This window comes from Ostrinia furnacalis, unplaced genomic scaffold, assembly GCF_004193835.3.
Source record: "Ostrinia furnacalis isolate ACB-3 unplaced genomic scaffold, ASM419383v2 OfSCF0963, whole genome shotgun sequence".
NCBI lineage: Eukaryota > Metazoa > Arthropoda > Insecta > Lepidoptera > Crambidae > Ostrinia > Ostrinia furnacalis.
In genome coordinates, this window is record NW_021131202.1 from 316,690 (window position 1) to 459,794 (window position 143,105).

General features: G+C 38.0%; 12 protein-coding genes across 20 annotated transcripts in view; 6 read left to right on the plus strand and 6 right to left on the minus strand.

The window, feature by feature from the left end:
* The first annotated feature begins 23,770 nt into the window (after positions 1 to 23,770).
* Positions 23,771 to 29,445, plus strand: LOC114350737 (zinc finger and SCAN domain-containing protein 21-like). The gene is made up of 6 exons (XM_028301647.1): positions 23,771 to 24,007; positions 24,656 to 24,775; positions 25,336 to 25,533; positions 27,286 to 27,381; positions 28,480 to 28,613; positions 28,713 to 29,445. Exons 1-6 carry the CDS (start codon positions 23,771 to 23,773, stop codon positions 28,750 to 28,752), a joined length of 825 nt encoding a protein of 274 aa, XP_028157448.1. The 3' UTR covers positions 28,753 to 29,445.
* Positions 29,446 to 30,082: 637 nt separating this feature from the next.
* LOC114350749 (omega-amidase NIT2) lies at positions 30,083 to 36,198 on the plus strand. Of its 3 annotated transcripts, none has more exons than XM_028301663.1 (5): positions 30,083 to 30,355; positions 31,494 to 31,640; positions 32,195 to 32,379; positions 34,482 to 34,650; positions 35,869 to 36,198. In XM_028301663.1, exons 1-5 carry the CDS (start codon positions 30,271 to 30,273, stop codon positions 36,111 to 36,113), a joined length of 831 nt encoding a protein of 276 aa, XP_028157464.1. In that variant the 5' UTR covers positions 30,083 to 30,270; the 3' UTR covers positions 36,114 to 36,198. The 3 variants fall into 3 exon arrangements, with proteins under 3 accessions (XP_028157464.1, XP_028157466.1, XP_028157465.1); XM_028301665.1 differs by having other exon boundaries at positions 30,083 to 30,212; positions 35,869 to 36,191; XM_028301664.1 differs by lacking the exon at positions 30,083 to 30,355 and adding an exon at positions 31,227 to 31,360.
* Positions 36,199 to 39,892: 3,694 nt separating this feature from the next.
* LOC114350746 (uncharacterized) lies at positions 39,893 to 42,265 on the plus strand. The gene is made up of 3 exons (XM_028301658.1): positions 39,893 to 40,377; positions 40,747 to 40,984; positions 41,888 to 42,265. Exons 1-3 carry the CDS (start codon positions 40,292 to 40,294, stop codon positions 42,050 to 42,052), a joined length of 489 nt encoding a protein of 162 aa, XP_028157459.1. The 5' UTR covers positions 39,893 to 40,291; the 3' UTR covers positions 42,053 to 42,265.
* Positions 42,266 to 42,422: 157 nt separating this feature from the next.
* Positions 42,423 to 48,157, minus strand: LOC114350739 (serine/arginine repetitive matrix protein 2). Of its 2 annotated transcripts, none has more exons than XM_028301653.1 (7): positions 47,950 to 48,157; positions 45,488 to 46,789; positions 45,094 to 45,406; positions 44,758 to 44,901; positions 44,313 to 44,388; positions 43,916 to 44,230; positions 42,423 to 43,310 (listed from the first exon to the last, which is right to left on the minus strand). In XM_028301653.1, exons 2-6 carry the CDS (start codon positions 46,779 to 46,781, stop codon positions 44,072 to 44,074), a joined length of 1,986 nt encoding a protein of 661 aa, XP_028157454.1. In that variant the 5' UTR covers positions 46,782 to 46,789; positions 47,950 to 48,157; the 3' UTR covers positions 42,423 to 43,310; positions 43,916 to 44,071. The 2 variants fall into 2 exon arrangements, with proteins under 2 accessions (XP_028157454.1, XP_028157453.1); XM_028301652.1 differs by having other exon boundaries at positions 42,423 to 43,307; positions 43,913 to 44,230.
* LOC114350740 (phosphatidate cytidylyltransferase, mitochondrial) lies at positions 46,828 to 47,951 on the minus strand. Its single transcript, XM_028301654.1, has one exon. It carries the CDS (start codon positions 47,915 to 47,917, stop codon positions 46,907 to 46,909), a length of 1,011 nt encoding a protein of 336 aa, XP_028157455.1. The 5' UTR covers positions 47,918 to 47,951; the 3' UTR covers positions 46,828 to 46,906.
* Positions 48,158 to 48,544: 387 nt separating the features above from the next.
* CSN6 (COP9 signalosome subunit 6) lies at positions 48,545 to 53,447 on the plus strand. The gene is made up of 6 exons (XM_028301643.1): positions 48,545 to 48,918; positions 49,037 to 49,168; positions 49,248 to 49,399; positions 49,560 to 49,725; positions 50,542 to 50,735; positions 52,352 to 53,447. The coding sequence occupies exons 1-6, from the start codon at positions 48,657 to 48,659 to the stop codon at positions 52,490 to 52,492; spliced, it is 1,047 nt and encodes a 348-aa protein (XP_028157444.1). The 5' UTR covers positions 48,545 to 48,656; the 3' UTR covers positions 52,493 to 53,447.
* Positions 53,448 to 54,986: 1,539 nt separating this feature from the next.
* LOC114350731 (uncharacterized) lies at positions 54,987 to 70,267 on the minus strand. 4 transcript variants are annotated; one of them, XM_028301639.1, is made up of 18 exons: positions 69,941 to 70,267; positions 69,170 to 69,336; positions 64,229 to 64,360; positions 63,664 to 63,860; positions 62,606 to 62,747; positions 62,399 to 62,492; positions 62,057 to 62,236; positions 61,704 to 61,868; positions 61,300 to 61,456; positions 60,966 to 61,112; positions 60,242 to 60,460; positions 59,622 to 59,859; positions 59,317 to 59,457; positions 59,112 to 59,231; positions 58,718 to 58,922; positions 57,642 to 57,893; positions 56,950 to 57,138; positions 54,987 to 56,729 (listed from the first exon to the last, which is right to left on the minus strand). In XM_028301639.1, exons 3-18 carry the CDS (start codon positions 64,357 to 64,359, stop codon positions 56,559 to 56,561), a joined length of 2,748 nt encoding a protein of 915 aa, XP_028157440.1. In that variant the 5' UTR covers position 64,360; positions 69,170 to 69,336; positions 69,941 to 70,267; the 3' UTR covers positions 54,987 to 56,558. The 4 variants fall into 4 exon arrangements, with proteins under 4 accessions (XP_028157440.1, XP_028157441.1, XP_028157442.1 ...); XM_028301640.1 differs by having other exon boundaries at positions 69,170 to 69,435; XM_028301641.1 differs by lacking the exon at positions 57,642 to 57,893 and adding an exon at positions 58,147 to 58,215 and having other exon boundaries at positions 69,941 to 70,266.
* Positions 65,201 to 67,010, plus strand: LOC114350733 (Adenylate kinase 3). The gene has a single exon (XM_028301644.1). It carries the CDS (start codon positions 65,615 to 65,617, stop codon positions 66,365 to 66,367), a length of 753 nt encoding a protein of 250 aa, XP_028157445.1. The 5' UTR covers positions 65,201 to 65,614; the 3' UTR covers positions 66,368 to 67,010.
* Positions 70,268 to 81,686: 11,419 nt separating the features above from the next.
* Positions 81,687 to 95,412, minus strand: ZnT63C (solute carrier family 30 member 1). 2 transcript variants are annotated; one of them, XM_028301661.1, is made up of 6 exons: positions 94,924 to 95,412; positions 94,210 to 94,391; positions 93,093 to 93,315; positions 89,721 to 89,981; positions 83,360 to 83,535; positions 81,687 to 81,858 (listed from the first exon to the last, which is right to left on the minus strand). In XM_028301661.1, exons 2-6 carry the CDS (start codon positions 94,384 to 94,386, stop codon positions 81,742 to 81,744), a joined length of 954 nt encoding a protein of 317 aa, XP_028157462.1. In that variant the 5' UTR covers positions 94,387 to 94,391; positions 94,924 to 95,412; the 3' UTR covers positions 81,687 to 81,741. The 2 variants fall into 2 exon arrangements, with proteins under 2 accessions (XP_028157462.1, XP_028157463.1); XM_028301662.1 differs by having other exon boundaries at positions 81,742 to 81,858; positions 95,333 to 95,383.
* Positions 95,413 to 100,460: 5,048 nt separating this feature from the next.
* LOC114350745 (mitochondrial inner membrane protease subunit 1) lies at positions 100,461 to 101,309 on the plus strand. The gene is made up of 2 exons (XM_028301657.1): positions 100,461 to 100,802; positions 100,887 to 101,309. The coding sequence occupies exons 1-2, from the start codon at positions 100,695 to 100,697 to the stop codon at positions 101,241 to 101,243; spliced, it is 465 nt and encodes a 154-aa protein (XP_028157458.1). The 5' UTR covers positions 100,461 to 100,694; the 3' UTR covers positions 101,244 to 101,309.
* Positions 101,310 to 101,337: 28 nt separating this feature from the next.
* On the minus strand, positions 101,338 to 110,266 carry LOC114350743 (lysosomal acid glucosylceramidase). The gene is made up of 13 exons (XM_028301656.1): positions 110,246 to 110,266; positions 109,802 to 109,865; positions 109,489 to 109,625; positions 108,586 to 108,739; positions 108,099 to 108,255; positions 107,594 to 107,750; positions 106,583 to 106,743; positions 106,124 to 106,247; positions 105,777 to 105,890; positions 105,477 to 105,621; positions 104,705 to 104,784; positions 103,449 to 103,729; positions 101,338 to 101,487 (listed from the first exon to the last, which is right to left on the minus strand). Exons 2-13 carry the CDS (start codon positions 109,863 to 109,865, stop codon positions 101,385 to 101,387), a joined length of 1,677 nt encoding a protein of 558 aa, XP_028157457.1. The 5' UTR covers positions 110,246 to 110,266; the 3' UTR covers positions 101,338 to 101,384.
* Positions 110,267 to 117,414: 7,148 nt separating this feature from the next.
* Positions 117,415 to 143,105, minus strand: part of scalloped (TEA domain transcription factor 1 homolog scalloped) — an 84,539-nt gene continuing 58,848 nt past the window's right edge. For both annotated transcript variants that reach the window (XM_028301651.1, XM_028301650.1), the window contains 9 exons: positions 138,801 to 138,931; positions 135,176 to 135,305; positions 127,258 to 127,388; positions 124,610 to 124,650; positions 123,907 to 124,084; positions 122,654 to 122,734; positions 122,069 to 122,235; positions 120,846 to 121,080; positions 117,415 to 118,072 (listed from right to left, as the gene is read on the minus strand). In XM_028301651.1, coding sequence (XP_028157452.1) covers positions 117,959 to 118,072; positions 120,846 to 121,080; positions 122,069 to 122,235; positions 122,654 to 122,734; positions 123,907 to 124,084; positions 124,610 to 124,650; positions 127,258 to 127,388; positions 135,176 to 135,305; positions 138,801 to 138,931 — 1,208 coding nt within the window. In that variant the 3' untranslated portion in view covers positions 117,415 to 117,958. The remainder of the gene's footprint in view (positions 118,073 to 120,845; positions 121,081 to 122,068; positions 122,236 to 122,653; positions 122,735 to 123,906; positions 124,085 to 124,609; positions 124,651 to 127,257; positions 127,389 to 135,175; positions 135,306 to 138,800; positions 138,932 to 143,105) is intronic.

Below are 143,105 nucleotides of genomic sequence, written 5' to 3' on the forward strand. Positions count from 1 at the left end.
ATTCTTACAGACCTCGATGACTGAGTAGGATTAAATCCAATTTTACCTCCAGTCAAATCAATAGATGCAGACCCTCTCACGTTTTTATAAATAAGTTGTAGACGTTTTAAAAGGACCTTTTCAGTCAAAACGTTTGTACCTGCGTCAGTAACCTTTCTATGAACTGCACAGCCAGCATTCTCCAAATGCATTGACCTTCGCCTTTACAGCTTGGTCTTAATTAGTAGTCGAAGCACAGATTATTTTTGCTCTCCAAGAAACACCGAGACTAAATTGGCAGACCCTGTAGCAAATTAAGTGCAGCCTTACATTGTCTGGACCACTTGAAATGTGAACCTTGAAGCACTCACGTCTGAGTTTTATTTGCTCTGTCAAGTGTCGTTGACACCAGCCATCCTTAGCCTGGCAGTTTGTTTGTGCCTTTAGAACAGTGGTTCTCAACCCTTTCTGAACTATGTACCGCTTTGATATCCTTTTTGTTCGAAGGAACCATGGCGTATGAAGAATCAAACTGAAGCGCATCTTCTGAACAAATTCGGCAATCCTAGGACTATTCTGTCACACAAAATCACTCACAACGAATTACGAAATCTTTTGCGGACCATATTTTGACTCCTGCAGACCACAAGTTGGGAACCACTGCTCGAGACAATGTAAAATTCATTACAGGTCTCTACTATTGAAAGGTCATGGCTAGAGTGACCTTGCGAAGTGACTTTCACTGATTAAGCACTAAATCTTGAAAACTACTTGAGTTAATTCAAGGATCTAAAAGACAGATAGAAAGTTTACAGGTAGGTAACAGACTTTTTGCAATATTTGTAAACCAATATTATGACCGACTAGATTCGACTCCGACCTTTCTATGGTCAATAAATAGTAGAGGAAGAGGGCTTCCAGCTATAATGGGGTTTTAAAGCAAGAATTCTCATTTCTCATTTAAAGAACATAAAAATTTGAAGCACAAAAGTGCTGGTTCTGGCGATCACACCCCTCAGAGAGAAAATTTCAAATAATACTATTTTGTATGGGATTAAACTTTACAACCTCGGGCGAACAATTCAATAGGCGTCCTCTTATACAAACAAAGTATACTTATATTGAAGTTGAGTTCGCGTTATTACCCGGGCAATAATCAAATCAAGAGCCGGACTCCAATTTCAAAGTCTCGCGGTCAAAGGGCAAACTTAGAAGTTTCGATGCCATGGCCGGATTAAAAGGCCCAACCCGAAGGATTTGAACATGTTTTGTGCGAGTTTGCTTGGCTTGATATTTGGTCGTAACTAAAGTCATGGGATACTGTTTAATTGGAGTGTATTTTAGTTAGTTTGGTTCAAGAAATCAACTATTGAAAATACGAATAATTCAGCAGGAACAATATGAATTGGGTAATAATCTAAACGGACAACATCAATAAAGAAACTTTTAATTTGTTTTATTTTCTTAAATGAACCAGTAAAGCTTCAGAATTTTAGTCAATTTTGGTACAAAAATAGATTCTACCAAGGAAAAAAAGAAATTTTCTTTTTGAGGCAAAAAACGTGAAGGAAGTATACTTCTGGTTAACTTTAATGGGTATTGTTCGTTGAACTTTTCAACCAACTTATTTTGAAGTGGAGTTATACTTAACTTAGACACGAAAAAATATTATTTTTAGAGTAAATAAAACGTTAACATAGCAAACTCCAACCTTGAGAACACAATTATTTAATTGAAACAAAACTAATCAATATTAATTTCAAGCTAATTTCACCATATTTACCTTTTTCTTTAACTCCAAATTTAGGAGTCCCAATTACTACCTATTTTGGTTCATTGCTACATCAGCGAGCCTCGGAAGGTATATTTTCAGTCGTATATTTCCGGAAACCGTTCCAGTAAGTTTGTAATTAGCTCAGTGCCGAAATATTAATTAAACAGCTGTCAAAATGTCCGCACCTACCCGTTGGTTCGGTGTCTGCGAACTTCGATTAACGACTTTTACTTTGTGAAGATGTAAATACAGATTTGTTTAGATAAGACTGATGTCACCTTTTAACACCAGTGTATCAGAGATTTAGGTGTGGGGTCTAGAATAGTGGGAATAAATAATAAACTTGGCTGAGTTGTACCACCTAACTTTGACCGTAAATAGGTATAACGATAACCGGTATTTTTTGTATCGAGTTTGACAGATTTTTGAAGTTTGTCAAAGTTAAAGTAAGATGGTGCAACCCAGCCTAATGGGGTTCCACGAGGTAGTGAGCATTTAAATAAAATTGTCAAAGTAGTAATTTTTCTTTTATTTTAATTGTATCACATATACTCTATTGAGTTAGCAGCCTTAAGTGCCTATTCAAATCTGAAAATAACACTATGAGTATCTAAAAACAATTTGGAGTTTCCAAAATAGACGCCAATTTTATAGCCTATTTATTACTACTGTCAGATCCAACTTTCGATTAATTAATTAAAACGTTAAACAAAGTTATTCAGTAGTTCGTTTTCATGGAAATTAAATTTTAATTTATTGCTGATAATAATATTAATAATTTTACGTTAGAATACTTATTAATATGTAAAGAACTTTTGTTGACCATGTAATACAGTAGTTTGAAAATGTGTACTGGTACCTACTGCTTAGGCTGATTTTTTCGCGTATACATATTATAGCAAGTATCCGTATCCGTATACATATTATATCAAGGGGGTAAAACGGGATCCACGCGTACGAAGTCGCGGGCGGCCACTAGTTACTCATATTAAGTATGCTAAAATCTAATTTTCAATGAGTGAATCTATCTATCTATATATATAAAAGAAAGTCGTTGTTTAGTTACTTCGCTTATAACTCAAGAACGGCTGAACCGATTTAGCTGAAAATTGTCAGGGAGGTAGTTTAGAGCCAGGAGAAGGACATAGGATACTTTTTATCCCGTTCGAAATAAAAAAAAGTCTGCTTATTTATTGTCATTAAGGCGGAACAAAGTTCGCCGGGTTTGTTATAATTTGAAATTTTCTTAAGTGCACTATGACCGCTATCACCATCTATAGTTACATCAAGTGCCACCCAGAACTAGATGTACTTAATTACCTACGAGTTTTCACCTGAATCTCTGCTTGGCTCTACGCTTGTGAGAACGTGGCTTAATCCGTGAATGCTCGCTTTAGTTAGACAAAAGATAAATCAATTATCACGGACGTCTTGTGCCTTGTCCGATGATGCGTTAAGTCTATCGGCAGTGTGACAAATCATCGTCAATAGATCTCATCGATTGATTTGGGTTCCACGCTGTCGATAAGATTATGTCATAGGTACATCTATCTGACCATCTACAAAATGTTTATATATGTAGGCTATTTAGGATACCTTGTCTGTCGTTTATCATCAGCTTTGTGTAGGAAAGAAAGTTAACCTTACCTCGTGCGGTCACCTGGAGCTGGATACTCTACACTGGAATTTTACAAATGTTTCGTAAACTTATTTATAAAATTCACAAGTAAAGATTATGTAAAAAGAAAAATGTAAATAGCTCGAATATCCATCTTTAAGTTTTAAATTTCATTCAATTCACTGAGTGAGAAATCAGTCATTGAAATATGTATTACGAAACCCTCTCTATTTAAGAAAAAAATCAACAATACGTTTTAAAAAAACAAAGAAGGCACCTAATAATAAAGCTTACAATGGGTTAAACGATTTTGCTTCTAATTTCCGCAACGCATTGTTGCTGAGAGAATAAAAAGCCAAATACTTATTTAAATCTTACTTGGTCATGGCTTTACGCGCTATGGATGCGCCTAATTAGGTTTTGTTAATTAAATAAAATGAAATCACTATGCGATAGTTCTTGAATCTTGTCTCGAAACTTTTGGAGTGTGTTCAACAGGATACTGACATACCTACATAAAATGCCATACATTTATGAGGTGTCAAAACGGGAGTCTCCTAAAGACGTTATGAGTGAGGTCACCGTTTCGTTAACTCCAATTGTCCGATTGATTTATAAAACCAATAGGATTTTCAGAGTTACAATAATAATTATTGTGTTCGTTTTGGGAGTTAAGTACTTATTCATCATCATTATTTCAGCCATAGGACGTCCACTGCTGAACATAGGCCTCCCCCAATGACTTCCACATCGCACGGTTGGTAGCGGCCTGCATCCAGCGCCTTCTTGCTACCTTTATCAGGTCGTCGGTCCACCTTGTGGGTGGACGTCCCACGCTGCGTTTTCCAGAACATTGCTGCCCCATCAGCCGTCAGTTCTGCGTACTATGTGCCCTAAGCTGCCCACTGCCACTTCAGCTTGCTAATCCGGGCTATGGTGAGATTGCATAGGTATTTCATACAAATATTGAATGTGTGAGTTCGTTTAAGCTGTTAATATTTATTATCACTATCGAAGTATCAGAAAATTATACGAGCACCAGTGTCTTAAATAAACCTCGCACCACATTCGCACTAGTCACTAGTTGGTTCTTAGTCCTAAGCAATTCAAGTCGCATCAGGCCCACGTCAAAGCTCGCTATGACGTCACAAAGTACCGCCTGTGACGTCACAAGCTGTTTTTCTGCTTAAGCCCTATCTCTGCCTTTGTCACGGGCGGCTTTGAAATGGTAATGCGCGAAGTTTATGAATGTTGCAAGGATGAAATTGCTTAGAAAATTCTAGGATTGTAATGCTTTAGGTATGCTCTTAAAAGTTTTAATGGTTCGCTTTTGTATTGTTTAGTAAATAATTGTAATAAGATATTTCTTCTAACGTTATTATAAAGCGAGATATGTTAATCTGTTGATTATACGTGAAAGCCTAAAAGAACGAGAAGACTAGATCGGCTTTTCCACGGTTCATAAATAAATTTAATTAATTTATTTATTTTCAGAAACAAAAATGACTTATTCTTTATTACATTCAAAAGATCAGAGTGGATTTTCATTAGCTTTTGACAACTTACAATAATTGGGTTTTAGCTTGATTTACCATCGTCCGTACATTAGGTCAGCATGAGTAATAGAAGACCATCCATCACCGCTCCTTTTATGTAGCACCCAATATTTCCATTAATAATTCCAAGTGGAAACGCCGTTCTCCGAAAAAAATACACCATAAACCGAGCCCACCCCTGGATAAATATCTAAATAAGTGCACTTTCCTAATCCGGCCCTGCACCTGGACCTATAAACTCTTCCTAAAAGGTTTTTTATGAGGTCATCAGTCATCTACTACCCCCCTGGATAAAGGAATTAGGTGTTAGAAGGTGGGATAAAGAGAACATTAATCTTTTTATTTTACAGAAAGGTTAAAAATAACAAAAGAGATTCAATGGAAATAAGGAAGTTTATTTCTGTAAGTATTATTTGGTTTTAAGCCTAAAATAATAGACAATAAGGATCGTTTTAGTAATTAAGGTCCATCATTTCTTTACGCACTTGTAAAATTTGACATCAAAGAAAGAATATTGGCAACGTGACCTTACTAAACTTCCCACTTTTACCTTCTGCCCACGGCTTCGTCCGCACAAATTGTGACACGTGACAAAAAGTTATCGCTCGAAAAACACGAAACTATATTCTGTAGATTCCTAATTTATTTTAATGGTAAGAATAAGAAGCTTTAAAAATTACAACAAACCTACTTATTAAATAACCATTGTACTTTTTACGGAAAATGAGACCTGAATGCTTAGTGCAAGTTTGCATTGAACGTCGCGGTGTTGTCGCTAGTGAGTGCGTCATATTTTATGAAGATTTTAGTTGTAACGCTAGCGTAGAAGTTTGGTGTAAACTCGCACTAAGCCCCGTGTTACTAAATATAAGTAACTACCAAATTCTACAGGTATTTAGAGGCTCAGTTTAAATGGGACGCTAGAAACTAGTATGAAACGCAAACTTTCCCCCTAAAGGTAGTAAAAGTAGACTTATTATGAAGTTTCAATTACAATTCCAGTCGTTCAACTCTCGGGGGCAAACCGACTAAATTAAACTGTTTCTCTTGACGGCAGAAAACATGCAAATCTCATATACAGGAACGTTCTCCCGAAACATTCCGAATTACGCGGCCCCATGTGCTAACCGCGGCACGTATCTTAGACTGAAGTTCAGGTCGTTTACACGGGACTATTTAAAGTTCTTTTATTGACAGAAAATCCAGATCATATCAAATTCTAGCACAAACTTCGCAGAGCTTAGCACCGTGCTTTCTCGTAACATTTTTCCCAATTTCTTATGAGGTCAGCCCTCCGCGTTATAATGCGCCAAGGCAGTTTGTGTTTTAGTTTAGCTAACATTGGCAAAACAAAAGTATTTGATAAATATAAAATATAGTGTTGACCAAAAATTTTCCCCTGGATGCTCTGGTTAGGGACTCAAACCACAGCTAGCAAGCATAAATGCGAACCACCAGACTAATATCTAATCTTAATATGACATAGGTACTCAAAAATAAACAGATTTATTACAAATTATACCGAAAGCACGGAGTCGTCATGAAAATACGAGAGCATTGGCAATGATCTCTCCCAAAACGGATGGTGACAATGAATTGATAGAAAAAATTATCAGGGTCCCCTGATTGATTTACACTTTATACAGCTATAAAAATCGCCCCGTGTAAAGGATCCTACCCAAATCACCTCAGCAACGAAGAGGTAACGTTGCCAATTTCTCTTTATAGCCGGCTTCCCCCTGGGCGCGCGGTCTGATGGCGCGTACGAAATCATACAGTCAGGTCTAAACCATTTTGAATCTTATTCCCATCTATATAAGAAAAATATAACAACACACATTAGCAACTGACTGTATCGCGAGTTAAAATCCGTGGGAAAATGAATCTTATGAGAAGTACACAACGATGGAGCACTTGACAAAATATTTGCGAGCGAGTGAAAATTATACTAAAGTGCGCACTTAGAAATAATTTCGGAAATAAAAGAGTGCATTATAGCTCGGTATATAGTTCAGTAATATAGTCAGTTAAAGTACTATTATGAATAGTTTATAGTAAAGACTTGAATTCAATCTCAACTAAATATTCAAGCGTGTGGGGAATGTTGTGCCTACTTGAATCACTTCAATTTGAAGCAATCATTAACTTTATGGCGTCGTATGAAATGTGAAATATTGTGTATAGGGGCTATAGGTAGGTATACTTACATAATATGTAATGTCTGTCTCAAAATCATAGAACCCACCTTTGGCCAACCGATAGACGTTATTAAAAGTACAATAAATAAAAATAAGTACAATGTACAATTGAAAAAAAACACTAGATACAAATGAGAGTGCCGTTAGCTCGGCGTCATGCTGAGCTACGTACAATGATATAAATCCATACTAATATTATAAATATAAAAGTAACTCTGTCTGTCTGTTACATTTTACGTCTAAACTGCTCAAACAGCTATGGATTATTAAAAAGGTTATGAAAGTTGGCATTTACATTTTATTTTTTTGGTATTAAAGAATTTTTGATCGAATTTCACCTCCAAGTCCACCTACGAGGATCGACGACCTCATAAAGGTGGCGAAAGCGCTGGATGCAAGTCGCTACCAACCGGGCGATGTGGAAATCATTGGGACGCCTAGTTCAGCAGTAAACGTCCTGTGGCTGAAATGATGATGATGGTGATCGCATTTGGACGCGCGTATCATATTCAAGCAAAGTCACGGGCAACAGTTAGCTATAAAGTTGAGATGCATCCTTGATCTCTATATAACTACAGATAAGCAAAACGTACCTACGCAAATGTATTATTGTCGATTTGATTGGATATTTGCCAGTCAATGTTGCAATTTGTTTTTGATTGTAAAATATAAATTACATTCATCTATCTAGATTCTAGGCTGTACCTTAATAGATCTACCTATTGTATTCGTAGGCACAATGTGGGCTAATAGTTATTATTAAATAAATCGTTTGGTTCATGGTTTTGTTTTTTTTCGTCTGGGAAGAACAATGTACAGATAACGGCATATAAAGTAGAATACTGTGATACATCTTTATGGATTTGTAAGCACTTATATTTTACAACAAACTTCTCTCTAATGACTCAACTAGGTGACTGTCCAATCGCTTTATATTGAACTAGCTTTTCCCCGCGTGAATTTTAGTCTGCTATAGCCTATTACAGTGACGTATTTTGGAGTTTATTGATTACAAACATACGAAAATACAATATTTCCTCTTTATAATTATAAGTATTATATATTTTAATATTCGTTGTGTAGAATGCATCATTGTAGAGGCGCAAACTCTACATAACTAAGCTACTTCTATGTATCTTATGAAGCTCTCTAAATCCATACATTAGTCAAAGTCAAAGTCAAAGTCAAAATGTCTTTATTTGTATAGATTAATAAATATTACTTACAAATCGTCAAATATTTTGCTTGAATTTTCAATTCAATTGGCGCTCTAACATGGAGGTGCCATTGTGTGCTCGTATCTACAATATGATCTTTGATTAATATCCCTAGTTGGAGGCAATGATTAAATTTCTAAGTTGCGTTCACGCGTGCCGCTAAGTGAATTCTTATGTTTAATTGTTAATATCTATTATAGCAGTTCTATAGGTACCATTGAACACAAGAACAGTTTAATATGTAAGTAAATGCTTGTATTGTTAATTAATGTGATTCAGATACATAATAATATGTACTATTAGTTTTATGGTTTGCAAAAATAAATGATCCCTAATTTTGCAAGAATTGAATAGATACAAAGAAACATAGGGTACGGTAGGTCTAAATGGGTTAAAAGTTGTGACAATTATGTAGTAATTAAAATACCGAATACCTTATTTCAGAGAAGTTATTTCACTACCTAGGTTCCTACACATTGACTTACAATGATTTCCTTTGTTGGAAATAAGTTCTAGATCTAGCTCAGGTAAGCGTAAACTGATCATCAAACTACATTATTTGAAAATGGTTGCTATAATTTCAATTTTGTGCCAACAACATTTTCATATGTAAATCCCATCGTTTTTCAATCGCCTTGGAAGATGTTTGAGCTATAATGGACGCGCGGATGATTTAATTGGCTCGTAGGTATATTGTTTGTTGTTCCTATGTAGGAAGTAGTAATAGGTGTTATTTTGTAATAACAATTGCAGTCTGATGTGACGTCACATGTACTGTGATGATGCATAAATAACCACACATAAAATTCCAAAATTCTTGGTGGAGTCCAGCATTGGACGGTACTAGGTTAAAATTAACAAAGATTCCAAGTAACGGGACTATTCCCACCTCTCGTTTCCACCACTGCAACTCCTGTGTAGCCAGGATCTACAGCTTGACTGTCATAAAAACCAACCAATGAAGGTCAAGTTTGTCCCGGGGAAAGTTAAACCACAAGTTAAACTGTCATTGGACCCGCAACTACTACATAAACTATAAAAATTAATCAGAAGAACATAGGAGGAGTTTGAAATTAAGGTTCGACTTCCATTTAAGAAAAGATTATGCACCACGAACAATAAGTTTCAATTAAAGATTCCAAGTAAGTATGTTATTTGTCCATAGCTCCAAAATAATAATATGTATGATTCTTCAATTTGCTCCAGAACCCAGGGGGACTCAAATCCAAAATGTAACTAACTCCAATAAAATTGTACACTAAAAAAATGAAAAACAATTACTAAGTTGTATTTTCAAAAGCGCTTTTTTAACTTGGCACTTGGTCGTCATTAACTATTTCAACGCTGTTACTTATTGTATTAAAACTACTGACTTACTAGTTATAGTACTAATTTGCCTATTAAACTTACAGTGATATACGTTAACGTAATTATTACAGGAATAATTTCCATATTATGCAAATTCCACGTTATGCGATCGTCCCGGGAGACGTTCGCCATTCGAGCAGTAATGGACGATGATGTTTTAATGGAACTACATGGTGATTAATATGCACGATATTATAAAGGGATTATTGAAACTTTATGCGAATGAGAGTACGGATTATCGATATAATTAAGAGATTTTATCGATTTTGTTCGTAATTACAGATTTTTTTGTGGAGGTCAGTTATTATTATATTGTAGGTATTATCAGTATTATGTAGAATAAAATATCCCTATTTCATTTCTACGCGTAATATTATTAAGTGAAAGTAACTCTACCTATTTGTTACGCCTAAACCATACGTTTTTTATGCCTAAACCACTAAACCGAATTTTATTTCTCTAACAAAAGAATTTAAAGTACCTACCTACCTACTTCATAGAAACTTTCATTACAAATCTAACTAGAAGTAGGTACGTCAAGGTTTTTGTTCGACAGTTAAAATTAAGTTCCACTCCCATGCACAATCTATTTGCTAACCAAAATTAATCAAAATTAATTTATGTAACAAGAACATATAAACGAGTTATCCGACATTCATAATAACATTAACTAAACTTATACTAAAATTATATTACCAAATTCCACTGATCAAATTCTCGAAACATTAAACAAAATTACCACAATGAAGACGGCTGGCTTAATAATACTTATTCAAGTTGCTGTAAGTTGGCACGTACCTGAAACAAAATAATAATTATGATTATTACGTTACTTAGAATATTCCTTTGAATTTATTGTGTTAATTAAAACGCAATTAACTGTCAGTGGTAACGCTCGCGGTTTAGGGATGGGAATGTTAGTGTTACGAACTGTAATGTGTGAGATTTTATCGATATATTTTTAGTTTCTGTAAAAGGTTGTTCGATTACGACACATTTATTTCAAAATGACGACTTCTTAGGCTGGGTTGCACCATCTTACTTTGACTGTAACAAACGTCAAAAATCTGTCAAACCCCATACAAAAATCACCGGTTATGGTTATATTTACGGTCAAAGTTTGGTAGTGCAACTCAGCCTTAATGTTCATTACAACCGCTGCATTAATTTAGCATAATGGCTAAATAAAATATGTTTAATCGTGGATGCTTTTTGAGCATGAGAACCTTCCTGGTCTATGTTGTAGGCTCAAATCCTGTTGTTGTTTTTAAGTGTGTAGATCTACTATATTTGCATACTAGCGGCCGCCCGCGACTTCGTACGCGTGGATCCCGTTTTACCCCCTTCATCTATCTTACGCGGTTTAGATTTTTTCATACAAATGTTTTTTCCCGCTAACTCCCGTTCCCGTGGGAATTTTGCATTATCCTGTTGTAACTAAGCTTTACGTTTACTAAGGTACCTGCATGCCAAATTTCAAGCGTCTATCTTACGCGGTTTAGAGTTTTTCATACAAATGTTTTTTCCCGCTAACTCCCGTTCCCGTGGGAATTTTGCAATATCCTGTCGTAACTAAGCTTTTAGTTTACTAAGGTACCTGCATGCCAAATTTCAAGCGTCTAACTTAAGCGGTTTAGATTTTTCATACAAAAGGATTTTCCCGGTAATTCCCGTTCCCGTGGGAATTCTTAAGTATCCTATAACCTGCCCAGGAGTATGAAGAATAATTGTACCAAGTTTCGTTAAAATCCGTCGAGTAGTTTTTGTTTCTATAAGGAACATACAGACAGACAGACAGACAGACAGACAGACAGACAAAAAATTTACTGATTGCATTTTTGGCATCAGTATCGATCACATAATCACCCCCTGATAGTTATTCTGAAAATATATTTCATGTACAGAATTGACCTCTCTACAGATTTATTATAAGTATATAGATTTTAATTGTATATAGCGCCATAAAGCCCCAAACTACAGTAAACCTACCTAAATAAAGGCTTAACATACATTAAATTGAAGGTGGAGATATTTGTATAGTATAGGATCCATTTGGTGACAGCATAATATTTATTCTGATTACAAAACTTCGTATTCATAACATAAACATAAAATAGACCATTTTCAAACTTGTGAGATTAACAATCGTGTGCTTACATAATCAAGATTCTTGCTTTCTATGTTTATCGATGTGGAAATCAAGACGCTAATCACATCCCTAGCAGAAACTTTTGTAGCCGTCTCTTTAAGAAGTTGGTTCAATTAAATCGACTTTACGTTTGACTTGGACCGCTAATTAATGACCGTCTGAAGATGTATTCTGGAATCGCTCGTATTTAAAATCACATACACATGCAGAAAGCTGGAAACATTGAATTTCGGATAGATCTAGTTTATTCTGTAACCTATGATACCGTTGATAGAGCTCGTAAAGCACTTCCTGGATTAGTAACTAGTTTTTCGATATCTCGTTTAAATAGGAAATAATCGAGTGAGATAATAAGTAATTTGTGGTTTGCACCAGTAGCACCGTATTCTCCCATTTTGTAAGAACAAAAAAATATTTTTCTTTTTCATATGAATTAGTACATTACACAACGACTTTTGAAAAATTTAAGGAAGGAAAGGAAACCCTTTTTATTAACTTTTTAATACCCGTGCCGTTTTTAAAAACCGGATTAGGGTCAAATTAAACAAGTTTGTGTTTCGTTTTTTTTTTCATAAACTTAAAACAATTTTAAGCTTGCATTATTAATTATCAACATTCGATTCGCTCGCTTTCAAAATTGGTCTTCTCGAAAGTTTCGTTATTTATAATGATGCTTTGGAAGCAAATTGAATTCGAAGTGTTTCTGTAAACGTTTAAACTTGTTTATGGTTTATTAGATACAACACTAGTTTTATATTATCTGTGCAACGAAGATTTCAAGCTTAATATTATGTGGAACATCTCGACTCTCGAAACGTCTGGGTTCGATCTCCCAAGAGGGATTAGACCACTTTGTGTATTTGTTCTTAGTTTCTTCAGGACATTGTAAGATTAAAGCTTATAGCAGACTTACCTATCAACTCGGAAAGGGATCAACACCGTATCGCCTTTAGCGAACTGTCATCGCCGTACGCGTACTGTCAATTGACAGCCTGTCAATCGCGAGGTGAGGCGTTTTGTTACGGTGCGGATAAGTGTGCGTTGCAGTATGGAGTTTCATACAAAGAACTGACCGCCTCGGGTTGATACGGTTACGATCCCTTTCCGGGTTGATAAATGTGCCACGCCCTTATCAAGTCGATTGACTGAAAAGAAATACGGATTAACACGTGAACCCGTGCCGAGACATATTTTTATGTTTGACATCTTTATGTAGCTCATATACAAGTATTTATGTAGAAATAAGGAGATTCGTACCCGCAGAATCGCTAAAATCAAGTGGCAGTGGGCGGGGCACATAGCTCGTAGAGCTGATGGCCGCTGGGGCAGGAAAGTTCTTGAGTGGCGACCACGAGCCGGAAGACGTAGTGTGGGCAGGCCTCCCACTAGGTGGACCGACGATCTGGTGAAGATCGCGGGATGTGCCTGGATGCGAGCGGCGCAGGACCGGTCTTTGTGGAAATCCTTGGGGGAGGCCTTTGTCCAGCAGTGGACGTCTTTCGGCTGAAACGAACGAAAGTATTTATGTAACCGCTGCGTACCTAGGTAAGATGTAGCGAATTGATGTAGGTAAATGAAAAATAAATAATTTAGGCTTTATCGGTTCTAACTCAACCGGATCAGCAGAAACCTGATTTCGGGTAAAATTGCGGGTTTCTAAAAACAAACATTTTTTGTTTTTAGGAACGTTTCGCTTGTGTTTTGTTTGTCAATACTAAACTGGCAGGGTTGGGATTATGTAAACAATAAAAATATGAAACATTTAATTGAACGAACGTGAAGGTTCACCGGTTTTGATTTATAAATAAATCGTAAACAGAATACTAATATTTTTTCAGATTGTTTTTGGCAGGAATACTTAAAAGTGACGTGTTTTCTGACGTGGTAAGCTGAATCCGAACTGAACTGTGTTCTTACCATGAGTTTACTTATGGTGTGCTTGCTAGCGAGTGCGTCAAAAATTCTATGAAAATTTTAGTTCTTGAAAGTAGCCGCTAGGGGCGCTGCACCATCTGTCATACATTAAATGTCTTTTTTTTTACGCAGTCGCTAGCGAGCACACATAACGTAAACTCATAGTACACACTACTGCAATTCCCTTACTTTAGTACGACTTTGACACTCATGTAAGCTCTTATCTTCTACTATCTTATTTGAAGTTTGGATAGACGACAGAATTAATGCAGCAGCTGCAGCAAACTTTAGTTTTAATTCTTACCAAAATAGAGCAAGAACTTTGCTTACGATTACTTCTCCATCCTTTCTATACTATGGAAATAACGGTTTCAATTCTTTTTTATCTCGAAAGTGATGGAATATAACGCCATGGTAAAAGCTAATACACTTCCATGGCAACTGAAGAAAACTGAGCCTCGTAAAATATGTGGCAGTTGGAAAAAGAAAATAGCGATAAAAGAGCGCGGGTCGTGGTTTGTAATAATCCTGTAAAACGACGTAAATGGACTTTTGAGCTGATGTTTTGTTGTTTCCTTTTTTTTTTTAAATATTAGCAATTTGTAAATAAAAATTACTAATAATTATGTTAACCCCTCGCTTCCTTACCACACGATTCGACCAGTACGGAACTTTCACCATTTGGCTATCAAGAGTTTAAGACATTAATTCTTATTGACATAATTAGTTTATTTGTACAATTAACATTTATAACTCATATTATTTAATTAAGAACTCTTATTTTACTTCTGGGTAAACATACTTAGCGGATTTTTAGTTAAGCATCTTAGATATAAAATGAGATTAAGTAATTGTACATTTCAACGAGAATTTACCTTGAAATATGAAAATCCCTAAAGTTTATTTGTCCCAATGGATGAGAGTTATTATCCCAAGCTTAAAAGTTTGGATTCCGTATCCCTAATAAAATCACGTCCAAATTGAAGGCAAATATAACGTAGGTACAATCCTCGGTTATGATACGCATTTAATTTAATCGTTGTATTTTCTAAAGTTGTAGGTGTTAATGCAAATAGTCATTTTTTATTATTAGTTGCATGGGCAATAATTCCATGTAAATTAATGCCCAATTGATTACAATAATCAAGCCACGCCTACCACAAGTTTGAATATTATGCACTGACCAAAAAAAAATAGGAGATATTTCACACTTTTTATGTCTATCTTATGAGTTCGAAATAAATGGACCTACATTTGAGAGCATTGTTACAAAAATATGAACTTCTGATGATCATAATCATGTAAATGATTTCATAAATAGCAAGTGCGTCGTTTTGCCTCACGCCCGTCGGGTGGTCCATTCAACAATTCGTTGTACATTGTGGAATTTTTCGCGAATTTTTTCTCATGTGGTTTATGTCGCCTCGGTCGGCTGTCTGAAACTCGTTTACCTACTGTTTTGAAGCACGACCATTTTCTTTTGGGGAATTTTTGGCTCGGATCTCGTTGGCAGAGTAATACGAGACGCTAATGTGCAAAAAGAAGATATCTGTCACACGCTTCACCTGTTGGATCTTTCCAATCGGTTCCTAAAAACTTTTTTCTTGTTTGTTTGTGGTTTCAGGTATTTCGATTTTTGATTGTGTACTAGCTGAGTTGTGTTTTTTGTTTCTCTGTGGCTTCAGGCATTTAGATTTTCGATTGTGTGCACTAAGTAATTCCACAATAGTTAAGAACTTATTGAGTGGGATTTCCGTTTATGTGTCAAAAGAGTACCTACCTAGTTACTAACCTTCAAGTAAAAAAATCTCAACGTGTTTCTTACAGCTGAGGTCGCCTTATACTGAGGTATTTTTGAAGCTTGCCTAAACTATTCATGCTTAGGTAGATTTCGACCCTTTGGGAGTTGATCATGATAAAGTCATATTAAATGGAGTCTTAAAGAGAGTTGAAGTATAAGTTTTTTTTTGGTTACATTTTTACCCATAATTAGGTGTGGTGTGTCAGTATAATTAGAAATTGTATCTATTCTATAGGCCGGTTGCCCAATTTTAAAACTGCAAACTCCCGAAGGGCAGTTGCCCAATTTTAAAACTGCAAACTCCCGAATCGCCTCATTCCTTTAACCCACGCGACCGTAACAAGAAACAAAGCTTGTTTAATCCAGTTGCATAGCGATTAAAGTAATAAAAGAAATAAAAAGGCCATCAGCCGTGTTCTACTAAAAAGGAATTTAGAAAAAGGTCGTTCGGGGAAGTCCCTCTAAACTGAGAATCAACTTCGTAAAGTGTTGTTAGAATTAATTTGGGAATTACCATCGGCCCGCTTCGATCCTTTGAAGTTGGGCTAGAAGATTTAAAATGGATGTGAATTTAAGTTGTTTCAAAGTTTTACTTTTGAAAACTGATCAGAGAGTGTGAAGTGACTTCATGTTTGAGGATTGAGTTGCAATTTGTTTTTGAATCGTATATGACTCGTTAATGTTTGCTTTTGAATTTAAATTGTGAATTAGCCCTTTTGATTGCGTAAAGAAAGCTGGAGTCCCAAGCGCCATGCTGCGTTCGCCAAGACTTGGTTTCTTCCTCAGCAGGGTAGGTAAAGATACAAATTTGGTTCTTACTGTTGAGGGTATTCTCGCAGAACTCTTTGACCTCAAAAAGTATGCAGTATTACACTAGTATATTATAGCCAAGAAATTTCAGATTACTCCTCCTTCTTCAGAAAATCCAAGTATTGGACTAACCCTCCATAATCATGAAGCTTTTCATGCATGGTTTGGTATAACAGGCTTCGTTTTCGTTCGACTTTAATGTTTAATTTAATTACCTAAAACATCTGAGTAATATATGAATATCTTCTAAAATATTCACGAAATCCCTTTAACTTCATTAGTACTTTTAATATGTATTAAAATTTGAATGAGAAAATATTTAGATAAGTCAAAGATCTTATCTTTGGCGTACATTTCATTCGTGCAAAAGCATTTTAATATCTTGCTGTAGTTGCTTTGAAAATAAAATTAATAACGTTATCCTGTGCTTATTACATTTGCTATCTCTAAAAGTAAATGTAATAACGGAGGGAGTATGTAGGAATCGTATGTTTGGATTTGTAATTACGTGTTTAGATAGTAGACACGGTATACGCAAAGTAACGTAGTATGTTTGACTATTCAATTTTATGTAAAATTTCAGACTAAGGCTGGGTTGCACCATCTTACTTTAACTTTCAAAAATCTATCAAACTTTATACAAAAAACACCGGTTATTGTTATAGTTGCAGTTAAAGTTAGGTGGTAGAAGTCAGACTTAATGGTGCTAACTTTGCAACAATAATGTATAGTTGAATGTGCTATTAACTAAGTGGTTACGCAGATGTACGCTTAACTTTAGTTTATTTTTAATTCCCAAATAGTTTTGTCTGCAGGTAGAAAACTGTTTGGTTTCCATATCTCTGTGGTCATTCTTGGCGTTTCTGAACGTCAAGCTTTGACACACTTCACCGTAAGAACTTAAACGCAACGCACATCTTCGCAGTCTCGCGAGTGAAAAAACCGCACTTTTATCTCCCGCAAATCGCATCAGAACGCACAACGCATTCGCATCAAACCACCTACGCAGTCAAAGCCCAAATTGCTCGTGACCTGAACCCCCTGCAGGGGAAGTGAAGCCGATCCATTTTCATCCCGGAGTGTCCCGGTGCCAGCAGTGGTCGAGCTGACGGAAGGGGACCCGAGATTGGCTCAGAGGTTAGTGGGACCAACTATTTCTCCTCTGCAGGCAAAATCATTTGGGAAACGTAATTTGGACTTCCGATTAAGATCCCGCCTGGTGTGGCTATTTACACGCCACACCACTAAGCGTATCATCATCATCATCATTTCAGCCATAGGACGTCCACTGCTGAACATAGGCCTCTCCCAATGATTTCCATAATGACCGGTTGGTAGCGGTCTGCATCCAGCGTCTTCCTGCTACCTGAGAGATCATCGGTCCACTTACTAAACGTGCTAATTATAAAAAATACATTTAAGTTTTAATCTTAGAAAACGTCGTCAAAGTTCCAAAGCAGATACTTTACTCCAAAAAAATTGGGTTTCCTTTAAACGCCCCGAAGTTTTATCATTCCCCCGACACTGGGGTAAATCATTGACCTTAAATAAAGAATTACTTTCTCTCTCACTGAATTAGTATTTTATTCTGTAGGCCACCATTTGTCTTCTGTCGAAATAACATTGAAACATCGTGGAGATTATGAGGAGTGAAATGGGAAATGTATTCTTTTGAAGCGAGCTCAGCCACAGAATAGGATTGTTGCAGAAGGTTCACCCAATAATATTGCTTAAAAATAGGTATCTTCCGGGGTAAACTTGTTCCATATAACTAGCATCTGGACCCTTCATGGGATTGTGATCAAGTATAAGAAGAAATTTAACCTTGTGGCAAGGTTTGAGATGTCTTCATACCGCCTTACAGTAGTGAACCGCTATCGTCCGGACAATCAGTAAATCATTGGGGAATGTCTATGTTCAGCAGTGGGCGTCCTACGGCTGAAATGGATGACAGTCTGTAGTGATATCATCCGCATAGTTTAATTTTATTTACTGTAGAGTGTTTATAGTAAACTAGCTTTCCGCCTGCGGCTTCGCCCGCGTGGAATTTTGTCTGTCACAGAAACACTTTATCGCGCGCGTCCCTGTTTCAAAAACCGGGATAAAAACTATCCTATGTTCTTTCCCGGGACTCAAACTATCTCTATGCCAAATTTCATCAAAATCGGTTGCGAGGTTTAAGCGGGAAAGCGTAACAGACAGACAGACAGACAGACAGACAGAGTTACTTTCGCATTTATAATATTAGTTAGGATAAAATTAATCTAACTTACATAATTTTCAATTTTCACTGTAGGTATAATTATGCTTTTGACATTATTTTGCGTCTAACATTTAGCTCTTACTCAGTATAATATCTTCTGTACTTATCTGTACTATGGTTCGTTTGTCGTTAACGATATTTTCTTCCTCTTGATTCGCTGAAAAAACTAGATAATAAATAGAGCGTTCAATAGGGATCTGGTTACAGGCAGGCGTGATTCATTGAATTAAAAAAATCAAATTTCTTCATTTTGGTCTTTAAAAACACGCAGATGAAGGATGAGAACCCTAGTAACTGTTAGGCTGGGTTACACTATCTTATTTTAACTTTTACAAACGTCAAAAGTCAAACTCCATACATAAAGCACCGGTTATTGATAAACTTGGTCACGGTTAAAATATGATAAGCCTTAGAGGCAATACTCGCTGTAAGGATTATGTGTAGTAAGTATGAGGTGGTGTAGTGACTTCAGACTGTACATTTTTATTGTAAAACTAGCTTTCCGCCCGTGACTTCACCCGCGTGAAAAAAAGGGTAGTTTTTAGGATTTTACGGAAATTATTCGATTTTTGCTCCCCGTAAAAACCATCCTTGGACTTTAACGAACGTTTAAAAAAAGATTTGGTAAAATTGGTCCAGGCGTTTTTGAGTTATGCGCTTACCAACACATTTTGCGATTCATTTTTATAGATAGCACCTATTTCAATTAGAAGGTGTTTAGGTACTTGATGTATTGTGCCGTTGTCTGTGCATTCTAAGTTATTTCCTACTTATGTAGGTTGTAAACTTGCGACGAACGATGTAATAACCCTAGTTTATTTCCCAGTTTAATTTCTTTTACATGCTTGGCCTGCTTGGCCCAACTGGGAAGCAATACACAAAGGTACATTATGGCTGGGTTGCACCATCTTATTTTAACTTTGACAAACGTCAAAAATCTGTCTAACTCCATACAAAAAACACCGGTTATCGTTAAAGTTACGGTCATAGTTAGATGGTCCAACTCTGCCTAAGTAGTATCTGTAACTGACCTGTGAATCAAAAATAATTACGTCCGTTTTCACAAACGCTGCTTGCTTAAGTGAAGCAGCAAATCGCACAGCGTTGAATAGAGCTCTTTGATTGGTCCGCGTGTGACCCTGTGCGTTCACGGGCACTGTGAGACCTCATAATAATGTTTGTGAATACGGGCGTAAGTATCAGTAGGTAACTGACTTGTGAATCAAAATTAGAAATCATCGTAAATCGTAAAGCTCTGTAATCTCTTAAGCAATCTTCAACGCTTTTCATCTCTAAAGATGTTGATGGGTGCTATTTATAACCGACTAAACAACAGATTGGCTTTCTCCGAATTCTCTAAAATGACGGTCACTAAATTTAGGGAAATCGGCCACAATCCAGGGTATTGTTTGTAAAACAAAGACGGCCAATTAGAATCCAGATCGAAGCTCGTTGTAAATTTAAATCACTTCAAAATGTTTGTTCGCAATTGAATTTGGCAAGTCGTTAAATTCGGTTGAGTCCCGATAAGATTTCGGTTTTGTCTTACTGTGACTATTTGCTATAAAAATATGGCCGATACTTATGCCCGTTTTCACCATCAATCCCTAATTTTTAAGCGACCCTGTTTTATTATTATCTCTTTATTTAATTTCCTTCTTATTTTTAATATTTTTTTTACAATGTAAATTATAAAAAAACTAAAAATACATTATAAAAAAAATTCTTAAAAATAGTTAATCCGCTGGTAGCGGAGCAGGGCCCAAGCTACCGGTGGTCAGGGTCACAGGCTGAGGAACCTCCGGACAATGCGTGCCGTGCTGAGGATCACCGCCTTTTGAATCTGACCCTTGAGCCAACCATCTAGCGAGAGCTTCTTTAGATGTTGGTCGAAGCTCTTCGCTATTAGCCCGTTCGCCGAGACAACTATCGGGACAATGATCGTCGAGTCAACATCCCACATGGCGGTCACCTCGTGGGCCAAGTCAAGGTATTTGCTTTGTTTTTCCTTCTCGGCCTTCACGAGGTTTTCGTCATGCGGGATGGTGATGTCAACGAGCACTGCCCGACGTTGGGATCGATCAACCACCACAATATCAGGTTTATTACAGACAATAGTCCTGTCTGTGATGATAGACCGATCCCAATAGAGCAATGCATGACCATTTTCAAGAACTGGCACCGGCTGGTACTGGTAATATGGCGACTCAGATTCAAGAAGGCCGTACTGAAGAGCAAGTTGCTGATGGATGATTCTGGCTACTAGGTTATGCCTGTGCAAATACTCACCGTTAGCAAGATGCGAACAACCAGAAATTATATGCCTGAGTGACTCTCCGGGACGGTGGCATGCTCGACAAATGTCGACCGTACCGTCCTTCAAGATATATTTTCGGTAGTTGTTCGTCATCATTACCTCGTCAGCAATTGCACAAGCAAAACCCTCGGTTTCCCCGAAGAGGTCACCGAAGCGTAGCCAGTTCACCGAGGCGAGGAGGTCCACATCGGGACCTGTTAGGGCCCGATAGAACCTCCCGTGCAGCTCCTTGCTCTTCCATACGTCCTTCCGATCCGCGACGCTCAGCACCTTTGGCTTGCGCCAGTTCTCGTTCGCCAAGGAGAGCGGCGTGAGGCCTTTGTCAACTGCCACAACATCGCGATGCATTCCGCACTCATTTGTAAGGAAATAATCCCTGAGACTGCACACTTCACGGTTGTGGAGGTTCTTGGCATTTAGAAAGCCTCGACCTCCCCACTTCCGTGGAATGTAAAGTCTCATTACAGATGAGCGCGGATGTAACATGCGATGTTGTGTAAGTTGCTGACGTACCTTCCTATCCAGGGCGTCAAGCTCGGTCTGAGTCCATCTTAGTATGCCGAAGGAGTATATTAGTAGAGGCATCACCCAACCGTTGAAAGCTCTTGCTTTGTTGCCGCCAGACAAAAGGCTATTAAGAACTTTTGTCAGTCGACTACAAAAGCGTTCTTTCACCGATTTTTTGATGTCATCTACCGATATACCTAACGATTCTGACATACCAAGATACTTATAGGTCTCAGTTTCGGAGAGAGATTTGAGTGTCATTGTCTCAGAAAGTTGTAAATTCGGAGAATTCACAACTTTTCCCCGCTCTACATGTAAGACCGCACACTTGTCTACACCGAACTCCATCCTGATGGCGTTGCTAAATACCTGTGTGGTTTTTAGCAACTTCACCAGGTCTTGTCGTTTTGGTGCAAACAACTTGAGATCATCCATGTAGAGCAGGTGACTAATGACCTCACCCCCTCTTCGAAGCCGATAACCAAGCCCTGAATCCTTTAACAGAGTGCTAAGAGGATTCAGTGCTAGGCAGAACCATAAGGGACTCAAACTGTCACCCTGGAAAATGCCTCGCTCAATCCTTATGAAGTTCAATGGATCAGGAGACCTCTCACCACCACCTGGCTGCCGAAGGACTGTAGTCCACTGCCCCATGCATGAGCGTAAAAAGGATCTCAGAGTTGCATCAACCTTATACAACTCTAAAATCCTCTCCAGCCATGAATGAGGCACCGAATCATAGGCCTTCTTATAGTCAATCCAGGCAGCAGAGAGAGCTTTCCTGCTCCGCCGAACTTGTTGGCTAATGGTCATGTCTATGAGGAGGAGCTCTTTAGTACCACGAGACCCAACCTTACATCCATTCTGAGCAGGGGCCAAAATATTGTTCGCGACAATATGTGTGTTAATTTTTGTGGTCAGAATAGATGTAAGGAGCTTGTAGATGGTAGGCAAGCATGTGATTGGTCTGTAATTTTTTGGGTCCATGGTACTACCAGATTTGTAGAGCAAGGTGGTGACACCGGTAGTCATGAAGGCTGGAAGGGACCCGAGCTCGAGGGCTTCTTGAAATTGTGTTGCTAAGCGGTCATGTGAGCATCGAATCCATTTAATCCAAAAGTTGTGCAATCCGTCCGGTCCAGGGCTCTTCCAGTTCTGGGCCGTACTGATTGCACTACTAACGTCTTCGGGGTCTATAACAATAGACCCCATAGATTCGATGGACTCACATTCACGCTCAATTACACGCATCCAATCACCCTCCGTATGTTCAACGGGCATCGACCAAATGCCACGCCAGAAATCAATCATGGTATTGACATCTGGCAGCTGCCCGTTGCTCACACGTTGATCAGATCCCTCCCATCCCCGGTACACCCTCCTCTGGTCACTTTGGAAGACGCGATTTTGCCAGTATCTGTTCACGCGTTCTTTATAGCGACGAATACGGTTTGCCCATGCATAGACTTTTTGCTTTAGGTAGTCAATGCGTTCTGTGACACAAGTCATGTAGTCCTGAGGTAGAACGCCAGTCCCAGCAAAGGCTTGCGCCACAAACCGCATGACTCGGGGACGATTATTTCCCCGTCTAAAACAAATTAGCTTTGCAATGAGAGTTCTGAATGCATTAATACGCCGCTCGATCCGTATTTGCCACGCGGGTGCCATTCCGGCAGGACGCGTTGCTCTGTCCGAGTCTGGGAACTGGACACCAGCAACACGACAAACCGCAATGGCACCACAATACAGGATCGAGTGGGTATCAAATAAATTTGTGCTAGTCCGCATATACGGAATTAGCAATGCATTCAGAGCTCCCATTAACGCCAAATTACGTCTATGAGTGGGCAAACGCGGTAGTCGAGGCCTTGAATCTGACGTGAACCGATACTGACCAATAGTGTCCTCCAAAGCCCTCCTCAATCGCTCACTCACCTGGTTACTTACACTACTCGGCAAACCCTCCTCTTCACCACCAGAGTCTACCCTCGCCGCTTGTGGTGTCGATGACGACACCGTAGGCGACGACGAGGCAGGGGGCTCCGACGTCAAGAGGGGAGTTGTCCGAGCAGGCATCGCCTCCAGGCGGAGTCGATCAAGTACAGACTGGTCCAACAGCTTGCACCGTTGAATAGCCCGCACTTGATCCGACAGTCGTTGTGCAGAAACGGTGATGGTCGGCTCAAGGTTCTGAAACAAAGGCAGGATCCGATCACGATACGCAGTCAGGACGGTTCCCCCTTCTGTAGCCCCATAATAGGCGCGCATGCAGTTCTCATTCATGGTTTGAGTCCATCGCATGCGGCGCACTACACCACCGGTAGCGGGGGCCGTGCGCGAGGCAGGTTGCCTCGCTGACCCCAAGCGTGCCGGCAGCGGCGGACGTCCCCGTCGCGCAGGTCGTGGTGGCGGCGGCGGCGTCGTTGGCCCGCCCTCGTCGCTCGACGCGCTCGTGTTAGGAGGAGTTACAAACTCTTCGCCCGACGAGGAGCGCGGAGACGATGACGAGGATAGGACCGGAGGGGGTGGTGGGCGTGCGCGTAGAATCATAATGTGCTGCCTGCCAAGGCAACGTCCATGTCGTTGATGCAGTTGACGAAATACATTTTTCCGACATTCATGTATTCAACCAAAGTTATATTCTTCATATTTTCATTTCTCCTCGCCAGCTTTTCTTGCAGTAAAGCTGTCGCTAACATAATATTATCACTATTTATGCAGCTCGATTCGGAGGTATGACATTTCTCTGATCCATCGTGCCTATTACACAAACACGATTCAGTCTGTTTGATAACACTATTATTTTGCACAAACATAAATAAATTAAGAAATAATACGATTTAGATAAGATTATAACAATTAGATTTCCATATTTCCATAAAATTATTCAGGAAAATTTACAAACAAGACATGACATTGGCAGGTGACATATTATTATTATTATTATTATTATTATAGACGCGCTGGAGTTGAAAATTGGTTAGTTATTCACTCGAATCAAAGCAGTAGTAGGGTTAAGTAATACTGGGACGGGGAAAAAAATTATTATAGACGCGCTGGAGTTGAAAATTGGTTAGTTATTCACTCGAATCAAAGCAGTAGTAGGGTTAAGTAATACTGGGACGGGGAAAAAAAGCTTTATAAGCCTGCAAAATAAATGAATTTGAACTCATTCTGCCAACAGTGCCCGGAGACGATAGAGAACGCGCGGGACTACTGGTCGCACTTCAGGCGCGTGCACCCCGACCAACCATACCCCATCCAGAAGAACTACGTCTGCGATATCTGCGGGAAGAGCTTCCGGGTATGTGACCCAATGCCAGTCTTTATAAGCTGTAAAAAGAATCACGATTATTTCATATGTATTTTTATAGCAAACACAAGATGTAACGTGACGTCATTACTTTTTTCGCCAACTGAATTGACTCATCATAATCATTTCAATGATTTACACATCGTTCGGTTGGTAGCGGCCTGCATTTAGTGCCTTCCTGATACCTTTATGAGGTCGTTGGTCCACCTTGTGGGCGAATTGACGATCTAAGTCATTTTCAGGGCAAGAATTTTGTGTAGGTAGTTTTGGAGAAGTTGTGTATTCAATGGTGTTAATCACCCAAAACGAGTAGTGGGCGTTGCATGTTATGGGATATTTGTGACTTAAGGCCGTTCGTAGACATCCGTTTTTCACCGGACAACGGACCGTCAAAAAACGGATATCCCTATGTCCGATGCATGTGCACACTTTCATTATAAACCATACACCACTACTAATTCAGGCGAAAAAATCGGGCCGTAGTCCTGCAAAAACCTATATTCTGATGTGCTGTCGACTGTTGTTCTCACTATCACGTAACCCTTTCGCAGGGCAACGCATTCCTAACATACCACAAGCGGACGCACTCCGAAGAGCGCATGTACAAGTGTGCGCAGTGCCCGAAGGCCTTCTACAATCGCACCAACCTCCAGCTGCATGAGAAGACGCACTCCGACACGCGACCCTATCCATGCTCCGTCTGCTTCAAGGCCTTTAAGGCCAAGGGCGCCCTGGACCGCCACTTTAGGGTAACTATACTGACATGACACTGAGCAGGCACTACGCATCCAAGCTGCGCTCTTACCTTGCTCCGTTTGCTTCAAGGCCTTCAAGGCCAAGGGCGCCCTGGACCGCCACTTTAGGGTAACTACACGACACTGAGTCGCAACCAAACGCACTCGCATGCGTATCTATAATATTAGCAACCAGTTGCTAGTTGTACAATAGCAACGCGACTGCTACGCCAACCAATTACAGCGCAGCGTTAAATTACAGGTGTCGCTAGTCTCCAATATTTTTCACAATCGCGTTGCAAGTGTACAATAAGCAACCGGTTGCTCCGTCTGCTTCGAGACCTCTAAGGCCAAGGACGCCCTAGACAGCCACTTCAAGGTCACCAGGTCATGAGTCTCCAATGCAGGTCGTCCTATCGAATTTACCAGAGACAAATCGAAGACTAAGCCTACATTCCCCACACTCCGCTGGGCAGAAGGGTTGAAGAAGATTAAACGGGACTATTCCCACCTCTCGTTCCCACCACTGCAACTCCTGTGTAGCCAGGATCTACAGCTTGACCGCCACAAAAACCCAACCAATGAAGATCAAGTTTGTCCCGGGGGAAAGTTAAACTGTCATTGGACCCGCAACGAAATTAATCAAAAGAACATAGGAGGAGTTCGAAATTAAGGTTCGACTTCCCTCCATTGAAGAAGATTAAGGTTTCCTTGGTTGCCTTGTACGACATCTACGGTAAGAATGTAACGCTCACCCATTTCGGCCCGGGCCTGGTGGTTAAACCCGAGCCAGACTGACGTTTTCCACGCGGCAATCACAACACGTACTTGAAAAATAATATAACATTACTGAAATGTACACACGTTTAGTATATTTACCGCTTTAGATCACTACTCAAAAACATGTGTCTCACCGTTCATTGAGCATCATTTATTTCGCAAATTAATTCATAATTTCTATTGTAACTATCCATATCATCTACTTGTATTTGGCCTGGCCCCATACCGGAGGTTATCGTGGTTCATTTTAACTCCGTTTGATAAACATAGTACCGCTTTCATTGTCAATATTAATTTAAAATATGTAAATTAGTAGCATGAATTTATTCAGGACCGGGTCAGCCAGTCGTTTCCAAATAAATTCTTTCGCTACGCTGTACTGCAACCGAGACGAAGTATTTTTATCATAATAGACGGAACTGCACTGTATCCGCATACAAAAGCATATTGTCTGTATATTTTGACTGGATTTTATTTACATTAGGTTCATTGTAATCGGGTTGTTACTACCCAACATTGATGAAATAAAAAACGCGGCCATAACAGCGTATTACACTTGAAAATTTCGACTGGTTCATCCAGTGTCTAAGTAGCTCAGTTGGGAGAGCAGTCGCCCGGCAAGCGAAAGCGTGGGTTTTCAAGCTGTTTATTTAAAAAAAAAATAGGTTCATTGTGCTGAATATATTAAGCACATTGTTTATTTCTAATTATGTGTTGTGATTGCCGCCTAACAAGTAACTGGGGCTAAAAACGTCAGGCTAGCCCGACTACTGCCTCTCTTTTACCACCGTTACATTGGAAATGAAAGCGGTACACATGTTTCTCAAACAGCAGCACATCAAACGCTGGCATCTATGCAGTTGTAATAGATTCCAGCTTGCAACAGCCAGTGATGTGTAGTTGGTTAGTATACCACGTCAGACTCCCAAGGACAGCCAGGGTAATCTCCTAGATGGGCCAGCCAGGGTAATTGTCCTCGTCCTACAGATGCACGAGAGGAAACTCGCCGATGCCCGGCCTTTCCCCTGCTCTGTCTGCTCCAAGGCGTTCAAGGACAACAGCGCTCTCGTGCGGCATTTCAGGGTAACTATTGGCAAGCAACGCCATCTCCCTTTAATAAGAATAAAAGTCATTTTTTTCACTGGGTCTTGTATAAATAGAACAATAGTGTAGCGCCGAAAATTACATCAGCTATGTTGACGTCACTGTTATCCTTAAGATGGCATTCGGATCAAGACCACCGCGACGAGAAACCGCGACCCGAGACCGCGACAGGCAACCGGTCGCAGCTCGCAGGGCGACAGCTACTTACGAATCTTCGTGACACGAGTCGTGCGACCCATACGAAACTTACTTCGTGCGCAGAAAACACGGCCATTTTGCATCTGTCGCGTCACGGCACTGCCTTGTGAGCGACCGAGTCGCGCGACGCAAGTAGGTAGCCGGCAGGCCACGCCCACACGTCGCGCGACTCGGTTGCTTGCATCCGTCAGCACTTCCTATTAATTCATATAAAGCAGTGGGTCGCGGTCGCCGGTCGCGGTCTCGAGTCGCAGTCTCGCGTCGCGGTCGTCTTGATCCGAATGCTACCTTTAGACTTCATTGAACTTTTTTCTAAAGGTAGCATTCGGATCAAGACGACCGCGACGCGAGACCGCGACTCGAGACCGCGACAGGCAACCGGTCGCAGGTCGACAGCTACTTACGAATCTTCGCGACACGAGTCGTGCGACCCATACGAAACTCAGTATGCTTAACCTCAAAAATAGAGAAAAGTGTGAAAATGGACGACGCGACGCCAGCACTTTGTAGATCTTCAAAGATTTACGCAGTAAGGAGTCCCTGAAAAAGGAATTTGCAAATTGAAAAAACGTTTCAAAAACTTTTGGTTATAGTAATTCCATGTATGCGTGTTTGTCTTGTTGGTTGTCCTAATAAATAAAATAAAAAATAAAATAAATAAAAATGTCAATATGAATATGTATTCAAAAGTTAGGGCCTTGCCACACTGGCGGATTACAAACGGGTTTCAAAGTGGAGCGGCGACGCGGCGGAGACGTCAATCTGCCAGTGTAGCAGCTCATTTACTGTTGATTGCGGGGCCCTGGGCACTTACTCAGAATGTCTAGTGAGAAATGGGGGCCAAATTTCAATGTCGTAAAAGTTATATCTCTGTTTCAGATCCACACAGGCGAGAAGCCGTACGAGTGCGAAGTCTGCGGCAAAGGGTTCGGCCAGTCCAACAGCCGCAAGCTTCACGTGCTCACCGTGCACCTCAAGCAGCCCGCGCCCTACGTCAGCCGCGCGCGCCTGCAACGCGGCAAGGGAAAGCCCGCCGACAAGCCACTCTACTAGTGCCGGCTGTAGGCGAGGCCAGGCCGACAGCCGCCAGCTGCCCGCGCCCTACGTCAGCCGCGCGGCAAGGGCAAGCCCGCCGACAAGCCGCTCTACTAGCGCCGGCTGTCGGCACTCGCGCCGACTGTAGGCGAGGCCAGGCCGACAGCCGCCAGCTGCACGTGCTCACCGTGCACCTCAAGCAGCCCGCGCCCTACGTCAGCCGACTAACGGGACTATTCCCACCACTGCAACTCCTGTGTAGCCAGGATCTACAGCTTGACCGCCACAAAAACCCAACCAATGAAGGTCAAGTTTGTCCCGAGGGAAAGTTAAACTGTCATTGGACCCGCAACGAAATTAATCAGAAGAACATTGGAGGAGTTCGAAATTGAGGTTCGACTTCCCTCCATTGCAAAGCGGATAACAGCAGATGACGTCAGCCGACTAGTGTGAACAAGGCTTACGTTCTGTGAGTCGCCTCTAGCACACACTGGCCGGGCGGGGGGTAGTGTGAGTTTACGTCAAAAGCATTCGATATCGACTGCGTAAAAAAGTGACATTACCCTAGCGGAAACTTTCAAGAACTAAAATCTTCATATATTTTGTTAACGCGCTCGTTAGTGACCGCGTTTGATGTAAACTCACGCCCTCGGGTTCAGGCGCGGCCGCACGCGTTGTCCTCAGCAACCCGAAGATCTCAATAGTTAGTTCATATCAATTTCATCAATTTGCTAATCAAGTGCAATAAGGTCGAAACTTGCGTTCGGGTCAAGAGGATAGTGACGATCAACTGTGCCTTTGAAACATCACTACCTGTAAAATATTAAACGACTGTCTACGAGTAAATTAAAATAGTATTATTATCTTTTGTTGAACACGTATGTTCCATAGAAATATTACTTTACATATTTTTCGCATTTTTTATTATTACTATTAGGATTATGTGACGAGATTTCCTATATTTAAATATGTTTTATTTTAAATGGATATCATTAAAATAAGTATGACGTATAGTAGATAATAAATTCATTTTATAACATTCGCGAGTTTTATTTATTAAGCTTCACCTGTAGTTAAGAAGGTACCAATCTACTTTTATTGAATTTAAACTAAACGGAACCGCGGGAATAATATACAGAATGTCCCAGAGTGAAGTGAATCAAGCAGACTGCTATGCTATGGGAGGCAGCGAGGCAGCCTCTAACCTACTACCCCTAAAAAATGAAACAAATATAAATTGCAAGCATGTCAGTAAAAAAAAGCTCACCCTTTTATAAAAAACGCATAATATATTTATAGAATATTTTTTTATTTTAAAATGTTTCGCAAAAATAGTAAATAGTATAATCAATGATATTATATAAAAACAAAAGTTCTATAATATCATTGAGTATAATCCTTTACGTCTTTGCTTTTATTTCATAACTAATATTATCATCAGCTGACTGTCATTGTGACATTGTCATTTGCCGAAGTTTTTCTATTTCCTCTTCAGTTTCAGAAAGTTTGTTTTTGTGATAAACTGTGATAATAAATCCTTTTATCTGTATAACTAATCAGAAATATGCTCAAAAGAGGTAAAATTTGATACTAGATATATTAGAATAGCTCTCGTTTAGTTGCGTGTTTGTCAATATGTGTGATCTTACTTCTACTGACGCGGTGCACTGGCGGTTTAGGAAGAATCCCCCCGTCGTTGGTGGAGGAGGCAGCGTTGGAGGTGGTATTTATTAATTTATTTACGTGAAGAATGTTTCCTAATAATATTGTTACGTTTAAATCTGTAGCTCATTGCTTTATGTTTGTTTACTGTTCTTGAAAACTTCGAGGTTAGAAAAACATTTTTAAAGTTATAAATCTTATTACATATTAATTGCGCAATAATTAGATATCTAAGATCATTTTTATGCGAAGCCTAATAAATGATAATATCATACATTATGAGTCAGATAAAGTATTTTCATTAACTTATTCATTGTTTCAGTAATTGAGCCTAGTTTTGTTATTTAAAGATAAGAGGAGACTTATCTTAATGTAAACTAAGATACCAGACCAGTTCATTCTCAATTCAAATGTTTACACTTACACTCATATCTATAATCATTACTTATTATTACTTAGCAATTACTTAACTAAGCAAAATTACTTTTTCAAAAATTTTTTTTTTTACCAACACTAATAATAATGCCAAAGTCGACAGACAGGCTTACCTATATCAAAATAACATAGAAATATACTTAACATACTTATGTGCTGAGCACTGTATGTTACATAAGCAATGAAATTGAGGACTATTACTTGGCCTAGTATTCTAGGTTTTGACAGTTTTTACTTCATTCAAATTCTTGTATAATGTTTAAAAATTACAACTAACAATTATAAATAACTTAAAAAAATCAAACTGTTCATGCTTAAGTTCTTTATAATAAAGCTAAGAAATGTTAATATCTAATTAAGTAACAATACTACATAATAGTAATAATCATTACATAATTACTTTAACTTAACTCTGTGTAGATATGAGTGTAATCATCAGCAATAGGCTTGTAAACATAAGGAGTTTTATAAATAGAAGGTTATTGTATTATTAGACACTTACTAGTGAATATACAGACAGACTGGTACATTTAAAGCTTTAAATATCAAACATTGTTATATTGCTGAAGTTCTCAATTTTAATAAATTAATTAGTTTGCAACCATGGGTAAAAAAAATAAGAAATCTTGTAAGTGATAAAACATCTTTTTGTCTCTTTCATTATAAGGAACAAAAGCTTGTCATAATATTCTCATTGTATTTTGCAATTTGTATCTTTTTGTAGATGTAATAATAAACATAATCTTTTGAACTGGTTCTAGGCTTGAAGATAGCTCTGGTGCAGATGGCGGTGGGCCCGGACAAAGCCAAGAACGTGGCGGCCGCCGTCAAGGAGATCCACAAGGCCAAGAAAGATGGCGCGCAACTTGTGGCCTTGCCGGAGTGTTTCAACTCGCCTTATGGGACCAGTAAGTAATTATTTTGCCTGACTTATTGTGTTGCGATATTATAATAATACACTTTTTAAACCCTGATGCATCGTCTAAGTCAGGGGTCTCCAAACTACGGCCCGCGGGCCATATCCGACCCGCCACTGCCATCAATTTGGCCCGTGATAGCTTAAGACGTAAGCCGTGACTAAGCCTATGTTTGTATAGGTGGGCAGAAAAATTGTTATGGCCCTTGCAACATACCGAAAAAATATTAAGGCCCCAAGGCCTCAAAGCTTAGAGACCCCGTCTAAGTCGTAATAATAGATAGATTGGTTCTCTGAAATTTTACACCACACTTAATTGACAATACAAAATAAAATATTGATAAGCATAATTAAGACACCAGTCATTTTCAACTTCATGCTCTAAAATGTAGATGAAAACTAGTGAAATAATTGAGCATACACCAAGCGACGCAGTGTGGTAAAATTGCCAGGCGATACGTTGACACGTAGCGAAACGTTCGATGTGTGGTGCTCCTAAGGGTTAAAAAATGCGTGCACAGTTCCAAACATCGTAAAATGTTGTAGAATTCTTCGACGAGTATGCAGAGGAAGTGCCTTCTGGGGAAACATGCCGCGCTCTATCCCGGGCGGCGGCCGAAAACGGTGTTTGCGTGGTGGGCGGCACCGTGCCCGAGCGAGTCGGCGGTGACCTTTACAACACCTGCACCGTGTGGGACGCCAGCGGGAAACTACTAGCTCAGCACAGGAAGGTAGGTATAGTGCGTGAGCAGCGTAAGAAGGACGATCATCTTAACAGCCTCTGTGGTCTAGTGGTAAGACCACCTGCTTCAGACGCAGAGGTCCCGGCTTCGATTCCCAGTGGAGGCAGATTTTTCTGTTCGGTTTGGTTGGTGGTAGGGCTTGTTCTAAGTCCGCCTGGCTAGCTACCACCATCTTACCTAAGTCTGTCACCATAACAATAATGTTAACAGCATTATTGTGTTCTGGCAGTTACAGGTAAGAAAGCCAATTCCTCCGTAGTTGAGGATTTCGGGTGAAGCTCGCTTCCACCTTCGGCCTGATCGTCACTTACCATCAGGTGAGATACAGGCCAAGAGCTTCCTCGTTGTGGATAAAAAAAAAAGATCGGTTCCTTCTGGGATACGTGCCCGCTCTGACCCGGGCGGCGGCTGTGAACGGTGTTTGCATGGTGGGCGGCACCGTGCCCGAGCGAGTGGGCGGCGACCTTTACAACACCTGTACTGTGTGGGACGCCACCGGGAAGCTACTGGCTCAGCATAGGAAGGTAAGAGTATACTGTATAGTGGTGGGTAGCGTAAGAAGATAGAGCGGTTCCTTGCGGGATACGTGCCCGCTCTGTCCCGGTAGGCCGAGAACGGCGTGTGCTTGGTGGGCGGCACCGTGCCCAAGCGAGTCGGCGGTGACCTTTACAACACCTGTACTGTGTGGGACGCCAGCGGGAAACTACTAGCTCAGCACAAGAAGGTAGGTATAGTGCGTGGGCAGAGTAAGAAGGAAGATCATCTTAACAGCCTCTGTGGTCTAGTGGTAGGACCACCTGCTTCAGACGCAGAGGTCCCGGCTTCGATTCCCAGTGGGGGCTGATTTTTCTGTTCGGTTTGGTTGGTGGTAGGGTTTGTTCTAAGTCCGCCTGGCTAGCTACCACCATCTTACCTAAGTCTGTCGCCATAACAATAATGTTAACAGCATTATTGTGTTCTGGCAGTTACAGGTAAGAAAGCCAATTCCTCCGTAGTTGAGGATTTCGGGTGAAGCTCGCTTCCACCTTCGGCCTGATCGTCACTTACCATCAGGTGAGATACAGGCCAAGAGCTTCCTCGTTGTGGATAAAAAAAAAAGATCTGTTCCTTCTGGGATACGTGCCCGCTCTGACCCGGGCGGCGGCTGTGAACGGTGTTTGCGTGGTGGGCGGCACCGTGCCCAAGCGAGTCGGCGGTGACCTTTACAACACCTGCACCGTGTGGGACGCTAGCGGGAAGCTATTGGCTCAGCACAGAAAGGTAAGAGTATACTGTATAGTGGTGGGTAGCGTAAGAAGATAGAGCGGTTCCTTGCGGGATACGTGCCCGCTCTGTCCCGGGTGGCCGAGAACGGCGTGTGCTTGGTGGGCGGCACCGTGCCCAAGCGAGTCGGCGGTGACCTCTACAACACCTGCACCGTGTGGGACGCTAGCGGGAAGCTGCTGGCTCAGCATATGAAGGTATATTGTAATGCTGGAGAAATAAAGGCGACAATAACATAACTGTGGCAGTGTCGGGCAGTCCCAGGGTTAGGCCCGGTTGACACCATAGCGGAGCGTTGCGGAGATGTGTGAGCAGCTCACAGCTGCGCACAGCTTACACATCTCGTCTCCACACCGCTACGCTCTTCTCCGCTCCGCTTTGGTGGAAGAAACCGGGCCTTAGCCTTAGTTGTTCGCCCCCCTTCTACAGTTGGACAATAGCTGTGGTGAAACCATTTCTAACTCCTTTTTTACACTCGTATATCGTAGATCGTAGATGACGTCACCAGGGGCGCTGTGTAAGCCTAGGCGCAGATCTCCGATTTTTCGTCGGCCGATAATTTAGTCGGGCAGTTAATCAATATGGACATGTATGGAAGTGTGCACATTACCTACACCGATTTGATTCTCACACCAACTAAAATCGGGCCCAACTATCGGCTGACAAAAAATTGGTGGTCTGCGCTTAAGCTAAATGCCAAACTTACTAGTCGACTAAAGAACAATCAGTCTCGAAGTGATTTAATATTCTCCTCCTATTCCCAATACTAAGACCCTACCATTCCCAAATTTAAGTGTTAACTTTTGAAATAAACAAATAACTTGCAGGTACACCTATTCGACATAGATATTCCGAACAAGATAACGTTCAAAGAGTCCGAAGTCCTTTCGGCTGGAGACCAGATCACCACGTTCGAATTCAACGGCGTCAAGATCGGGCTCGGCATCTGCTACGACCTGCGCTTCGGCGAGATGTCGCACATCATGGCACAAGAAGGTTAGCGCAATCAATTTCCTATTTCTACATATACGCCCGGTGCAGTCTCCTCGCTGAAACTAGGCTTAACATGCTCTCGCATGTCTATACTATAATGTTTGTTCAATGTTGATTTAGTCGATTTCCTCAGGATGGGAAAATGTGAGACAAAATTAAAATTTCCAATATTACAGACCTTCTAGAGAAGATGCCTCGAAAACTACGAGATATGTATAGAAAAACTTGACTATCTCACCTGTAGCAAATTTAATAAGCTTTTTATGGTTCATAGTAGTCATGTCACTGTTTTACGCATTTCCCTCTATAATGCTTTATTGACTTTATTATGAGTAGGTACTTACAGCTTGATGTTTCGACTGTGTTATCACAGACGTACGGGTTACCACCTACGCCATATCGAATGACAAATGATCGAAAATCAAAATATCGAACACGTTTCATCGAACGATCAGAATATCGAATGATCAAAATATCGAACGATCAAAATATCGAATGATTAAAATATCGAAAGTCGATCTTAGGCTGCATAGTATAAAAGGAAGATGGAGGTAAGGGTTCCTTGTTGACTATGGTACCTTATAGTGGAAAATAAAAAATATGTATCTATCTATATATATAAAAATGAAACCCGTTTCGCGTTGTCACGGCATCACGTGTGAACGGCTGAACCGATTTCGATAATTCTTTTTTTTTAATGTTTGTGGAAGTCCAAGGATGGTTCTTACGGAAAAAAATATTAAGAAAATCTCTACGCTAAGGCGGTACGAAGTTCGCCGGGTCAGCTAGTATTATATAATATCAATATTTTAATCATTCGATATTTTGATCATTCGATATTTTGAACGTTCGATATTCTGTACCTCTAGTAGGAAAAACTTTCGAGTTCGTTTCGTTGCGTATTCAAAGTGTCATCGAAAAATTTTGTATGAAAAATTAAACAGCGCCCCCTATATTATAGCCGCCCTAGGGGGCGCTGTTTAATTTTTCATACATTTTTCGATGACACTTTGAATACGCAACGAAACGAACTCGAAAGTTTTTCGTACTAGAGGTACTGATCGTTCGATGAAACGTGTTCGATATTTTGATTTTCGATCATTTGTCATTCGATATGGCGTAGGTAACCCCAGACGTACATGACGTTTCATGCATGCAACAAGCAGACTGTACCCATGTAATAGAATGCAAAAGCATAAAACCTTATTTTATTATTTGAAGGCTGTTCCCTGCTAATCTACCCGGGGGCCTTCAACATGACGACCGGCCCCCGCCATTGGGAGCTTCTAGGGCGGGCGCGCGCCAACGACCACCAGCTGTGGGTGGCGCTAGTGAGCCCCGCGCGCGACACCAGCGCCGGCTACGTCGCGTGGGGCCACTCCACACTTGTGGACCCCTGGGGGGCCGTCGCTGCCAAGCTAGATGAGAAGCAAGGCACGCTGCTGGCTGATATTGGTGAGCAATGAATAATGATACAGTTGCCTTAAGTATGGGAGCTTCGAGGGCGGGCGCGCGCCAACGACCACCATCTGTGGGTGGCGCTAGCAGAGTAAATACAAATGAGTAGGTCATCTTCATAGAAACGCCCGAGCGCGGTTTGTATGTGAGCGCGCCAATACGTATGTGCGCCAATAAGATGACCTACTCATTTGTATTTACTCTGGCGCTAGTGAGCCCCGCGCGCGACACCAGCGCCGGCTACGTCGCGTGGGGACACTCCACACTTGTGGACCCCTGGGGGGCCGTCGCGGCGAAGTTAGACGAGAAGCAAGGCACGCTGCTGGCTGATATTGGTGAGTGATCAATAATAATACAGTCCATTAAGTATGGGCGCTGCTAGGGCGGCCGCGTGACAACATACCACCAGCTGTGGGCGGCTACGTCGCGTGGGGCCACTCCACACTTGTGGACCCCTGGGGGGCCGTCGCGGCGAAACTGGACGAGAAGCAAGGCACGCTGCTGGCTGATATTGGTGAGCAGTCAATAATACAGTTGACCCTTAAGTATGGGACCACTAGCTGTGGGTGGCGCTAGTGAGCCCCGCGCGCGACACCAGCGCCGGCTACGTCGCGTGGGGCCACTCCACACTTGTGGACCCCTGGGGGGCCGTCGCTGCCAAGCTAGATGAGAAGCAAGGCACGCTGCTGGCTGATATTGGTGAGCGATCAATAATACAGTTGACCCTTGTATGGGAGCTGTAGGGCGGGCGCGTGCCAACATACCACCAGCTGTGGGCGGCTACGTCGCGTGGGGCCACTCGACACTTGTGGACCCCTGGGGGGCCGTCGCGGCCAAACTGGACGAGAAGCAAGGCATGCTGCTGGCTGATATTGGTGAGCAGTCAATAATACAGTTGACCCTTAAGTATGGGACCACTAGCTGTGGGTGGCGCTAGTGAGCCCCGCGCGAGACACCAGCGCCGGCTACGTCGCGTGGGGACACTCCACACTTGTGGACCCCTGGGGGGCCGTCGCGGCGAAGTTGGACGAGAAGCAAGGCACGCTGCTGGCTGATATTGGTGAGTGTCTACTCACGGACATTGCCCGCGGGCGGTGTGACCGAAGGGAGCGGCGAGCGTTCAGCGAACGAACGAGCAATGTTCGGTTCGCGAGCGAACATCTAAGAAGACGATCCTGACGCACTCTCTTCAACTACTTTGCACTAAACGGTCTCGATATTATTGTACCGAATAGACAATTAATTTTATACAGTCCACTCCTTTCATTTATTAACTTCCACTACACTCACTATCGAAGTAACAGTGAGCAGTCAATAATACAGTTGACCCGTAAGTATGGGAGCTTCGAGGGCCACAGCTGGTGGTCGAGCGCGCGTCCGCTCGACCACCAGCTGTGGGTGGCGCTAGTGAGCCCCGCTCGACTGTTGTGGACCCCTGGGGGGCCGTCGCGGCGAAGTTAGACGAGAAGCAAGGCACGCTGCTGACTGATATTGGTGAGCAATCACTCTAATGAGGGCTATCGTTTTAGCGCTCACCAGTTAGCGCCACTGTAGAGTAAGGTCCTGTCACTTGCTAGTAGCGAAGACAGTGGCACCAACTGGTGAGCGCTAAAGTGGTAAGAGGACTATCGCATTTGCACTCATCAAGATGGCGCCACTGTAGAGTAAGGTCCTGTCAATCGCCGGGGGTGCCAACTGTTAAGTATAAAAACGATATCCCTCATTAGGTATAAAGGCGCAAGTTTGTGAGTGTGAATGCTTTCACGTCTAAACGGCTGGAGTGAATTTAATAAAATTTACTATGGAGTTCTTTTCGTCTTCGGCACTTTTGCGATTTTGGTTAAAGTAACTAATAAATAGTGTGCTCACAGTTTATTAAACTTTGGAAGTTCTGAGCATAATTTAATATGGAGTTAGCTGACACCCTGGATTAACACATAATCAATAATAATACAGTTGACCCTTAAGTTGATTCTATGATTGGTGATTTTGTAAAAGTTAAAAAATTATATTTTTTCTCGATTCTGCACCAACCTTTAAAAATACACTGCATAGAAATAGTATGAAATCAGATAATTATTATTCAAACGAAACAATATAACTTGTCATAACTGAGTCATTGTAAAGTTGTGAAACGCTTTACAACTACATATTTTGAGACAAACTGAACAGTTTATTATATCCTATATAAATTGAAGCTTGTATACCTAAAATTCAAAGGAAGAAGAGGTCCTTTATTAAGAGCGTTGTAGCAAAAAGTTGGCGTTCGAATTTTAGGTTTTTATTGCTTGACGTCGCGTAGTGAGTGCGCAAACTGCATTTATCTGTACAATTTCAACGCTGCGTTGACTAAACGATCTTAATCCGTAGTTGTATCGTACCTAAGACAGTACATCATACATAATAATAAAGAAATAATGTATAATTTACCTATTTGATTTTTTCTCAGATCAGACTTTTAGCAAAATCAANTAGAAAAAAAAAAAAAAAAAACATACGGGTCGAATTGAGAACCTCCTCCTTTTTTGAAGTCGGTTGAAAAGACACTTCTTTCTGGTCTTAAAAACTTAATTAATTTTTAATTACCTGTAAATTACGATTTTTCGTTGCATTATAATTGAAAAAAGTAGTTTCATTGAGTTGATAAAATTGTGACGTCACATGCTAGTATTGCCGTACAAAATCTATGGGAGAGTGTCGTTTTGACAGTTTTAAAAAGTACGTCAATTGATTGGTGGTGTCAAATACCCTATTATAGATGACCCACGCTGAACTGTCCCACCAAACTCAATGACAGGGGGGCGCTACCATCGTTCAACTATATGGATTCCAATATGGCAAAAATCTGAACCAGCGATCCGGTATTGACGGTGGCGCCCCACTGTCAATGTCATCGACAGGACAGTCCAGTATTTTGGAACTATAACTTCATTTAATATTTGTATGATGTAATAATAAAAACAAATGAATCACTAATCAGTGCCTATAGAAAATTAGGTCTTGTGATGACGCCAGACCATTTTTCACAAGTTCCTGAATGTAATGAATATTGTAAATATTGACAATGATCAATCTTTATTTTTAAAGACTGCCAGTATTTTTACCTGTAAACATGAAATAAAACATTGTTAATAGATTTGATTGTTTTAATTTAACCTTACATTGTAAAACCTAAGTAATATTATAAATCATACTTGATTTCCACAATGAAGAAACAAGTTTTGTTATAAAATGAGATAGCATCTATTTAATAGTTTAATAAAATAAGCTTTCAGATGTCATGTTCATTTTAATTTGTGTCCAAATAAAATATCTTCTTCAGTTAATTTCTTCATATTAATTGATTACCACTGACCAGTTAGCATAGTTTTTATTGACTATAAATAGCTTGATAGTAAAAAAAAAATGTTCTACTGAGTGCCGAGTTATTCGCTACGTCTATGGACGCACGCAGGTCCTCCTCTGGTAGACATATTTTGTAAAATTACCACGTGTGTGCATACCTGTGTTAGGTCATCTTCGGTTAGAGCTCTATACAAACGAATATTAGTAGGTAATCTTATAATCCTATTAACGTATCAGACAAGCGAATGGTTTCCACCGATTCCCGTTCGTGTCGAATGATTACCAAAACAAAGACACGCGACGAGGAAACGACTTATTGTATAAGTAGCTCAACGATCAACAAGCGACTCTTCATATCATAACACTATACTAGTCTCATTACAACGAGGTGGCCATGAATCAGTAATTAGTGGGATACTTTATATAAAATTATTGATGTATGATGCATTTTAGGGAGTTACCGGGAGTTTTAATGGCAATCACCATACCAAATAAATATCTGGAGCTGTCTAAAACAGGTCCGTACCACCACCAACTTCCTATACTTACCTACATCAAGACTTAGATTGTATGTTTTGTTGTTGTTGTCCGACAGAATAAGTAGCGAAAAGCGACAGATTAATAGAAATACATTTTATTGAGTCTTCTATCAGCTCACAATTTAACTTTCGATAAAATTGACAAGACTAGAACATGGAGCCAATTAATAAAAGATACAACACCAAAACAAAAGTACTACAAAACTATAACTCATGGACACCGTACCGCCATCGCCCCTACGATATAAAGGTTCTCCCCGAAGCATATTCCTTACCAGTCGTAGGCAGTAACAGCTACCACCATGTCCTCGTTCAAGGCCATGTTCTGTGACCTCTGCATCGTCCTGTTGGTGGGACTGACCGTGGTCCTCGCCGAAGAAAAGCCAAGGTAATAAAATAGTTACATTCCTAGTTAATAGCTTTACCTTCATCATGAAGCATCATCCCACTTAACATCGGGTGCGATTGCGGTCAAATACCCGCCTTGTTTTGCATAAAAAAAACAAAAAAAAAGCACAACTTCTCCGTGTCTCAAATAGTACCGCATTTAAAAAGTGGAATAGAATGCTTGGACGAAATCTAAGGATAAAATCTGGCAGACACAGATACGGGCAAGGGACTATTTCCACCTCTCATTCCCACTGCTGCAACTCCTGTGTAGCCTGCCTAGCCTGGATCTACAGCATTAGGGGCAAGGGAGGAAGATCTGGAAAAGTATATCTAGCAGACAATTAATTATGCCGTGTTATATTTTCAGCGGAACAGTCGCCGTCGACGAGGGCCCTAAAGGGAACTGCTCATGCGGTGGGTTCCCGACGTCGACCCCAGAAGTGGACGCGGCGCCTCTACTGTCCCAGACGCCTGGCCTGATCGTGAAGTGTGACGATGAAGGTGGAAACACATGCAAGAGCTTGTGCAACGCTCTAGCTACAGCTACTAAAGCAAAGGGACCAGAAATCTTGTGTAACAAGCTGAAGGATGCTACTGAGTTGAAGGTAGGTAGTTATGTATTTTTTTGGTAAAATCATCGCAACTGAAGTCCGTTATTTGGAACTTTTTCCTGCGGAATCCCTCAACGAACGATCAACTATTATCACATAACAAATTACTAAAGATAGCGGAATAGTGTCAAAATATGGTGGGATCTATATTCCCACTGTGTTACTAAGGAAGGTTTAAAGGTCTCCTTCACATGGTAATACATTTTTAGGGTTCCGTAGCCAAAATGGCAAAAACGGAACCCTTATAGTTTCGTCATGTCCGTCTGTCCGTCTGTCCGTCTGTCCGTCTGTCACAGCCGATTTACTCGGAAACTATAAGTACTACAGTGATGAAATTTGATGGGAATATGTGTTGTATGAACCGCTACAAAATTATGACACTAAATAGTAAAAAAAAGAATTGGGGGTGGGGCCCCCCATACATGTAACTGAGGGATGAAAATTTTTTTTCGATGTACATACCCGTGTGGGGTATCAATGGAAAGGTCTTTTAAAATGATATAAAGTTTTCTAAAAAACATTTTTCTTAAAGTGAACGGTTTTTGAGATATCAGCTCTCAAAGTCGTAAAAAGTATGTCCCCCCCCCTCTATTTTTATAACTACGGGGTATAAAATTCTAAAAAAAATAGAGGTGATGCATGCTAATTAACTCTTTCAACGATTTTTGGTTTGATCAAAGTATCTCTTATAGTTTTTGAGATAGGTTGATTTAACTGTTGCTGCTACGGAACCCTTTGTGCGCGAGCCCGACTCGCACTTGGCCGGTTTTGGGATTAAAGGTTAAACATACCATCTCCATACTAGGTACTTTAATCTAAAGTAGAATAAGTTCTTTACAACATTGTTAATGGCGCGCTTTGTGTGAAAAATATTCAATAAAAATCTTTCTTTCGCAGCTGTCAGCATTTTACAAGATCTGCGACAAACCCTGGGTCTACGCCGAGATGACAGCCGAAGAGCCGCTATGCTGCGAAACCAACAAGGTCAAGATCTGCCCGTCAGTTGAAAAACTCAACGCTACGTCAGCAGTAGACGTGATTGACGCCAAGACCGTCATGTAAAGGAATTATGAGGCCTACAATAGTAGTTTAGCTATGACGTATCATTGATGTGATTGTTTTATATTCTTAGATGTAATTAGCTCTGAATAAGCAGGCGCGACTGAATAAACTATTGTATGCAAGAACGAAATTGTTTATGTTTTATTTTCATACATTATACGTCAGAAAACTTGAAATTAATTTGTCATTTAGCAGACTATTCGTAACAGGCGATTTTTTGGCAATTTGAGGCACAATTAACTAATAGCTACAACCTTAGGAAAAGAGCTCATTAAAATATTTTTTAGGTCGATAAAAGACAGTTTGGTTTAAATAAAATAAATGAAAGTAAATTTAAGAAGAAGTTTATTTACATGAACAACATTTCATGTTTCTGTATATACGATTTTGTACAATGTAACAATAATTACCAGTAAAAATACGCTTCATATCATAATAATCACATTGATCCGATCAAGAACGGTTATTGGCTAATTTTAACAATATGGAAAAATAAAAACATTGCTAAAAGATTACGACGCGTACTGTTCGAAACATAGTATTAAAATACTTTTTTAGTCGCTATGACTATTGTTCTGTTTTTCTCCCTTTAGCGTTAATACGCCTTTAATTTTGTATTGCATTAGATAATAATCATGTAAAAAGCCATAACGATTACTACGTTACCAGCGTATTCGTATAATCATAATTAACTAAGTCTTAATATAGGCCCGTAATTTATTAGATGAAACGATACTCAAGTTTGAATCTACACTCGAGAAAAGATTCTAGCCTGTATTTGGCCTAGATATTGAAATTCAACAAACAGACAATTGAGAATCAATATCTATCTCAAAATTAAACACGAAGCGAATTGAGACATTATTGCTTTTTAAGCATGAAAACCTTGAATTTCTGCTCTCACTTGAAATAAAATTATATTTAAGTGTCGTTTCATAAAACGAGCCAAAAAATTTCATTCGTCGACTGACTGATTCTATTACCAAAAACTATTTATAATATCTTTCCTGCGTCCAATCTTCTCGTAAATACGTTATTGCGGTGTACATTCGAGATCCTATTTGAGGGGTATGAGCTATATCTTAATTAATTACATAAAATCTACATAAAAGACAGCATTTACTGACTTAACTATTCTACTGGCTGAAGCTCGCGGCTCTAAGCAGAGGACGGATAGCTTGTTGTATTTTTATATTTCTTTACACATATTCGAGACAAACGAATTATTGCTTGTTGTATATTAGTCAGTTTATTATTAGGGGCCGTCCATATATTACGTCATTCTAAATTAGGGGGGGGGGTTTACTCCTGGGCAGGTTATAGGATACTTAGGAATTCCCACGGGAACGGGAATTAGCGGGAAAAATCTTTTATATGAAAATACTAAACCGCTTAAGTTTGACGCTTGAAATTTGGCATGCAGGTATCTTAGTAAACTTAAAGCTTAGTTACAACAGGATATTGCAAAATTCCCACGGAAACGGGAGTTAGCGGGAAAAAACATTTGTATGAAAAAATCTAAACCGCGTGATAGATGAAAGGGGATGAAACGGGATCCACGCGTACGAAGTTGCGGGCGGCCGCTAGTATTACATATAATACTAGCTGCCCGCCCCGGCTTCGCCCGTGGTACTTACAGTATTATACATATAAACCTTCCTTAAGAATCACTCTATCTATTAAAAAAATAAAATATAAGGTGATTCTATAACCAAGTGTTTTAATTTTGTCAAACTGGTAATGACGTCAATTTTGGGAGAAGGGGGGGGGGGGTCATTAAAAAATGACGATAGGATGATTGTAGGGGGGGGGGGGGTCAAAAATCTGAAAAAATCGATGACGTAATTTATGGACGGCCCCTTAAAACGACAATAATAGGATAATAAAATCTAAATGTTGAAATTTAATCAAGTCAATTTCACAATAGAAGCTTATATTAGGCAACACACGCTGTCTATGGAATCAAACAAGCCGTTGCTTAGTTGGTACAATATCCATCATCTGCTTTCGCCCTACATTTTACAGGTATTTTGCTTCGCCGCGTGAAAATCGGGAGTCCAAACCTTGTGCCTTCTTGATTATAGACCGCTTCTGAGCCTCGTCGAATCTGTTCACCTGCAGATCTACGTCACGGCTGAAGGGACGACGTTCTTTCTTTTCGTCATCTTTTTCATCCTTCTGAAATACACAATTTTATGTTAGAGGCACAATGAGTCATTAATGTAAACTATCAGTAGAATTAGGTGATTTTTAAACATACCTTTTTCTTCTTCTTCAACTTCTTTTGATGCATATCCAATAAACTTTCATCTCTTTTATGCTTCTTTTTGTGTTTCCTATAAAAATAATATTAAATAAATCAATGCTCTCTTAATCCTACTAATATTATAAATGCGAAAGTTTGTGTGGATGTCTGGATGTTTGTTACTCTTTCACGCAAAAACTACGGAACGGATTTTGATGAAACTTTGCAGTATTATTGTTTATAACCCAGAATAACATATAGGCTATAATTTATGACGATCTGTGACAAACTAAATTTCACGCGGGTGAAGCCGCGGGCAAAAGCTGGTTTAGGAATAAGAATAATAACGCACAAATTATTAAATTGTTTATGTTCTATTTTAAAGTTCAGCAGAATAAGAAAGATCTTCTTTTTTCATAGTATTTTTTTAAAGTTATATTATTTAGTCATTGTAACTTACTTGACTGCCATCTCCTGCTGCTCATCTCTGCTGGAGATGGCGCGGGCCCTGGCTTCCCTCTGCAGGGCGGCGTCGGAGTCCTCTTCCTTGGCTATGCCGGCGGCTTTACGCGCCTTTTCTTCAGGGGTGTCGGTCCAACTAGATCTGAAACATGCTAGGTGATGAGTATGCCACTAGTGATGAAATGCAGGCTTTTTAAATAATTAATTAAATTAATTTTATATTGGAAAGGTAAACAACACAATACATTATTTTTACAGTGGAATACCCTTCTAAATTGGTAGAAATACTCAACAGCTCCATAAACAGTGGCTAAAATATTCCAAAATTTCTTACCTATCTGACATATCAGGTCCCTCTTTGGCCCTGAAGCTGCGTGCCTCCAAGCCAAGGTATTTAGCTTTCCCTTCTGGCAACTCCAACATCCATTGTTCTCTGGACTTCACATTAGATCTGTCCAATGAGTGGCCCTCCATCTTCCTTATCTTCATGTCCAGAGCTCTCTCTTCAAGATGACGATGAGCATCCGACCATTTCTCCTCTGATCCTGAAGGAAGGGGTCCAATTCCCATATCTTCATCAGAACTCACATATTCTTGAGGATCTCTCTCTGAGAGCACTTTCCTCATATTCTCTGGAATTGACGGCCCTGAAAATTTAAAAGAACATTAGACTTGTCCCTAGTTAAAATGAAGTATGTAAAAGAACAAAATTGTATGAATAGGATTACCTATATGTTTTGGTTTCCTGTCCAAGTGAGGAGGTAAAGCTGGTCCTTCCAAAACTGGAGACTTTGACCTTGAATGTTTATCCAAATGTGGAGGCAAGGCTGGTCCACATACATCCCTCTTACTATCTGATTTGTGCACTGACCGTTTCAACTTATGTCTTAAGTCATTTGGGTCTATCTCATACTGCTCCTGGGAGTCATCATCGCTTATAATTTCCCCCTCTTCACCACTTTCTTTCTGACTATTCTTTTGAGTCGAAGACACTTCTGGCACACTGTTAAGCTCCTCAGCTTTAGTGTTACTAGGAATATCAGTGGTGCTGCTTACTTCAACTGTGGCTGTATCTTGCTCACTTTCTTTGCCAGACTTTGAGTGCCTTTTCTTGTGTTTCTTTTTGTGCTTTTTCCTTTTTGATTTATGCAGTTCTTTTTCTAAATTTAAAAGCTTAGCTCTGAGTTTTTCATCATCAGAAGAGTCTATTTCGCTTGACTCTTCGGATTTTTCTTTGACCACAGCAGGGATTAAGCTGTAGTAAGAGCCTGGTTGCACTTCATCTGACGGATCACTATGTTCTTCCACAATTATAGGACTCTCGCTCTTTCTTTTCCTTGATTCTGTAGCAGGAGGTCTATAAATTTCTGATCTTTTACTTCTATGGTCAGGAGATATTGATTCTAAATCTATTGATCTACCAACTTTTTCAGGATATTTGTCTTCAACAGTAATATTACGCAAGATTTCCTCCTTCATGTCTCGTTTGCGTTCAGGTGATCTTGCAGTTCGTGGTCTGGAAAGTTTACTTTTTTCTCGGCTATCACCTCTTTCTAGAGGTTTAGCTCTACTTCTTGAATCTACCTCATGTCTGGGTCTTTCATGTGATCGTCTATCTTCTCTAGAATTTCTTCTTCTAACTGGCGATATTCTTTTGGCTGGGGAAGTTCTCCGGGTTGGTGAGCTTCTTTTTACCAGTGGGCTTCTTCTTACAGGAGAACTTCTTCTAGCAGGCGAGGTTCTTCTAATCGGTGAATGTCTTCTTCTACCTGGCGAGTTCCTTCTACTTGGTGAGTTTCTGGAGTACCTACTCCTATCACGATCTCTAGCATGTTTATCAAAACGATCCCTTTCATTTCTGGATTTTTCAAAATCCCTACTAAACCTTTCATTTTCAGGCCTGCCTCTTACTGATCGTGTACTATCTTCATTGCGCCTACTTTTATTTGAATCATCTTGAGGTTTGGATCTGCATTTAAATCTACCAGTTTCTGAATCACTGCTAGATTCGTCTGAAAGCATTTTCCAACCTAAAAAAAAGAAAAAAGGATATCAGTATTGAATCAAAAAAATTTTTTATTTAAATACTAACTTTATTTTGTACAAGTGACTTAGGGTTAGGTTTATTTATATACAATATAATAGAATTAAAACATTTTTGCTATTTTCTTAGCACTGTAACGGATTGATTTTATCACTCCCGCCGTCATTATTCCTTTCAAAGATTGCCTCACACTGGATTGCCATACCAAGTCTTTGAGTATTTGTCTCAGAATCACCGCACAATCAATGTCGTAAGCAACAGCTCGGAGAACATCTTCCATATCCTGTTGCAGACCTCCATGGTTCCAGAATTTCACTATCCTCTGTTGAGGCACCATGGGCAGTTGCATCAAATGATGTAATTTGGTCTCTGGATGAATGTCCTGGTGGCATTGTGCATCTCCAGTAGGAAAATCCACATACGTGTGAAACTGTTGCAGGATAGGTATGTACAATTCCCTAAAATTCAATAGTTGTGGCTGCACTATATTTCTGACTTTATTCTTATTCTCTCCAAACGTCATTCTAAAATCTCCAGCGTAACTCAAGTTAGAAATGGCAAAATAGAAGTCATATTCAGAAAATGATTCGGGTAGAATAAGTAGTGCGGTGTGAACAGCTGATCTTAGGTTGCATTGCAAGGCATTCTGCAACTGCGAGCTGTTGGTTTGTTTGATAATCTCCACTGGTTTATGGAGACGACCTGATAGATATAAATCATTCCAATCAAGAAGATCAGCTATCAGATCTTTCTGTGAGATTACACCATACTTGATTGTGACATTTTCTTCTTTCATTTCAACTAAAGTGTTAAAATAAACTTTGGCACCCCAATTTTCTTGGAATCTTGCAATGAAGCCTTTGCCAAGGTACCGAAGAGCAGAATAATGAGACGGGTTCATTTCGATGTTCGCTCCGTGCCATCGATGAGAGTTTTCGACGCAGTAGATCAAATCAATCATGTTGTGTTTCTTTTGGTTGCCAATTTGAGGTTTTACGGCCGACCCGTATGCAAAACAAAACGTAAAGTTTTGAGGGAATTTTGACAAAATCCTATAATACAATGGTGAAACATCTTTGATCACTCCGACTGCTTTAGCTACTGTTGATGCCATGCCAAAATATTATAAAATAGGGAACTGCTGACCTGACTTTGAATTGCACTGTCTTCAATATTTTTACAGTTGCCGTTTTCCCAATTATACAGATATAGCACAAAGTTGTATGGATGTCTATACTGTACAAAACACGCTGATCTTTGCTTGTGTCATCACTTTTTAGTGGTATTAAAATTATTAACCAAAAAATTGATCTACAGACGAGAAAAACGACAAAATCGACTGGTGTGGACTTATCGAAACTTCCATAGACAATTTTTTACTTTTTTTATTTAATGACGTTTATCGTCAAAGAGTACATAATTTGATATACCGAAAATACTTTGTTGCAGTCGTTTAAATTTTAAATCATGAGCACGTCTTGAAGTCCAGCGTCGACGCGTGGTGTTTAGTTTTCTAAAGCTGTAGGTTTTCTTCTTGAAGATTATTATTCGGATTGTTCTACCTTGCATGGGGCAACACCACAACAATGGGGCAGTCATTTAATTGGTTGATAACTAATTATTAGGCAGAATAGCTCTGACCTTAGCCTATTTTTATAAGACCAAAATAAGAGAAATATCTATGGTTAAAATTAAAATTGACAAATTTGTCAAAAATGTCAATATTGTCAATGTCATCGCGAAAAAATATTTTTGTGGTTGTGTGACAAAAAAATATTTTTTGTTTTGTGTAAAAATAAGCAGCACGTCGCATTTAATTTGTTTACGTGAAGATTTAAGGAATTAATTGCAAAATGTCGAGCGCTGACAGAATTGATTTTGAAATGGAAGTGGAAGTAGAGAGTGCGTCTTCGGGACCGCCAGTAGATGCTCCTAACCCAACATCCCCGGCAGCACCTGCTATCCCCAGCGGTGTTGGTGGTGGTGGAGCCAAGAGTGTGGTGGTCACCACCGCGACAACTGGCTCGGTGACAGTTTCGCTCCACCCGTTGGTCATTATGAATGTGTCCGAGCATTGGACGAGGTTGAGAGCACAAGAAGGTTCACCACAAACAGGTATCATATAAAACTTTATTTAATTAATTGATTTATAATTACTAATTTAACTGAGGTACCTACTACAAAGTTGATGACTGTAGAAAGCAGATATATAAGTTTTTTTTCTCTTTTTCAGTTATTGGAGCACTTATTGGCAAACAGAAAGGCAGAAACATAGAAGTTATGAACTCTTTTGAATTAGTATTTAGTGTTATTGAAGGAGACATCATTATAGATAGGGATTATTACAACTTAAAAGAAGAACAGTGTAAGTATTTTTTACTAAGATAGATCTGAAAAATATTTTTACAGATTTGGATACTCATTTTTAATCTGTTTCTTTTTAGTCAAGCAAGTATTTTCTGACATGGATTTCCTGGGCTGGTATACCACTGGAGAGACTCCCACTGAGCGAGACATAGCAGTTCACCGACAGATCTGTGACATCAATGAGTGTCCTGTGATGCTTATGCTCAACCCCTCAGGAAGAAATGGGGAGGTCAGTACTCTGTAAAAAGTATTTAAATCTCAATTTTTCTTTTCTTTTTTTTTCTGTATGTTTTTGCTAACAGCTCCAGGACTATGAGCAATTTGTTCTGTGAAGTTATCAATTTACTTGATAAAAAAAAAACTAACATTTGTCCTATTTTATTTTTCAGCAACTACCAGTGGTGCTGTATGAATCTGTGATAGATGTTGTTAATGGCAGAGCGACCATGTTGTTGGCCCCTCTCACATACACATTGGCAGCGGAAGAAGCTGAAAGAATTGGTGTGGACCATGTGGCTAGAGTGTCATCTGGTGAAGCTGCTCTAAATAGTTTAGGTAAATAAATATACTTTCCTTTATTACATGAAAAATAGAATTACTTCATAAAAACTGTTTCCATGTGTTAGGCGATTATCACACTGCGCCGCGCTCCGCTGCGCAAGTACCTCAGTTTGTATAGAAAACACGCGCGGCACAACACACTGACAACGCGTCTGCGCGCGGATCGCGGCGCAGTGTGATAATCGCCTGATGTGCAGCAAAAGATAGTTGAGCAGTTTCATTATTTAGATTTTGACTTTATTTATTTTAAGAAAGCTGTATCAACTGTGTTTTTTTAAGAGCTCCAGTTTATCATGATCTGTGGACAACAAATAATTATCTGAGAGCTCAATAATATTCTTGACTCACAGCTGCTGTGAATGATGTAACTCATATTTCTGAACCTTTCTATAGTCATACCAATGATTGTTGGGTTAGTGACCAAATCAAAGGATCACTAAATAGTGTCTACTTTGGTACTTTTGTTCACCATTCAACATAATTATTTCTTTACATTTTTATCCAAGTCCTATTGTAGCAATTTCTCCCTTCTAGGATTGCCACAAGTTCTTTTTAGATTTGATGCATTTAGGCAATACAATCACAAAAAAAAATCTTCAGGGCTTTTGCTTGCAGTCAATCATAGATCATAGGTAACTCCTAAACTATTTTAAATCCACACCTAAAATTCATCTTTAAAATCATATAACAAAAAAAACCTTCAGGGTTTTGCTTGCAGTCAATCATAGATCATAGCTAACTCCTAAAGTATTTTAAATCCATACCTAAAATTCGTCTTTAAAATCAAATAACACAAGGCTCAAATTCCAGTGGCTGAGCATCTAACAGCGCAGCGCTCAGCTATCAAGATGTTAGTGTCCCGCGTGCGGGCAGTTTTGGCAACGGTGCGTGCGATCCGTGACGGCGTTCTGCCACCGCGCCCAGGCTTGCTGCGAGAGGCGCGCGCGCTGTCCAACAGGCTGCCGCTGCTGACGTCACAGCAGTTCCGCACACACTTTTATAATGTAAGTGTTTCATGTAGGTTGAGTTGCATCACCTTAACTTTAAGTGGTGCTTTTTTGTTATACAATATCAACAAATTTTTCTTGAATTTTTAGAGAAAAGTGCTTGCTTCTATTTGGCCTAGTTATCATACACTGCTGCTGCTGGACATTATAATATGCTACACACATGCCTACACCAATACCATAGCTGGGCACCGTTAATCAAATAGTTAACTTCGTTAATCGTTAAACCGTTAATAAAAAAATTAACTTCGTTAAACGTTAAAACGTTATATTTCGCAAGATTTAACGCAAGTTAACGTTAATCGTTAATCCGTTAACACATGATAATAATAAAACGAAAAAAAAAATATGCACGGTTCAAATAATTTCGAAAGCTTGTAACGCGCATGGAATTTATTCCTCTTTTATGTTTGCGCTGCAAGCTTTCGAAATTATTTGAATATTGCATAAGTACAATTATTTTTTTCGTTTTAGTACAACTGCATTTCAGAATAAAACCTTGTTTTTAAAAAAGTTTTTTAATATTATAATTTTATTTTTATTATTAGTGTCTCAATCTCAGAGCCTTGGTTCAATTACAGTACAATTTAGCACCAAAGTGCTCGAAAAGACAAATCCAACAAACCCAAACTCGATAAGTTTCCACCGTTTCGTTTAGGAATTCCTATGGCCACCTCCTGACGCCATCATCAGACCCCTGGATATCATCTAGTACTAAAGTGCTCGAAAAGGTACAAATCCAACGAACCCAAATTCGATGCGATTCCGCCGTTTCATTTAGGAGTTCCTATGGCCACCTCCTGACTCCACCATTAGACCAGCTCAATAGTACCATAACATTGCATTGTCATCGTACTTACATAAGTATAACAAATTTCAGCTCAATCGATTGAAGAAAACTGGTCATAAATTCAGTTGCAAGATTTGTCCCACATATACTAACAAGTGAAGTCAATATAAAGCTTGTAAATAAATAAATAAAAAATATCGTTTTTTATACCGTTTCGTTAGTGATCTGGTTACAAAAACTGTTGTTTTGGGTTCTGGAAGTTCTGGAAGCCCGAACATACTTGTCAGAACGCGGTTTTCAGCGTGCCTGCTGTATATTTTTGGTAAATAGTAGGTACTGTATTACGATTCACGGACTTAGGATAATTTAACGGAAGTTAACGAGTCCGTTAACATTTTTTAAAGTTAACTTAAAAGTTAATCCGTTAATAGAAATGTTAACTTCGTTAATAAACGATTAACGAGTTAATGCCCAGCTATGACCAATACATGCTATTTCCTCAGCATCCTGTCTTCAGCTTGAGCTTGATAGAATACAGTTCATCAATGATATCTAATGATAACTGTAATCTAGCTTAAATTATTTGCTATCAAGCCTAGTCATCAGATCCTCCACCTTGACAATGGCTTATTACATCTGCTTGGTGGATATGTAAGTTACTTGAAACAAGGTTATTTTATCCAGCTTATTTAATTATCCTGCGATTCCCTAGTCCCCTATGACTTATTGCAACTTTTATTTATGTACTTAAGTGATACTCACACTAAATTCATCCATCCATATACAACACAAATGTGAAACCTCACACCATTGTTTGTTACAGCAATGCAACGACGTCGCTCTAATGACGTACCTAGGCACAATCACCAAAGGCTGCAACGCCATCAACCAGCTAGTGAACAGGTTCAACGTGCTCTACGACAGGCAAGGTATGGGCCGGCGCATGCGCGGTCTGTTCTTTTAGGCGGACTCTAATATCGTAAACGATTGCAACCTCAATGTAAAAACAACAAATGTGTAAGCGCGTCAATCGATAATCGAATGAATTTGTATTAATTTCATGAATTAGTTTCGAGTTCATTTGATTTAATCACGACACCACGGTAAAGAATTCGACAAATAATGTGATGGCGTTTGTGGTTGAGAAACAACATGTTGTAGACCGAATGTTAAAAAATATTCCTGGGACTCTATCGCAGCGCTACCTACCGGGTCAAATTATGAATCTAAAACAGGGATGCATAAACCGCGGGCCGCATGTGGCCCCTGTGCATGTTGATGCGACCCGCCACCGATCTAATAAAAATAAGAAATTACAACAACCTGAACCTTTATTCAGTTGTTTTTATTTTCTGCGGCCCGCTTTTAGCTCATATTCTGCCCGAGTAGCCCCTGGTCCAAGTAAGGCTGTGCCTCCCTGATCTAAAACCCAGACAAACATTCTAAAAGTGTCTAAAATTATTAAATTCGGTCAGGTTTATTTCTTTGACCGGCGACGCCTGTTTACAAAATCATCGGCATTTCATGTAACATCATAAAAAAAAACAAGTACCGTGAGATAAGCGCTTTGCCTATTTTGCAGTCTGTCGTCAAACAGACGATCCAATCATCAGATCTCGGCACAACTTATTTGTAATAGTTACGATATTATCCGCATTTAAATGACATTTATGATTACGCGAATGAACAGCTCTCAGTGGACTGAAGAAAGTGTTTTTTCTAATAACTGAAGTGTATATTGAAGTCATTATTTAATATCATTAGAAGATACTGAAGTTGTCTCAATTTCGTATGTCGTGAGTGAGACCCATGGAGGAGGATTTGAAAATAATGTATGCTACTATGATGCATGAATGGAAATTAATTAATAGTAGCGTATATTATTTTATAACTAAATCAAAAGAAACCATGTCGCAGTGTATGTAAATGAACAGTGTAGGTTTTTAATAAATATTTTAATAATCTCCTAGCTTTTATTGATTTATCCATAAATCATAATTATTATAATCGTTTTCCATTAACTTAAGTTTATCGGGATCGGTTCAGCGATTATTGTTTTTGGGCAAAAGGTTTTTTTAAGTCAAACACAGATTTGTGACGCAATAAGTTTATTCCGCATCATCCAGATTGAGTATTTTGTAATTACACAAAATTAACAAACTTTGGACACATTGAGATTCATGCTGTGGAAGACCTTGTGAAACTAAGTCAGTTGTCTTACGGTACGCGCAACAATAATGAAAACCCAATCAAAAAGTGCTCGACTGACCAATAATACAATTTCATAATGATCCTAGCTAAATTCAAATTTATTCTAAAAATGAAAGCTTCACCCCCATATTCATAAAAGTTTAGTCCCAACTCAGTTTAATTAAAACATTGTTTTGTCTCTTTTCATTTTAGAGTAGGCGCACACCGTTGATTTTTAGTTGGCCGATAGTTGTGCCCGATTTTAAATTGTATGAAGAATCGGCCAAATCGAATCGGCGCACGGTGGTCCCGATTTAATAAAACATGGACATTGATGCTAGAAGCACGAAATTTTTTTTGATGGTTACTGCTATGATAACTAATAAGGCAAAAAAATATTACAATCCTACGACGTCTATTTCGTAGTAAAAAAAAATGGCATGTATTTAAATGATCTTTTTAAATTAGCAAAAACGGCAAATAAAAAAATCTAAATGGTCATCTATTTTAATGATTGATCCTCTTTCTTTGAGACATAAAATAAATGAAATCGATCGATATTTTAACCTCTTTTGAACTACGCAAAAAAAATTTGAGATGTAAAAATTATATCTGATCGTTACTTGTTGGTCCTCAAATATAAAAGAAATGAGCACCAAATATTCAATATTGTGATACTTTTTTAAATAATTCGATTTGTATAAATTATTTTTTGTCTATATTGGCAATTTTTCGTGGAAATATTTAATATAAAAAAATCGATTTTTCAACCCTCGATAACTCAAAAGTACGCAGAGATAAGTGACAAGTATCTTCGCATGAAATACTCAGAATCACTTGTTTTATAACATGTGTGATCGGTATCTTGACATCGTTTAAGAATTTTGAAAAAATTACAGAAACGTAATTTCTTCCATACAAAAAATATCTATATATTTTTTTTTACTACGAAATAGACGTCGTAGGATTGTAATATTTTTTTGCCTTATTAGTTATCATAGCAGTAACCATCAAAAAAAATTTCGTGCTTCTAGCATCAATGTCCATGTTTTATTAAATCGGGACCACCGTGCGGCGTAGTGTGCGCACTCCCATACATGCCCATACTGATCAACTGCCCGACTAAACTATCGGCCGACGAAAAATCAACGGTGTGCGCCTACTCTTANACTGTGCGGCGTAGTGTGCGCACTCCCATACATGCCCATACTGATCAACTGCCCGACTAAACTATCGGCCGACGAAAAATCAACGGTGTGCGCCTACTCTTATTGTAATCAACATTTGACAGAAAGTGACGAAGCTTTTAGGTGTGTTCCATTAGCCTATGCGCGGGTGACTTTTTGTACCTTTTTGTCACCTAGACAGTATATCTCTCTCTTTTACACTTTTAAAAGAAAACGAGAGACATACTGTCAAGGGTCACGGTGACAAAAGTCATCCGGCGCGAGCATTGCGTACACTATTCAGTGCTCCACAGTGCTATAACGGAGCATACCCGTTATAATTTGATAAAGCAGTGTTTTTAATATTTTTTTTATGAATAAGAGGGTTAATAAATAACAATACAATATTTACAAATTATGCCATTGCCAATATCATGATAGTTATACAATAGATTTTAGAAAGCTGCATAATGTGTTCAATAATCGCTTACAGCACGTTATAGCGTTGCTGCAGTGGAAACAGTCTTAAATTAGCACTGATCTACTTTATGTAAAGTTATTTATAAATCACGTATTATATGTTTCCATTATATTTATATAATTAACAAAGATTTGATAAATTTTACAATATATTACACTTGTACTTTAATTGATAGTTTTGTATAAAAATATTTTAAAAGTTACTAATTTAAATTGAACTCTCAATGCTAATATTGCTTATTGTTGTTATGTTATAAACAGTATCTAAAATTGTGTAAAAATAAGACACGATTGTCTAAATCACATACCTAATTAAACGAGATAAACGTACTTGACGTAATTATATTATGTATAATTTGATTTTAAATGCAACATTGAAGCAGTAATAACTCCGTAGATATTATACTTGTTTTAGATTTAGTTGAAGTTTTACAACTTCGAGTGTCTCTGTCCCTCATGACGGCATTGTGCCATGTGTGAGAGGGATAGATAATATCAAAATTATTGTAACGTTAGAATACTCCCGCGGGTTTTGATAAAGTCGAGAACATGAACAACTTTTTACTATGGGATTATAATTAATCTTTAGCGAAGAGTTAATCGTGATTACAGTGCCATACATTATTGTCCAAGAAGAGCTTCGATTTGTATGACAAGGTGAAAATTTTTGAACCTTTATTTATTGTTGCTCCTATAGTAAAAATGTTCTTTGATTAAAACATCAAATTTTGGACAAGTTATAGGATTTTTTAAGCATTTGAAAAAAAAAATCCTATTACGCACAAAATGGAACGTCTTATACAGTTTCGTATGCTAATAAGATTTCTAATTCAAACATACTTGTCTCCAGGACTAGACAACCAAGATGCTTTAATCAACGGTCAATATTGGGTTAAAGTTCTACGTAGTTATTACTTATACTTGTGTATACCGCTGTTGTGCAACTGTACAGGTGTCAGCCCGTTTAACGTACTTAGCATGAGTTGCACCACCTAATTTTGACCGTAACTTTGACGGTAACCGGTGTTTTTTGTATGGAGTTTGACAGATTTTTGACGTTTGTTTAAAGGTAAAGTAAGATGGTGCAACCCAGCGTTAACGTCCCTTGTTATGTTAGCTGCCGGTAAAAAGTGCTCAAAGCTCTGTTATTGATTATGGGACCTTATATCGCGAGGCATAAGGTCGACGTCTGCGCTATGTGTCGTCTGGAAACTTCTCGATTCCGATGAGCTCGTCGAATAGCGAGTGGTTGTCAGGGATGACGTGAGGCTCGTGGAGCGTTTGACGCGCGAATTTCAGCACCGCCTTCGCCAACTGGCCCACTGTCCATTTTCTATCAACTATTACGCGAACTAGCGTGTCCAGCTGTAAAATAAAATTTAATTTAGTAATCAGTAAATATTTAGTAGCTTAAAGTATAGTTAGGGTATCCATCCAGCACAAAAATATTTTTTCTAATAGGACCAGTAATTCTAGCGTGTTCAACTAAACAAAGCTTTATAATAAAGAAGAAGATAATGAAGGTAAAGAAGAAGAAAAGTTATTTAAGAAAAGAGAAATAACGACTCGACTGCCAACTTCTTACCTTGAAAAGCTTTTCGTTGCCAAAAGTGTAGTACAAAAGCGCTGGTACGCCAGCTACGCTCGCTGCCAGCCACTGTAGTAGCATCTTCAACTGCGGATGGCCTTTCAGCCGGTTGCCGCAACCCCAGTTGCCAGTCGCCACTGGCCGGCACGACCCGCCCGACACTATCTTATGGGCCAGTTGGCTTAGCTGCAGAAAAATAACACCTATTACTGAACACGTAAACACTAGTATAGCAGTGGTTTTTGTGCTAGGCTAGACTTATGACATGGTGAGACGAATTGAAATCATAGTGTAGTGTCTTTGATGAAGATAATCGTACTACCACAACATCGATACAGGTTCATTATACATGTAGCCGCGGATATTTGCGTGCCCTGGAAATGTGCTGCTTTGGAATTGGCTTATGAAGAAGAAATGACTTCTGATACCGTCATTCATTTTGCAAATGTGTTCACGGCAGTGAGTCTAAAATTCTAAATGGTGAAAGATTAGAGAACAAGTGCTGGAAGGACCATACAGGTGTTGTAAGAGAGAACTCGGGTTACACATGCAGAAAATCTTAACACAAATCGTATGTTTCGACAGAAAGCGAAAGTACAATTAAATGTATTAATGGATTTTGTAGTTATGTTGGTTTTGTTAGTAATTTGGATGTGAATTTGAAGATTAGCGACAGACAGGTGTCTGACCTTTGGTTTCTTTAGTTTTATAGTGACGGGTTCGCACTGTATGTTTTCTTCGATTGTTTCGACGATCATGTTTATCATCCAATTCAACTTTTTCCTTCTAACGGTAGGGTTTGAGATTTGGGTAGAAGCGGTGTCAGTGGAGGTCCCGAAGGAACTCGAGCCAGTATCCTCCGCCTCTCTTTCTGAATCTGCGCGTCTCACTCGAGTGCTTTCGACAATTTCTTCGGGTATAGACTCTCTTACTTTACGTTTCTGTCAAAACATAGGAATTTGTGAATTTAGTTATATTGAGATAGCAGAAGCCAAGTTTAAATGGTAGCCGAATTGGTTACGCGAGTCTTGAGGACCATTGACAATTTATCGGAATGATCTAAAAGCGCGTGGTTGATAGCATTTAATCAGCAAAAGTTGTTTCCTTTGTTTCAATAAGAATGGGTTCTCTCTCGCGGCCGTTGACGGTTCAAAATCATACATTATTACACTACAATATTCTCGTCTCACTCACATTAACATCTTTACCGTCGTGTGTATAAACATGATGGTCAGTTGGTCCGCTATGTAGGTGTGTAGCCAGCTGAAGCGAGAGAAATATCGGCACAACTTTACTCAGACATTTATGTACTAGAAGATTATGTATTTCGTAATAGATTATGTGGTTTCTAATTTTCCATAGTGTTCTTGTAAAAGTGTAAATCTGGCAATTAATGGCTGTTCAAAAGCCTTTGTAAAACTGGCAAATTGGGAGCGATGTTTCGTCTTTATGAATCGTGAATAGTGTTTTTTACGAACAATTTAATGGTGATACACAGAGCTGGAAGATAGAAATTAGGTATTTACAGATTAGCACATTGGAAATAGCGGACACGCAACAGGGTTTAGTTACATTTTATTTTATTGTCCTAATATTATTCAACAACTTTTAAAGGGTTTAATTTATACAATAACTTTTAAATCAGTTTGTATTTAGAATATGTTGTCTGAGGTTAACAACTAAGAAGACGTTGCAACCATGCCTCTATCAAGTTTTCTAAACTATTTTTCATTCAACTATCTTTTGTTTACGCCAGTGAACTTACCAGTTGCGCTGCCAACCGATGTCTGTGCCTTGCCAGTTCCAAGGACAGAGATCTTGCTGCTAGAGCCAGCCGCCTGGGCCCGGTCCGGTCTCTTGAGTCTCGGCCATACAATTCAGCTGCCTCGGCAGCGCCTTCAGCATTTACCCCGCTTGGTCCGCAAGCCATAGATTCGCTGAGCGTGCGCTTTAGAAGGGAACCCGCAAATCTGCAGAATACGGAAAGATAAGCTTGATCTGTGCAGAGAAGAGAAGCGTGTTAGAGATATGTGAAAAGGTGATAATAAAGAGAGTCAGTCAAGCCAGGAAACATGGTGATGGACATCGTCATAATATGTAAGTACTCCTTATTCTTTCATTTTTATGTTTTATCTAAGATTTTTTGAATTTTTAGTTACCTTATCACAGCCAAGTCCCGAGAGTCTAACTCCCGCGTTTTGTGTTCCCCTGTTCCCGATTCCACTATGGGATCGTTCAGCCACTGGTTGAACTGCTCGTAAACTTCTTCTAATTCGGACCTGGAAGAAAAAGATCACATTTTAAAACCATTTCTTCAAAATTACTTAAAATGTATTCTGTAAAGAAAAGGACACAAAAACTTACGTGTACTCTGTGCTGAAACTGTACTTCGAACTGTTGCCTGTCTCTCTTCTCCCTAAAGGTGGGTGTCTCGGCGACGGTTCCCCGTTGCTCATCGTCTCTTTCTCTGTCAGGACAAATCCAACGGAGCCTCCCCTTTTAACCCTGAAAACAAATAATTGTCCCCATGTCATCATAATGTCGTCTTGATCGCCCAAATGACACTCAAAGGGGTTCTTAAATTTGCTTGTCATAAAGACTAACATGGAATTTCAAATATGGTTGTTGTAACTAATGAACAGATCCATAATATATCTTCTCATGCTTACCTAATATCATTATCGTTTACTCCAGCACCAGAAATGCTGATGCCCACAGCGTAGCTCGAGCTGTCTGTAGACCAATCTCCCGTGGTACTGGTCGTGCAGGAGTTCTCAGCCTCCCTTCGGAGTGCTTCGCGCAGCCGATCCGCGAAACTCAATCGCCGTTCTTCCGTTGACAATTCCTTAGAGTATTGGAATGAATTTGGACGAGCGCTCTCACCCCTGCCTTCATCTTCGCTCCCACCTGTGAATAGAGTTTTTGAACTCTTTAGCTTTTGTTTTAAAGAATATAGGAGTTATTCAAAGAATAAATACTTTCGTAGGGAAGCGATTGGAGGTACGTGAACGTACCTTGTGGAATTCCGTTTCTCTTTATCAATTTCAAAGTCCAAGGAAATTACAACAATGAGCTTCAAATAGTGCCTTGAAGCATCCCATCTCGATTAGTAATGTATTTCCAAGTTGTTTATTTAAAATTAAGTTTGAGAAGCGACTATTCGCTAAGAAATTTTAATAATGTATTTTCATTCCTTTTTAATTACGTTTTATTTTATGTTGCACATTGTATGTATGAGGCCAGCAGCACAACGCGATTAGAAAACACGAAGTTAACATAAATCCCTTACCATAATCGAAGCTATCATTAGCACTATGGTACTCGTCGTCACTGGAGTTGCAGCTGGAATACAAGCTGTCCTCCTGGGTGTCCAGGTTGGGGTGCCCCGTGCTCCTGGTCACCGGGAGACACTCGCCCGAAGACCCCAGCACTATGAACCTGCCCCGTCGGTTGTTAAGCGTGTTTCCGTCCGGGGACAACCAGCATTTTCGTTTGGACAACTCTACACCTGGAAAGGGTAAGTAAAATATTAATACTCGTCAATTTTGTATGAGAGCTGCCAATTTATTTTACTTTATTAACATCTGATACTAAAATACAACAGGAATCTGTCACAGGCATGCGTCTATAAAGAAGATTTAGTGAATATTTGATGACTACGCGTACGATATGATACCTTCAGTAAAAGTGAATCATTATTAATGCGTGCCAAACCATTTGAATGCATCAATTAATCAGTTATATTTGCGACTCTATTATGCTGCGGTTTAATGGTGATGAATTCGCGTTTTATGTTCATGTTCTAATAGGTATATTCTCGTTGATAATTACTTTGTAGGAATTCACTTAGTACCTCTGGTAGGTAACATATCTGTGGACATCGTGGATCGGAACTTGACATAGCTGGTGACCTAAACATCTAGCGATTGCCTGCTGGTGACAGTTTCGTTGTTTAAAACTAGTTCTAGGTACAATTTGTAGCTGAACGTATAATAGGTACTAAGTTAACGTACTGGGATCGTTAAGGTTGAGTGTTGCGGCGCAATAGTTCTGCGGAGAAGGGCTCCTACTGTTGTAACTGTTGATGGTGCTGCACGACGATGCCTGCTTTATCACGACTGTAGCTTCCACTTCTGGTGGAGTGTGGCTGAAGGATTCACCTGAAATCATACAATATGCAGGTGGTTTATTTGTACTTGAAAGTCAAAATTGTCGACGCTGAGCTCTAAGAGCTCTTCTTTGACTAGAAAGAGCATTATTACTAGTTTTCTGCTAAAGTAAAAAAACTGTTTTCTTAAACCAACTTCGTTGTCCGTTTGGGTAATAAAAGAACGTAGGATTACTAACCTATTGGTGATAGCCGCCTCTCATGTTTTGGGCTTTTCATAGGCGTCTGTTGGAAAGCCAGCAGGCATTTGTTTAGTTCCCTTAGCACGTTGTCTTCTTCCCATTGGCCGAGAGGAAGTTTACTGTAGTCTTCAGCGTCCATTAGACACACGGTTACCTATTGAGTAACACATAATTTATGAGTATATTGATTTTCATAATAGCTTTAGCGAAAAGTATATTGCATGAAATATTGAATATTTAATAGATTTGCTGGTAGGTTCAGCAATTAAAACTACTGCAGCAATATGATTGGCTCTATAATTAGACACGGTCATGCATTTTTAATTTGTGTTATGCATGATATGGGAAAGGTTATTGATTTTAGACACAGCAGTTGAGTTCCACATAGTTTTTAAACTTACAGTTTTTGGCTGCTCGAGAAGTTCCACTTTGGTTTTCTGTCTCTTGTCGCATATTCGGCTGAACATCCTGACGCCTTCTACCTTCAGAATCTCGTTGTCCTCTAGCGATTCTACAGACAACATCGCTGGTAGTAGTTCCGGCATCATGAACATTGATAAGGATTCCTGTAATTTATATGTTCTTAATTAGTACATGTATTCTTAATTACTATAGTGTATTTCATTCGTCGATCAGACACCTAATTACTGACGCTTACTTTAAGACTGAGTCTTAAAGTAAGCGTCTTTTGCCTAGTTTTGGTGGCAATAAATTTGGATGCTTTAAAAAAAAGAACAGTACTATTTCTTGGTACCTGTGATTCCCCGTCAACCAACACGTCTCCCCCAACCCTGCTGGATGCGAAGCAGATCCTGATGGCATCATCATTCTCGCACCGCTCCGGTCGTCCTTCATGCCTCACCATCAGTTTGCACAGTGGCAGGCTGCATTCCAGCCAGTCTTCGATTGTCAGCCATTGCTTTGAGGTCATTACCTATTTAGAACGAATATTTGAATAAGTAGTTTTTCATAAACTTTTACGGTTATTAGTGACGAAAGAATTTAGAAAAAGTTTCTTATGCTATAGTTTTTGATGCATTATGATTTAAGAAGAATAATTAAGATATTAAGTAGGTGTTTAGGTAATACTTCTTACCTGTCGACTTAATTTAATTGATCCTTCATTGTTATTTTTATCTAACCACTCGAAATAATGAAGTAAACTTTTTAATTTATTCCTTTGTGATTTTCTGAAAAATGAAAGCATTTTCTCGTTTTAAAAACTGTATAAGAGTTATTTCATGATACGTGATCTCCACTATACGTAATTGTTGTAATAAATAAGTATGTTTTTGATACTGACCTATGTAAATTCTTAAAAAAATGCGTAAAATTGAAGTCTTGTAGCGTTGGATGCGTTTTGAGCGTCCTCTTTGGGAAGGTTGAGAAAAACGCGTGAGCAATAAGGGACGAAACAAAATTGTAATCCAGCTCTGTTACATCACCTGAAAGCAAAGGGGGCGGTCAATGGGAATGTCGCTACATTTACGACGATGTATCTAATGAATTGTTGGAATAGTCGGATATCACGTGAGGTTGCCGTAGTTTTAACATAAGAACACACAGTAGGTTTAGTTCATAAATCTGCTATGATAGTATTATAGTGAGGCTCATTCAATCAAGCCATTTCAATACGTCTTTACCTACTTATAAAGTCTAACATCGTTAATGAAAAACTCGTCAGGATATTCGCTTAGTGAGAAGTGGCTTGGGGCTCACTGCTTTATAGTTATTGTGTAACATTTTGTCGCGTGCGGGTTGTAGTCTAGATTGGACAATGGTCTACAAAGGATGGAAATAAATTTTAGTGGACAATATTTATATACAAACTACTAAATTAGTAAAAGATCCTACCTAATCTAATTTTATATTTTTGGAATAGGACTCTACGTCATGACCTACGAGTTATTTGGAGGCTTTGCGAAAGCGGAAAGCTAGTCTGCAATGATTTTGGAACATTACTAAAAAATACACAGCGCGCTTCAAGCCAAAATTTTGGTCTGGTTTATAGGTACGCATTTTTGAACGAATTACGAAATAATATTGGCAGAGCATAGCTGCGGTATGTTAAAAAAAATTCGAGACATGTGATCGAAACGTGTAATCTGGATCAAGTCTCTACTAGTCTACGCCATGCGAGACGTTTCGATCTCCTCTGAAAAATGTTGGAAAGCTCGAAAGTTTTCCGAATTTTCATTTATTTTTATGTTAAAAGCTGTGAGTTCGATGTCGATGAACGGATTTGATGAAAATAATGTTTCAGATCTTTACACAAGCAATTTGGGGCGGGTCTTGGGATAAATGTGCGGTTATCGCGGACTGCTAAAAATTATAGGTAATTTACTTAATAATCATACTCACTTTGCTGTTGTAAGCTGAACATGAGTCCTTTAGGCGGCCGCCACCTCTTCAGATGCAGTGCTCTGTTCACCATTATCCTGATGGTGTTGTCCAGGAACTGGCGGCGCTCTTCGTCCGTCATCTCCTCGTCTAGGAACTCCTCCAGACCCTTCATGAGCTCCGGATCTTTGATGTCATCGTCTGGGTCTATGCCGATACTGGGTGAGTAAAGAAAGATGTTACTTTCATGCAAGTTTATCTTTTTGTAGTTAGATTGAGTTGAGTTTTACTACTCTATGTGGTTTTTTTTCAGAAAATAATAATTTCCGATATCTTGACGTCTTTTTTTTCAAAAGACAAAAAAATAATTATTTTTTAATTTAAGCATTTGCAGTAAAGGTGTGTTAACTTTCGTCAATGTTTTTAAAACCAGTGGATGAATTTGAAACAACAACAACTTCGCCTACAATTTACCCAACTAATTCAGGCTGAATTTTCGGTACAGCCGTAATAATATATTGTGTCCTAGAGCCTCAAATACTTACTGCAATCATGGTAAAAATATGAAACTGATTGACGCACTCACTTGCACATGTCATGAATCTTGAGCATGCTTGCCGTGAGCTTGTTCGGCGCCGACGCCAGAAGCAGGTGCTTCAGGTGCCGCTGCACCGAGGTCCACCACGGCAGGTCGCATGGCAGCATCACCAGCGCCATGCTGGAAATTATGACAATGTTAGATGCATTTGTTTTGATGATTACCTAACTATTATTTACATCTTTGTCATGTGTACAACACTCGGACTATAATATACTTTTTTGTAAACAACATATTAATATGTTACAGTTTTTATTTTGGTGTGCGTCGTCATTTTTGTACTCCACATTTATATAAAAACTAAGTACGGGTATTCGTTCCGTGTAGCCATTACCAACTATTATTTATTCTGTGTCATTACTAAGGGAAGTTAAATGAATATTATCATATCCATTGGAAAAAAAACCGCGTTAAATTTTTTACTGACGTTAAATAGATATTGTGAAATAGATCAGTACCTATTGGTCGGTAGAGATTGCTTTCTAGTGATAAGGTTGCCTAACTAGCGTCTTTCAAAATCTATTTCTAGACTCGTAAGCAAAATGTTGAGAATCTAATTTAGGTAGGCGCCTTATTTACGCCTTAATCTACAAATTATCGTGAAGAAAATCTAACTTTATCCATTTACCTAGAAGTATTTATATAACTTAGGATCTAAAAATAGATGTATGTCTAGTTATTCTAAGATACGATACGGTTTATGATAAATGATCAAATGTTACGTTACGAGTATTAGTTAGTGGTGCGCGTGTAAGCATTTGCGTTACCTACCAAAGGATTATAATTAAGCTTGATAAAGATTGTCAAATGTTAGGTAACTGTACGAAGAAGGTAAGGACGTAACCAAAATATCAATAGCAGTCTGCTGAAACACATAATGACATCGTTTAGCTGCGATTGCTGCGAACTCGGTATCAGGGTAGCTCGGTCGATAATAGCAACGCAGGACGCTTTTAGTAGGTATACGAGCGTTTTAGGACGGCAACTTACTGCACGTTCCAATCTACGCGGGACGGACTTTGACATTTCGATCGGGCGGCTGCGAACCGCGGCGGTCTGTGTTATCTGTGGCGGTGCAGTGTTTTGGTAAATTCTCCAAGACATGGACAGCTCTCTTTCGTTTGTTATTTGTTTTTGTTAAATAAGTGACAATATTTAATGAATTCAAGTGAATTAATTAACTATCTTCTAGTTAAAACATTTGAAGAAAATCGTCCTTTTCAACTCACTGCCGCACAACATAGGTAAATGTTTTGTTTTCGAAAGTGTTATGAGTAATGAAGATGTTATTATCGAAGAATATTATCAGTTTCCGCAGATAAATTGGTAGTTATTGTTGAAACGTTATGTAAGTATTTCTGTTTCCAATATTGGATGCAAGGCCACGCAACTGTTATTACGATAATTGTTATAACCTCTAATTGCGATTCAAAGTACACAGGAGACAAAGTTCAACTTGATTCTGTGAAAATGACGGTGAAGTCGAAGATATTGAAGGCTCTTATTTTGGGTGCTCCTGCGTCAGGAAAAGGGACGATTTCATCCCGAATAGTGAAAAAATATCATGTGGAGCACGTTTCAAGTGGCGACAAGTTGAGAGATCACATCCAAAAACAGACTGATCTAGGAAAAGAGGTGAAGCAGTACCTGAATGAAGGTAAACTAGTACCTGATGAAGTAATGATTAAGTTTATGATCACAGAGTTAAATAAGGTTCAAAATAAGCCTTGGCTATTAGACGGATTTCCCAGGACAGTTGGCCAAGCTGATGCCCTATGGAAAGTTCAACCAGTAGACGTTGTGCTAAATTTAGTTGTGCCATTTGAAGTTATTATAGACAGAGTCAAGAGCAGGTGGGTTCATCTACCTTCAGGGAGAGTGTACAACATTGGGTTTAATACTCCTAAGGTGGAGGGGAAGGATGATGTCACTGGAGAAGATTTGGTACAAAGACCTGACGATAAGCCAGAGGCTGTACAAAAACGCTTAGAGATATATGAAAGTGTTACAAGACCAGTAATAGAGTTTTATAAAAAGAAAGGAATTCTGAAGGAGTTTGAAGGAAGAACATCTGATGAAATATGGCCTAAAGTTACTGCATATTTAGACCCCATTCTTAGTAGCTAAAGCTTGAATAGTATTAATAATAGATGGACATGGTGCTAGGTTTTGTAAGTGTTTTGGGAAAATTTTATACAATGAATTGTTACTTAGATACTTTTTATTTACCATCGATGTTTTGATATAGTTTTAAACAAAGAGCACAAAGTTTTTTGAACATTTATTAAATACAGTTCAGGTTTATTATTTTAGAATTCTATTTGTTCATTATCTTAGTATTAAGTTGTTATTTTGCAAGATTTTTTCAGTTATTTAAGTGTTATTGTATGAAACTATCAGTAGGTATGCCATTGTTATTGTTACTATGCCAAATCAAAAAACATACACTTAATTATTTGATAGTGAATTACTTAGATAAATATTAAAATTAGACCAAAGTTTAAACAGTCAAATTGTTTGTATAAAAGTTATTGTATAAATTATGTAGTCTTCCAGTACTTAAAACGGTGATATATTAGGCATAATAAGTATGTAATGTAGTGCCTTGATTTATTGTCACATGAAATTATACATATCAAGTGTTATAAAGTTAATAGTTCCTTAACAGTTTTGTTTGCTCACACACCACAACAGTTATTTTAAGAAAATGTTTTATTATGGTTAGATTTTGCGTACATATTATATCGAATAAATGATAATACCTTGTTAATATGTGCTGTTTTATTCAATTTTATAAAGATAGACATTTAAAATACCTCTGTAGTTCATGGTTTACGAAAACGATGATTCATTTAACATAATTAAATAAAATGACAGACGTCTTTTTACATGTATATGTAGGTACATACGGAGTAGGTACTCCGTAACTAACTTAACTATGACAAAAATAAGCAGATGAATGCTAATTTACAAAGTTCAGTTCAGATTTAATACGCGAACGAACTAGTTACCTACATGTAATTAGATATTGGCGAAAGTAATCCATTAAGGAGACTGCCAATTGTGCTGCCAATCCTATAAAACATAATAAGACGAAGTAATACTTCTTCCAGTGACGGTAGATTCAATAATCCAAAGAAGAGTCTCGTAAGAAAACATTTAGGTAATAACTGAAACGATTTTCAGACATAGTGATTCCTACTGATTTTAAGTTCTTTCACTTAAAAAATTCTCGTTAAAACCAGCGTTACCATATCTTCTGATGTAGATATAAGTAATATACGAGTATACTCGTAGTTAACTTCTTTTTGGTTGACTATTTATACTAAGTACTATGTACTTTGTTACTGCTTTGTATGTAAGGTCAGTCGTCCTGTCATGGCTATAAGAACATCGACATATCAGTCGAAATCTCAAAATAAAGTTGGAAAGGTCATTCCATATCAACGTAAGACTGGCCTTCGGAACGATTCGTTTGATTTGTTTATTTATCATAATTTCATGTGAGCCTCCTATTTTTGTTTGCCCCGGACGACGATGACGAGTGGCGCATACGTTGACGATCAACATGCGGTACGATCAAATGCTGTACACAATATGTAACATAGTCGACTATACGTACATTAGCACATAACACATCAGACTGTTGGTACATTCCAACTATTCCAAGCGCGTCCATCTTTCAAAACCCATTTTAACCGACTACCGAAAATGAAGGGTTACGATTTTTATAATTTTCATGAAGATAAAATAAAATAATAATGAGTTTTTATAACAACAACATGAGAAATGATTGTTTTCCCGTACAATTTTCATCAAACGCTTCAATCTACTTTTCTCTACCAGAATTCAACAAAATTATTGACAGTGGTTATTTTGTGAAAAGATATTTAAATAGGTACTCGTCGGCCCACAAAGCCATGTACCATGTACTTTTACATTAAATAACAATGGATTTCCCGGTAAGGCGTTACGAATAACGTCTATTAAAAATAATTTCTGTTCGTTTGTGTCGTTAAAACTCAAGAACGGCTGGGCCGATTTAGTTGATTTTGGTTTTGAAATGTTTTTCGTAGTCCAGGTAAGGCAACGGTGAGGAAAATGTAAAAATTCAAGACGGGGCAGGGCGGAAACCGCGGGTTAAAGCTAACAAAAATAAATATTACAAAGTTATCTCAATTCGCTCAGCACTGGGTTTTAGAGCTACCTAAACATGCCTCAGAGTTATAAGTTTATTTCAAAATAATAATATGTTTAGGACAGTTTTTAGTTGAGGAGCACCAGTCAGTTATTTATGATCGATGACGAAACTGATCAATAATATTTAAAAGATTCACGGATGGGCGACAGTCGTAAGAACATTAGCAGCGCCTCAATTTTTATCTCAGCATTCAGGCCGTAGGCAGTGAAATAGAACAATTTACGTTTAAATAGGTGGTAAAATAAATATTTAGTAGTAAGCGATCTAAATTAATTCAATAACACGTGGAAACTTGTAACGATTATCTATTGTAGAGTTCCCTACTCGTATCTTAAAGTAAATAAGTTCATCTGTTTGTAAGCACGTTAAACTTTCTGGGAAATTTACGAAAGTAAGTAGGTATCTTCCAACCGTACGTGCCACATTTGTTTTCGATTTATGTTTGATAATTTTGAATAGGTAGATAATAGCGTAAAAAGCTGCCACGAAACCTAATCTATGACAAAAAATACAAAACTTATCTACAGGCACTGAATGCGGAAATCTTAAACAAACGAATGATTACTTTGTGAAGTTACTGAAAGCACAAATGGAGTCTAGTGTAAACGAAGTCTTTAGGCACATGAAACTAATCAAATCTACATGTAAATAATTTGAGAATAAATAAAACTGGTGGAAGTAGGTTAAATAGGATATACTTGTATGCAGGACAAAAAATTGGTACTCACTTTCAGAATGCTGCGACGCGCTTCTTCAGGCACAATAACTTTGCAAACACTACGGGCACCAGAGTCACTGTCGCCTTGCGACCGGCTTCTTTTTACGCACTTTTCTCATTGTCTACAATGGAACCGTCGCCGATCTTCCTTTTCACGTAGAATATCTTATTGCTTTCCTACAGACAGAAATAGTGTTATGAGTGAGAACTCGCACCAGCGAGCGGGACTCGAGCGCGCGAACCCCGGCTATTTTTAGCCGCTTTCGTGTATCGCCGCTGAAATTAGATTGTAAATAAAAAGTTTAACAGGAGTCGTAGGCCCAGTTAATCCCTGTTGTAGGTCATCTCTTCACGCTTAGCAAAGGATTACCTTCTTACATAAACATTTGAGGCCGTTACCTGTTCTATATCCTAATTACACTCTATTCAGAAGTTACGGGAAGTAAATTAACTATGTCACTATGTTCATGGACGTATGAAGTAGGTTATGTGTATTAATAGTTCCATGGATCTGTTCATTTGAAATATTGTTGGAGATAAATCTTGATTCATAAAAATATTGATGTGATTTATTAATACCATTTTCTTTCTGGGTATTTAGTAGCACATTTCACGTCGTTAAAATTTTAGTAAGTCTTGTATTTATTTATTTACGATAAAGAAAACCTTAATTCGGAGTTAGTTACTCTTGTTTTTTGGTTTATCATAAATCAGCTTTGAATTGAAAACACATTTATGGTGACCAAAACATGTTATTAAAAATGTCAATCAATAAACTCACAGTTCGAATAGAGAGTTGCTGACCACTCGAAATGTCGCCTATTTCTCCTAGCACATTCACATGCATGGATTGCAGTGCTATGCAAGGAATTTGGAGGTTATCCGGTACCGAGGTGCGGGAGATGAGGCACGAGTGGCCCGCTCGGCGTTGCAGGCTGTACTGACGCCGTCGAGCCGACTTTCACTGGGGGGCATCCACCCTTGCCCTACCGGCTGTCGCACCCTCCACCCTGGCAGTGACGTCATCGGGCGGCGCGTCACGACCTACGACGCCGTACGCGACGCCACCCTGGGCTCATACCCCTATAATAATATGGCTCGTGAAATGTCGCCGCTTGCTCCGGGCCCGTTACGTAAAGTGAAATATGAAAGTACGAAACGCCTGCGTCAGCAAGGTACGTCATTGAACGGTTAAGGTCGCACATTGTGATTTGGGGGTCCAGAATGAGAGATAATGAAGCTAGCACTGGCTAAGACGCGCCGTTATTTGATAACTATAATTATTGCTTGTTAGTCGTAGGGTTTTATAATTATTGTAAATCTGTAGCGCTGGGTTAGTTTTGTAACGGGGGATGTAGTTAGTAGGTATTTTTAATAAGTCTATTGTATTTTTTTTATTATAGTAAATAATTATATACCTACCTAATATAATTTGTTCTTCTTTTCATCTAAAGATCATTATTTGATTATTAGTTAGTCGTTATGAATGATAGAGTCAGTGTGAAATAATGAGCTGAATGTTGGTCGCATGATTAACGACAAAAATAGGCAATCGGTACCGCTAAATAGTGGCTTTTTCCGAAAGTTCTTACTATAGAATAAACGGAATCAAAGTATTTTCACCACTTTGTTTCGAACACCTAGATAAAAATGTGTTTAATATTATAACAATATTTTATTATAAGTAGTGTAGCAGTATGTAATAACAACTAGGTAGCACCACTCTGAATAATTTTAATTATTTTTTGAAATTCAATAAGTAAAAAATAACCTTCGCCTGGTAGTTTGTGGACATTGTGCGTAGATAGCAAAACGTCCCTTGCCCATCTGCTTGCACTCGAGGTGAGCCGCTCACTGATTATGCGCATGCGTGAAGTCCTTGTTTCCTTCTCACTCTGACAATATTAGATAAGGCTTGCACTGTTCGATATCCTTCGATTCCTGCGGCCCTGGTACCAGTGTCGCCCGTGGAAAATTGTTGCCGCCCTACGGGGCACAGTTGGGCGGACTTGGGCGGAGCGGTTTTACGATATTACTTAAGATTTATTTGTGATGCTGGGAAAAGTTATAGACGGCATAACTTTCAGAGGTTTTGCAAAAAATATATGTATGGTAATTTGATATGAACGACTTTTTGGGACCCTTTTCTAGATTTCAACTGAATTGTTGATATTATTCATGTTGATATTCATCTGATTGCTCAAGTCATGAGATAGGCATGATATCTAACTTATTGTCGCATTAGTTAGATTAGGAGTATAATATATTAAAGCCTTGTTTGCCGGTAGGTGCACAAAAGTTATTTTGGCAGTGCGCTACGAAAAGTTTTGATACATTTGGCGCCCAACGTGGTGGTTGCTGCCGCATGTCTTATGTCTTTGTAGAGATATAATTTTTTACTTGTACAATCCAATTCATAGTTTTTGAAGACATGACTCTATAAAGTTAAAATCGGAATTATACAATTGGTATTCTAACAGAGATGTATAGGCATTGGTTGATTTGTTTATGAAAGTTCTACACAAATTCGTCGATGATGACAAAAAGGTACACCGAAAATTAGAATTTATTTATAGCCCAATTTATTCTGATTGCCTTATACTGATTGTCTTTCCAATCACTTTCGCCGAGTAACAACGAAAGTTAAGCATCAACAAATAACTAACTCTTGTACAAACGATCCAAATTAGAACTCTGTAGTGTTCAGTCACGTTCGACCTTTAATTTGGTGCCGTCTGAGTATCTATTTTGAGAATGTGCTTAATTAAAGAGCTTCGTTAAAATAATCCACGTGCCGGTGAAGGAAGCCTCGACAAAGCAGAAAATCTCTAAACATCGAACTCCTGTGCTTCATGAAGCCTTAGTAACATTGCCATGTGACGTCGACTCGGCGCCGCCCTTAAGTAGAAGTGGGCGGGGAAAATAATTGAGAGGATCTTATCGAAGATTTCCGAAATCAGAACCTTGTCACCCATGTGTTTTCAAGAAAAAAATGGGAAAAAAGATATAATTTTAAATAGTAGGCACTGTGTGTCACATACGTATCAAACAAGAATTTTGAAATCGAATTTGGCATCGGTAGGATTTTTTAGGAAATACATTCTTTTCAGGAACTAAATCAGCTTAATTTTTTTAAATCATTTAATTTCAAATCACATCAATTACAAAATTGTGTTACTTACATACAAACCATACTTCCAGACGTAACAGTGAAACGCGAGACTACGCTTCCGATGTTCTTAAGGGCGGAAATAGAAGGCTGTGTAAGCGGTAGCGACAAAATGTGAATCCTACGGCGTTACGAACAACTTCCTTGTATATCCTGTTCTCCTGGTAATATCGACCTCTGGCACGGTCACGCCAACCCTGGCGGAGGCTGTATCCTTCGGGTAAAGGTCATGCTAAATGCCAAAGGTTGCGTCTCGTTTTGGCATGTTTTCGTTATTCCACTCCCAAAACCGCCTTTGCAATTTTGCCAAAAGCATCATAAACATTTTGCAGGCAAATGAGAATTCTATTTGGATGCTATGTGCAGTGTGGGAGTGAGATTTGGATTAAATTTTCAGCTAACTAATGCTTGTTTCGTATATTTTTTAATCGGATGAGAATTTAAAAGTAACTTTGTGTAGTTATTTTTATAGTTACTCGTATGTAGTATTATCGTATTATTTATGAAGCTTAGTTTACAAAACATATTTAATGTCTTGCATTCTGTAAAATAATTTTTTATACATTTTTGTTAGTGTAACTTTCATAATAAAATTAAATCATCACCCTAATTTGACTTTATTTAACACAAAGATTGTTAAAAAACTAGTTTAAAGAAACCTTGTAAATTGCACTTATTTGCCTTTTCCCTCCCGCACAAACATTTAACCCCATACTCGAGCACCCCTCGCGAGTGCACTTGTGACACGTCAGCGTTTGTGTGTGACCCCTTGTACCAGGGCGACATAAAAGCGCAGAGATCGGCCACCCCTCCGGTTCAACCCTTAGTACAGTCCAGATATCGACCGATCCGATACACACATCAGCGGGATCCAATTGTGGAATGGAAACAAATAGATGTACTTATTACTTATTTATTGGGTAAGGTACTTGTGTTAGACGCTAGAAATCTTGCCATTGGAACGATTTGAAGACAAATCAAATTTATTATTTTACAGTTTAGCTTCTAGTTGTCGATTTTTATTAAGCACGTTTTTGAAGAAATATTTAATTACTGGAAACTTTAACTAACAAGCCCTGGAAATTTTTTAACTAACAAATACTGGAAACTTTTTTACTAACAAATTAAGACAACAAAATCAAAGGTTTTAAAATAAATTTTAATAACTATTGGAAGATTTTAACTTATAAAAATACTTTACAATATTAGATAGAGCATTCACATAACTTACGTAAAAATAGATACATAAGTGTCTGCGAAGAGCTGTCAAAGAAACAATGAGCTCATCAAAATGGCGGTCACGGAATCATTTGCCTCAGCTGTGACCAGGCGAGCATGAAGCAAAGAGGGTTCCGCCGCCGCCCGCCCGCCCTCGCCGGGGGCCGTAGCAGCCGTAGTAGCTACGAACTACGTCACAGCTGCTACGGCTACGAGGCCTCAAAGGAATACTTTAGGTATAATACGATGCTAAAATTTTTCTTTTTCTCTCTAACGTCTTGTTTCTTGAAGGTACACTTCATTATGTTTGTTCACTACATTATTAGCTCTACATTTTTGTTATGTTTATTACCTACTTATACTAGTGGTTACTCCATAAAATTATAATTATTAAAGTTTATTTATTTTGTCTACTTAATAACTCTTTTTAAGCTTTATGGTATGATCTAAGTATCAAAGAGTAAGTACTGTGGTATAAACATTGGGACAATGATTTTTATAGATGAAAATCAGAGTGTTCACAAATAGAAAATTTTCTGGATGTTGAAAGTCCTAAACTTTTTTGCTGGCCTCTTGTCACTACAGACTCTTAAACTATCATGTACAAGGGTAGTCCGGCTAAGAACTAATTATTTAAGTTCCTTCTAAACGAATTGCTTAGTGGTCACCAATTTTGGTTTATTAGCAAGCATGTTACAAGAACTACAATTTAAGAACTCAAGTTAATTTATGCATAGTTTAAAATGAGAAAGAAACTCTTCATCAAGTTCATCATGAAGTTGGTCATTTCGAATACTCAAAAACTATTTTGAATTCTTACTATACTACGACGTGCATAGAATAACATTCAGTGTAACATATTGCACGATGTTAGTGTGAGCGACACTAGCACACAACAACGCACCCCAGTGGCGAGTGACGTCACTCCTACCCTCCCACCCTCGATAGTTAGGGAAACTATAACCACCTGTTCGTCGTCATGCCGCCCTGTTATTTCGCACTAGCTTGCGCGGGGCGCCCGCGTTATTTGCTAGCTTCGTAGTCTGAGGGAAAACCGTGAACCTCTCGCGTTCTATGCGCGCCTGGTACCTTCGTAGCCGCGGCGTTACGTCACCGTGGAAATGCGCTAGCTTTTCCGTAGGCGCTCGTGTAGCAATGGAATGGTTCGTAGCGCTACGAAATTTTTCGTAGCGGTTTATTGAATGATTATTTATTTTTTACTCGGATTTTATGATTTTTTCATAGACTTACTTAAGAGCGTTATAGTTAGTAGAAATATTTAAAGATATGTATACAATAGTAGGTATACAATTATTGTTTTGTTGTTTTAATCCAAACTCAGCTTGGCCATAGAAAACCTTGTTTGATAATACTAATTAGATGTGTTTTTAAGCTGAAAAAGTAGTTTTACTACAACTCTTTAACCATTACTACACAGTACAAAGAGTAAATTCTGTAGTTCATACACGAAAATATGGTAATAGGTAGTTGCCCCACGTAAGACTGCGCGAGCTTTTCCTTGAGTGCTCCGATGTCTCATAGTCATTTGTAGCAGCGAATTGAGAATGATAGTTTTATTTATTCTACATTATAATAAACAAAACAAAGTAAATTCTATTAATAGAATTATAATGCCCTGGTATATCTAGGCCCTAATTAGTTTTATTTTTAGAAAGTTGGAGTCACTGAAATGTTATAACTATTCGCTCTTTAACTTTTGCGAGGTGTAGGTAGGTTAATAATTTAGTATACAAACACGTCGACTACGATGTTGCGAGGACATATTAAATTACCGAAGTTGTACTAAGGACAATGACCAAAAATGTATGGAGTGTGGTCCAAATGTCCACCACTAACGAGACCTATGTAGTTAAATAGTCTACTAAATACTGATTCATTATAACCAAACCGCAATCAAAAATATGCTGTCAGTAAAAAGTTATGACTGAATGAAAAGTCTGTTTTTTACCTTTTCATCCGAAAAATGTTCTTGATATCATTATATCCATTGCACATTTTGGACTAATCTACGCATGTCGCATGTGGCGCGGCCATAAAGATGAATTTTATTAAATATTAATACTAGCTATGCCTACGACTTTGTACGCGTGAAAATAGTTTGAATAATATTTCCCATTTTTACAACATTTGTCTTTACTGCTCCACCCCTATTGGTTGTAGGGTGATGTTATTTATCCTAAACCATCCTTGATAAATATGGGCTATCCATAACAAAAATATTTTTTCAAATCGGACGAGTAGTTCCTGAGATTAGCGCGTAAACTACTAAAATTTTTCAAACAGTCATAACTTTATACTGACAGCTTATTTTTTTTTCGACCCATACTGAAAGTTCATCTCTATTTAATGGACTATAAGCCAATATAGGTCTCATTAGTGGTGGACATTTGGACCACTTTTGGTCATTGTCCTTTTAGATGAGAAACGCTAGACATCCAATAGTCTACGAGTATGTTCTCGAGTCATTATTTGTTCTTGACAAATCTAGCGACGAACTTGCGTAATTAATGTACTATCCAACTGTCGGCAACTATTCCATATAGTGCCTGTGGAGGTTTCCCGACTCTCTCGACTTAGCCTGTGTGTGTACCTTAAACTTTGTTTGTGTGAGTCAGTAGAGGGTTGACGCCCCTTGACGCGGGGTCCGGGGAGCGAGGTGAGGGGATTCTGAGGGATGGGAACGGAGATATCCTCCGTTTTCTGTGCCCCTGGTACAAATAACCTCCGGAACATTGAGATGGCGCTCTCGGCACGTGTAAAGGGATATTACTAAGGGAAACCAGCTTTTCCCGCAATTGGATCCTCAATTTAATTAAATAGATTAATTGCTGTACAATCAGTACCCGAAATAGAAGTCATTGTTGTTACACAAAGCACTGATATTAGTAAAATGAAATTCGTTTTATAATACCATCTAACAAAATTCGTTTACGTTAATTAATAGAGTAGGTAATTATTGGTTCATTGAGAAAACTTAAACATAGGATAACGATTTTATTATTCAACATTTACTCAAAATGTTTACCACTATGTTTACCCAATATTGTGCAAATAAATATTTGAATTTGAAAAATAATAATAGATAGTTTATAAGTATAACTTCACTATTTACAAAAGCCTATCCTAAAAGATGGCATTCACTTTAATAAACAGTAGAAACGTAAAACTCTATCTATCCTATTACACGGTTTTGCTTAATATGAATATTGAGAAAAGAAGATTTATAAAAATACGTTTTTAAATACTTCATTAAAAACATTTCAGTAGCTACTAAATCCTTCAGTAACTTTCGTAGCGGCACCGCTACATTCAGCGGCATCCGTAGCACAGGCTTTCCCGTTCGTAGCAAGCTCTCGTAGCTACGGGGTAGTTCCGCTTTGTATTTACGACTGTAGATTGAGGCTCCAAGCACTTCCTATGTCCCTGGTAGAGTAAACCACAAGCACTACGGGACGTCACCATTAAATGGCTTTTTTCGTAATATGGGGACACTTAACTGGAAAACCCAGGAGAGGAAAATAAACGGCAGTTAAAAGTTACATACTTCTGGTAACTGGTTGTTGTTTTAATATTATTATAGGAAAATAATTTAGAATGAAAAAATCATGTTCAGTTACTTGGTTTATTTTAAATTACTAACTATTGTGTTTTACGATTTTACAATGATTTAAAGATCAAAATATTATTGTTTTTGATTTTTAAAAAGAGGATTAATGCTCTATGTTATGCACAATTTTAATATGTATAAAAAATTAAAACAACCATAATAAGTTGATGTGATTTGGGGAGTTCAGTGGGTCTAGACAAAGTGCAAATTATAATCGCAAACCAGTCGAAAAGTGGTCGAAAAGCCCCTTTTTTGTATGGAGTTTTGACGGATTCGATTTTCGATTTGATCAAAAAGTGCGTTTTGTCTAGGGGGGCAGATATAATTTAAGTATCTACCATTCTTTAGGTTGTACCTCTCGGTTGTACTAAGAAACCAGAGTTATTTGGAGTTAGGGGTCTAAATCTAGACTCTAGACATCGAGCCACCTCTTCGATTTTGATGAAATCCTAGTATTTAGGTAGGTACAGGTATGTGTAGATAGCTCCAAACGGTCTCACACAAGGATAGCGCACACACATTCATGTACCTACGCATGGATCATGTTTAGGCTTAGAACGACGTATGTGAGTATATTATACGTATGTATGAGTATGAGTAATGAGTATGTTTACAGTTACCCGAATCACCGATTATTGTAGTACATAGTTATTAGTGTAGTTGTAAGTCAGAATAACTTATTTTGATTAAAAAAATTGTTTTTTAATTTGTGTAAATAAAATGAAAAGAGAGTAACGCCCGTATTCACAAAAATTACTATGAGATCTCACAGTGAGCGTGGACGCACAGGGTGACACACGAACCAATCAAAGAGCTCTGTTCAATGCTGTGCGTTCAATTTGCTGCTTCACTTAAGGCGATTAGAGTCCTCAATGACCTTGGGCGTTTGACCTTCACGCCGCGAGCAACACCCGCGTACCCCGCACCAAAAACTCCGATTTGACNAGTGTGAAAAGGTTTACTTACACGTGATTGTAGCAAAAAGATGAAAAAAAGTACATTATCGTACAGTCGACAGGAGATCGTTATACGTTTTTGGAACTAAATAGCACTTATGGTAACTACATAAGACCATGGCGTTTGTTCAGCTTGATATCTGTACCTCTAGCACGAACAACTTTCGTTGTTCGTGCTAGAGGCCAGCCTTTTAATTCAACGATAACGAAATGAATTCGAAGGTTGGGCATCGATATCGAATTTTGTCGAATACGCAAACGATTCGATGACGAAAGTTGTTCGAGTTAGAGGTACTGGTCGTCTGTTCAGTCAACATCACATCAGACTATACATTTTTGTAGCAAAACAGCACTTAAAACTACGAAATAAGACGCCTCAGTATTTAGCTTGAAATGAGTTCGTCAGTAACATAACGAGCTGAAAATGAAAACGTGGAGAATTGGTTCATTGACATCGGTGTGAGACAAAGAATGGTTTCAGTTGGGAACTTGCCAATACAAGATTATTTGTGAAACCTTTTTTTATTAAAACACTCTGTATCCAACTGTTTGTTGTGAAACATACTCAATGTTACTTTTAAAATATCTGGAATAACTGTGTATTTACGTGCATAGATACACACATTATTAAAGGACAAAAATCTAAGTTTTTATCTTACGAAGCTTAATTTACCAACTCAACGTAAGGAAGGAGAGTCAAGAAAGACCTTCGTTATGAATTCATAACAAAAGAAATGCAGGAAATACATTTTATAGAAGTTTATTTTAATTTGAATTAAAATAATAATACCTAACCTTGTCGGCTTAGGTTCAATTTACTTAAAATAAAATCTAAATAATCACAATGACGATAATTGACGTCTAAGCAACAGCCTTTTGCGAAAGCGTTAAAAAGGTAATAAATCAGCCGGAAAACTTTCACCTAACGATATTCGGGTGCGCAAAGAATAATTGACTTAATTTCAAACGTGGTAATGACGAATTTAATTTGATATTGCACATGACGTTTGGGGCAGTGTTGTTAAGTGTCTGTTATCAGGGAATCGTAAAAGGCTCCCGTTATCGTATCGTTATTACCGGCAAAGTAGTGATAAACCACTTATGGGAACACCGAGTAGGCTTTATGCGTGGACCGGCGCGTGTAGTCTAGAACGTTGGTTCCCAAACTTATTTGAGACGCGCCCCCTTTCGACCATACAAAAAATTCCGCGCCCCCCTCCTCCAGTCAAGATTATTTATTGGTCGTATCGAGCAGTCTGGAATACATTCTTTCAGCGGTCGCAGGTTTTTATACTTAAGTACACAGATGGCCCCCCTGGGGGGCGCACCCCCCACTTTGGGAACCAATGGTATAGAAACTAGACGGTCTACTTTACCTAAGTAGTAGGGATTTAGACTGAAAGATATGCCTCTATTTACATTACTTAAAACCTTTGATTGCGGTGGTGGAATAATTGTCAAGATATTAAACTTTATTGAGAAGAAAATAAGGTTCAAGCGCAATGAACAATATTTTTCACTATAAACAAAGGAAACTGGTTTCGTGGTATAAATTTTTGTTGCAAAATCACATTTGTTACGACTACATAAGGCTTTCCTATATCTATATATACAGTGTGAGTCACGTTAAAGTTTACATATGAAAATAGATGAAACTAGACCTATTTTTATCGACAAAAAAGAGGTCAAAAATTTTTTAAGATTTTTTTTAAATTTTTTATAGAATTTTTTTTCTTCCAATTACTTATTGTAAAGAAAACGTAATAACTTTTAAACTAAGCGGTATATCTTGATAAAATAAAAACAGTAATAATGCTAAACAACAGGCAATACTAAAAAAATACATAAAATACACAAAAAAGGCCTACAATTAATAAAAAATATTACTTTTTGAAAAAAAATTGCTTTTAAATTCGTGTTTTTTTGGTTATTTGATAAATTTCTCCAAAAAATGCCCCTATAACCGGTGGTTTTTATTACTTTGTATTATTCTCTATCGTATTTCCTTCGTAAAACAAAAATTCACATGTCTCTATCCCTATCACAACGTTTGCAATGATCATTTGAACAAAGGCCTGCCACAACATTATTCTCCGCTACAGGTAGAGACAAATTTAATTTTAACTAAAATGCTTATTTTACTTCGAAATTTTTTGTTTTTATTTGAAATCTAACTTGTCTTTATCAAAATTACAAATCTAGAGCCATTTTCAGTTTTGTTGTTAACGAAGCGTTGAATGGCGCGCCCGGAGAGGCTTAGTTCAAACGATCATTGCAAACGTTGTGATAGGGATAGAGACATGCGATTTTTGGTTTTACGAAGGTAATACGATAGAGAATAATACAAGGTAATAAAAACCTCCGGTTATCCGGGCATTTTTTAGAGAACTTTATCAAATAACCAAAAAAACACGAATTTAAAAGCAATTTTTTTTCAAAAAGTATCATTTTTTATTATTTGTAGGCCTTTTTTGTGTATTTTATGTATTTTTTTAGTATCGCCTGTTATTTAGCATTATTGCTGTTTTTATTTTATCAGGATATACAGCTTAGTTTAAAAGTTATTACGTTTTCTTTACAATAAGTAATTGGAAGAAAAAAAAATCTGTAAAAAATTAAAAAAAAATCTCAAAAAATTTTTGACCTCTTTTTTGTCGATAAAAATAGGTCTAGTTTCATCTATTTTCATATGTGCACTTTAACGTGACTCACACTGTATAAAAGAAAGTCGTGTTAGTTACTTCGCTTATAACTCAAGAACGGCTGAACCGATTTAGCTGAAAATTGTCAGGGAGGTAGTTTAGAGCCAGGAGAAGGACATAGGATACTTTTTATCCCGTTCGAAATTAAAAAAAAAGTCTGCTTATTTATTGCCATTAAGGCGGAACAAAGTTCGCCGGGTCAGCTAGTTTATTATATGCATGACTGCTTTATGTGCCTTAAAATAATAATAACACAAAAGGTAGATGAACTCGACGGCATTCGTAATTTAAATTTCAAAAACCATTGATATAAGATAATGTTCAACAAGGCTTTTGTTGATCCAATCTTTACGAATACTTAATTTCCATTAAAATAATTCATTTGCTTATGAAACACTACGGTGATTTCAAAGTCGTTGAACAATAAATTATACGACCAGGATTACGCCATTGCAAGTTTATTATAGGCGTATCCGGCTCGAAGGACCATTCTCTTTAATACGTGACCAATAAATGTTTTGATTTTTGTAGGTACATTTTTATATTACATAGTTGAACTTAGTAAAGATAACATTATTTTTGGGTACAATTTTACACAAGTTAGGCGGGAAGTAAGTAAATAAGTGACTTCAAGTATAAACATGTGAAATATACATTCCATTCGATTAAGATAAAGAAACCATCTGTTATTTTGACAGCGCCCAAATAATAACTGTTTATCCAACATGTTTGCATAAGCCACGCCTTTTGAACCGTTATAAATGAAAAACAAAACTCAATTTAATTTGAAATACGGATTGAAGCTTTAAGATTAATCCTATTTCAATTATTTAGATCCAATAACTGGATATAATCGCAGATAGATTGAATCGAGTTTTGAGCGTTTTTCGCAACAATTCTCATAATTTCTCACCTAATATGTGCACTGGCGATGATCCTGTCTCCAGCGAGTTGCCACACGTGGAATTCGTGAACGGCCAACACTCCATCCACCTTCTCCAAAAGTCGTCGCTGGATCGCGTCCACCTTGATAGAAAAAATATTTGAATTGATTTACTAAAACCACAGGCAGATTAACAGATTTCCTGGGTGTTGTTGGATCTCATTGGAATTTTATCTATTGAAATTGAGTAAGCGTCCTCTGAAATCTGCCGCCCCTAGGATGCTGCCGTCCCTAGACCGCGGCCTATTGATAAATCCAGGACTGACTTAAACTTATGTACGAGTCGACAGTTTGTTACAAAATCCTCCCTATTACAACTATACAGGATTCAACAGAGATTGCTATGCAGTTGTCTGTACATTTATTTTTTATTTATTTATTAAGGTACAGCAACAGATTATACCTAATAGACACAAGATGATAAAGCTCTTACAAAGTTAAGAAATATCGGCGCATGCGTTGAGAGATGTCATTTAACAATAGCATTCACAGTTGACAGTGATGACTTTCGTAAACCTTAATGTGGCCAGCATTTTATTGTAACTTTTTGGGGCTTAAGATGTTTTAACTGTTTTACAAGACACAACAAAGATAATTTTTTAGGCCTTTTTGAAAGTGCCGACCAACAAAAAAAAATGGTACGGGTAATGGTAATGATATGTATTGTTTTTACCCACGCGACGTTATTACAAAGTTACATGCGTGTAGAACACCAGTTTCAAGATTAAAGGTATCTGTGATTTTTATGGAATCGCGCTTATTTTTCAAACGTTTTGATGGAAGATGCATATTTTACTCGTGCAAACCATATTTTATTTATGCACTTTAATGCGCTCGAATATACACCCATTTTACTACCAATAAACGGTTCCCACTGTATCGCATACACCTGGACAAACAAACCCCAAGTAATCGGGTCACTGGTCAACTGTGCGGTTATCAGTGAGCAAATATGCTCAGTCAGCGGCGTGAATAGGGGTCAGCCAATGCACGCGTGCATGGCTTCGGGATATTTTTAAATATTTTTAGTTTACCCGTGACTAATAAGGCGTATTGTGTCTTTGGATCACGGTTTCAACACAATAAATGAGCCTGAATTGACGAAACTTCAACCCATGTCAAAGGTTGTTGGAGGTCGCACTGGTCGCTTACCAGCTTGTGTGTTACCAAGATCATTTGCCTCCTTTCTTATACTTCTTCTATTCCCACTACTTCAACTTCTGCTTTAGAACTAGAATCTACAGCTTCAATAATAAAACGAAACTAATGAAAGTGTATTATGCGACGAAATTAATCAGAAGAAAGCTAGATAAATAGGGTTCGAAACTTCTTTTAAACGCTCGGTAGATGACAGATTTATAAACAAAGAAAGGCATACACACTACGTATATTGCGAGTTATAATATGTAAATAGGACCCTATGTGAATTCCCATCCGTAGTTAATTTGGCATTACCGGTAACTTATAATTGTATGATGAATTACATGGCTTTCTGATGTTACATGTTTTAAAAGTGGGACTAATGTTTCTATAGTTACCTCTTACATTTAAAAAAGTATCATTTATCAAAATTCAATCCCTCACCTGGATATGTGTAGGAACAGTCTGTAGCAGGATAAGCGAAGACTCCCTCAGCAGTGGCCATACGGACGCCAGAATGAGGATCACGAGGACGATACTCAGCGCGGGGTCGATGTAGTATTTGTACTCCCAATCGGTCAGCCAGACCACTAGAGCTGACCCGACCACGATCAGCGAACCTGCGGACGAAATAGGTCATTATCACAGATCACAGAAACTAAAGGAAGATGTGAAAAGGGGGCGGGGCCGGTGTCGCAGCAATATGCCCAAAAACAGAACACATTGCTCGTAACAGCAGCGAAGTCATAATGTTAACAGTTTACATTGCTTGCGTAGTACTAAAGATTTTTTTAACGTTGAGTAGTGATACCGCAGTGGATAATGAGCACATATTTTGATTACTTTGCATGTGTGAATGCTAATGCGACACTGAATTTCGAACTTAGCGCATTAGTTGGCATCTCTCTATATCTCTATGGTTAGAACCAAAAATGGCTACCAATCAGCATAAAGGACTATTCTGACCTCTCGTTCCCACCGCTGCAACTCCTGTGAGTTCGAAACTCAGTGTCGCATTAGAAATTCTCATCTCTCTATATCTCTATGGTCATTATTATTACGTAGAGAAGGATGTTATCTGTTTGTAAACACCACTTGAGCTGTGATCGTGGGAGAAATGTAGATAAAAGTATCTTAAATTTTCTCTTATCTGATGTTTCGGCCTAAATGTAACATGCGTTGTTGGAAATCTAAAAAGTATCTCCTACATTGGTTATTTTCAACACTCGATATGATATGAAGACCGCTCCTTGTGCGGTATAGTATAGTTAAATTAGTAAAACATTAGACTTTGAATATTAAATAGTGGTTTTAATTGAAGATTATTGTTGAGCTGATATGTAGTTTCTCAACTAATTTAAGTTGCTGGCAGAAATTGGAGGCCACAAACCAAAAACTGTATTTAAAAAAAAAAGGCGCGTGTAGAAGCATAATGATAAGATAACTTAATGAGCGTTCTGGATATTGAATATTGTTTAAACAACATTAGATGTTATGCCTGATGCATAAAAGACTAAACTGGGATGAACAACTATATCACAGCGTTACATTTTTAAAATCCATTAAGTTATTTCCGTAAAGAGGTCTTCATATCGTTTAAAGTATGTTTAGTCAAAGTTACAGTTTATAAAACGTGTTTTTATAGAAAAAGCGTCTTTACATTTTCCTTCATCAGCGAACGCGTAAGATATTTGAATAGACTATGCGAGTGCTTCTTGAATAGAGCTTTGGGTAAGTGGAAATCTTTAAGGCTAAAGAAAACAGTCGCGTGTGTAGCAGCTTTCTAAAATATGCCATTGCCATCATACTTCAACGCGTAGAGCGTGAAAGGGACAAGTATGTTGAGGGAGGTACTTTAACAAGATTGATGTTTAATTAATTTCACATTTTTACTCGTTACGGGTGAGATCTGTGTCTTTATTATAACCACTATTAGTAATGTGACATGCAATTAATAATTGGAATTTTGAGCATTTTGTGACATTTTCCGATTGCACAAGGTTAACAGGCGCCATCGGTTATCCAGTCTAGTCATTTTGGATTTGTAAATACAACACCTGATAAGGTGAGTAATCACTATCGTAAAAATAACCGCATTATATCGCACACTTGACCTGTATTTCTATCAATAACTCGACAAACAACTTTGATTTTGTAACTAATATCGGACGTAATTATTGGCACTCCTGTCATTAACCTTGTTATTGATATACCACCAGTTATAATCATTGCAACCGATCACCTAATGTGTGATAACATTAGTAAACCAAAAGTGGCACAAGGTTAGGCTTCGCATGTTTTCGTCTACCAAATAATGTCAATGACGGCGCACGCGCCGGCCGGCTTTGAAAGTGGCGAACCAGAGCAACGCACTAATAAAAAGATTTTGTGTAAATATTTTCAGCTTCTGAATATATTTGAATGCTTTCCAAACACTAGATAACATACTAAGAATCTAGTAGACTTTTATTTTGGTGTTAACTGGAGGTAAATAAGAATTTGGTTGTTAATCTTACTTTTGATAACAATATGAGGTCATTGTAAGATGAGAATAATATTAATCTTTTAGTCACTTATTACTCGGTTTCCACCAAAGCGACGAAGAGAGGAAACAAAAGGAGATGTGTTTTCCGAACCGAAGTGGAGCGGAGAGGTGATGTGGAATTAACGAAATCCGATTGGTTATTCAACAATAATTTCTCTTTCGTCCCTTCTCCTTTGGTGGAAACCAGGCTTAAGACTGCACTTCATGTTATTCAAAACTCCTTCTGCTTTCGCAGTCGGACTGGACAAATAATCACAGAGCAGGCGGTCATTGCTCTTGTTAAATAAATAAGGAAAACTCGTAAATAATCTAGTTTTTCTACTACATTTATTTTGCTTTCTGATTGTATGTTTTTTTCCTTTAAGTTTCAAGGTGATCGGCCGGTTGATTTATAGATATTTTTCTGCCTTTGTGGTAGTGGTTAGAAAGTTGGAATCTTTTGACTTAAATTTTCAGGGTGCGATCTCCCGTATGACCACACATACTACACTTTATAACACATCATTTAAGCCATAGGACGTCCACTGCTGAACATAGGCCTCCCCCAATGCTTTCCATGTTGATCGATTGGCACACATCTTGGATCGTGATCGTGGATTTATAACACAAGCGATACGAAAATATCCAATAACATTTTTCTTTTTCATTCAGTTAACCGGTGTGTGTCATTAATATCTTTACAAAATAAAAACAATCAATTTAAATATACAGGCGGCGATTTGACGCAAGCATTCACATTATCATGCAGATAGCGATCGAAGCGCATTACTGAGAAAAATACGTAGAATCATCTGAATAACAACGTCAAGGGAACATGTTAGGAATGTAACAAATGACAAATCGATTCGCGCTGCAACTGGTCAGGTGAACCGACGGGCCTCGGCGTGCGCGAGGTCGCAACGCAACTAGACATTAGAATAATGTATTGTATACAGAAAAAGTTTGAACAGCTTTTTAAAAGCATATTCATAATTAGGAGAAGAAACAGTCAGATACAGTGATTTAGTAAGTTCCAAAGAAAAAGTTTACTGTTTATTATGCTGGGAACATTTCAACCAGTTAGTCATAGTTTTAGTGCTTGTTTTGTTGTAATTTATAGGTAGTCTACATTTATTGTTATCTTAACCCATTATAGACTAGCGGTCCCATATGGTACCACTTTTTTGTGTGTTTTAATTTGGCTCTATACATTAACACGTGAAAAGATGCAGTGCTCTGATTGATGCAAGTCGTAGCCTATAGATATCGTCTATGCTTCTAGGAATAAAAATTTACAGGTATTCTTTTCAGTTGTGTGTAATTAATGATTGAAGTGAGCGCATCAAAATTTTCTCTTAAAAATTGACGCGCCATTCAAGTAAGTGATCATATTTTTTTTTGTGTGATAGTGAAATACCGATTTTGTTACAATCTTGTATTCTCCTTAAGTGCTCTTATTGTGAAATGGTGTAAAATTACGTCGATAGATAATAATAATGGGAAATATTGTATGTCAAAATTACTGGTACCGTACGGTACCGCTAGCCGCTTACCGTGTCTTTTTAATTATTTTATGATTTTTAGTTTTTACTGTATTTATTGGGAAGTATGTGATATATTCAATGGTATATAAGATATACAGGAAGATAAAGTAAAATAGTTTCCTATACTTTACAAAACCATGGGTTTTTATTTATTTTAGATGTAACTTATACGAAACATTGGCCGTTTTGGAGGACGATGAAGGTCCCAAAACGAAGCAGATATTTATAGAACGAACTCGAGATAATTGCAACTCTCGAACAATATTAGAGTATAGGAAATGTTACATGGGGCTAAGTGCAGTGTGCAATGCCAAGCTCCATTCCAAATTTTTGAATATTCAAAGATAAAAATGAATATTCCTTACCCAATATACAGCTTTTTTTACATTTAATATCACTTCTGTTATTTGCTTGTATATTAATACATATAATAATAATAATAAAATATATAATTAATCCTATTTTTATAAAGCCCATGATAAAGTTATGTTTTATTTAACAGACTGATACGGTAAGAGGCTAGCGGTACCATATGGTACCAGCATTTTTTTTTCTAGATTACAGGTCGGATCATTTTTTTAATGCTTGTATAGCATTATGTAGACCATAATTATGAACATATTTCAAAAAAACAAAAATCTGATACTTTAAGAAAACTCAGTCTATGTATAATGGGTTAAGATAGCAGTTATAAGTAAATGTTTATTTTTCTATTTTCTTGTATTATGGTCATTACTGTCTCGTGCTTAATTAAAGTGGTTTAATTAAAGGGTATTTAGTGATTGCGATTATGTACCTATTTACATTTGTTATTTTGAGGAGAGACAATGCTAATAGTTTTTAGAAAAGATCTTGGTAGATATGCCAACAACGATAAAATCCTTTATCTTAAAGACATTCCACCTTGTGGTACCGACGACCTCATACAGAAAGGCGCTGGATGCAGGCCGCTACCAACCGGGCATTGTGGAAATCATTGGGGGAGGCCTATGTTCAGCAGTGGACGTCTATGGCTGAAATGATGATGATGATGAAAGACATTAAAGAAACTATGAAAGAATCCATACGAAAGTCCCTACTTGGCCGGGAATAGGGCATATGCGATGACGTTCCTTTATCAGGATTTTATCAAGCATATTCTTTGAAAACAGGTCTATCATCAAGGAAAGCTATAAAAATCACATCGTAAACTTCAACGGCAATTTAAAGTTTCCAATTATTTGTCCATACGCACTTGATTTTCTAAATGCTTACATTAAGTATGTATGATATGACTTGCGGCGAAATAACTGTTAGTTATAAGCAATGAATAACACAAGGTCGAGTAAAGAAATCGGTATCCAATATTCATAATATACACTGATTCACGTTTACGTTAAGGTGTTTTCTCACTTGGGGCATTTGACTGTAAAATGTCACGTTACACATTTGATCATTTCAGTGAGGAAAGAGAACAGAGCATTACAGTGCACAACCTATAATGTTACAGACTTGAACTTTTAATTGGTGGGGGAAGAGAACCCAGCATTACAGTGCGCAATTTAAATTTAGATACAACCTGTAACAATCTTGAATGCTTGTCAAGTCAGGATGGAATTCATATTGTAATGTAATTAAGATCAAAATCGAATCTAAAATGTTCCATTACAGGCGAATGCTCCAGGTGAGGGAGCACCTTTAAGTTTGTATGACGTAATTGTGTGCGAATTCTTCCTTGTAATTCGTCACGATGCAACGGAAGGATTGCCTCAATGACTTTAATTTCTTAAAATTGGTCACGGGTAATGACCTTAGGGGAATCTAATCGATTCCGCATTGATAGTAAAAGTCAATGTCGAGGTAAACAATCTAATGACATTACACTGGAGTTATTTTGCCGCCATTTCAAATCAAGGTGGCTGATGTAAAATGTCGGCAGATATTGCAGAGAAGTGCCTGCTGTATAATTGACATTGGTTGGTACCTACTTGAAAGATAAATATTTTTATGCTATTGCGTCAGACTACGGACATACATATCTTGATCCAATAGTTAGTAATCGTCTAGTGAAGATAGTTTGTAAGTTTTTTAATCCTATACTGTTTGTATTGTTGACAGGACATCAGATTATATTTTTATTCCAAAATAGCACCTATTACGAACTACATAAGATGCAATGTTTACCTACCTTGATGTGCTGTACGGTGATTGATCAAATTCACATTTACGTGTGAATAAAAACGGTCGAGATTAAAACGTTGTCAGGATTGTATCACTCAAGATTAAATCTTAGTTACCAATTTCAATATCATGGTATCTCTCGATTGGTTTGCAACAAGAAAGTCATCAATCAAGGTACATTTGACAAAGATAAACCAACCGTCACATACAGGGCCAGACCGCGAGTTTAGGGGGCCCTGTGCTAATACTACTTAGGGCTATTACTATATTCGATACTCTTTCGCATTATCGTCTATTTTTGACTTTGACTTGACTTAGCTGGGACCTCTTGAATCCACGGGGCCCTGGGCTGAGCACCAAAAAGCTGTATGATAGATCCGGCCCTGGTCACTTACCTAACTAACTTAAAACTCCTATTATGTTCTTCTGATAAATATCGTTGCGGGTCAAATGATAGTTTAACTTCCCACGGGACAAACTTGACTTTCACTGGTTAGGTTTTTATTGGCGGTCAAGCTGTAGATCAAGCTGTGGAAGTTGCAGCGGTGGGAATAGTTTTCTTAAAAAAATCACTTACCCAGAGCATCCGACAGAACGTGAAGGAAGACTCCCTTCATATTCATATGTCCAGGATCGTTGTTGGTCCTTCGAGGGGTCTGCTTGTTGTTGTTTGGCAGTTTAAGGTTCTTCGGCGGGACCATCTCATCAGTCTCTTCGGTGTCGGTCGCGTTGTGACCTAAGGCCATATCGGCGTTGCTGTTCACGATTTCTGTGAGGTGACGAACGTTGGACGGTGGTGGAACGCCGCCGTGGGAGTGGCCGTGGCTGCTGCCATGTTCTGGAAGAAAGATCTTGGGTAATATAATGGGAATAGGCAGTAAGTAATGGGATAAGAGCGGTGCTTTATTCGAGGGGTAATAATTGGGGTAAAGTAAGAGAGAGCGTTATTTTATCATACGAAACCAATGTGGGCAACTGACACCATCTGTGTGGACTGGATTTCGGATGAAGATAGCTTTCACCTTCCGCCTGATCGTTACATTCCATTAGGACCTAATGGAATGTCTGATTAGGTGATACATTGGCCTGTATCCCACCTAATGCACTAGCTTTTGGGTAAAAATAAATTAAAATAAAGGTGGCGTTTATACAAAGGACTAATGGGCGCCGAAAGTTTTGATAATATTGACTCTGATAACGTCTAAAACTCTTGCGCATGTATCCAGTTGTGTGCATCGTAAGTATCAGGACTTTGTTTTAATATTACGTACATATGATGGTAAATTTAATTTAATTAAGATTCCAAAAAACCTGGATACCAGGAAGAGCATTGGAATCAGACACCTATAATATGTGGAGTTATGCATGATGCATGACACAATGCGAATTGTATTTGTGAACACGTTTTACGAACACAAAGGATAAGGAAGCACAATGTGTGGTTTAATTTTGGATGAAAACAATCATAAGTGTGTTTATTTTAGTCAATTTTGAAAGTAAAGTTTAGGGTTTAAGACTTTGTACCCTAAACTGTATTGACTAAATGATATATTTGAGTGTGTATGTTACATTTTGCAGTAACTTCACAAAATAAACTGGCCATTGTTTTAGAGTTTGAATAATGTTGAAGTTCAAGGCGTATTTAAGTTTGGTGTTGCAAATGGCAGTATCAAAACAATTTGACGTTTGTGTACCCTCCTTGTTTAGAGGGATAAGAACAATAATGAAAATTAAAATAATTAAAATTAAGATATCAAATTCCTGACTTCACCATACCATTTATATGCCCATGTTAACATGAGCTAGTGTCGGCTCATATACCCATTTACCTAACATCCTGTAGATAGACTTGTTTTTACTTTCGTAATAAGTTTATTTAACATAATAATTTACAATCAAAATCACGGTTTTAATGGATGAAAAATTTTTACATATTATTTCATTATCTAAAACTTGTTTTCTTTTTTCTGTACAAATATTATAAGTGTGAATAATGGCATAGAAATAGTTTTCTTATCTCGCTCAAACAATCTAATGCATTTGCAGTGCCTTTAACAATTTCATAATACTAGCACATAAAACAAATACAATTTATAATAAATGATGTTGTTAAATTACGTACATTATTAAATATAAAATAATAATAATATTTACAAAGCAATTTATTTTTCTTCTTAGATTAAATACTACACACACCGGCAGATTTAGAGGAACGGAAAAAAAAGCATCAATATCATCATTATTTTAGGAAAAAAATGCCTAATTATGACATTATTTTTTAATTTAATTCTAAATATGAAAAAAATAATTGCCAACAGTATATTTTTTTAATTATTTTGTTTAAATTACCCCATCAACAGTTTCGTTGAGTGTTTTGAATTGAATGAAGCTTTTGCTAATTTGGATTTCTTTTACGTGAAAGATGTTTTTTTCTGAGAATTTTGTTGTGTAAGCATTCAGTTACTTATAAGGGTTTATTATGCCCAGCTTAGCACCGTCAGAAATCATTAAGGCAGATGAAATGAGAAGTAACGGCCATGCATACAAATCGGCTGCCGTAAGACGTCGTTGATCAGTATCGACCACCCATGGCAGTAACCAACGGTACAGATTGATCATTTCTGTCGTTAGGAGGAGGGTTCAAGTCAGAAAAAGGCGTACTTCGCGACGGGATGACCGTTTTTTACAACTTCGAGTTTTCAGAAAGTCGCGGTTACCTGCTGTTCAAGCCAGAAATAACCTTAAAGACACTCGAGGAGTAAGAGTGACTGAGCCCACAGTTCACAGGAGATTTACTGAAGTTGGTATAGGGTCGTGCATACCCGAGAAAGCTCCAACTTGTGACACAGCACCGAAAAAACATATTGAACTTTTCACGTGAATATCGTGATTGGGTCTTGAACGACTGGAGGCATGATCTCTTCACTTATGAGTGCAGAGTTCTCTTAAACCAGATCGATGGAAGATAGCGAATATGGAGACACAAAGAGAACGTAACATTTAGTCTTAATTTTGAAAATATCGTGGTTTATGGAGGTAGCTTAATTCTGGTGTGGGGAAGGATTTTTTTGGGAGCTCGCACGGAGTTAGTGGTGGGTGATGGAGGAAATACGACTTCTGAATGGTACACTAGGAACATTTTAGAAGAACATGATGTGCCATTTACTCCATTTATTGTGGACTCCTTTAGTTTAATTCACGATAATGTTCGTTTTCACAGTGCTCGCTCAGTACAGGCACATCTAAACCATTTGGATATACCCATGATGCAGTGGCTGGCAAGATCCCTAGACAAGAATCCTATAGAGCATGTCTTGGACTTTCTTAAAAGATGTGTTAAACTCAGAATACCACCGGTGGTGTTGAGAAACGCGTTACTAGAGGAATGGCAGACATTGCCCCAAAATACCCTTCATATCATTAACTGCAGCATGCTCAGATGAATGGAAACCATCATCAGAGCAAGAGGGGGAAATACCCATCATTAATTCATTCATTTGGATAGTGATAAGCTACCCTAATTTTTAATCTGGCCACAATTTCTAATTTTTGTTCAAAACTGAAAAATTGAAATTTCGTTTCGATGATTTTTTATTAAATAAAAACGACTAAATATTTAAAAAATATATGTTATTTTATTTTATTTTAATTATCTCTTTATTTTGTATAATAAATATTTCATAGATCAGTAGTAATTTTCCTTATTTTCATACTTTTTTTTGCGTTCCGCTAAATCTGCCGGTGTGTGTATTTCTGTTACTCAAAATTCATTTAAAATTAAGTACCTAGGTATACATATTTCATATGAAAGCAGACAAAAAATTGGATGACACTGGTGGACCTGGTCAATTTATTTCTTTTATAAAGCCAATGCAAAATAGAAACTCAATCGCCTAAAATCTGAATCATCAATGTCATTTTAATAAAGGAAATGATTTCTAAAACTCACCATGGAACAGGAAAAGTCCAACAATGTTCAGTATCAGCCCCAAAGTACCAACAGCTACCAGGAGCTTCTCATCGTGTATCATTTCGATCTCAATGAATCGCTTCACAGCCTCTACGGTGATGCTGAAGCACAGAGCGACCAAGAACACAGCATTCACGAGAGCCCCAAGTACTTCTGCTCTCGCCCACCCAAATGTGTTCTTTGACCATTTCTTTGGTGACATCTGTTAAAAAAGAAACTAAATTAGGCTGAGTTGCACCACCTAACTTTGATCGTAATTATAATGATAACCGGTGTATTTTCTATGGAGTTTGACAGATTTTTTATGTATGTTTTATTTGTTTATTTATACTTATGCACATACAACTGTACAGTGGCGGACTTAATGCCAGGTGGCATTATCTGCCAGTCAACCACAGGTCGAGTAGAGAGACTAAGGCGCGGTGCATAAATATGACGTTTAATTCATATGTTAAAGCTAAAGAAAGATGGTGCAACCCAGCCTTAGATTCTAGCACTTAATAACACATAAAATTACTCCATTAGTTCTTGATAAAGGCTCATATGCTGAAAGAATCTGAATGAATTGAAATGAGTTTTGTGTTTGTGGTACAGATAATGTGCCTATGGTATTGTAATTAGTAATTTTTCCTAATCATTTATTTTCCTTAATAATAATGTTAATTATTAAAATTAACATAATGGTTTATATCATACATGATGTACCAGGAAATTAACATGACCAGCCTTGGGTTTTGCTATTACATACAATACTTTCTAGGGGAAACCCATGGTATGTATGATTCATTATGGCTCATACAATATTCTAAGAAATATTGTGATGACAAACTATAAGGATGTAAGAAAGGATATTCTTTAAATAGTAATACAAAATAAACTGAGTGTAACTTGAATGTTAAGTAATACAGAAAAAATAAATTACTTACATAATAAAACTGCCAAAGAATACCTACCTACCTACCTACTTGTGTTAAAAATTTAATTTGCATCATAAGTACATAATAAAGAATAATAAAGATAGCAAAACAATAAATAAATAAATATCCAATAATAACAATACATAATAATAAAAACAATAAATAACATTACAACTTACTTTAACAGATAAAAATGCAATGACCAGTGCTGCAACATCACTTAACATATGAAAAGAGTCTGCTACAAGGGCCATAGAATTGGTGACGTAGCCCACAATCAGTTCTACAATGAAGAACCCACTGGTTAGCCAAAGCATCGACAATAGTCGACACTTCTTTCCTGAGTACCTCCCCATTGTTTCTGAAAGAGAAATTCTTTTATAGCACTATTTAAAAATAAAACAATGATTATAAAAAAGGAGATAGAACCAAAATGGACTACATTTAGTTTTGAATCTTATTCCTACTGAATAAAGGACAATATAGCAGCAATTCAGCCAGGAACAGATAACTTTCAGTGCATGGTTTATAGAGCAATGTACACAATGAATAAAACTCCCTAGTTGAATAATAGGTCAGACAACACTCAATTAGTCAGGAAATTCAATGTCAATAAACAACACTTGGATCTTGATTGTGAATATTAATATTTGATTTGGTTGATATGATGCATGTCTCAGTAATAAGCTTGAATCAGAGAGCAAACTGGATGTTTTAGAGATGACTCATCAGAACAGTAAGCAGATCCTACTTGTTAGTAAATTGTAGGCTATGGTAGGCCATGAATTATTGGAATCACATTGGATACTTATAAGAATTCATGACACATGCTTTCAGATTTTGATAAACATAGGTAGATACTAGACACATTAACCTAAATAGTAAGTACTTACACAGTCTTTGCTTGCCAATAGCTTTGTCTTTTTTTCCTTTATCAGCAACCAAATCCCATCAGGACATGCGTTTGTCACAAAATATGCACACTCATTTCACAACAATAGGTAAATGCCCTCATACAATATCGATTCAACACCAACAAAGTACAAACACAAAACGCTTCTAATAAATGAAAATAGTAAACATAACCGCAAGTAGGTTATTCGAAAACAAATCTTTAACACTCTGTTCACAGAATTTCTAATATTGTGATCCAACAGCGAGGAAAATCGCGTGAAAGCATAGAAATTTAGACACCAAAAAATGTTGATACACTGCGAATTTTAATATGAAACCAAAGCACAAAGAAAACTATAACGTGTAAGGCGCCGTGCACGATACACTAAACTTTACTATTAAACTAACTCGTGATGAATTTAAGCTTAATAGCTCCGAGCAAATGTACAACAGACACCAATCTTCTCACTTCTCCACTCAGCCAGACAGACAAATGAGACAATGTCAAAGTCAGGCAAATGGCAATGGCAAATTGACAGATGCTTAGATTAATAAAACCTAGATAGATAGTCAGTGCACGAAAGGTGAGGCAGATTTTAGTAAGCCAGAATGGCTTACTCGTAAACGTCACATGAACTGTCAAAGTGAAAAATTGGTAAACACGTCCGACGACTTTTAATTAATTAAGACGGTTTGTGCTGTGAAAGGGTGTCTAAATACATTAGAAAAACAAAGAAAGTGACCAGTGTTACATTTCATAAGTAAGTACTACGATTCGACGCGTATTTTGCTTGAATTTGGCTTTCAAAAATTAAATACGGGAATGATACCAGTAACAAGAAAATTTATTTCCCAATTGTTCGCCGTACAAATACACTTCCTTTTTTATGAAATCGAGACTTTTCAGTCGTTTTATCTTATTGTAATTAGGTAGGTACTTTGAATTCAATAAATAAGTAAGTACATGATGCGTTTTGTTTTTGTTAGTTGTAAAATAATTAAAAACGTATTAAAAATTTCCCTACTTTCGGGAAAATCGCCTTCACTGTCTACACTCCCCAACAAAATTGACACTAATGACATAAGATTTTTGCCTCACTCTTGACGAAGCGTTTGTATGAAGACTATCCATCTAGGTTTTATTAATCTAAGGACAGATGGAATGAAAAACTATGGTGGCGCTGCAATCGCAAAATGTGTAAAGGTTTGCGCGCATTTAATTTTCTTGCAAGGCTTTTTTTCTATGGATTCGATCAAAAAGTGCAACTTGCCTAGGGGGGCAGTGGGTCTAGACAAAGTGCACATTATAATCGCAAACCAGTCAAATATGATCGAAAAGCCTTTTTTTGGTATGGAGTTTTGATGGATTCGATTTTCGATTCGATCAAAAAGTGCATTTTGTCTTGGGGGGCAGTTGTCATTATTCGTGTCGCGCACCGCACCGCACAATGGAGGCACTTATTGTCAGTGTCACGCACGCAGCCCCCTGTAGCCTTATTCACGTAACAAAACTTCAACGACAAAACACTGAGTTGCGAATTTGCGATCCTATCGAGTAATCGTTTTATCAAAATGACCCTTGTGAATACGGATTTAGAACAGTTTTTCAATGGGACTATGTAACAAAACTTTAATGATAACAAATCGCTGAGTTGCGATCCTATCGAGTAATCGTTTTATCAAAAATGACCCTGTGAATACGGATTTAGAACTTTTTCAATGGGACGATTTTTGGACGTCAGCGAGATCTTGACTGTCAAAATACGTGAATTAGGCCACTATATAAGACTTTAAAAAAGTCTTTTCGACCATCTTTTGACATAAAAACTGTCACATTTTGTATTTTGTCTAGGGGGGCTAGATTTATTGTATCTCTCTTCTCTCTAGTAGAAGATGAAAAAAAAAATCATCCCCAATAAGGGGGCGTCCATTAATTACGTGAGACTTTTAAGGGGGGGAGGGGGTCCAGAAAAACCTCACTTATGCCCGTTTTCACCATCATTTCCTAATTTGTAAGTGACCCCTATGAAAGCAAAACTCCTGCTATTATGTGTCGAGAAATATCACGTAATTTTTTTCACAACAAACAGAGTACCTAAATCCTCCGTCTGCATTTGTGAACACAGGCCCAGTTTTTAGATCCGCAGTTTGTTACCAATGATTAAATATTAACAAAATGTAAAATGTAAACTAATAAGTTTTGTAATGTAATAAAAATTGTACTAAAAGTAAAAAACTGGGCCTAAGTTGTTTTGTTTTATCATTTCACTTAATTTTTTTTACGCAGGTCGGGTTTTTTTTATAAAATGTAATATTTTCGAAGCATGGATTATCTTATTTACATTGCAAATAGGCATTTTGGAAAATCTCACGTGAGTTTAGGGGGTGGGGGAGGGGGTCTGGCAACATCGAAATCTCACCAAAAAAATAGCCAAAATTGTCTCACGTAATTAATGGACGCCCCCTAACATGTAAGGGCTCAGGAACATGTAGCTACCCTAAAAAAAATTTTTTTAAATTTAATTATACATAACTCCACAAAATTACAGCTTTCTAGTGCCAATGGTTTCCAAGCAAAACCTCGGACAGACAGACAGACACATCGAAACTATAAAGGTTCTTTGTCAGCACTACGGAACCCTTAAAAATAATGGAAAGAATATTGCTTTTTTTTTTTTCAAAAACCCTTATGTGATTCTTATCGAGTTGTCGTCAGATGTAAGCCATTTTTAAAATGCGGTAGCTTTTACTACTTCCTGTAGAAACTGTATTTTTTTTAGCTACCTACCTACGGTACCTTACGGTTGTAGCTTACAATAATCGAAATAGATGTTCGTCAGTGGATTTAAGGTTAAATACATTGTTAAACAAATAAAATAAAATTAATAAAAATAGTACAAGTTTTACAAAACAATAAAACTTGTATTATTGAGCAGAGACGATGCACAGCATCTGGTGAGAGATGCGTCTACTTCCGGCGTAGTTTTTTACCATTTTATACCTTAAATGACGTCATTTCCGCAATATTTAATAGGAATTGATTTGACTTACTTCCGTTTGCCGCCATTTTAGTCACCTGGGGGCGAGCTTGCTCGGAGTTCTTCATAGAGAGCTCACCAGGAGGCCTTCTTGGGATGCTGTGCATCGTCTCTGCTCAATAATACAAGTTTTATTGTTTTGTAAAACTTGTACTATTATTCGGCATGTGACGATGCACAGCATCTGGTGAGAGACTTGTTTATTAGCTCCTGGTGACTACTTACCAAAGGCGCTATGTGATGAAAGTTTTCGAGTTTCTGTAACAGAACTAGATTAGAACATGATTAATTTCAGGGTATTAACATGTTTTGTTCTAAATGCCCAGTGAGAGCAGCACTAATATTACAAAGTAGGAAGGTTTCTACTTTTGTATGTTTGAAATGAATAAACTGGAAAGCTACTGAACTGAATTCAGAAATTCTTTCCTCATTAAAATGCAGATTGAGTGTGTATTGATATAATTTGCCCGTTATTGGTCGTCAAGGGGACCTGAAGGGACTGATTTGAAATCCTTGGCTTTTTGTTCTAAATCGAAGGGAGTTATTTTGAGGCTTATGTATTTGCTTTAAAGATAATAAGATGTGTAGGTAAAGGTTACTTACTTATTCGTATTTGACGATTTGTAAGAACTAATTTAATCAGTCTAAGCAAATAAAGATATTATTATGTTTTGATTTTGCTTGAAGTGACCGGCTAGAGAACCAAGGTCGGATTATTTTTTGGATATCACCAGTACGAGCACAGGGTGATTTTGCCGAACAAAAATCCAGCACTGGGAGGGTGCTCCTCGCACAATGTTTATTAGGAATTTTAGCCAGGATATGCTCGTGACATGTTCAAATTCAAATTCAAAAACCTTTATTGCATGTCACATTACAATTTAAATTATGTTGTTGCAAAATAGAGGTTTACATGTTAGATGCACTCAGCACATTTTTTCATACTTATTAAGCTTCTTGATTTGCAAAAAACATTAGAATTTAATAATTCAAGCTGTAAGCTGGCTCAGTGTTGGGGGTGGCCGCCCAGTCTACTAATAGTTGTAGTTTAAAGTGCTTTGTTGATGTGGTAAAGCATTTGTAGGTGCTTTATTTTATGAGCATAATGAGCCTTTTTAAAGGGGTATTTATTAAGAAACTCGTACCAGAAAGAGTTATCGTTCGATTGTGGTGATGCTAACAAGGTATTTTGATTGCTAATGTTTGCGATTGGGGCTGACGGGGCCGCCGTTAAAATTGTATAAGATGGTTGTGGGTACGTTATTCAATCTATTTATACAATATAGAGATTCGCGAGAATGCTCATTTGATCGAAAAGAGTGTTAAAACTATCAGAATCCCACGTACCTCGTTTCATCCGTTATGGATCTCGCCGGGGTCCGGGTTTCTCCGGTATCCGACGCTCTGGGTCCACCTGCTCGTCGTCCGGAAGACACTCGTCCCCTTTGGCGCCAACCACCATCACGTACATGTCGTTCGCGGTCTATTGCACTTTTTAATTTTAAACTTAGTATAAGAATGTTGAGAAATAAATTATTTCAGTAAAAATCTGAGCAGAGTTACTGCTTACGATGTTGCTAGTTTGGAAGTTAAAGACGCTATGAAGAACTCCGAGCAAGCTCGCCCCCAGGTGACTAAAATGGCGGCAAACGGAAGTAAGTCAAATCAATTCCTATTAAATATTGCGGAAATGACGTCATTTAAGGTATAAAATGGTAAAAAACTACGCCGGAAGTAGACGCATCTCTCACCAGATGCTGTGCATCGTCACATGCCGAATAATATATAATGTTATGGGTTAAAATGTTAAAATGCTTAGGTTAATGATGGGTTAATGAGACAAATATTACAGCACTAGCGCCATTAAGATAGTTGTCCCTTGAATAAAAGGTTGACGCGCACTGTGTTGTTAGCCGGTGCTATTTATTTGTCTGACAACACTGAACACAGCTAATGTCAGTCATCAGACATGTCAATCAAATCAAATCAAATGCCAATGTCAACAGTGTTGCCAGAAGGTTACTTTTGTAACCTTTTAGGTTACTTTTGAACTGCATTGGTTACTTTTAGGTTACACTAATGAAAAGGTTACTTTTAGGTGATTTTTCAGAAATTGTAGAATTAAGTTTTATAGGTTATTCAGGAAAAAATATTAATAGTGACAATTTAAAAATTATATCATAAACTGCATTTAAACATGAATTTGATTTAGTATGTTAAAGAAAATGAGTTTTAGCGAATGTTTTTCGATAATAAAACTCAAATCCATGAAACGGTTTTATACGACCGGTCACTTTCCGGTCTTCATGGAATGGTCAAAATTTCGAATTTAGGTAAACGATTGATGATCAATGTATTCATTTTCCATTCGAACAACCTTACACAATCGCTCCGCACCCCCCCCTCCGTATGAAGGTTACTTTTTATTCAAATAGGTTACATTTTTTTGTATTTCTGGTAATTTCTGACAGGACCCGACTGGCAACACTGAATGTCAATGTCATGGAAAGAATTTATTGTTGTTGCACAGCACGAAAAAAATTGAAGAGTTTAAAATTTCGGTCAAAGTGATACTAATTATGTTGTTGTTAACTAAATAATGGCTACGTTTATTTTTAATAACTTATGTTTCCTAAAAATGTATCAGATTCTTTCTTTCCTATTTTAATTATTAATATTTTTATGTAGGTACAGGGTTATGTCATTTGAATTAAGATTCTAGAATTAGAATAATGCCTTTTCTAAAGACTTTGGGTAAAACCTGTGGATTTGTGGGATATGTTCTACAATATGCTTGTGTTACGCATTGTACCTTTGAATATATCGGAGACTTTGTTATGGTGAGTTTACTTTTGAATACAATAGATTATTTTTTTAATTTCTAATTGTATTGAAGTTTTATGAATGTCAAATTTCTTTTGCAGTGTTCTGGGCCATCAATGGAACCAACTCTAGAGTCTAACAACATTCTCTTCACGGAGCATGTGACTCCACGGCTACAGAGATTGCGTCGTGGTGACATCGTTATAGCTAAAAGTCCATCGAACCCCAAGCAGAACATTTGCAAAAGGATCGTCGGATTGCCCGGAGACAAAGTTCGTGGACACTTTCCAAAACGAAGCCAGGTTGTGCCAAGAGGTCATGTATGGTTAGAAGGAGACAATTCTAGTAATTCAGCTGATTCGCGTGTGTATGGACCTGTACCGCAGGGTCTGATTCGAAGCAGAGTTGTGTGCCGTGTGTGGCCATTAGACAAAATAACATCCTTGACTGAATACTAGCAATAACAGATTTATAAGACAACTATGCTGTAAGCATAGACTATGTGTTTGTCTTCCAAAGACATTTTTGTAATGTAAATAGTAAAAATAAAGATTGTTTATTTTGAAATTGTTTAATAAATAACAAGGTACATGACTAAACTAGTTTAGATTGATTTCAATAGTCTTCACTGATCTGGGCTCCATCCGGAAAGCCAAGAGTCTTGTGTTTATCTGAACATTCACATTCATTTCTCGATGGAACCTGGAAAAAAGAAAATTTATTAACAATCTGAAAAGTTATTAATCACTTTTATTCCTTAGTAAAGGGGTGTTTACATTAGTCATTGTGTGCTATAATTTCTTAAAATAATAGCCAGGCTCATGCCCGTTTCCACCATCAATCCCTAATTTTTAAGTGACCCCTATGGTAACACAACAGCAATTTTGTTTTCCTAGGAGTCACTTAACCCTTATTCAAATAAAGGTAGATATATTACCACTTCGTTTACTTTTAAAAAGGATCCTAATTTTCGATATGGTGATACTTAAAGATATCGTGGTCACTTATTTATATTTTTAAATATATTTTTTTTACTTATCTATGCCATCTTACAACTTTTCAACGTCATTTGTCACTGTCAGGTAATGTCAAAGTCAACAAAACGGTTTTGGTATGAAAAATTTCAAGTTTTTAGCGCGCGTTTTTGGTATTTTTGAAACTTTGTTCAACGAAAATTCTGATAAGTGTTTTTTCGATTCAAAATCCTAAACTATAACATTTATTGTATAATCTCACTTACAGGCAGCGTCTGCAATTGATTTATTCATATAGTTTAGACATTTTAAAGAAGTGGTAAATAGTTTACCACTGTCCGATCCCTTCTTGACAAAAGTTTGATGATATATAAAAATAACTGTTGTTTTTTGTATGTGCACAAATAAAACTAAATAAATATTTGGAGAAATTTTAAGTTATTTTGATAACTGTTTACGTAACGTTTTGACATTACGTAATTAGTGAATTTATTGTAAGTTTCAGACTCAAGGCAGGCCTGGCTCACTCCTCGCGGTACGTCCGATAATTACCTACAGCGAAGCGCCCCGCCGGCGGGTATTATATCAGTCGAGTGTCACGCGCGCGCCCGTCAGGACGCTGGCGTGCGTTGTAGTACCTAATTCTATGATCGAAGTATTATTTAAAAATTGACATAAAGAGAAAGAAATATTATTGTGCGTCATTCGGGTGTTTAAATTCGAAAAGAAATCTACCGGATTTATCTTTTTTTTCGCTTCCCAAAGATGCTGAAAGGTATGTTGGCCATGTAGGTAATCAATAATTCTTAGGATAGTATAGGAACCTAACCTACCATGACTACTGCTCAGAATGCGTTCGTTCGTTTCAGCCAAATGACGTCCACTGCTGGACAAAGGCCTCTTCCAAGGTTTTCCATAATTAATGCGTACTTACCTACATACGTACCTCATTATAAATAAGTAGATTAATTATTTTTTCACTAGACAGCAACCCTAACAGCGTAAGAAGAATTCAGAGGCACGCGATAGAAAGAGACAAAACTTGTAGGTGAATAAAATTGTAGGTACGTAGTGCTGTGCGAGCTGAATTCCACTGTATCGCGTCGTAGCAAGACTCGCATTTATTTAAATCGTCTTGCGGAGTAATCCTTCTGTACCTGTACTATTACTTATTCTGTGCTAATGGTAAGCATAATAATTGTAAGCATAATGACCAATATTAATAAATATTATTTTTATAAAAACGATATTATTTCATTCCCAAAATATTTAATAAAATATAGGTAGAACCAAGAGGAAGTCACTAGTCAAGAACGAAAAATAAACCAAAACGGACAATGGTAACTATTTTACCACCAACATTGAATAATTTGTAGTCATGAATGGATAATGGTAAATTATTTACCACCCAAAAAACTACCCCTTCCCCTATTTTTTAATAAATTTTGATCAAAAATATGAAATAAGTGACCCACAATTACCCAAAATCCACTTCAACTTTGTAAAAAAAATGCATACCAGCTCGCATTTGAATAAGGGTTAAAAATTAGGGATTGATGGTGAAAATGGGCATCAGTCTCACTTGTGTACACCAAGGTGTCTGAAAATGAGATTGTGTGGCTAATCAATACATCTATGGGCACAGCTACAAGTAGTATGTCATGAATACTTCTAACAGAATCATTTTACCTGTTTTGAATCACCATAACCATATTCCCTTGTGGCGTCATCACGGCCAAGTGCTCCAATTGGAATATGCTGCTGCGAGAGACGAGGATACGGCGGGATCCTCTTGGTATGAATTTGGAGAAGTGGCCCATAGCGTAGTACATCGGCTGCTTGACGAATTCGTCATTCTCAGCATATACAAGGATGGGCGCATCTACGAAGTTGTTTGCCCAGTTGGGTCCACCGGTGGGGTCCAGGCACAGGTTCCAGTCGATCCAGCCAACGACATCGTGGTTCAGATCCTGAGAACATCAAAATGGAAAGGAGTTGAGGTTTAGCCAAACCAACGCGATCACACGCGATCAGCCGGCGTGCAGCGATGGCGATCAGACTTAAATGCATTGATATTGAAAAATCAAAATCAAAAAATCAAAATCAAAAATATATTTATTCAGTTTAGACCACAAGTGGCACTTATGAACGTCAATAGAAAATAATAAAAAAAGAAAAGGTAGCCCTTATGGGGCACTTTACATGTCTCCTTATCTTTTGGGCCCTACCAGCGCTTCGAGACAAACATATGGCAAGTGCTGAGAAGAAACGCCGGAACAAACTCAGTCACCACTTATTGCCAGGAATTATCTAACGGTAAGAATAGTCAAATTTAAGTACATCAAATATGTGCAGACTGAACTGACCACGCATCCTTGTCATCAATATAGTCTCGAACCTTGTAGTACCCTTTGGACATAAGGGTATTTTTTATATGTATCTTAAATTTGTTTATTGGCAATTCGACAAGGTTGTGTGGTATTTTGTTAAATATGGTAATACATTTCCCCAAGAATGAATTACCTATCTTATGCAACCTAAATGATGGAACAGCAAGTTTATTCTTATGTCTCGTGTTAAATGAGTGGACGTCACTTTTCTTAGTAAATAAATGTATATGTTTACGGACATACATAATGTTCATCAAATATGTATTGCGAAGCTACAGTCAATATATTGATTTCTTTAAAAACTTCTCTAAGCGAGTCACGTGGTTTAAGACCGTATATTGCCCGAACAGCTCTTTTCTGTGATTGATTGAGGTTTGACTGAACGCTTATGTAACTGGAGTATTCCCACCTCTCGTACCCACCCCTGCAACTCCTGTGTAGCCAGGATCTACAGCTTGATTGCTATAAAAAACCCAACCAATGAAGGTCAAGTTACAGCGCTTGTTAAGGCAAAGGATCATAATGGGAGTGATGATAGAAGAATCAAAAACTTACTTCCAAGATACTGGTAATGTATCTTCTCGCACGACGCCACGATCCGAGTTCAACTTTTTCTAAATCCCACGGCATCGGCCCTAAAAGTTACAAGAATACATTTTATTAAAATGTGTATGAGAACACGAATCTATTCACTTACCTCGAAGAAACCGACAGTAAGGTCTTGCTTATTGGCCAAATCTACCTAAGGTACGGGTAGGTAGAAAAACTCAAATTAGTTAGACTGGGAATAGAACCTGGGGTCTTTGGCCATTACGCTGACAGGCAGTCATGATTTATGATAACTGAGTCCCGATTACGGTAACTTTTAACGTTTCCAATCCAGACACGCTTCTCGATTCTGCGATACGATTGGTCGTTCAACAGCGTACGTCAGCTGTTTTGACCAATCGTATCGCAGAATCAGAAGCGCGTCTGGATTGGAAACGTTAAAAGTTACCGTAATCGGGGCTCTGGCTTGCGTTTTAGTAACATGCATGACGACAAAAAAAAAGACTGGGCGTGATTATTACCTACTAGCTTTCCGCCCGCGGCTTCGCCCGCGTGGAATTTTGTCTGTCACAGAAAAACTTTATCGCGCGCGTCCCTGTTCAAAAACCGGGATAAAAACTATCCTATGTTCTTTCCCGGGACTCAAACTATCTCTATGCCAAATTTCATCAAAATCGATTGCGAGGTTTAAGCGGGAAAGCGTAACAGACAGACAGACAGACAGACAGAGTTACTTTCGCATTTATAATATTAGTTAACTAAAACAAAACTGACTAACCTTCACAAGCTTCAGTAGAGAGCAACATCTTGTCAGGGTAACGATTTTGAAGGTTCCTCAATATGGCTGGAGGGAAAAAGTTCCCATAGTAATGGATTGCGATTCCGTCTATGTAGTCCAGAGCTCTAGGGTCCTCTCTTTCAATCTGAAAAAAGGCGTAAAATGAAAAAGTTGCATTTAGAATTTTTACCATACGTAATTGGGTTCCTTTTCGTTAGGTTAGGTTTTCGAAGTTTTTCGCTAAGTTTTCAAAAAGTAAGTGCTTTTTAATAAACTACTTATAATAGGTGCTATACTTACGCCAACCATGTAGAAATGCAATAGGTATCTCTGATCATCAACGGCCAAGAGAAGAGTTTCGTTGAATCGAGAGTTTCGTAATGTGGGGCCAAGATTGTTCGCCACCCAGCGAGCCTGTAAGTAAATAAGAAAAATACATATTTTATTAGTATAAAAAAATCCTGTTCCTTAGGTACTTACATACCTACCCACATACTTAATGTTTTACCTACATGAAACGGATTCAAAATATTTGTAGTAAAAGTTATTCGCTATGCTTGATTTTGAATTGACTGTTCACGAAGTAAACATGTACCTAATTTACAGGGTATTTGGGAGTTCTTGACGAAAGGACTTTGTTTACTAACCATTTGTGAGGGCAGCCATCCTAGCGAGTTGAAGGGCGCCAGGGGCACGATGCCGTTGATGGGTTCATTAGTCGTAGTAATGGCCCAGAATTTCACGCCTGCCTTTTCGTATTCTTCTAAGAAACTGAAAGTTTACAGTAAAGTAAAGACTATTAGGTTTGGTACAAAATTCATAGCGCAATAAGTAGCAAATCAACAAAGGCAAAAATGTAGTCTGATGTGCTGTAAACAGTAGGTACCCTGAGCACGAATAACTCGTAATTGTATATATAGCGAGTTGTTTTTTCATACAAATAAAACTATTATCGTTTACTATAGGTACCTACCACGAGCGCGATATTCATTCGTGCTCAGGGTACCGTACCTAATCTAGTAATACGATTTATCGGGGCCAGTTAAATCATCAATTGTCACGTTTTGAAGTATTATTTCAATTAGGAAATAGTTATATGTTTTTACCGTATGTGGTAGTCGGCAAAGGCCTGGTAGTACTGCGTCCTCAGTTGCCCGAAGCCGGTGATCCGTTCGTTGGTCTTCATCCAGACCGGAGGCGACCAAGTACTGGCAGTGTTCTTCACTTCAGTCGTAGCAGCGCGTATACATCTCAGCAACATAGGCAACTGGAATTAAAATAAGTTATGTTTATAGTCCACCCACAAGGTGGACCGACGACCTCATAAAGGTAGCAGGAAGGCGCTGGATGCAGGCCGCCTCCAACCGGCCATTGTGGAAATCATTGGGGGAGGATGTTCAGCAGTGGACGTCCTATGGCTGAAATGATGATGTTGTTAATGAATACTTTGGCTTGACTGTGACTAAGTAAGAACTGTGACACAACTGTGAGATGGTACGTATTTTGAGGCTTTGTGGTTTATTGGTAGAGGATGATTTGTACAGTCGGCGTCAAATAATTCGTCACACCCAAAGTAACCAAATTCGCAACTTTTTGGCCACTGGGTATCACGAACTAGTTTCATCTATTTTTCATAATTATGTACACTTTAACGTGACTCACGCTGTATAAATATCTTTGGACAATCTCACACAGCGCCATCTAGCCCCAAAGTAAGCAATTAATATGCTTGTGTTATGGGTGCTAGCTTAACGGATATACTACTTATATACTTTTTTTTTAAATACATACATAATTATGCATAGTAACACCCAGACCCGTCACAGAAATTAAAATTCATCATTTCAATTTCTGCCCGGCCGGGAATCGAACCCGGGACCTCTCGGCATAGTAGTCCGTTCTGAACCACTACACCAAACGGCCGACTAAACTACTTGACGGTGACTGTGCCTAGAGCCTTAACCACGGCTTAATACCATAATTTTTGTATAAGACGGATACAATATGTACAAGGAAAGTAGAAATCGTGAAAATTGATGGCTTTTATCAAATTGATTCCGAATTTTGCTGAGCAGATAAACTGGGAAATTGTAACCAAAATTTCTTTTGTTAAGTACCTTGTAAAAGTAGTCTTCGCTGGTGAGCGAGAAGTTGGTGAGCCCTGCATCATGCCACGGGTAGTCGTTCAAGGTGTAGGGGTGCGTGGAAAAGTCGGCGCCTCCGATGTGGGTGCGAATCAAGTTGTACTCGATGCCTTCAGGTCCGAAATACGTGCTGAAAATACGAGTAAGTAGTAAATGTCAATAAAAATCACTAAAATATTTGATAATGTTTTTTAGGCTTTGACAAAAAGCAAGCGTAAGTAGTACAGTTTACAATACTGTAACAATTTCAGCTGATTTGTAATATCAGCTAACTAGGTACTTATTTTTCTTAGATTGGTGCGCTGTTCTGTCTTCAGAAATTTTGAAATGGAGTGATAATGTTTATGCATCACGTTACAGAAAATTATAACTTTTTATTTTAACTTATCAATTTCACTTTAATCGAAATTTCTGTGTTAGGAAAAGGTACGCAGGTTTACGCATGTAAGTAAAAAATTATGTATAATAATATACTCACTTAACCATTTGAGTCTGTGCTGCATCAGAGAGTTTGCGCCAGTTGATGGCTGCAGCATCGGTGACGGACCCCCCAAAACCCTCGATTTTTTGGAACTGAGTGTTTGTGAACGCGCGCAGGTTCACAGTGTTGAATAAAGTCGCGTTTTGTTGTGCATCTGAATGAAATAGTAATATTACATTAACTATGGGCAGCAGGGCGTATAGTACGCAGAACTGACGGCCGATGGGGCAGCAAGGTTCTGGAATGGAGGCCACGTACTCGAAAGCGTCGTCACGTCGAAACGTCCATCCACAAGGTGAATCGGCGACCTCATAAAGGTAATAGAAAGGCGCTGGATGCAGGCCGCCACCAATCGGCCATTGTGGAAATCATTCGCGGAGGCCTATGTTCAGCAGTGGACGTCCTATGGCTGAAATGATGACGATGACATTAACTTATCCAGATGATGTGATAAGGCATTGATATTTTCATGGGTTGTACCAACCTTCGCTATCATCCTCGTCGTCCATAAAGTAGCCGCGATTTTCATCTACCACTTCTTCCTCTTCCTCTGGAGCTGGTTCTGTAGTTGGTTCTGGAGTTGTAGGTGTTGGCATGTCTTCTAATTCACCAAAGAATTTCTCAAAGCGCTGGCCGGCCTGAAATGACAATATTAATCATTATTTACCTGCCTATCTAGCACATGAAACTAATAGATTTTTCTCTCAAAGTGATTCAGGGTTGATAAGGTGTGTTAAATAAATGTATCTATCTTTTATTATTTTTACTTTATTCTTCTTTTTTTTTCATATCCATTTCAACCAAAAGAAATCCATTGTTACAAAAGATTTCCACAACGATCGTTACTGTGCGGTCCAGGCGCTTCCCGCCACTCAACACGACGGTCCACGGAGTCGGATGCCTAAATGCTTAACCATACTTTAGTGGCAGATTTACCAGCAGGCTGAGTAGGCTGAAGCTTAGGGTGGCACATTTAGTTCATAAAGTTTTTATTTCGTTTGACAAAATTAATAACATAGTCCTATACATATTACAGCCTACAAGCGGCAAATCAGTAAATCCGCCACTGCTGATATTTCCAAATTAGTTGGATATTATGTACTCGTATAAGGACTAAGTGGCAGTGGGCGGGGCACATAGCTCGTAGAGACGATGGCCGTTGGGGCAGAAAAGTTCTTGAGTGGCGACCACGGGCTGGAAGACGTAGCGTGGGCAGGCCTCCTACTAGGTGGACCGACGATCTGGTAAAGGTCGCGGGAAGAGCCTGGATGCGGGCAACGCAGGACCGTGCATTGTGGAAAACCTTGGAGGAGGCCTTTGTCCAGCAGTGGACGTCATTTGGCTGAAACGAACGAACGAACGAACGAACGAACAAGGACTACTATACCTGGCTACTAGTGTACATGACATAGCCTCCTGGAGTTGGTTCTTCGCGTGTGATGGTGTCACAATAGTTGGCATCGCAGACGCAAAGTATTGAACGTCCTTCTATGCCGGTTTCTCTGACTCGACATGGTTTGTCCTCTGCAAATAATAATATAATTGGAACTTTAGTACCTAAAGTATGGTGGTTATTAAGAAAGGAGGAGTATTAAACACGAAAGAATGGTTGTGATCTTAGGTCCCTGTTAAAAAAACGGTTGTAACAGACTAAACGACATTGGTGTAAGAAAATGTTTATAGATTTGACTAATACTTACCAGATTTGATCGTAGTCCATGACACCAGCAAAACTATCACGAATAATCCAAGCCGGGTCTCCATCTGAAAATTGTAACAGGCGTATAGATAGATAAATCTAAGAAAAACCTGACTAAGTAAACTTTGCCTCCAAAGTTAATAGTTAAGAAGTTAGGTAACTACCAGTTAATTTTTTCAACTATAACAGAATACGCGAATGCATTATTATCACATGATGCGTTGTCTTCAATGCAGTCGACGAATCGTGTGGTACGCCCTTTCGCATATAAAGTTAGATTAGAAATCCTCCGGCTCTCACGCAATCACAGTGGAAATAGTTTCTTAGTAAGATTACAATCGTTAAATTTTATATCTCCCAAGAGATGCGTGTACCTTTAGGTTTCCAATACCTTGTAAAATTGCTAAATTAGAACCTAAGTCAGGGAAAATTAGAAACCTTGTACCTTTTTAATGAGCTTGCATAAATTAAAAACTTAACTAAGGTACTTGATACAAATAAGGCCTACGTTCTAATAAGGCCTATGCATCAGAAAACACAGATAAATAAATCCAACCGGGATAATACTTCAAAGACACGTACTCATATGCCCTATAACCCGGTAGAGTGCAAGAGCGTCCCGATCCAAGATCCCAGCACCAATTGGCACGCGTTCTTCTGAGGTGGTGGGTGATTTCGTGCTGTCTTATAAAAATCTGGCGATTTCATCTTAAATTTTCGGTAAAATGACGCTGTTTTAGATTAAGCTTTTCTTGGTAATCGTTTCTAAATATTTCTTACTAGCTAATAATTACCTTAATTAGTACTACTGGCTATAGATGCATTATTTGTAAATTTTTAAAGACAACAAGAGCGAGATACCTATTAAGGCCTAGGCCTTATTTCAGCATAGTAGGCCATATTAGATACTTATGTTAACACCTGATTACGGACAAATTCGTTAAACTAAATCCCANTCATCAGTGAGTGAGTGAGTGTCGTAAATGCGAAACTTTGCTTTCGCATAACTTCGGAACTAAATGACCTACAGACTTGAAATTTAGGATTTTAAGTATGTGATTATAGCTTACTAGATGACGAAAATTTCTGCGTTCTGGTCTTATCCAGAGGGTCTCAAATAGGGGTCTGAAAATGCGGCGAAATGGTTCCAGTAAAGGATGGTACGGCAGTGTTTGCTTCGCGCTCGACTTGGCGGGGGCACTGCCGTGCCCCCAGATGAGTAAAAGAGTAACTAAATATTTATTTAATAAGAATGTTACTGACAGCACAGAAAATAAAAAGAAAACAGAGTCGAAAAAAATTACAAACCCTGTAAAAAAAGAAAAAAAATAAAAAATAAGAAAAAAAGGCGCATGTATAATTCTAAAGGAAAGAAGAATAAAATCTGGTATTATCATACCTGTCTCGAAGACAAAGTAACAGATATGCGGCCATAAAGGACTGCTTTTGGTGGTATCACAAATATTGTGTAGGAGTTCGTAAAGATGATTCAGAAGAATTTTTATGCACTGGTTCTAATAAAAATAGAGATCTCATTTTGTTCACAAAAATTCAAGACTAAATGATATTCCTTAAGTGATTTATTTAAAAGGTTTTATGTGTAGGCCTTATTCGAACACGGTGTTTTAATAAGCCCTATACAAAAAAATAATATTGTTTGGTTTTGATATTTTTTTCAATAATATATGTAAGGAATCATTATTTTGTTACTATGAATATTTAATTTTATCTATAATTTATGTATAATTCTTAATAAGTGGAATTTAAGTTTATCTAGAGATATAGAGTATATTTCTGTTTACTAGGTGTGTAAAATTTTGAAAACGCAAACAAATCGACGTGTTTAATGTTATAAGACCACATTTTGTTTAATACAACCTCAATTTTAAGGTCTAGAGGCATTTGAATCATATAGGCCTTATTCCGTGTAGGTGATTTATTAAAGCCAAAATCAGTGGTTTCGTAATTAGCTTATTTTGAAGAGATTTAGTTAAAAGTTGTGTTATTTTTTGTAATATTGCTAAAATTAAAGGATGGAAGAAGTTAATTAACCTTGTTTTTGTTGATTGGCGCTAATATTTATTAAAATATAAGCATTTAAAGTTAGGTAGGCCTTATTTGTATCAAGTACCTTACTAATGACCCGTTCAAAGCTTTAATTAATTGAATAAAAGTATAAAAAATACACTATTTGCGACTTACCTTGTGTAAAGATGGTATTCAACAAAATGTTATTAACTTGGTGGAAATTATGAACTTATCAATCTGATTACTTTATCTGTGAAGATAATTAGGGGCTAATTAATTGTAATAGGTATGGGTTATCTTATAAATCATTATACTTATTGGTGTTGGTGGTCACCACTCTTATTTTTTTGGAATTCCATTCTGTTACCGTCATTGCATCTTGTTGGGTACCTAAAGATCTAAAATAGCAGCAGGTCAGATGACTATTAACTACCAAACTATTTAATACATATTTTGGATGTAGAGTCAAATCGTTTATCCGTCAGTGAATTTTCCCTGTTAACAAACTCCACCTTTATTGGTTTTGGAGAATATTTAAAAATACTTATTGCACCATCAAAGGGCGAATTTTAGAGCCCAAAATGCAGAATTACATAATGGGTTTAATTATAAAATATGTAGTTACCTATGTATTATCTTCAGACATAGGTACATTGCGAAATCTTCCATGGTCTAGGCTCGCACTGTATTTACATTATAATTTATTGATTGCTTGCTTTGTCTGGCCCATACCCATTTTATTTAGGGTCGGCCCTCCGCGTCATGCGTCTCCAGGCGGCTCGGTCCTGGGTTGTCATACTGTTAACTTGATTATAATTTATTGATTAGGTACAGATAAGTAATTCACGTTTGATTACGATAATTTTGTTGTTAAATACAGTAACTAAATATTGGTGATAGTTAATACTTGCGAATTATGAGATAACCCGATACTAAGATAACGATTTGTAGGTATACCTATCTCCTACTTACCATGTGCGTGTGTACCAACATTGTGGAAATATTTATAAAATTTATGTAGCTAGGTATGTGCATTTGTCGTATATTTGATTTATAATTCAAAATATACTTTTACAAAACTTGTAACTTGTACATATTTGAATGATCAAACGAACTTACCAAGTGAAGTTCGATCTAAATTATCCTGTTTTCGCCGAAGAGATTTATTTTACCATGTAGTAGTACCCCTGTACGACAACCCAATCCGCACACAATATTCAGCGTAGTAGTAGTAAAAAACAAAAGAGCGGGCAACCCCACCCCTACCACGCTGTGGGCTCGGTGTCCGAGCGGTCTCATTATATTTAGAGAAGAGATGACATTGACGTTTACCTCCAGGGAAGAAGATATAGAAATCTTCGGGTTGGGAGGGACCTTAAATCTCTTCGGCGAAAACAGGATAATTTAGATCGAACTTCACTTGGTAAGTTCGTTTGATCATTAAAAAATGGCTACTGGTTAACATCGCGCGTTAACTTGGAGCTAAAAATGGGTCAAAGTTACGCGTCGTGTCACAACGCTTATAATAAAAATGTACGAGCACTTGCACAAAATAGTTGTTAAAACCAACCTTGTGTTGGGTCTAATTCTCGTCACTACACTGCACAACTTAAAATAATTACGTTTTTTGTCGGTAAAAACGTCCTGGTGACGTCACTTAAGCATTTTTCTTATACTGCGTGCGGTCGTTGCGCGTGCGCACAAAGGAATGAGACCGCTCGGACACCGAGCCCACAGCGTGGTAGGGGTGGGGTTGCCCGCTCTTTTGTTTTTTACTACTACTACGCTGAATATTGTGTGCGGATTGGGTTGTCGTACAGGGGTACTACTACATGGTAAAATAAATCTCGGAGGCGAAAGCAGGATAATTGACGATGTGGCACCATCTTTAATGGCTAATGCATTTGGGAACTCTCCTCCAGTTAACTGTTAGGTTAAGATTTGAAGATTTGTAATAGGTATAAGTATAGGTAGAACAAAATCAATTCACCTTTTCATCACCTACTTTTTTAGAGTTCCGTCTAAGTAAATAAATAATAAACACATAAATTTAAGAAGACAATATAATTAAATTTTCATACAAATTTTAACGTAATATTATCTTTAAAATACTGTACAATGTCAGCTGGTTTTGCAGCAAATCATTTGCTGTAGGTAGTAACAAAAGTAATACACTCGTCGTATCTGAAGAAAATAGGCAAATGATTGTCTCCAAATCCGCCGACTAAATCTTTAATATTTTCATTTTGATATGGCAGATTGTCGATATGAAAAACTTTATAGAAGCAAAAATCGCTTAAAGTATCTACTAACAACTGAAAAATGCACTAAAGTATAATTTATTTACATGACACGACCTTTATATTATTGCATAACGCCGTAGGCTTTTCAAACAATTCCGTTTATACTATTCTAGCAAAAGGATTTATTATTATCGAGTTAATCTCCCTTGAGTACATAATTATAATAAAAGTAAAAATCACAACTAAGTAAGCAGATCTTTTTGCTTGTTTTTTCACGAATTTCCGTACACAATGATAAAAGTTGTGTCGATTTAATATCCTTCAGAAAACAAATTAGAAAAATGTAACAGAACATTTGACCATCTTTATCTAAATGTGTAGATAACATTTTATTTTGGAAAATATTAAGCATTAATAGCAGAAGGAAGAAAAATATAGCACTAAACTCTACTTTTATTATTGGTCCATGAATGAAGTACAAGAACAGTCAAACTATCTGTTACAAAGAAATTAAGTTCAATCGCTTGCTTAAGTACTAGGTACGTGACAACATTACCTACAATTTCTGAACGACCATCGCCATAAAACAAAAAAACTTAAAGCTATTCACTTTACAATTTACCTAATATAACTCTATCAAATAAATACAAAAATCTCTTATTATTATCTAAGATAATATTTTCCTACCTCATGTCTTGAAACTAAATACTATGTAATGCACATAAACTTAACTGATTAAAAATAATATGTGCGCGTGACCGCGCCGACGGGAGGACCCTTATAATATTTGACTAAAAGAGAGATCAAATCATTGCCACATAAACTTATTGTATCGACCGGCTGGCTAGCGAGCAGTATACTCCTTTGTACTTTGAAACTTGAAAGAGCCGCGGTGATATAGTAGGTACAAAGTCTATCCATTTTGAAAAGGCTTCAAATGTCTAAGAAATTCAAATTATTAATATTCAGTAACTTTTTCATATTTAAATAGTGATTTATAGGCAACTCAAATACGATGTCTGTACTATCATTATAGTTAGATAAATCATTTTTAGGCGTTCCAAAATAAATAGACATAAGGTTGAGTTTAAAAATCTGGGAGTTTACACGTCCCGGTTTAGATGAAAATTATTACAGGCCGAGTTTTTTAACAAGGTGACGTCAGGTATAATTCTTATAAGAGCCAGGTAATCTTATACCGGCCATGAGGATAATTTAATCACAACACTTGTATCATAACAGAATCTTAATTAATTTAAAATCGATCAAAAGAGATCGTCAACGTAGATTAAATACTTACAACCGATATCACCTTGTTTTTTGAACACCTAAGAAAATAGCTGCCTAGAAGAATAGTGTCATAGGTGTTACAAATCAATGGGGACAAGAAAAAGAACGTTACAATAACTCTTACATTTAACATGTGACCGAACGTCTATTCTCTCGTATGATACAATTTAGTACAGACCCTAACTGGCAGACCATGTGAACACATGAACACTTTAACGTAGGTACATACGAATATTATATACATGTAGGTACAATTTGAATAGTTATTGTGGCAAAGACTGTTATCAGTACGACTATCTGGCAAATCATACTAAGAACAGAAGTGTCTTACGACCTAACAAGACGTTAAAATAAGTAGGTAGTTAACGTAAGAAGCATATGAGTGCGTTTAGATAACAAAAGTAAAACGTTAGACTGAAGTATTTACACTTTAATTTGACGAGAAACTGAAATAATGATCAACTCACCACGAGTTGCGCGAAATGTGGCGGTTTTAGACATACCTTAATACTCTACATTTAAACCTACGCATGATTCAAGGACCCTACACTAAAATTTTAACCTTTTCACTGCTATTTATTATATCTCTTATACTTTACTATCTTCTCTTAGCTCAAACCAGTGAAAAGATTAAACTGCTCAAGTAATTTATGTTAATGTAACATAATTATAGAGGCACTGTGTGTATTCAATTCTATATCATCTTATTTGACATTATTTTACACAACTATACCGAACGTTATTTAGCATTAAGAATTATGTAAAATATTATTGTTACTCTTATTTCTTTTACCGAAATAACAATCTCGTCAGGACCACGTGAGTGGTTATTTAAATTTTATATACAGTGAACAGTAATAATGAAGATAATACAGAAAACAGTTTTAAATTATAATAGAGATATTAAAAATTGAGCTATACAATAAACATTCAGTTATAAAAATACTTGTAGCGTAATTTTCAGATCACAATTTGCTATGTTAGGTTCACATTAAAATATTTTTTGATTTAATGAAGAAAGTGGTAGATAGAGTTCTTTGATTTATGCCAGACTAAGTCGAGTATACATATAATATGGGAATATGAAGTAGGATTCTGAAGACGTTAAAGAAGCACAAGACAAAACATAGTGTAGGTAGAATATAGAAATTTTCATTTCTTTTCTCTTTAAGGCTTTATGAGCAGATGGAAGGAGTTTTTAGCATTGCGACTCTACATACTGCTGTACCTACGAGTACGTACTCTATTATTGCACATTCATGGTCTGAATTTATCAATGTAATATCGAGGATGATGCAGTAATGTTAATGTCGTCTGATAAATTAACATGAAAGAGAGAAAAAAGAAAGAAAATATTTAAAATGTATCGCGTCAAAGAAACACTGGCTGGGGCAATAGCTAAAATGTAATGAGCACAAAAAGATGAAAAGGAAGGTTATATGAAACTAATGTGCTACAGTTTAAACTTAAGATCGAAATTGCCACAAGAAAGGCAGAATCAAGAAATGGAACGATTAAGAAGGAAAGAAGAGAGAAAGAAAAAGGGAATGGCAAGAATTTGAAACGCCTCATGGCTAAGAATAATTACCGGTTGTTATTTTTAGATCTAATACAGCCAACGAACAAACATAAGTAACTGTCACCGATGAAACGACTTGACAATAACTACATAAAACCACATCACTCGTATCTACCGATATTTTTGGATTGTTATGAACTCTTGAAATACCATCTTTACTGGTGACAGAATAGCACTGAATTTAGATAACACATTCATGTAAAAGCATTTTTTCTTCGATGAGCATTGTATTTATGTACTACGTACAGAACAGACATTCCAAATCGAGTGATTGCCTGGAATTACGCGTATTGCAACTGTTTTAGTTAGTAGGTAAAGACATCATGACATAGAAAGTACATATTGTTTTTTTTAATTGTTTTGTTAATTCCCAATCAACATTGAAATCATACAGGTTTTTGATTCAGCTATGTCTAACAATAAAGAGACATGCCTTGAGTATTTTGAAAGTGCCCTTTTTTATTATATTTTTGGGCTAACAACTTATAACACCATAAATGGCGTGGATAAGCCACAATGATATAAATAAAATTGTCATCTTTGTCACCTGTTTCGTCACAAGTCAGCTTCTATTATGTCCCATTGAAATGTCAGTTAGTTCATTATAGCTCTGAGGTCACCAAATGTCACAAGATTTTTGAGCTTAACATTGGACACCTAAGGCCGCTTGTACACGCTAAGAAAAGTCGCCAGGCCTACGCAGGAAATTGTGTCGTTTCTACACACAAACCGTGTAGGTATATTACTCCGGCACTGACCAAGATGTAATTTTTGTCTTCGCTAGATACGACGCGCGGTGTACGCGCACTGTGTGACTTTTCGTAGCTAGGTCCGACGAAATTCTTGTCTTGTGGGCAGATACGGTGAAATTACTTGGCATGTACAAGAAGCCTAATGGATTTGCAAATGCGCGCTCTATGTCGTGTCGCCTTCAGCTACCCACGTGACCGACTCAGGCGCACCGTTCGGCATGACTGCTCTAGTACACTTAACTCATATGCGCACGCGTTCGGACGCTTCAGTCTTTGACGAGCCGGTAGATATGGTGCTGTGCGCCATGCTCACTGTTTGACACTTCGAACACAAATGCCGCGCACAGTAATGTCTCTTGTGTGTCTCTATTTGATACCACCTGGGGAAGAGAAAATGGATTTGTTAATAACGATGAACTGAAACTGAAAATAATCTTTCTATAAAATAAAGTTGCTCCAGCTTTCTGTACGCTTAGATCTTTTAAACTACGCAACGGATTCTATTTAACGCAGTCTTCAGCAATAGACAGAAGGCTGAAGTTACAGTATCGCGTTATGAGAAGTTTGTCAATTGACTGGTGGTGTTTTATGGCGAAAAAAAGAGAAAAACATAACATGTGATGTAGACTGCAGAGCTTTATGATCAATTTTACATGGCTAGACGCCGTAGTCCATAAATATTTTTTTCTGTGAATACTTAACTAGACGGATATGATAAGGGATTGATGCCCGTTTTCACCATCAATCCCTAATTTTTAAGTGACCCCTATGAAATCAAAATTCCATATATCGATACCTCTGGGCTCAAAGGTCGTAAAGGACAAAATACCGAAAATGAGTTATTTATACAGTTTTACTCAGAATTTCATTCTCTATCGATCTGTATATTTAGTTTGTCGAAAATCCCAAAAAAAGTGCCTTTACGACCCATCATTTTTGATAAGCTAAACAGAATTCATCGTGAAAATTGGGATGTAAATAACATTTGATTTTTTAGTACAGTTACTATGGTAGTAAAGAACAAGTAAACACACATTTTTGGGCGTATAACCTAACATTTCATACCAAAGTCTAAATAATTTGTCCTTTACGCCCTTAGATTATCTAAACAAATATTTTAAAAATCTACAAAGAGAGGATATTAAAATAACTGAAAAGGTAAATTTATTAGATGTTTCTTATTGTATTTAAGTATGTGCGTTTGGAACAAACGAAAGAAATAAAAAATCATCAAAAATATGTAATAAAACTATTTTAGAGTGTAACATTTATGTGATTTGTACATATAAAATGATGACATCTACCCACATCGGGTAAAGTAATGTTGCTTTTTATTATTTCTCATATTTGAAGAAACTAGGTATTTGTCAGGGAAAAAGATAATTTTAAAAGATGATTTAAGAAAATGAAAACATGCTATAAAATAACGTATTACCTAATTAAGGTAGGATAGTCATCATAAAAATTGAAAAAATGAAAAAGTTACATTTGTTAAGAATATTATGAAAAAAAAAGTCACCTTACTGTAGTACCTCAACGGCCGGTTCACGCATGTCTCCGTTTTACTGTTTCGTTTTATCGTGTACGTTTTTTTTTCGTCAAGTACAATAACATAAAACGGAACAGTAAAACGGAGACATGTGTGAACCGGCCGTAAGGTGTCATTATTTTGTATGCACATTGCACAAATCACAAAAATGCTACATTTTACAATTGTTTTTAATGATTTCCTAGTAATTTTGACTAACGCCCTCGGTCAAAACCACTTTTGAGTTTTGACTGTAATAATTATAATAAATAAGTATAGTTTCTAAAGTTATTTGGATCAGCTAATAAAATATAACTAGCAGGAAAAATATTTACACAACATGGGAAACATAGTGTCAGTTGAGACTTCAATCTACTAAAAAGCGTGAATGCACTTTTTTTCGAAGTTATATTTTTATACTACAAAATAATTGGCTTTTAAAAACGGTATTATGTAGGAGTAAAGTAAGTGGATGTACTTTACTGGAATGAAAAACTTCCTACTTGTAATCTTACTTACTTAACCTTTCTACTTTTGTACCAAGTACAATAACATAATTTCTAGCTACTATGAATAATAATGTTTAATCTATTTAGAATTTAGAATAACTAGTTTGGTTTTCCTTTGTCCTTAATAATTCTATCCTATCTGCATTATCATAAGGTCAACTGGTTGACAGACTGCCCTATGGAATTAAGTCCGCCATTTGTAGTTTTTCGAAAAATTAATAATGATGAAATAAATAAATAAAATCAAATTGGTTTCGGCTTTTCGTAAAAAGTAGACATTTAAGAAGTTTTATTTAAAAGCGTCATAATATTTATTTTCTAAATTCGCTCTTATATCGGAAATGGTATCTTCTAGTTCGAAGATATCAAAACTTCTGCTTAAATAGTTTCTAAAATTGTGTGCATTAAATTATGAAGCTACGAAAAATCATTTTATTTCATTAAAAACAAACATAATTCATTTAAATATGTGAAGAAATGGTATATTACATATCAAATACCATAAAACATTAAATATTTAAGCTAAATTATCAATTTTTCCTTGCATAATACCTTACCTGGATGTTCCGTTTACGACCTATGAAAACCTATAAAACTATGTAAATTGTCATTTATTACCTTGGTTTTGTAGTTTTGTAAAATAAAAATAGACTTACGTCCTGAGCAACTTGCCTAGGACGAATATTTGAGGGGCGTAAAGGTCTTTTAAATGTAATTTCGAGGGCGTAAAGGAAATCTATCTCAGTAAATACAGCTCTAGTCCAATTTTTCAATACCTCTTCGGAAAATGCTGTGAATTCTAAGCACTTTCTTCTTAGGTCATATTTTAATAGCTCGAAAAACAAAAAAGTTACTGTCGAATAAAAAAATAAAAATTCGTTTTTTGCTTCTCCTGAAAAGTCGTACTTTGTCCTTTACGACCTTTGAGCCCAGAGGTATCGATATATGTGTTACCAGGGTCACTTAAAAATAGGGATTGGTGGTGAAAACGGACATGAGAAACCCTTTGCCTGTGGCGTAAAGTAGCCGTATTCTCCTCTCAAGTGATGCGCCAAATCAATCAACCACCATAAAAACGTAACTGTCACAAAATTGAGCAGCCAAATCGGTACCAACCTGTAGTATAGTGAAGTTTTCGAGCACACTATTCATCATGTACTTCTCGGGCAGGTGCTTGAGCTTGTGTATGAAGTTGACCATGTACTCGCACATCGGCGACCGGTGGATGCGGTACACGAATCGCCCGCTCTCGAACCGAGCATATTCCGTCTCCACCTTCTCCACTACTTGTTTCCCGAACGAACACACTTTGGTGCTGCACGTTATCGTCATGTTCTCGTTGCTTTCGTATCTGGAAAGGTTGGAGTAATAAATTAGATTTATTCACAGATCACAGAAACTAAAGGGAGTTGTGACAAGGGGGCGGGGCCGGTGTCGCAGCAATATGCCCAAAAACAGAACACATTGCTCGTGAAAGCGATGATGACAGCAGCGACGTTATAATGTAAACAGCTTACATTGCTTGCGTGGTACTAAATATTATTCGAACGTTGAGTACTGATACCGCAGTGGATAATGAGCACATAATATATTTTGATTAAGCACTTTGTGTGTGTGAATTTCTAATGCGACACGAGTTTCGAACTCAGCGCATTAGTTGGTATATCTCTATGGATAAAACTTATGTATTTAGTAATATGAACTCGCATTTTGAAATTGACTTTCTATCGGCAAACAACTAATAGTTACTCGTTTTTTTGGATCTTAGGAGTAAGAAAAATAAACGTTAACAGCCCTTACAAGTGGCGGTCCCTGTTCCATTGAAGTCTTTACGATTAAACAATAGTTAAATCAAACGAACTGATCGCGTTTATAGCGCCATTAAATGACCAATTAGCACTAAATGAAGATAGCCAATGTCTTGTAATTCGATCATTAATGCACGCTAGATTTTATTACCTACTTTTAATGAGTAGTACGCTGCTGTTCCAGTTAATGGGAGTTAGAATACTGAATAATTAAAAGTACTCCTTCGTTTGACCATTATTTTGATGACTTAGGAACAGGGTTTTCTATAGCGAATGAGAGACCTCAAATAGGGGTGGTCGGGTGGCCACAAAACTTCACAGTTGGGGTTAGCCTGTACCTACCCTGGAGTCAGACGTTACTTTGCTTTGCTTCTGGCCATGGCCTGGACATTTGGCCTACACTAGCAAGTCACACAAGTTAAGGGTTTGGCTAGATATTCGTTATAATTTAGCTTTGCTTTCTCAGACGCGCTCGTGCAGTGGAAATTATATGACCTGATGATGATTATGTCAATAAATAAAGTGACTTACACACTAGTAACCCCATAAAAGGCACCGGGGTCGTCCAGATTGCTTGTGTTGAGGTCCGCCCAGAACTTGACGAGGAAGAACGCGTTTCTTGGGCCCTTCTCGTATAGTTCTTTGAGGCCTCCTTTCTTCTCCGGGAACTTATCGTTTATTTGTTGGACGTCTACGGACTGTGGACAAAATACATCATTACATGTATTTACTTTATGAATTGGAGAAGACATTAAGTGCTAAGGATATACTTAACGCATGCATGTTCTTAAACGCGTTTCCACAACATATTTTTTCCTAGACTGCATCAGCGATATTTAAGCATGAAAACCTTATTCTACTTAGGCCCGATTCAACCAAACTTTTATCCGAGAATAACTTCTGGATAACAGGCACATTAACAGTTTCAGTATGGAAAATATGTCAAAATGTCGAATATTAACTGACGATGTATTCTGAGATTAATATTTACTCTTGTTTGGTTGAATCCACCCTTAGTAATATTGACTTAATGTTCCTTAAACCCTCAGCTACAGAAGGATATAATTGGTTCACGTAATATTGGTCGCTATTACATCAAATAATTCAAATACTCACTTCTAGTAAAGGATCCGCGTATGTGACTGTACCACCTATATGAACGAACAAATGCTGCGCCGGCGCTGCGCTCGGGGGATACTGAAAATAAATAGTTCTAATTAGTATAAGCAAGTATAACTTCAATAAGCACAAACTTTCAGATTGATTTTGATTGATAAATAAGGCAATATTTGCAATAGCTGTTGCAAAGAGACATAGGGTATGAGTGTATATTAGGTACAGTACTTTGCAATTTGCATTCCATTCTCCTATTATATGGCATAATTAGATTTTGCCGAATTAGTATTTGAAGTAGATTTTTGCACTGAAACGTTAGTCAAATATTAACTTCATAGACAATCGCTTCTTCAATATAACCAACGGCTGTCATAAAAGATTCTGAACATGCACGTTTCCGACTCGAAATAGCAGAGGTCGTCTCGAATCTACCATTGGGGCAGATCTGTAAAGTGTATCAGGGCATCCAAAGTTCAAGGCCCGGGCAGTCGTAATGCAGCATTCGCTACGGCTCTTATTTCATACTTCGCGATCATTCTTGGCGGGTCATGGCCACGATGGGACGGTGCTTGACAATGTTAAAGCACTACAGGGGGTCTGTGCAGCGAACGATTTTGATAAATGTCCTCTGTCTGTTTCTAGGCTAGTTTTTTGGAGCTGCTGTCAAAATCTATACAAATTCAGAGCATAGAGATGATTGAGAGATTAGCTTTTAAGCACTATTACATTACAACCTGTTTAAGGAGGTATTTTGAGAAGGTGTTTTCCTGCTCACAAGTAAAAGGGTGGATCAATCTGATGTATCAGGCGATCTTTCTATAGTTAATTTGACGAAAGCTATGCAAAGAAGTAATAGGTACATTTAAGAGATAGGAAAGTCGATGATGATGACTTAAGCGACCAACACATCTGTCCCTAGAGACTAGTCTGTCTGCTTCTATCTATCCTAGTGCATCGACTCTTGAGCCGGTACGGGCGTTGAGTTGGTGCTCATGGCCCGTGCTTCTTCTCGGCTGGTTACTGCCAGTCGGTGGTTGAGGCTTCACTTGGCGACGGACTGACCTGAGGCTTCTACCTGGCACCACTGTCCCGCCCTCGGCACGGTACTAGCCCACCGGGTGAGTCGACGTTGGTCGAGGCCCAGTGAACGACCAGCGAGCGGGCGGTTCCTGGATGCCAGGGAGCTTTCAGGTAGTTATGGACCTGTCTGCTTCTGAAGCAGATGAAAGAACTCTACAGTTCTTTAGACTTACCGTGTCAGGGTCCCTCGGGTGCTCCACAAACGCCGAGAACTCGACTAGCCTCAGTTTGTGGGTAGCAATGGCGCGTCCCTCCCAGGGAGGTGGCGGCGCCACGTCAGTCCCTCCAGGTACTCCCACTCCTCCCACTCCTGGGACTCCTTTGTAGCCTGCACCGGGGAACGGCTTGACACTGGAAGAAAGAGTTTGTTTTGTCAGTTTTGTTACCTATTTATTAGCAGCATGTTCAGCCTATCTAGGCTCTTTTTAAAAAAGAAACACGTATAAATCTTTGATAGGTACTACAGGAGTTGTAGAATGAGAGTTGGGATTTTTCAAAGTCAAAGTCAAAATTTCTTTATTTGTTTAGACTAATAAATAGTTCTTACAAATCTTCATTTTGCTCTTAAGGAGCCTCTACATGTCTCATCATCTTTTTACCCTACCAGCGCTTCGAGACCAACATTTGGCAAGTGCTGCATTTTGCAACAAATTCAGTCACCACTGTCTGCCGGTTAATATAAATAAATAAATAGGTTAGTCCCGTTTCTGATGCATTTTTTCATGAAATAAGTTAGTACCTACTGCATGTACCTACTTAAGTACGAGGATGTTGTGTTGTAAAAGGAAATAAATCCTTCTCGCATAGTGAAAGTATTGAAGTTACTATTTTTCACGTCTAAATAAGACAAGCTAGTTAAAAAACATAAATACTTACTCTTGTGATGTCCCAGCTTGTAAACCCGGTTGCCAGAATTGCTGAAAAAAAAAAACAAGAAAAGAAGTTGACAAGTTGTCTTATTACACACGGACAGACAAACTAAAGCTTAATACATTGTTATTTGCTCGTCGGTTAATTTGGCACACTTCAAGCGTGTGAAGTTGTTATTTTTTAACGTGTAATCAATTACAATCTACGTATTTTAGTAAGTGATCCCTAATTTCTAATGAAGAGTACAACAAATACATTTAGCTCGCGACAACTTGTGTCGGTCTCGTTTTAATGTTTTTTAAGTTTGTGAGTGAAGCAGCATTTCTGTTATCTGAACACTGCGCCATGCCGAGTTTAGAAGCGACAAACGTACACGACATGCTTATTCTAAGGCCATTTATAGGTGCTTAGCTGGGTTCTCCACTACATTGTCCACGATTTTTCTACAATTTTCCAGAATACATAGGCATTGTTTCATAACCAACAGTCTACCAAAAGAAATTGATTGCTGTCGCCAGCGACTCTACTTCAATGGCTAATGGAAATACAAGTTTTATAGTGTCCATTGAATTTATATTTCCAATTTATTTTAGTTCTGTAGGACCTATTCATCTTTGTCACTTATTCCAAGATGTAACATGACCGATAGAGACCGATACATCTAACGATCTCTCTCAACATATTCATCTCTATCTCTCACAGGGAGACGTTAAAATTTTGCGTAAGATACACGAAAAGAGCCTATCCGACACCCAACTTATTACTGGAGACCAAATTTTTAGTAGCAGTTGGCTGAGAACTGCAGATTGCCGGTGGCTACTGAGAGCTACAGTTATTGGTCTTTAGGATTAAGGATAGCTGTAATATCTTTAAGATTTATCGTAGTATGACTCCAGCCAAGCACCCAGGTGGCCCTAGTGTTAGCAAGTGCGGTACCGTGTGGTGGTAGGCCGGGTGCGGCAGGCCCGCCACTATCTGCGCGCTCGACAGCGTGCTCATCGACTGCATGGCTTTCTCTTTCATCATCCCCCCGTCCTGGATGTTCAGTTGTTTTTAGATTTCTTTTGTTTACACTCAAATTAGTAGTATCTAGGTATTTGTTCGCCCACGGTTCATAGGCTCATCATCTTAGATGTTCAGTTGTTTTGAGACTTCAGACTCTTACACCCGTATTCACAAATGATGCTTGCAATTGAACGCACAGCGTTGAATAGATCTCTGTGATTGGTTCGTGTGTCACCCTGTGCGTCCACGCGCACTGTGAGACCTCATAGTAATGTTTGTGAATACGGGGGAGAGAATCTCTACAGTCTACAGAAATATCTACTACTATCACGGTTTAAAGGCAGCTCAATGTGTTTATCAATAAAATGCTATCGATTACGCGAATTGAGTCACAACAAAAATGGCGTGATAGATAGTAGTTAAATATTTTACATAAACATCTGCACAATATCAAATCTACCGTAGAAGATATAGATAGCTAGCGTATTCGGTTCGTCTGCGACTGTCGCACGTTCTAAGGGAGCTTTAAGTGCTGGGATAAGTATTTCAAATGAATTGCCATTTCCTTTTTAAACGTTTGCAATGGGAATACCTAATTGAGTCCATAATAACATAAACAAGATAGATAACAGAAAGTATTGCTAAAGAAGAACGAACTTTTTAATATTTTACAACTATAATTTTTTTCATTATTCTGTTCGTCCGTAAAAAACAACCAAAGTATATTGAGAAATAAGTTCTTAATTACTGCTCATTTCAGCAACCGTCGTATATTGAAAAGCGAAAGGAACCAAATTAATAAACTTATTGTGGGCTATAAGCTTTTATACATTAATCTTGGCCATCCCCGGATCACGGGAAGGGTCGGGCAACGTCGACTCAAGTATGTCTACCTGGCTTATTAATTTACACACTAATCTACTTCAATGCCAGTAACATTTATTCAAGCTCTACTTATTGGCCATGTTTAATAAATACGTCATTTAGTGCTACAGTATCTAATAAAACATTTCGTGATCGAGTTTAAAACATCTGAAACGTTACAAGGTCTGTGACTGTGCTGTCGTAGAAAATTTTATTGACACATACAAACTGACTATGTATTGGTTAAATCATGTCTGCAATTTATTACACTCCAATTAAATTATACTTCAAATTAAACAAATTATTTTTCATTCTGTTACAGCTTTTAATGTAAAATATTATGATGACTTCGAATTTAATTGTTTCTAGTCCGTATGAATGTGACTCAAATTAATTTATTATCTATTGTGTCTTCTTTGCGGACAGTTATTCATTTAAAAGAAATTTTATTTGCCAAGCGAATCCCAGAAAATTGAATCGACTGTAATACTCGTAAAAGCGCAAATTTTAATATGATCATAGCCTACGTGGTAGATTCCACGGTATCGGTACCACGTTATAATAAAATTTTCACAGCGCCCGTAGTGACATGTAATTTTGCAAATAGGTAAAGCTGGATTATGAACATTGAAATCTAACTTTTTGTTCTGTAATTAATAGTAGAGTACACAAATCTTCGATTTAATCACTGTTTCAGCCAATTTTAATTTTTAATTTACAAAATTACCGGGTGTCTAAAGGCGCAGTGTAGGTATATGCAGATGATATTTCAGCTGTAAACTTACCACTTTGAGTTTGGCCTGTATTTCCCTTAGTTTTCTCCTAGCTAGCACCTGTATGTGCGAGGAGACTTGTTTCCTCGTGCGGGTCTTGCCTGTCCTTAGTTTTATATACCTCGCTATAAGCTCGTTCCTTCCTGGAAAATAATAATAACACGTTAATTTAATTAACATGCCGTTAATTCCGAACTATTTCAGGGGGGGAGGTATAAAATATTGGAACGTGAGTTAATTTCAATATACAGGTATTTTAAAACTCCGAGAGTTGTAACTGATTTGAACTTCAAGTCAGAGGTCCTCTTCTGTTATTTTCTGGGTTATATTAACTGAGATCAGAATCTAGTGATAGTTATTATAACCCGCCATATTTTGACATGGCTCAATTAATCAAGTCAGATACAAACTATACAGACGAATATTAAAAATGAACTGTTTTCATTAAACAATTTTGCTGACAATTTAAATACCAGCAGAGCAATAAATAATATGAAAAGGATCGGAATGCCAGTCAATAAACAAAACGGAAATTTTATTAATAAAGTTGACGGCCACCTAGCCTAGTACTTTGTGTTACTGGGCTAAAAAACCAGAGTGGTTACGCATTCGAATTCGGTTTAGACCATATTTTATATTTACCATATTTACCACGCGGGCCCAGTGAAGATTGGTCACCACAGTAAAAAATTGTTTTAGTCAACATACACTCCAGTAGGAGTAATAAAGTATTTATTGGAAGTAGTTCTTACTAAATTAATAACAAAGTTTGTAAGAACATAATTAAATGAAAAATTTACAACATGTAGAAAAAATAAAGTTAGAAAATACAGTTATTAGCACGTCACATATCAAAAATGTTGCCCCAGTTCATCCCTTGCACGAGTGTAAAAAGGGGTGAGAATCATGTGCCGATTGACATAACCGAGGAATAGTTGGGATGCCGAATCAGAGCGCACGTACAATGCGATTCGGCGCATCGCCCGCCGATCCGTTATGAAACAATTTTCAAAATATTTTGAATAGCTATTTTCAATGATTGAAACTGCAGCTCGTTCGGAATGCGGGGTGGATCGCCCAGTGCCAGCTGCCATTGTTAAACAATTTTCATTACCTAATAGATAGTCGGAAAATAAACATTGGAAACCGAAATTCGAGCGCTTTCAACCGTGGTTTTGTTTATTAAAAAGTTTTGGGAGATATTGTTTGTAGTAAAATTGAAACTGTTGGGGTAAATTTTATGATCGACACTGTAATACAGATGGGTGTCACTGAAAAACTTCTATTATACAGAAGCTAATAATGGTACAAGTAGGTAACGACAAGAACGCTAAATTGAGAATAAATCTTCCTTTGATTTCGAGTGGTAAATAAATTGGACATCCTCATCATTGTTAATTTTAAATCGCAGCTGCAAGTGTAAGATTTATAATCTAGAACCAAATGATCCACTCCATTCAACATAAAAAATAAAGCCAATAACATTTCACAAGCCGTCAAATACACTGTAGAGACTAGAGAAAATGTATCATGTTGTACATGAAGCCTAAAAGAAACTAGAGCGCTGATTCGCTCCAATACTCGACTGTATTCATTTGCGGACAGCAAAGGAAGACCAGACCAAAGTAAATTGAAATCTCATTGAATTCGGGGAATGCGATGGCGACGAGAGCCGGCTGGTGCGAATTTAATTAACCCTTGCTTGCTTGTTGAGGCGGACGCGTATGGACTAACTATCCGTACGCTACTGCTCGCTCGAATTTCGCTATGGTAAAGGACGGTTAAAGATTTGAAAATGTTCCGTCGATGGTCAATGCCTAAAAGTCTCTTTGTAGAGTCGGGCGGGAAAATTTTGAATTTGAAATTTTTCTTACAAAAAATGAATTTAGTTTGATGTGCCCTCGTATGTAGTTCGTTTTAACATCCTTTTTCATAAAAAAAATGAAAGATGTTTTGTCACTTTCCATGCAGTAATGTTGATTTTATTGTAATGAAAAGGGAAAATACTGTGATGTAAAGTTGGACACAGTATTCATGATTTCTCGGGATGCTTTTTATTAAAAGAACTAGAATTTATTTGTATCCCTTTATCATTAAAGATTTTTATGTGATCTGTACTGTTCTCGACCAAGTACCTAATTAATAAGAATAACAAAACATCTTTTAGGTTTCAAGTCTTCATATTTTTCATTTGTTTTATCCCTACTTATTTCCGAAGATGAGAGCTCAAATTCAAAACCAAAAATTATAATTCTACCTTAATTCTGCCATTAAACTCGAAATTAAAGAGTCGACTACGAGCTCGCAAAAGAAACTCTTGAAGACTGTTAAGGCAAACATTCTTGAAATCGCTCCGAAATTATGGCACCGTCGTAAACTTTTCACGGCGGGTGTTAAGCTAAAATTAGTAAGTGCGGCCACTCTAACAAATTACTGTTAGGCCGAATTAGTTAGAGGATAAACACACCGAATAAACGTGGCTTCCATGTGACATCGGACGCGAATTAAGAGTGCTTTCACCCGAATCGTCGTATGCATCTCTATTAATAGCGGTGCAGAGGGATCAACTCGGGACGTTTCTATTCCACACAGAGTAGAAAAACAAGAACAAGAGATCATTATTTATTAGTTCGTTAGTTGGTTAATTTGGTCCACTGCCAGCGCTCTCGCGCGCTTCAGATGAAATTGTGCGTGCGCGCGCCGCGTATGAATATTAAACAATTTCTTCAGTTACATTCAAAATACCATTTTCATTTATTTAATCACTTCGACATTGATATCTTGTTCGAACGTCTTTTTTTATTTACGTTGTAATGTGGGCGTATATATTTTTATTATACTTTTCAGCTATAAATAAAACGGATTTATTACTACTTATGTAATTTATTCATCAACTAAGGTATTGGAGATCCATCAGAAATACATTAACGCCGTACCTACTTGCGGATGGTCTCATGATTGTTTTTCGGCTAGAATTTATGCGTTTACATTATGATGAAATAAACCATTTAGTGATGATATTTAAACTCAAAATAATGATTTCAAGTTCAGAAAACCTCATGGTTTTCTAAGGCAATAAAAGATATGAAAGAGAAGATTAAAAATAGACGTTGCAAAAAGATTTCAAGTCGAGCATAAATTTCGGTTCAAAGAACCATGCCCAATAAAAGAAACATTAGAATTTGACTTGTATCTGGATTCGTGGAAGAAATTCACGCTGACCCAAACAGGAGCTATGCGATGCGAATCCTACGAAAGGGTTGCGACGGGTCTAAGGAGGATTTCTTGGGAGACAATCGGGAGTTATGCCCAGGGCGGGCGGGGCGCTAAACAACGGGTGGTGGCCCGCCCCTTCTTTATATTTTCTTACTGCGTTCGCCGCCTAGCGGCGCGGCCGGGCCCCTTACACGCTCGCTCGCTCACTAATTGCGCATTCTTCGCATAGTTTAGCCCTCCCGAGCCCCCCCACCCCCCCGGACCACGTGAAGCCGTGCGCCGACGAAACTTTCATACTCCCAGGATATTGAGCGGTTTTGAATGTCTTAACTCACGAACACGCCACAGGAGTAGCAGCAGCAAGGCTTTGTTCGCTGCAACGCACCAGTAACTTCCCACATGCAACTATTACGCGAGTCCCAAAGTCCCGACTCCTAATCACAGGTTAAGATGCGATTGATTGGAATAGTTCCCGTCACAGTAATTATAACAATCGGGATCTCTATTAGAAGCACAACAAGGTAACATGATAAGGGAACTTCGGGTACTGGAGTTCTGTGAAGTGCTTGATCGGCTTTGGAACGTGTCGGACTTTTGCGGATTGTTTTTGTTTGTACGTTGAAACTTTTTGTCTGTCTCTATCTTGTGTTCTATCTCAGTCTTACATACTGTTGCGTGCAAGTGATTTTTATTTTTATCTGTTACCATGATTGCAATAGTCTACAATGGCGAAATTAAGTGCAAACATTAACTTTTTTACATTCACAAAACAAAACCCAGCCGTTGAGAATAGAAGTGAGATATTCCAAGTAAGAACTCCAGTGATTCTGTTCACGAAACATGAATAAATGCTCGACATAAGTAAACGTAAGAATACGACGTACATTTTCTTTTTATATTTTCGAGTCACATTTCAGTTAGTTACTAAACCGGGAAACGTGTGTGGAAGAGCCTACATTATAAAGCTTGAAGCGAAGTGAGATAAGAAAGTCTTACAACTTTCAAACTGTAATTCCTTTTGAAAGCGTTTATTTCCGCGAATCAAGCAAGTAACGACACTTACTCCTAGAGCACGTCGAAACTCAGAATAAAGAAAAATAGTAACGCTTTCCAGTTCCTGATTCTACTCTTATTGTGAAGCGTTTCCAGTTACGTCTTGTGGAAACGTGAATGAACACAAAAATACGACCATTCTTGAGTTCCATAATACACTGAAGAAAGCGGGACGACAAGGGTGTAAGCTAGATTTAGATGAATCTATTTATAGAAAGAAAACACGAAATTATTTTTTTAAACTGCCACTTTGTTTAGTTCAGTTGAACTTCATGCAGTCGATATTAATTCTCAAACTTTATTCATATCTTTTTATTTGATCATTTTGCCAAGACTTGTTTATCTTTTGAGTCATCTTTTTAAGAAACAAATAACCTACAACCGTTAATACCAAATGCTAATAAGAGTTTTGAACTTCAAAAAATATTTTAAGGTCAACATTATAAGAATTACACAGCTCTATTATTTGTTCGCATTTCCACCCTCGATTTACAATCTCTACACGCCTCTTTAATAGGGCTACAACAAATACAGTTGTGTTACTCAGTAATTAACAATAACATTAAAACCTGTGGCTGTACAAGCCTACTGATCAAAGTCAGAAGTCAAGAAGTGACAACTCCGTAGTAAAATAAGACTGAAAATAAAAGACAGCTACGAAAGTCGACTCTACAGAGGGGTGAGTGGACATGAGAGGACAGAGGGTGTCTTCCAGTCGCTAGATTAAGCTCCGCGGGACACGTCCGCGAGTAATGTCGCCATATATTGTCCACGACGCGCGACGCAATTATAGTGTACCGTCTAAATATAGGGTCCTTTACATTTTATTGGGCAATGTAAGTGTCACGCAATAAAGGGAATAATGGAGCATCAGCACACCCTCCATAAGCAATTGACAGCTAAATGTGATTGATTTGGAGTTTAATTGTGCTTCAAAAAGGAAATAAGCAATGGATACGTGCATTGAGTTTTAAGTCATTAATCCTTCAGGCAAGTAAAAAAAACAAAGGACAATAGTTTTCAGTGGCTTGTGGTTCGCGTGGTGGATATATTTCTAAAATGTCATACGAGATGCTTTCTTCAGCATTCACCCAGTAAAGGGCTGTGATAATTAAATCACGATGGCACAAAAATGCTCAGCATCCAAGTAACCCTCCAAAACGACCTGTACCTCTAATTTCGTCCAGAATCCGGTTAAGATTTAGCAATTAAAACATGGCATTTCTTTCCGTCTATTAAATCACTTAAGGTGGACACATCGCTTGTGGCGAATTTGTTTAGTAATTCCATTTGGTGGGACGGGCAGTCCTTTAATTAAAAGCGAGCTTAATGTGCCCCGAGTAATGGGTGTCCGGCTGTAACGCCTAGCCCTTAGTAGTAATTGTCTGACGTCAATTGTTTTCCACGATATTAAAATACACTACGTTACGGCACTGATCGTTGACTTCGCTAGTGTTTAGTGTTTAGATCCTAATGGTATGTATAATGTTTTCATTTGAGCTTTCAATGATATGACTTGGTCAAGGGCAGATTTCTGATGCTACTATATCATACTAGCGGATTGACATACCAAAGTACAGTCATACTTCTTTATTTTCTGAAAATCTGTTGAAAGCTTGCATTGTCCTCAAAGTTCGAGGGAGCAAAATATACATACAAATATGTCAGTCTGACTTAGGAATCGAATCCAAGACTTCGAGGTCGTCTGAGTTAAACTCTTCAGCTACTGGGTCTATGGAGACGTTAAAACAAAGGTTCAATTCACTCCTGAATTCGTGACACAAAACCAAACAGTTTCTCGGAATATTACCGATTTTTGATAAAAAAATCCAGGCGAAATTCCTGGAAATGGATTTGCTACAGTATTTTATCATCGTACAATAATCTTTCAAAATTCAAATTTCTCATTTTCACCACCAATATCTTAGAAAACAAGTCATATATAACAGAAGCTGAGGATTTCCCCAGCTGTTAATTTACCGAGGGCAAAAGGTTTATTTTTGTAGCAATCGTCACGTCGCGTTAACGAGCTTCCTTAACACTGTAACGTGAAAAAATTCGCTTTCCACGCTGCTCTTAGGGGCTTTTGTTTATATCGAGTTTAACACTTCCCAAGATCATAACCGCCATAATTAAAATAACTCCGACGCTTCCTGGCTCTTAGATGAGTTTTTAACTAATCAGCTACTTAAAATTCGCTTTCTAAATTGTTAAAGTCAAAATCGGATGTTTAACGCCATCAAAAGATCCTTTGTGTTAATTGTATGCAACTCATCTCAGCAGAAATTCAACGACAAAATTAATAATCTCACAACAATCAGACTTGATGGTGTAGAACTGTAGATGCCCCGGTTAAATGAAGTTATAATATGATTAAATACCTTTTGAATTAATATTTGCGAACGGGTGAAGCACACGTACTTTCCACGAAATCGGGACTCGGTCAGATCGAGATAATTATTGTCGGTTCACGTCTCCCCGGAATCCTATTGCGCAAACCGCTTTGTCGGCTCGGCATCAATACCTATGGCTTTGTCTCGTGCCTCGGCCATTGTTCATTGGCCTTGATACCGCTTCATAATACAACAAAATTGACATGTACGCAATGTTGGAGTAAGCGGTCCTCGATTCGGGAGGTTACACGCGTGAGCGCGGTGAAAGTGATATGCTGAATTCATTACGGGTCAATTGTTTTAGCGCTTAGAGAAGTTTCATCCTTCATTTACTTCTGCTCAATTGGAGGGGCTCATGCTTCTTTAGTGGAGACTAAAATTAAGTGACAATGATATAAAAGCTATCAAATGGGTAAAGCATACATTGCATGAAGAGCAGTCCAAATTTTGTCCAATAACAGATTCGAGTTTGGATGATAAGCACTAAAGGGCTTAAATGAAGTACCGCGCACGCCTGGACTTGCTGTTCATAAAGAGCAGTGAGCTTTGCCATGGAATGGGATTAAACCAAACTTTGTCCAATAATGGGTTGACTTTGGTCGATGATAAAGTGCTAAAGGGTACTCTAACATGTCCGGACTCACAGTACATCTGCATGAACAGAAACGGAAAAAATAAACAATCATACAGTGCAGTGACGTGCCGTTTGCCGTGGATTTGGATTAATCCAAATGGAGTGACGTTGGCTGATGATAAAGTGCTAAAGGATGCATGTCCGGACTCACCGTACATACATAGATAGCAGTGAGCTTTGCCGTGGAAAGGGATTCAACCAAACTTTGTCCAATAATGGGTTGACTTTGGTCGATGATTGAGTGCTAAAGGGTACTGTAGCATGTCCGGACTCACCGTACATAGACAGTATTGAGCTTTGCTGTTTATTGGGATTAAACTAAGCTACGTCTAATAACGGAGTAACTTTTGTCGATGATGAAGTGCTAGAGGGTATTTTAGCATGTCCGGAGTCCGGACTCACCGTACATAGATAGCAATGAGTTTTGCCGTTTATTGGGATTAAAATAAACTTTGTCCAATAATGGGTTGACTTTGGTTGATGATGAAGTGCAAAAGGGTTCACTGCATATTATGTTCGGCGGACTCATCATACATACATAATGGGAATGGGATTAACCAAACTTTGTCCAATAATGGGTTGACTTTGGTCGACAATGAAGTGCTAAAGGGTACTCTAACATGTCCGGACTCACCGTACATCTTGCCCTCATCGGAGAGGATGATCTTGCGCCGGCCGCAGGGGGGGTAGATCGCCAGCGCCTCTTGGAAGCTCTGTTCGATGTCCGGACTCCATACTCCTTCCGCGTCCGCCGCCGACAAGTCCTGGAAATGCGGTTGATAGTCAATAGATAGAAAGATCAAGAAGAAAGCTTCAACCACACCAACGCGTGCAGTGTGCCTACCATGAGTTTACGTTAGGTGAGCTCGCTAGCGAATACGTCAAACAATTCTATGAAGATTTTATTTCTTGAAAGTAGCCGCTAGGGGCGCTGCACAATATGTCATACATTTAAATGTCATTTTTTTACGCAGTCGCTAGCGAGCACACCTAACGTAAACTCATGGTAGGCACACAGATCGCCCGGCGCGATCATAAGCCAATGACAGGTCGCGCGACCCATGACAGTACGCGCGATCTGTCATTGGCCAATCTGCACGTGTTGATGTGGTTGAAGCAGAAGAAGGTACGTGTATAAGTGCCTTAATAAGGGCCTACAATCTCTTATTTATCTACGAGTAGTGATAAATAAGATATTGTAGGCCCTTAATTAATTACACACCACACCCAATTGGCAAATAAGTACAATAAAAGGAATACCAAATTTAAATAGATTAGGGCTATCGTTAGAAGCTCTTTCAGACAATTCAGGGAAATAACAGTAATTTAGGATAAAAGGTACATTATTTCACGGACTCATTTGTTTATTTTCACTTCTTTTTATAGGCGATAAAGTGAATCATTAGCGAAAAATCTTTTGCTTGCCAAATCATGACTTCACAAGACAAGAAATACATAATTTGTAAAATTCCGTGTGCGAAATCAAATTAATCTTACTACTCTTTAGAAAGACCATTAATAATTGCTTTTGTAATAATAAACAACTTCAAACCAAAACATTATCTATAGCATCTATGTTTACTTCGATCTATCTTGTCAACATCGAGCTCATTTCGAAGTAATTTCCTTGTGTTTAATCTCGAATTAAATTGCGCAATCAATTAAAGGGCACATCCCAAAACGCGATTTAGTCATAAAACGATGTTGTAACGTTTGATGTTACGCCTTTTCGCCTCAGATTCGGATACAAGGTGAAATTTAATACAGTAGGCTTCTGCTTTATTACGAGGAAATACTTGATACAATGCAGTAGATTTTACGTTAATTGATAAAAGTAAACAAACTACCTACATCGTTTTCATTTCATAAACACACAATAGCTATTAGTATAATTTTATCAACATTTCATCAAGGAAAATTAAATACATAGTTAATTTTCTACGAAAAAATTCAATAGCTGTATCTTTGAAAGCTCTATATTAATAAACAAATTAATAAAGCTTATCTTTGAGCGATGTTGGCGAGTCAAAAAAAAAGCATAAGTGCTAATCACAAACATTACTATGACACACGAATCAATCACAGAGCTCTATTCAACGCTGTGCGTTAGATTTGCTGCTTCACTTAAGCAAGCATCGTTTGTGAATACAGGCATTAGACACAAGATAAAAACTTGAAAAACTTCAAGCACTCATGTTCTTTGCAATTCCCCAGACTTGGAAAATGAAGTATTACATGTTCCTTACTGAGCCTGCTGTTAGAGTAGGCGCACACCGTTGATTTTTCGTCGGCCGATAGTTTAGTCGGGCAGTTGATCAGTATGGGCATGTATGGGAGTGCGCACACTACGCTGATTCGATTTGGCCGATTCTTCATACAATTTGAAATCGGGCACAACTATCGGCCAACTAAACGGTGTGCGCCTACTCTTACAGTTTCAGTTGCGCACAAAGCGTGGAGTGCGTCATTGTAATTAATAGACTCGCTTCTATTCTCAAAAGAAAATAAAAATAACCGCCCTCGTCTTGGTCCGGCGTCGAAAACATCGTGAATCACGGTTCCTTGAAACCACTCGAAACGAACGTTTCTGTTTTGGTTACACTAACCGGAGTCAATATTTACGGGTTAATTCCTACAGAAATTAGTAACCCACTTTAATGACGACTGAATTTATTGTCTGTTTAGTTTAGTTCATAGAGATTTATTAATTCTTTGGTAACGGTGATCACATTCATGTTTGATATTAGTAGGATGTATTGTGAAACAATTTAATCGTATGTGAAAAGGAAGAATCTACATAATTTAAATATTGATATTAAAAAGTTCCTATTTATAGAAATGCCCGGCTAATTCTCGTCAAACCGCGTTATCCTGTTACAATATTAATATTTGGCTATTGCCTATGTGCTGTATTAGGTACCTCCTACCTGGTATCATATTTGACCGACATTCTGTGGTAGAGACCAAAAGTAGGTAGCAGTATCAGATCAGCGCCTGAGTGGGGGCAATATATGGGCAGAGTTAGCGGCTGTCGCTAGCATTGCCGGGTAACGATTATTTAGCGATAATTTAGTATTTTAGGCTATGGGGCCGTGTGGTAGCGGCAAAGTTTAATAGCATCATACTTACTATTCTTCTAGAAAAGTCGAAAATCAGGGTTACTTAATCCCAGGTGGGATAAGAGCCAGCGCGGAAACATAGAAACTTCTTTCTATGTTCTGTGGTGGAAAGTGTAGGCAAAATCCTCTACTTGTAGAAATAGAAGAGGGCAGCGCTGCAGCGTGGACCTGATGATGATCAGGGTATTCTAGGGTTGTGGCAGTACCTTCTCGTTGACATCCAGGTGCTTGGCGTCGGCGCCGCCCGAGCCGTTGGTGTCGGATCTGGCGAGCCCTTGGTATCGGAGCCGGCGAACCTTTGCCGTCGGGTGACTTTAGCCCGTTGTCTAAAGTAATAAGGTTCAGTTTACCTTCTCGTCGTCGCTCGCATCGCCGACATCCAGGTGTTTGGCATCGGCGCCGCCCGGCCCTTTTAGTTGGGCAACTCTAGCTCGTCGTCTAAGGTAATAAGGTTCAGTTTACCTTCTCGTCGTCGCTCGCATCGCCGACATCCAGGTGTTTGGCGTCGGCGCCGCCCGAGCCTTTTATGTTAGGCAACTCTAGCTCGTCGTCTAAGGTAATAAGGTTCAGTTTACCTTCTCGTCGTCGCTCGCATCGCCGACATCCAGGTGTTTGGCATCGGCGCCGCCCGAGCCTTTTATGTTAGGCAACTCTAGCTCGTCGTCTAAGGTAATAAGGTTCAGTTTACCTTCTCGTCGTCGCTCGCATCGCCGACATCCAGGTGTTTGGCATCGGCGCCGCCCGAGCCTTTTATGTTAGGCAACTCTAGCTCGTCGTCTAAGGTAATAAGGTTCAGTTTACCTTCTCGTCGTCGCTCGCATCGCCGACATCCAGGTGTTTGGCATCGGCGCCGCCCGAGCCTTTTATGTTAGGCAACTCTAGCTCGTCGTCTAAGGTAATAAGGTTCAGTTTACCTTCTCGTCGTCGCTCGCATCGCCGACATCCAGGTGTTTGGCATCGGCGCCGCCCGAGCCTTTTATGTTAGGCAACTCTAGCTCGTCGTCTAAGGTAATAAGGTTCAGTTTACCTTCTCGTCGTCGCTCGCATCGCCGACATCCAGGTGTTTGGCATCGGCGCCGCCCGAGCCTTTTATGTTAGGCAACTCTAGCTCGTCGTCTAAGGTAATAAGGTTCAGTTTACCTTCTCGTCGTCGCTCGCATCGCCGACATCCAGGTGTTTGGCATCGGCGCCGCCCGAGCCGTTGGTGTCGGGCGCGCCGGCCGGCGTGCTCCATGGAGACGCAATGGTGCCGGCTGCGAGCGCACCGCTCGCTGAAACAATTAAAAAGAAAGGTTAGTTATAACTTCTACTAAACTATTTCGTTGCGGGTCCAATAATTTCCCGCCCCGGAACAAACTTGGCCTTCACTGGTTGGGTTTTTATTGATGGTCAAGCTGTCGATCCTGGCTACACAGGAGTTGCAGCGAATAGTAGGTACCATCTCAAATAAAGTTGTGTTCTACATAAACTGGATTGCAAAGTGAGGGACACCTCGCCGACTACAAACTGGTGGTCGACGAAGTCTGTAGTTTGGGTGTCAAGGCTTTCTAAGATGAGATACAAGATTTTGGGTTAAAACATTTTAGGTCTTGTTATTTAATTAAATGAAGGAATGGAGATAATATTTGTTATTATTCACGTCATTCAACGTCTATGAAAACTCTACATTACTAATTAATATCATTGATCACTTGAAAGACAAGAAAGTTATTTACTTATATTGGAAGTAAATCTGCTAAAAGCTGAACCATTTTCAGCATCTAAATACTCGTAACTGAGTTTCTTTTTACTCTTTTTCCGCAACACAAACTAAACCCATTTGGCTAACGCGTTACATTTCACCTGAGCATTCGGAATAGTAAAAACCGCGTCAAATCGGACTACATCTTGTTGTTTGTTTGTTGGCGAGAGTGGACCATTGTTACTATACTACAATGTCAGACAGATGAGTTGGGGTTAAGCAGGAGATACACTGAATAGTTAAGTGTAATAAAATTGGAATAAAAGTGAATTGCTATGTATCCCGAATGAAGGCTTTGATCTCTAGTATCTACAGTTTGTTTTATAAAATACTTATACCTAGATTTATAGCTGCTTGGCTTCTGAAAAAAGTACCTACGAACGTGTCTTTTTCGTAGTAACCAGGAACAGAAGTCGGTGAAAGGTTGAAGAGGAGACCCTAAAGGCTACTACTACTACTATAGATAGATAAATAGATAGCATCAAGGAAGTTGTGTGTGTGTACTTACTTGTACCTGCTACTGCAGGTAATAAAAACCTGTCATTTAATTAATTGCGTCATGGTAACTATTCATATAAACTAACTAACTAACCACTGACCGAATACAGTGTGTCTCTACCTTTACCAGCGCTGCAACTGCCATGAATCATGTCAACATTTGTCGAAGTCAACGTAAGTAATTATCGCTGTGGTTTCACACAAATAGACTCGCAAGTACCCACAACTCCATTCAAGTGATGCAATCGCTGCGGGATACCGGGAATTAATTATTTATATTAATTGAGGAAGATGAGTGTTTTATTTAAATATACAGGCTGTTGTAGAAATACTACGTTACACATCGGGGAGGCCTATGTTCAGCAGTGGACGTCCTGAGGCTGAAATGATGATGATATTATTTCGATCAAAAATTGATCGAACGTTACACATGAATTTTAATATACGAATAAATTAAATTAATTTGTTTAACTACAAACAGTTTTAACCTAAGCATGGAGGTGGCTACGAAAACCTCAATGAAAACTCGTAAATACCTATGACCTACACTTTCATTACCCTTGCTTCATATGACATAGATAACTCTTTCAGTTTTCAGTTGAAGTCAGAATGGGATGCCCTATTTAAAAATCTATTAAGTTCCCCATTTATATCCTTGTTTATTTCCTGTAAATGAAGCGCAGAGCTATAATCTGTTTGCATTTATTAATGGAAATATTGTTTCAAAATGATACACATTTGTAAAACAGTGCTTTAACCGTATTAGAATTGAAATAAACATTGCTACATCCAAAGAAATTCATTAACTCATAAAGTTTCATCTTTGAGCGGCCGCCCTAAACTTCTAAAAGCGCTGTAAAAGCAAGCAGCGTGTAATAGTTCAGTGCGGTTGTCTGACGTCACAGAGTTTGTCGAATGCGTGCGAGTAAACTTCCAATCGCATTGTCGATATAATACAGTTAGCAACCTGCCAATACTGAGATAAACGCTCGATCCAAAGCTAAATAGTTTCAGCTTTAAGCTAGCTCATTGAAATAGCTCACGAGCTAGTGGCGTAGGAACATACCTAACCCCACAAAGTTGTTTGCGTTACGGTGGCCATAAAAAAGCCCTAATCCCAGACATAAACGGGAATACACAAATGTTAAATACCTACGCGAACGCGTGCCGCCAAGAATGTTTATCCAACAATGAAACTGAAAAATTCAATCTGCTCTTACCGAGAAGGAAATTTTCTTAATACCAAATATAATCTTTGTTTCCTCGAGCCGAGGTCGTAGGCATTCCGGAAATTTTCATATTTACTGCTAGAAATATGCAGGTACGAAATGTTTACAGTATAAATATAATATCAAAACAGAGAATTTCTTTATGAAGATCAGATCCGCGGAGGCAAGTATTTGCCCGCCTTGTGACGCTATTGCCTTTCGCTACTTTATAAAATCTTATCTCTCACTACATACCGGAATCGTATTTTTATCAAAAAATTTTTGCAACTGTGCGTTTCATATCTGAGTTTGAATGCACAAGTTTTATTCCAGTTAGTATGTCAGTTGCGTAATACGAGAAAGCTCATAACATAAGATTAAATTTAATGCATCAATTTAGACTTTTAACTGGGTGATATTCGATATTTAGATCAATCACAGGATCTATGACTGAGATTGAGAATTTTAAGCGTTGTTTTGTAAATACGAGAGATAAAAGCTAACCGTGTAATGTTCAGATACTTAAATAAGTATTTAGATGAGAATAATAGTTGTAAATTATAAACAGCATTAATTATATCCTTCGTTCTACTTTCCATTACATTGCGGAAATAATATTTATTTTCTACACAACCATTCACTTCCTTTGAATGAAAGTACATTAAACGTTTAAAAGTATTAATGGGGATGTTGCCTGGGTCAAAAAGCAAGAGTTTTAATTAGTCCGTCAGTTAACTTATCAAAAAATACTCTACACGTATTTTTCACTTTTTCAAACTAATGAAAATTTAAAGAGATAAAGCGCCCCAAAGTTCATAAGAAGAGGCCCGTGACGTCAACGCTTGCTTAAAAATGCCGCACGTTGTGACGTCGTGCGCAACTTCAACGCACCATAACTATGTAATTATTTGTTAGATTGACAAATAAAAATATATGTGTCCAATATTTTTTGATATTAAACATTACGGACTAAAAAAATTTTTTTAGGCAACTAGCCTATTGTACCTACTTTGTTTAACCATTTAAACCATTTAAGAGAATCGTTCTTTCCTTCCCTTTGAACAGAGTGTGCTCATATTATTTCATATAATATTTATATTATTAAGTATTAAGGGAGAGTCCGCTAATTTGGACCAGTTTTTTTCAATCCCATTTTACACATAGTTTTCTTTTGTTTTTGCTAATGTCCATGGTATATAATAAAAGATACATTATTCAACTTACTATTTCATAAGTATTAATTAACATGATTGTTGTAAATTTAGCACAAATCAACAAAGTAAGAGTTCAGAGCTTCGGTCCAATTTAGCCAACCGGTCCGATAATTTGTACCACAGGGTTACTAAATTGGATTTCAATAAATTTCAAGCCTATAAAAAAACTATGTCAAAATATTATACGATACATTCTTAACAAATTAGGAAACGAAAAGGAACAGTAGTTAATAACATAGACAATCGATATTGATTTACACGTTATCACGATTTTGAGTACAAGTTTTGTAATTCCAATTATCGTAACGCACACTTGTACTTAATCTACTTTGCCAGTCTTTTGCTTTCATTTGTTGTTAGTCAAACATAACTACGCTATTATAAATTCAAAATATTATTTACTAAAAAAAAAATCAAAATCCTTTGGTTAAGTTCCATACAACTTGATGTGGTACAATTTAGCCGACTAGGTGATAGTGCTTTTAATTAAATTTTATAAAAAAAAATAAAACCGACTCCNCCACATGGCCGATATTAATTGATTTTAGTTGTGTATGGCTGAGTGTTGCAATTACAGACATTCATTAAATACTTTACGAAATATGAGGGTGGTACAATTTACCCGGCGGTACAATATACCGAACTCTCCCCTAATACGTCATAACAATTTTTATCGCAACGTTATGAATGTACTCGTACGTCAGATTTTATTAACAGGAAAACGGCCTGATCATTTCATTAAGTAATTATGTATTTCAGTACAATAATAACAATTAATAGTTCG

Coding starts and splice junctions, on each gene's coding strand:
- LOC114350749 (XM_028301663.1), top strand. CDS start 30,271: ATGTGTGATCTTACTTCTACTGACGCGGTGCACTGGCGGTTTAGGAAG. Junction 30,356..31,493: donor TGGAGGAGGCAGCGTTGGAG/GTGGTATTTATT, acceptor AACTGGTTCTAG/GCTTGAAGATAGCTCTGGTG. Junction 31,641..32,194: donor CAACTCGCCTTATGGGACCA/GTAAGTAATTAT, acceptor AAAATGTTGTAG/AATTCTTCGACGAGTATGCA.
- LOC114350733 (XM_028301644.1), top strand. CDS start 65,615: ATGCAAGGCCACGCAACTGTTATTACGATAATTGTTATAACCTCTAAT.
- LOC114350740 (XM_028301654.1), bottom strand. CDS start 47,917: ATGGCATCAACAGTAGCTAAAGCAGTCGGAGTGATCAAAGATGTTTCA.
- LOC114350746 (XM_028301658.1), top strand. CDS start 40,292: ATGTCCTCGTTCAAGGCCATGTTCTGTGACCTCTGCATCGTCCTGTTG. Junction 40,378..40,746: donor CTCGCCGAAGAAAAGCCAAG/GTAATAAAATAG, acceptor TTATATTTTCAG/CGGAACAGTCGCCGTCGACG. Junction 40,985..41,887: donor AGGATGCTACTGAGTTGAAG/GTAGGTAGTTAT, acceptor TTTCTTTCGCAG/CTGTCAGCATTTTACAAGAT.
- LOC114350745 (XM_028301657.1), top strand. CDS start 100,695: ATGCCTTTTCTAAAGACTTTGGGTAAAACCTGTGGATTTGTGGGATAT. Junction 100,803..100,886: donor ATATCGGAGACTTTGTTATG/GTGAGTTTACTT, acceptor TTTCTTTTGCAG/TGTTCTGGGCCATCAATGGA.
- ZnT63C (XM_028301661.1), bottom strand. CDS start 94,386: ATGGGGAGGTACTCAGGAAAGAAGTGTCGACTATTGTCGATGCTTTGG. Junction 89,982..93,092: donor TGGACTTTTCCTGTTCCATG/GTGAGTTTTAGA, acceptor TCTTTCTTCCAG/AACATGGCAGCAGCCACGGC. Junction 83,536..89,720: donor CGTTCTGTCGGATGCTCTGG/GTAAGTGATTTT, acceptor TTTCGTCCGCAG/GTTCGCTGATCGTGGTCGGG.
- LOC114350743 (XM_028301656.1), bottom strand. CDS start 109,865: ATGGAGACCCGGCTTGGATTATTCGTGATAGTTTTGCTGGTGTCATGG. Junction 109,626..109,801: donor ATGGACTACGATCAAATCTG/GTAAGTATTAGT, acceptor TATTATTTGCAG/AGGACAAACCATGTCGAGTC. Junction 106,248..106,582: donor TTTGCCGACTACCACATACG/GTAAAAACATAT, acceptor GTAAACTTTCAG/TTTCTTAGAAGAATACGAAA.
- LOC114350739 (XM_028301653.1), bottom strand. CDS start 46,781: ATGCTTTCAGACGAATCTAGCAGTGATTCAGAAACTGGTAGATTTAAA. Junction 45,407..45,487: donor CAGGAAACCAAAACATATAG/GTAATCCTATTC, acceptor TTAAATTTTCAG/GGCCGTCAATTCCAGAGAAT. Junction 44,389..44,757: donor CAGCAGGAGATGGCAGTCAA/GTAAGTTACAAT, acceptor TTATTTTTATAG/GAAACACAAAAAGAAGCATA.
- LOC114350731 (XM_028301639.1), bottom strand. CDS start 64,359: ATGGCGCTGGTGATGCTGCCATGCGACCTGCCGTGGTGGACCTCGGTG. Junction 61,457..61,703: donor TTCTCGAGCAGCCAAAAACT/GTAAGTTTAAAA, acceptor GTTACTCAATAG/GTAACCGTGTGTCTAATGGA. Junction 59,458..59,621: donor GTAAACGATAATGATATTAG/GTAAGCATGAGA, acceptor ATTTGTTTTCAG/GGTTAAAAGGGGAGGCTCCG.
- CSN6 (XM_028301643.1), top strand. CDS start 48,657: ATGTCGAGCGCTGACAGAATTGATTTTGAAATGGAAGTGGAAGTAGAG. Junction 49,169..49,247: donor CAACTTAAAAGAAGAACAGT/GTAAGTATTTTT, acceptor GTTTCTTTTTAG/TCAAGCAAGTATTTTCTGAC. Junction 49,400..49,559: donor CCTCAGGAAGAAATGGGGAG/GTCAGTACTCTG, acceptor TTTATTTTTCAG/CAACTACCAGTGGTGCTGTA.
- LOC114350737 (XM_028301647.1), top strand. CDS start 23,771: ATGCGGCGCACTACACCACCGGTAGCGGGGGCCGTGCGCGAGGCAGGT. Junction 24,776..25,335: donor TCTGCGGGAAGAGCTTCCGG/GTATGTGACCCA, acceptor ACCCTTTCGCAG/GGCAACGCATTCCTAACATA. Junction 25,534..27,285: donor CCCTGGACCGCCACTTTAGG/GTAACTATACTG, acceptor CTCGTCCTACAG/ATGCACGAGAGGAAACTCGC.